This window comes from Haemorhous mexicanus, chromosome 25 (genome assembly GCF_027477595.1).
Source record: "Haemorhous mexicanus isolate bHaeMex1 chromosome 25, bHaeMex1.pri, whole genome shotgun sequence".
NCBI classification, from domain to species: Eukaryota; Metazoa; Chordata; class Aves; order Passeriformes; family Fringillidae; genus Haemorhous; species Haemorhous mexicanus.
The window spans coordinates 3,031,234-3,170,029 of NC_082365.1; the positions used below are offsets into that span (position 1 = coordinate 3,031,234).

Below are 138,796 nucleotides of genomic sequence, written 5' to 3' on the forward strand. Positions count from 1 at the left end.
CGGTGGGCGCAGCAGGCGGGAGAGGCTGCGAGATGAATTATGCATCACCACGGCGACGATGATGATGATGATGATGATGATGATGCCCGAGCCGCTCTGCCTGCCCGCCTGCTCCTTGCGCTGTGGCAAGCGAGGTAAAAGCAGGGAGGAGGAGGAGGAGGAGGAGGAGGGGGAAGAAAAAAAAAAAAAAATAAATAAAAACCCCAACAATTCCCCGTCTCCAGGGAGCGGCGTGGTGGTTGGCAGCGAGCGAGGGAGCGCGCACGCAAGGAGGGAGGAGAGGGAGGAGCACATCCTAATGCAGAGATGCTGCAGTGGCTTTGGGCACACACATCCACCCTCGGCCAGCCACCAGGCGAGCGCTGCCTCGCAGCCCAGCCCTCGGCAGCCGCCAGGCCCCGCGGGCCCCCGGCTGATGCCCACGCAGCCCTCCCGCCGCAGGTAAGCGCTTTGTGCCGCTCTGCTGCATCCCGGAGGGATGGAGGCAGCTGCGGGGGGATCGGAGCATCCCGCCCCGGCTCCGGCCGGGGGGACGCCGCGGGGTCCCGCTGGGCTCCGCAGGGACGGGGACAGGAGCCGAGGGTGGTTTGGGCATTCCGGAGAGGAGCCGGGGGTGGAGTTGGCAGGCGGCGGTGGCACTTGTGGCAGCGCTGCGCGGCCGAGGTCAGGGCGGCTGTCAGCAGAAATGTCTCTTACGGGGAAGAAAAAAGAAAAAAAATCGGGGAATATTTCGGTTCTCAGCGGTTGTCGCGAGGTTTTTCCCGGCGCGTTCCGGCCCGAGGCACTTCGGGAGAGCGCTGGGGGGAGGTCGGGCATCTCCAATGTGCTGGGGGGGGGTCCGCAGGGGGTTCTGCTGCCCAAAACTACTTCAGCACCCCTAGAAGGAGCTGGCAGAGCCCTGGGCAGAGTCTCCTCTCCAGGGAGGGAGCAGCGGGGACGCCGTGGTGCCCCAGTTCACCTTCCTGAGGGCAGATCCCAGGGGAGGGTGGGATTTGGGGGTGCTCTGGGGGGGGTTTGTGTGTCTGGGGCTGTGCCAGGGACGCTCGGGGTGTGCCAAGCCGCGGATCCATTCCCCCGTGGGCATGGGGGGCACCCCACAACCAGGGCGCCCCTCTGCTCCCATTCCCAGAGGGATGAAAGCTGGGGGATCACCCTGGGGCTCCTTCTCGTGTCTTCAGACTCCCCCAGCTCCCTCCTCACCCCACCCACGCTGACCCCAAAACTCCCCCGGGTGGGCCCCGGCCCCCTCCAGCCCCCAGCGTTATCCCCGCGGCCGGACCGGGGCGGATTCCCGGGAGATCGCGTCTCTCCCGGGAAACACCGGTTGCTGTGAGGATGGGAGGCAGCAGCCTCTGCATCCCGGAGCTGCGAGAAATCCCGAGGCTTTCCCAGAGCCCGAGCTCGGCCCTGCTCCTCCCAGGCAGATCCAGGAGGAATTCTGAGGGTGCAAAGCTGGAGCACGGGGTCGCGCAGGAGATTTAGGATCAAGAAATGAACCTTTCCAGGCTGGGTGTTTGGGATTTAGCACAGCGACACAACCCCAAATCCTCTTGCTTTGCTCAGCAGCGGATCCCAAACTTTCCAGAAATAACTGAGCTTTCCAAGGGGTGGCTCAGAATTCCCAAAAACTCCAGAAAACGGGAGAGGGGGGGGATCCAGTGAGCCCAGCTGCACTTGGGCTCAGGTAGAGCGAGACAAAGGGTTCCCAAAGCTCCTCTCCATCCCCTGATTAATTCCCACAAAACTGAGCGGCCACTTTTATCCCTTTGGAATATTCGCCGAGGATTTGGCGGTCTGGCTTAGGATTTTCTGCGCGGATTTACCACAAATAAACCATAAAGGGCAGAAAACCCAAACCGTGCCTTTGGGATTTCCCACAGCACATGGAATTTTCACCCCATGGAAAAATGGGAATCCACGTGGAGCTGAGCCCGCGTGAAAGCCGTTAAAGGCGCACTGGAAATTCCCAAAATCCAAATTATCCGTGAAATACTTGAGGAGAGGCTGAGCCCTGCCGGGGTTTCTCTCGCCGTGGCACTTTGTCCCTGTCGCTGACAGTGCCACCACCCCCAGAGGGGGAGGGTGGCAGCGCAGGGCACGGCGCGAGCCCGCACGGTCACCTGGAGCCCCTGGCACCTCCGGGGGTCTCCCGGCAGCTCCGGGAGCCGCTCCCGGCTCAGCCGCATTCCCGGGATCGGGGCTGGCTCCCGGAGCCCGCGCGGAGGTCGGGGTGGGGTCCCAGAGAGTTTGGGATGGGGTCCCAGGGAGTTTGGGATGGGGTCCCACGGAGATTGGGATGGGCTTTCAAGGAACTCGGGATGGAGTTTTCAGGGAGGTTGGGATGGGGATTTCCCCGTCTCCCACGGGTTTGCTCAGCGCAGCTCTCCAGCTGCACAAAATCCCTTTCCCCGAACCCAAAATCTTTCATTTTCCATGAAAAACACCACCGGTCCCGCTGTAAAATCCAGGATCCCACTGGGATGATCCCAGGGAGCACCAGGGACGTTCACAGGCGGAGCCGGCCGTGAATCCCACCCAACCCCAGCCCTGCCCAGCACCCCTGACCCTAAATTAGGACATTTATTCATTTATTATCTACTGGAGAGCCATAAAAACCGGGAGAGACCAGGAAAATCTGTCTAGTGCCGATCCCTGAGGAGGCTGGGAATGTTTGGAGCCGGAACCCCACACGCAAGGGCAGGAGAGAAGGTTGGACACGAGTCTGGAGCATCCCAAGGACCAAACCAACCCGCCAGCACCGCCGGGAGCAGCTGCACCTTCCCCCGTGGGGCGATTTTAACCCCTGCGCCTCCTCGGCGCTGCTGCCCCTCCCCAGTTTGACCAGTACAAGCACCCAGCCGTGCACTGGGAGGGCTGAGGAGCTCCGGGAAGCTTGGGAAGATCCCTGGAGCCAGGCAGGGATCCCCAAACCCCAAAACCTTCGGAAGGCTCTTGCTGTTGGATCAGGGCTCCCCTTTCCAGCCCCTTCTCCAGGAGGTTTCCCGAGCTGCCCGCTCGTTGTTCCCGGCTCCCAGGAGCGCTTCCAGCGGCGGGGAGGGGCTGGAGCAGGTGGGAGCTATTTTTACCTGAGCCACAGCAAAGCGCCGCCGCTCTGACGCCACCGGCAGCGCGGGCGGAGCCCGGGATAGTCCCGGCTTTAGGCTCAGCTTCCCGGAGCTGATCCAGGCCTGGAGAGGGCGGTGGGAAGCGGGAATGGGGGGTTTATTCTGGGGAGGGGGTCTCAACTCCATCCTCGCTGCCTGAAATCCCACCCGGCCCAGCGCCTCTTCCCGGGCAGGAGCAGCCGGGATTTCCTGGGAAAAGGGGAAAATTCCCGGGAAAAGGGAACATTTCCCGAGAGGGGCTGGCAGCAGGGGAATGTGCCTGTGGGAATATCTGTGACTTTAACAGGCGCTAACCAGGATTTGGGGCCGACGTCGCCTCCCGAATTCCCGCTGGAATCGCCCCTGGGTGGATTTCCAGACTTCTCAGTCCGACTGCTCTGGGCTGAGCTTTGCCTTGGGACTCGAGTCTGGAGGGAGAGTTTAGAGCGGCAGCCTGGTTTAACACCGGGCCCGTGCCCAGCCCGGGGGGAATTCCCTTCCGAGCCGAAATTCCCCCACCCTGGGGGCTGGGGATCCATGGAAAAGTCTCCCGGCTCTTCCTGCTGGTCGCCTTGGCTTTGTCACCTGTCCCAAGGCTTTGCTCAGGGCTGAGCCACCCGGGGGTCCCGAGGTCCCACCGGAGGTGGCCCAAGCCCGAAACCCCCAGGAGCTCCCGCCCCAAATCCCTGGGAATTTTCCAAGGGATATTTGAATAGCTCAGTTTGAAATTCCATTTCCCCCTGGTAGGCACTGAGGAGAGAGATGGGAATGGGTTCGTTTGGGGAGGAAAATGATAATTAAAATATTAATAAAATAAAATAAAATAATAATAATAATAATTTTAAAAGGGAAACTGACTCACTGCAAAGCTCAGATGTAAAATTCACTCTGCCCAGAGCAGAAAAGTCCCACTCACAATAAAATACCTTTTTTTTTTTTTTTCTCCACAATTCGATTTTCCCCCCAAACCCACCCCGCCCACTCCCTTTCCACGTCCGGACCAAAGGCACCTCCCGGCTTTGTCTCCCGCACAAAGGGAGAGTTTGGATCAAAAGAAAACTCCCCTGAGCCCCGGGGACAGCGAGGAGCTGTGACCAATTATTTGGGAGAAGCGCTCCCAGGCTCAGGGTCTGTTTGGGGTGACAGAACTCCACCCCAAGCCCCTCTTTCGGTCCTCCTTTGGAGCCTCCCTTGCTCAGGATGGGTTTGGAGTGGCCCAGAATCCCTGCAGGACCTGGAGCCACCGACAGATCCGAGCCCAAAAAAGCTCTGGGAAGGGCTGAATCCGGAGTTTTCCTCTCGATCCATCCCTGATTTCCAGGAGGACACACCCGTGACAATGAACCCGTTTGTCCCTCCCCAGCCACGCTGTGCCGGGACGGACACGATGTCCCCAACCTTGGGAAGGTTCTGAGAGACAGAATCCAGGGAACATCACACGCCTGCCCTTCCCAGTTTTAGCCACGATCCCGAATAAAAGAGGCACAGGAGGAATTCTGGCCGGAGCGATCCCTCCCTGGGGAATGCTGCGGCAGAAGGAGCTGCCCCACTTAATCCCAAATGCTCCTCTGGTGGCTGAGTGCAGGAGATGGAGTTACACTGATTTATCCCGGTAATGGATAGCGCTGGATGCGGCATCTCCTGCCAAAATCCACCCCTGACCTTCCCAAAATCCCGCTGGAATCGTCCTCCAGAGGATGCAGCTCCGCAGTCAGAGCTGGGGATGCTGTTCCAGGCTGTTCCTCCCCTCCCAGCCCCTCTCCAAATCTCCCCGAGCTCCCTGACTCTGCCTCCCCACTCACGGATTGCTCCTGGCTCCAGAGAGAAGGGATCCTGTGGAGCTCTCCATCCCTCCCCATCCCAAAGGGAAGGGATCCTGTGGAGCTCTCCATCCCTCCCTATCCCAAAGGGAAGGGATCCTGTGGAGCTCTCCATCCCTCCCCATCCCAAAGGGAAGGGATCCTGTGGAGCTCTCCATCCCTCCCCATCCCAAAGGGAAGGGATCCTGTGGAGCTCTCTGCTCTCAGAAGGAAAGGATCCTGTGGAGATCTCCATCCCTCCCCATCCCAAAGGGAAGGGATCGTGTGGAGCTCTCTGCTCCCAGAGGGAAGGGATCGTGGGGAGATCTCCATCCCTCCCTATCCCAAAGGGAAGGGATCCTGTGGAGTTCTCTGCTCCCAGAGGGAAGGGATCATGGGGAGATCTCCATCCCTCCCCATCCCAAAGGGAAGGGATCCTGTGGAGCTCTCTGCTCCCGGAGGGAAGAGATCCTGTGGAGCTCTCCATCCTGCCCCACTCCAGAGGGAAGGGATCCTGTGGAGCTCTCCATCCTGCCCCACTCCAGAGGGAAGGGATCCTGTGGAGCTCTCCATCCTGCCCCACTCCAGAGGGAAGGGATCCTGTGGAGCTCTCGGCTGCCCGAGGTATCGGTGACAGCCTCCATTAGTGGCGGTGACAGATCCCCTCTCAGGACACCAGCAGGCTCTCGGGTGGCTGACAAACTACCCCGGGAACAGGGGACAAACTGCTCCCTGTGGCCCTTCCCTAATTAGGGATGAGAGCAGGGCTCAGTGTCCAGTGCAGAATGTTCCTGAGCTTTGGAGGAGCTGGGGGTGGGAACCAGGATCAGGAACTGAGGGTCGGATCCAGGATCAGGAGCTGGGGGTTGTATCCAGGGTCAGGAGCTGGGGGTCAGATCCAGGATAATGAGCTGGGAGCTGGATAAATCCAGGGAATGTCAGAGAAATTCCCTGGATTTCTGAGCTGCCCCAAGGAGCCCTCAACACCAGGAGGGAGGACGGGCCCAACCGAACCTCCTCCCGCTGCCTCCTCCTTGTGGAAGGGATTTCAACTGCCAGGGAGGGGGTTTAGATGGGATATTGGGAGGAATTCCTGGCTGGGATGGAATTCCCAGAAAAGCTGTGGCTGCTCCATCCCTGGAAATGTCCAAAGCCAGGTTTGAGCCACCTGGGATAGTGAAAGATGTCCTTGCCCATGGCATGGGGTGGGATGGGATTTAAGGTCCCTTTCCACCCAAACCAGTCCAGGATTCCACGAAAATCCCAAAATCCAGCTTTCCCCCTCTCTTTCCTGTTTGTTTTCAAAGTGTGAGGGGGAGAGGGAACGAAGAGAGCAGAGCTGCAGCTGGAGCCCTCCCAGGCAGCTCCCGGGGCTCAGCAGAGGATTCAGGCTCGGAAAACGGGGCTGGAAGCAAAAACTCCGAGTTTAATTTGCAGCCGCTGGTGCGGGAGCAGCTCCCGCCTCTCCCAAAGCCCCGAGCAAGGGAACTGCGGAGATTTGGAAAAGTCAACTCATTAATTAGCGCAGGGCTGGCATCGCCTGCAACCCCACAGCGCGCCCGGCTCAAAGCTGCCCCTTGTCCCCAGGGCGGAGGGACAGGCCGGGGGAACAAAGGGACAGTGTTGGCTGCAGGGCCGTGGGCTCGGGACGCTGTTTGGGGCAGGATTCTCGGTGACATCAAGTGACTCCATGTGACCGAGCCGCTCCAGGGCTGCTGGAAGCAGCGGCTTCTGCGTGGGAGCGTCTCCCGCCCCGCTGCGCTCCGTCCCCAAATTCCCTGGCCCTGCCGCAGCTCCCGCCTGGAGCTGCCGGCAGCGGCTCCTCCCTCTCCGGCCAGGCTGGGTAAAGGAGCCCCAGCTTTATTTTGGGGCCTGTCAGGGAGCAAAATCCCAGCAGGGCTGAGGGCGGCTGTCCCTTCTCTGTCCTCTGCTGCCTGTTCGCTCTGTTCCCCCTCTGTTTCCTCTCTGTCCCCTCCTGCCAGACCCCTCTGTCCCCTCTCTGTCCTCCCCTGCCAGACCCCTCTGTCCCCTCTCTGTCCCTCTCTGTCCCCCCTCTGTCCCCTTTCTGTCCCCTTTCTGTCCCCTCCTGACAGTCCCCACTCTTCCCCCTCTGTCCCCTCCTCTCTGTCCCCTCTGTTCCCTTTCTGTCCCTCTGTCCCCTCCTGTCAGTCCCATTTGTCCCCTCCTGCCAGACCCCTCTGTCCCCTCTCTGTCCCCTCCCCGTGTCCCCTGCCCTGCTCTCGGGTCTGGGGACAGAGGGGCACTGAGATCCAGCCCTTGAACCCGGACAAGACAAACCCCCAGGATTTTGGGATGGATTTTGGGATGGATTTGGGATGGATTTTGGGATGGACTGAGGGATGGATTGAGGGATGGATTGAGGGATGGATTTTGGGACGCTGGCAGCAAACCCTTCTCTCCGGGCGAGGACACAAAGAGCCCGGCTGGTTTCTGCCGAGCTGGGCTCTGCTGTTTGCTCAGGTGCTGCTGGTAATGAGGGGGGGTTGGAAAGGGGCCGAGCATCCCAGGGGATGGGCTAATCCCTGCTCCGAGGGCTGGGGGCGGACAGATGGGCAGGGACAGGAGTGGAAGCAGCACCAGCTGGAGCAGGGGGATGAGCAGCAGGAGCGGCCCGGGAGCTCTTGGCAGCATCTTCAGCTCCTCGCCGGGGCGTTCTGGGGAGGGCAGCGGGAAATGAGGCCCTGCCGGGCTGGGGGAGAGCTCCGTGAGCCGTTTCCAAAGGGTTTGTTAACAAAGAGGGAGAAACCAGCCCGAAATCCCGGCTGGAGTTCAGGGGGAAGCGGTGCCGGGGGTGGGGCTGCTCCCACAGAGGGCTCGGGGCCGCACAAAGAGCGCAGGGTTTGGTTGGGGGTTGATTTTTGGGGATCTTTTGGGATCACAGGAGGCTGTGGAAGAAGCTGGGAAGGCCATCAGGAGCTGCCCTGGCAGTTAAAGAGTTTCAATTAAAGATTCCTTTGTCACAGAATTCCCAAATCCTGGAGTGATTTGGATTGGGAGGGACCTTAAAGTGTCACCCCTGCCATGAGCAGGGACACCTTCCACTGTCCCAGGCTGCTCCAAGCCCCATCCAGCCTGGCCTGGGACACTTCAGGGATGGAGAATCCTGTTCCAGGGCATCCCAACCCTCACCAGCCAAGAATTCCTTCCCAATATCTTCATTATTGTCACAAAAACCCAAATTATTCCTCCTTCCTCACTCCCCACCAATTCCCCATGTGCTTCTGCCTTGGTGTTTTCCATCAGAAACGTTTGGAGAGTTTATGGAGGAGGGGGGAAGAATGGGAAATGGCAAAGGAGGAGGGACAACAATTCTGCTCTCTGATTGTCCCCTCCCATGGGGACAAAAAGAGCTCCTTCAGCAGCTCCTGCTCCTCCGGGCACCGCTGGAATTCTGCCCTGGAGTGAGTCTCACTTGGGCTGGTGGCCAGCAGGGAGGCACAGCTGGACTCTGGAGCCTCTGGAGCAGCAGCTCCATGGAAAATCTGGGGCTGGAAGGGCCCAGCTGACCCCAGAGACTCTGGAATTGCAGTTCCATGGAACATCTGGGGCTGGAAAGGCCCTGCTGTCTCTGGAATCACAGCCCTGTGGAATATCTGGGGCTGGAAAGACCCTGCTGATCCCAGACTCTGGAATTGCAGTTCCATGGAATATCTGGGGCTGGAAGGGCCCTGCTGATCCCAGAGACTCTGGAATTGCAGTTCCATGGACTATCTGGGGCTGGAAAGGCCCTGCTGATCCCAGAGACTCTGGAATTGCAGTTGCATGGAATATCTGGGGCTGGAAGGGCCCTGCTGATCCCAGACTCTGGAATTGCAGTTCCATGGAATATTTGGGGCTGGAAGGGCCCCGCTGACCCCGCTGTGTGTCCCCCCCAGGGCCGCCGTCCCCACGCGCCCGTAGAGGCTCCGCAGGACCCGGCACAGGATGGGAGGCACCGCTGGGTTCATCCACACCTCCCTGGCCGTCGGCACCTTCCTGGGTAAGAGATTCCCGCGGGAAGGGCCGGCGGGGGCGGGACATCCCCCGGGATTCACCGGGAGCCTCCTGCCCGTGGGATGCGGCGCTGCCGGATCCCAAATCCCCGCGTGGTTTGGGATGGGCTGTTCCGTGTCTGGGCTATTCCCGATGTCCCTCTGGGCCAGGAGTGTTTGGCAGGATTCCCCCTTTCTAAACCCAGGTTTAGGGAGTTTCCCAGTTTAGGAATTTCCTCCTGCCAAGTGGGATTCATTCCTGTCCCCATCCTGCTTTTTCCAGGGATTCCTTGCTGGCCGTACCCTGAAAAGATCCCCCTGCTCCTGAGGGGGCATTTCTGGATCTCAGGGAGAAATTCCAGAGCTCAGGGACATTTTCGGATGTCAGGGGTGATTTCTAGATCTCAAGGAGCATTTCTGAATCTCAGGGAGAATTTCTGGGTCTCAGGGAGAAATTCTGGATCATTGGGACCGTTTCCAGACTTCAGGGAGAAATTCCAGATCTCAGGGACATTTTTGGATGTCAGGGACCATTTCTGGATTTTGGGGTCATTTCCAGACCTCAGGGCCCATTCCTGGATCTCAGGGAGAAGGTCTGGATCTATGGGACCATTTCTGGATTTGGGGGATCTTTTCCAGACCCCAGGGACCATCCCTGGATCTCAGGGAGAAGGTCTGGATCTATGGGACCATTTCTGGATCTCAGGGACCATCCCTGGATCTCAGGGACCATTTCTGGATTTAGGGGATGATTTCTGGATTTTGGGGACCATTTCCAGACCTCAGGGCCCATCCCTGCATCTCAGGGAGAAGGTCTGGATCTCAGGGACCATTTCTGGATTTTGGGAATGATTTCTGGATTTTGGGGGCCATTTCCAGACCTCAGGGCCCATCCCTGGATCTCAGGGACCATCCCTGGATCTCAGGGACCATTTCTGGATTTTTGGGGACCATTTCCAGACCTCAGGGCCCATCCCTGGCTCTCGGGGAGGCTCAGGCTGCTCCCTGCAGGTCCCTTTTCCGCAGGGAGACATTTCCTCTCCAGCTGAGCCTGGCTAATGTCCTCCAGCCAATCCATCACCCCAGGCAGAGCCTGCTGGCCCATCCTCATAAATATCTAATTACCTTTTAATGTTCTCTGCATCCCTGAGGAGGCCCAGGCAGGGGGAGCTGCCCTGGATCCAGAGGCAATTATCCCGCTTGGAAATCGGCCTGACCCCGGAGCCGGACTTGGGGTCTCCCACCAACCACCTGAGTTCAGGCAAACCCCCCAAAAATCGCACCCTGGGAAGGCTGGAAGGGTGATTTTCACTGAGCTTTGGCTGGTGGTGGCACGGAGATCCGAGGGCAGATGGGACAGGCAGAAATCCTGGGAATGCGAGGAGGGATCGGGACAAAAGGATGGAAGCGATGGGTGAAGCTCAGGGAAATGTTATGGAGTGGGAAAAGAGCCAAAACCTCCAGGTCTGGAGGGAGATTTAAATATTTAAAGCTTCTGAAGTGCACGGAGACCACTCTAAAATCCCAGACTTTCCCAGGCCTTTGTTCAGTTGGGAAAAGCTCTGGAAAATCTGGGAATCCAAGCCCTGACCCTTTGTTAAAAACAACCAAGAATAAAACCTCGGTTCCTAAGTGAGCTGATCCTCCAAAAAAAAAAAAAAAAAAAAAAACCCAAATTCGGTTGGATTCTGGGCATAAAACTCCTGTAAAACCAATTTATGGCCCAGCTCCCCGCTGTGATCCAGGAGCTCCAGGGCTGTGCTCTGGATGTCCTCAGAAAAAGGAATCCAGCTTGGAAAATGTTCCACCGAGGAAATTCATCGTTTCCCGGGCTCAGCACAAAGTGCAGCCTCCTGCACACCTGGGCTTTCCAGACCTGGCCCTCAGCAAATTCCTAAAAATATCCTAAAAACTATCCCAAAAGGGAGACTTTGGAGTCACCTCCCTGCAGCAGCTTCTCCAAATCTTCATTTTCAGGTGTTCTGCTTTCCCCTGTTTCTCATGATTTTGGTGTTAATTATCATTTTCCCTGATCCTGAAGGTTATTCCAGAGGCATGGAGGGGTTTTTCCCGTTGTTCCAGCTCTCCCAGATGGATGGAACATGGAAAATTCAGGGGGTCACTCCTCTCCTCTGAAATCTGGCTTAAAAAACCTTAATTTTGTGTCTGTCTTCTCCCTATTTTCCAAATGCCAGAGCTCCAGGACAGATCCTGCATTGGCGACATTAAAAATTGGGAATTTTGTGGTGGCAGAATGGGCCTGGATCAGTCTCAGAACTTCTGGGATTTATCAGTTCTTATTTTAAACCTTATCCCCACATCATAACTGTTTAATTACTGCCTTAATCAACCCCTAATTTGTTTAATGAGTGAAATCCAAGCGTTTCACCCCCCAGCACCTTGGAATTGTGGATTAAAATTCACCTGAACCCCTGGCATTGATTCCAAGTGGGAAAATCGATGCCTGGCACTGGCAGCCATGACCTTGGCAGGGACAAAGGGACAGCAGAGGAGAGCAAGGGGACACGGGCTCCAGGTGGGATCAGGAGGGAGGATCAGCCTGATTTGGTTTGATTGGAATAAAAAATCCCATGGGAAAGGGGCAGGGATGGGAGTGGTACCAATAGATATTTTATTTGTTAAATAAATAGAAATTATTTACCTTATGCTCCCTAATTAATCTCAAAATTAAAGCTGCTCAGCCTGGATCCTGCCACCGCCATCTATCAGAGCACAATTAACCCATCTATCAGCACCCAATTAATTCTTTCTCATTAATTCCCCATCAACTCTTTACTGTTTCCCCCTCAGTCAGCAGAGTTTATTCCAGCCGGGACTCCCTCAGCACTGACCCAAACAGGACAGGATTTCCAGCTTTCCTTTAGGAACAGAATCAATTTGATGGAGAGGGGAAACAACCCCAAACCCTCTGCTTTTCCTTAATTCCAAAGAAACCAATCCCAGCTTGGTGCCTCTCCCTGGTTGGCTCTGGGGACCATCCCATGAGCACATCCAAAGGGGAGAGGATTTCCAGCTTTCCTTTAGGAACAGAATCAATTTGATGGAGAGGGGAAACAGCCTCAAACCCGCTGCTTTTCCTTAATTCCCAAGAATTCCAGCTTGGTGCCTCTCCCTGGTTGGCTCTGGGGACCATCCCGTGAGCACATCCAAACAGGACAGGATTTCCACCATTCCGTTTAGGAACAGAACCATCCTAGATGGAAAACAGCGCTGTCCGGGAGGGGAAAAAAACCCAAACCCGCTGCTTTTCCTTAATTCCCAAGAATCCCAGCTCGGCGCCTCTCCCTGTGCAGTTCCGGGGACCATCCCGTGAGCACATCCAAAGGGGAGAGGATTTCCAGCTTTCCTTTAGGAACGGAACTATCCTAGATGGAGAGGGGAAACAGCCCCAAACCCTCTGCTCTTCCTTAATTCCAAAGAATCCAATCCCAGCTCGGTGCCTCTCCCTGTGCAGCTCCAGGGACCATCCCGCGAGCACATCCTTGCAGAGCCGGGATAATTGCCTGGAGCAGGGACACGGGGAGCAGCTGCTCCCAGCCCGGAGCCAATTAGCAGAGCCCCTCTCCCATCCCTTCCCATCCCTTCCCTTCCCAGCCTCCTCCTGGAGCAGCCGGAACGCGAGGCGAGCCCCGGGAGCTGCGGGTCAAGGGCTGCTCCCGCTGCTCCCAGCCCCTTCCCGGCTGGAAGTGACTCTTCCATCAAACATCCCGCTCTCGGGAATCGCTTCATTGAGGAGCAGCCCCGCTGAGCAGGGGGGAAGGAGACAGATTGGCCTTGGCACAGCGGGTTGGAGACGCTCATTAATTCAATTACAGAGCAGGGAAGGATCCCGGAGCCGGGGAAGGAGCTCGGAGCTTATCAGTGCTGGTGGCTCCTTCCCTGATAAGGGCCAGGCGTCTCCAGGGGGACAGGGACAGCGAGGACAGACGTGCTGGCAATTATCCCACCGGCTGTTCCTGCAAGAAAGAGATTTCCAGGCGGGTTCTGCCTGGCTCTGGCTCGCAGTGTCCCTTCCAGGGAGCACCCTGGGCTGCGGGAGCTGTCCCAGCACAGGCACGGGTGGAACGGGATGAGCTTGAAGGTTTTTCCCACCCAAACCAGTCTGGGGTTCTGGGATTGCCCTCTATGGGAGGGGATCTGCTGGAATTTGGAATTCTGAGAAAGGACTGCAGCTGGCACTTCCCAGGGGCACATTGTCCCCAAAGGGTGGCCCAGGCGTGGTGTGGATCAGGCAGGTGGGGGCTTTGTCCCTCTTGTTCCTCCCCTTTCTCAAAACCAGAGACAATTCCGAGTCTGAAGACCCCAAAAGCAGCTTCAGGTTCATCCCAGCCACGGAACAGAATGGTGTGTACTGGTTTGCACTGGTGTGTACTGGTTTGCACTGGTTTGCTCTGGTTTCCACACCACCAACCCACTGGTTTGAGGTGTCAGGAGCCGGTGGAGCTGCAGGGACAGAGGGACCTGCCAGGTGTGTCCAGAGCCGTGAAGATCCCAGTTCTCCCTCTCCTCCCTCCCCCTGGAGAGGATTTTGGAAGAACGAACCGGGCAAAGCCTGTGCAGGCAGAGGAGGAACCTCAGGGACAAGGGGACATTCCCAGCTCCAGCTGTGGTGTTCCAGGAGGTCCCAACTCCTTGCTCCACGTGTCCCCAGGGATGCTGGTCCCTCTGAAGGGCAGGAATGCTGCGGGATGCTCGGTGGGAGTGGCAGGGTGTGTCCCCACAGCCAGGCCCGGGCTGTGCTGACAGATGGGGTGCGGTTGTCACATTGCTCCTTCTCTCCTCCTCGCTGCTGGGGACACCCTACAAAACTGAAAAGGAGGAATTTTTTAGGAAAAGCCAAGCAGAGCTGAGCAGATTTTCCCCTCTCCTGCAGTTTGGTGCCAAGCCCAGGGCGGCATGAGGAGCTACGGGCCGGTGTTCGAGGAGCAGCCATCCCACACCCTCTTCCCTGAGGGCTCGGCAGAGGAAAAGGTCACCCTGGCCTGCCGAGCACGGGCCAATCCTCCGGCCACCTACAGGTGAGCTCAGGGCTCCCTCTGCACCTGGAACGGGACAGAAACATCCAGAATCCTGCTTTCTCCCCTCCATTTCTATATATGGGAAATTATTGACTTGGGAATGAGATTCCTTGTCCTGTGAGGAGCTGAGGGAGCTGGGAAGGGTCTGGAGAGTCCTGAGGGAGCTGGGAAGGGTTTGGAGAGTTCTGAGGGAGTTGGGAAGGGTTTGGAGAGTCCTGAGGGAGCTGGGAAGGGTTTGGAGAGTCCTGAGGGAGCTGGGAAGGGTTTGGAGAGTCCTGAGGGAGATGGGAAGGGGCTCAGCCTGGAGCAAAGGAGGCTCAGGGGGAATTTCTGGCTCTGCACAACTCCCTGCCAGGAGGGGACAGCCGGGGGGATTTGGGATCTTCTCCCAGGGAACAGGGACAGGAGGAGAGGGAACGGGCTCAGGCTGGGCTGGGGAGGCTCAGGTTGGACATCAGCAGGAATTTCCTCATGGAAAGGGCTGGAAGGGGCTGCCCAGGGGGGTTTGGAGTGCCCATCCCTGGAGGTGTCACCTGGAGGTGGCACTGGGTGCTCAGGGTGGGGATTGGGCACAGCTGGGACTCGATGATCCCACAGGGATTTTCCACTCTGAACAATCCCACAATTCTGAGATGTTCCACCTCTCCCAGGGCACAGCTCAGATCCAAATCCACCTCCAGCTGGAAATCCACCAGGCCCAGCCCCACGAGCGTGGCCCTGGGGATTTATCCCTGTCCCTGCCCCGTTTCTTCCGGCAGGTGGAAGATGAACGGCACGGAGCTAAAGCTGGAGCCGGATTCCCGCTACAGGCTGGTGGCCGGGGATTTGGTGATCAGCAACCCCGTGAAGGCCAAGGATTCCGGCTCCTACCAGTGCGTGGCATCCAATTCCAGGGGCACCGTGGTGAGCAGGGAGGCCTCGCTGCGCTTTGGCTGTAAGTTTGGCACTGCCAGGTAAATTAAACACAGCCCCAGTTAGGCTGGGCTTTAACGGAGCCTGCCTGGGAAAAGGCTGGAGAGAATCTCTCCAACACATCATCCCACGGAGAAATCTCCTGGCACTTCCGTAGAAATTTGGAGAGTTTGGGGATTTATGGAGAAAGCCAATGATATTTTTGGATCTCCCTCTGCACAAACCCACCCGAGGAGGGGCGGAGAAAGCTCAGAGGCTCCTCCAGCTGTATTTTCCTGTCCGGGTTTCACTCTGCCTGTTCAGTTTTGCAGGAATTCTCGGCGGAAGAGCGGGACCCCGTGAAGATCACCGAGGGCTGGGGGGTGATGTTCACCTGCAGCCCCCCGCCCCACTACCCAGGTAAGGGGACACAGCAGAGCACGGGGTTCCCAGATTTTCTGGGAATTCCATGGAAGGAAATTCAGGGTTAATTCAGAGTTTGTAACGCAGCAGAGGCAGGACTTGGTGTGTCCACGCAAGGGAAAATTCCAGCCTGGAATCCCACTGGGTCCCTCCCACCAGGGAGGACACAACAACCAGTGCAGTCAATTCCTTTTTCCTCCCATGGAAAGACCAATTCCAGTCGGGAATCCCACTGGGTCCCTCCCACCCGGGAGGACAAACCTGTCCAGTTCATTCCTTTCCTTTTCCCCCAGGTTTATCCTACCGGTGGCTCCTGAATGAGTTCCCCAATTTCATCCCGGCCGACGGGAGACGTTTCATCTCCCAGACCACGGGCAACCTTTACATTGCCAAGACAGAGGCCTCGGACCTGGGCAACTACTCCTGCTTTGCCACGAGCCACATGGACTTCATCACCAAGAGCGTCTTCAGCAAGTTCTCCCGCCTCAGCCTGGCTGCAGAGGGTCAGTGCTCTTGGATTGTCCCAAAAATGCCAATTCTTATGGGAAAAATCTGAATTAACAAATCCCCACAAAGCGTCTGGGGACAGTGCCCAAGTCACCCTCCAACTTCTCTTAAAAACTTCAAAAATATGGATGGGCTGGGATGGGAGGGAAGCAGCTCTCTCTCCAAGATTCCCTGTTTCCACTCCATCCATGGGGTTTCTCTATTTTTAAAGGATAATTCTGGTATGGGGAAAAGGGAATTAAACAGGAGGAAGGCCTGGATGGACACGGACTGGAGCAACCTGGGATAGTGGAAAGTGTCCCTGTCCATGGCATGGGTGGGACTGGATGGGCTTTAAGGACCTTCCAACCCAAACCATTCCAGACTCTGGGGAATCCAGAATTCTTGGGAATTGCAGAGCCCTGAGATGTTATAAATGAGATTTTTAGAGACTTCAGCAAGAGCTGTCTGAAAAAGAAAATGAAACCTCTGTCCCCTCACCCAAACGGGTTGGGAAGTCACCTCATGGGTCCCTCTGCCCTTTGAGAGCCCTGGGTGGCATCTTGGTGTCACCCAGGTCCCCTGAGCGGTGTTTTCCCCTGTGGCAGATGCCAGGCAGTTCCCACCCAGCATCAAGGCCAGGTTCCCTGCGGACACCTACGCTCTGACCGGGCAGGTGGTGACCCTGGAGTGCTTCGCCTTTGGGAAGTGAGTGCAGCTCCACGTGGATCGGGATCGGGATTGGGATTGGGATAAGGATGGGGAGGGAATGGCAGAACTTCCACACCTCCAATGGAAGACCAGAGATGGAGGGAGATGGGAAAAGGGAGGAGCTGGGAGGAGCTGGCCAAAGCCAAGGCCCAGTGGGACAGGACCGGGGTGGCCCCGCGGGGACTGAGCTCAGCCCAGACTCACCGGCTCGGCTTCTCCGCAGCCCCGTGCCCCGGATCAAGTGGAGGAAGCTGGATGGGCCACAGTCCTCCAAGTGGATCGGCAGCGAGCCCCTGCTGCAGATCCAGCACGCCGGGTTTGAGGATGAGGGCACGTACGAGTGTGAGGCGGAAAACGCCAAAGGGAGGGACACCCACCAGGGCCGCATCATCATCCACGGTAACGCACCCAAACTCTTCCCTTATCCAAGGGACACAGCCAAACTCATCCCTTATCCAAGGGGACACATCCAAGCTCATCCCTTTTCCAAGGGGACACACCCAAACTCATCCCTTATCCAAGGGGACACACCCAACTCATCCCTTATCCAAGGGACACACCCAAACTCATCCCTTTTCCAAGGGGAGACATCCAACTCATCCCTTTTCCAAGGGGACACACCCAAACTCATCCTTTATCCAAGGGGACACATCCAACTCATCCCTTTTCCAAGGGGTCACACCCAAACTCATCCCTTATCCAAGGGGACACAGGAAATTCATCCCTTATCCAAGGCAATGCATCACAAACTTGTCCCTTATCCAGGAGGACACATTCAAAAATGTGTCCCTCATCCAAGGGGACACATCCAAAAACATGTCCTTCATCCAAACACGTGTCCATCCAAGGAACACATTAAACACGTGTCCTTCATCCAAGGAACACATTTTCACTTCCCAGAGCACACCAAGGTGCCCCAGGCATTGGTCCAAGGCTTTGGGACTAAAACCACCCCCTCTAATCCTGCCACTTTCCAGCCCTAATTAAAGGAGCTGCAAAGCCCCAACCGAGACCTGCAGGGATGGGGGAAACCTTTCCTTGGTGGGCACATTTGGGCTGTGGCAAGGAGAGAGAGAGAGAGAGAGAGCTCTTAACAGGCTCTAAAATCATCACAGCAAACATCAGGGAACCAGGGAAGGAAGGAGAGTGCTAAAAATCAAACTTGGCTGCTGCTCAAGATCCTCTCCAAGCCTGAGGAGCTCCCACCAGGGGTACTGCTCTGAGCTGTTGAGCAGATCTAGTGGAGTTAAAGAACTTATCCCTGTTACCTCATCCTGATCCCAGTTTTTCCTGAAGTTCAGGAATGGCCTGAAGATGAGAGAGGGAAGGTTCAGAGGAGATGTCAGGAAGAAATTCTTTACTGTCAGAGTGGTGAGGGTTTGGCACAGGGTGGATGGGGGTGGTGGCACAGGGGCTGTGGCTTCCCCATCCCTGGAAGTGTTCCAGGCCAGGCTGGAAGGGACTTGGAGCAAGCTGGGATGGTGGAAGGTGTTCCTGCCCATGGCACTGGGGGATCTTGAAGTTCCTTTCCAACCCAAACCATTCCATGATTTGATGGTTCGGGAATGGCTGAATTTACTCTTAAGAAGAGAAACCAATTCCTCAGCCCTGGATTCTGCCCTGATCTGGCACAGCAGGCCCCGGCCGTGCCTCTCACTGCACAAAAGGCCAGGGCGGTTCCCGTGGCAGATCCCGCTGTGCCAACGACTGTGCCAGCAGCACTGGCACAGGGACATCCTTCTGCCAGCCTGGCACCGCCACCTCTCAGCTGAGCTCCTTGGCTCTGCCCTGTCTCTCTTGTCCCCTGCAGCCCAGCCCGACTGGCTGGACGTGATCTCGGACACCGAGGCCGACATCGGGTCCGACCTGCGCTGGAGCTGCGTGGCCTCGGGCAAGCCCCGGCCCACGGTGCGGTGGCTGCGGGATGGGCAGCCCCTGACGTCCCAGGTACCCCCCAGCCAGCTCTGATCCCGCTCCTCCAGCCCCTCCTCCTGCCTCGCTCCTGCATCCCCGCCCCAGTTCTCACCCCGCATCCCTCCTCCATGTGCCCCCATCGGGCTGCGAAGCGACGGCACCATCCCCAAATCCCCTCTCCTGGCGCTGCCATCCCAGCCATCGCTTCGTGCAGCTGCAGGGACTCACAGCCGGCCAGCAGGGAGGACAAACAGCGCCTCGTGCCTGTCCTGGTGTCACCTGCACACTGCTGCTCAGGTGTCTCGGCAAAGAGAGCACGGCAACGCCGGGGAGTGACCGCACAGACATAAAAACAATTCCTGCGTTTTCCCCCGTGGAAAACCAGGCCACCCCGAGGAGTCTGTGACGAAACTCAACCCTGACCCAGCCGAGGACTGAGTTCCATTTTTATTTTTTTGTTTTTCTCATCTAATGGGTTCATCCTCTTGTTTGCACAGAACCGCATCGAAGTGAGCGGTGGAGAGCTGAGATTTTCCAAGCTAGTCCTGGAGGACTCTGGCATGTATCAGTGTGTGGCTGAGAACAAGCATGGCACAGTTTATGCAAGTGCTGAATTAACAGTGCAAGGTAATTCCTCCTTTCCCAGAGCTCTGGGTTCCAATGGGACACTGAAAAAATCTCTTCCTAATATCCTGATGCGATCCTGACATTGCGATGTGGCAGCGAGGTAAGAGCGGGCAAAAACGGCTCCGCTCACCACTGAAATGGTTGCTGGTTCAACAAGACACCGTGCAAGCCTTGAAATTCTAAATCCTGTGTAAATTCTGTGTGAAGGTGAAAAAAAAAAATCTGTTTAGCTACAGGAAGTGGACAGGACAGCCAGCAGCAGCACTACAACCTCTCTTCCACTACAAATTCCTCTTTTTTGGTGGAAAGAGGTCCAAAAAAAAGAAAATTCAGCCTCCATTCCACCTGGTTTGATGGATGGTGACTGGAGCTAAACTGCTGCCAGACTTATTCCACATTAGTCCAAAAGTTATCTCCTCGTGGAGATGCCAAAGATGAATTAAAGGCCCTGAGCACCAACTGCTCAACACTAACACACCGAGGCCAACAGGTAAATCCCGATTCCATCTGCAATTCCAGGAGGAGTTTCAGGCAAGCTGGATGTCTGCGTTGGTCAGGATATTGAAGAGATTATCCTCGACATGTTCCAAAGCAGCTGTTGTTGTGTCTCTCAAAGACCTTGCACTTGTTAGGGTCATTCCCATCGCTCCGTCCCACTCGTGTGCCACATAATTCCTGCCTGGCAGGCATCAGGATCCACCCTCGGCAGCCAAGGAATTCCTCCCTTATCCCGCTCTCCAGACTCTGCCTCGCTTCTCTTACCGAGCCATCCAACAAACAAATCAATTCCCACTCGCACGGCGCTGAAATTCCCCCCAGGGCAGCGTTTCTAATCGTGCCTTAATCCTCTTTTTTTATCCCTGTAGCCTTAGCTCCAGATTTTAGACTAAACCCGGTGAAGCGCCTGATCCCGGCAGCCCGGAGTGGGAAGGTCATCATCCCGTGCCAACCACGAGCAGCACCAAAAGCCACCGTGCTCTGGACCAAAGGGACAGAACTCCTGGTCAACAGCAGCAGGTAGCAGCACAGAGTCAGCTTCCACCTAGAAAACGTAGCTAAAATAATTTTATTTTTTTTAACAGAAGACTGGACTCGATGATCCAAATGTGCTGCCGCATCCCTGAATTTTCTTAGTCCCCTAATTTCTTCTTTAGCGAACTCCTACATGATTTTTTCTTCCGCATGATTTTGTCCCTGGTTTCTCCAAAATCAGTGGAAATTCCCAAATGTCCAGTGGACATTTTAACATTCCTTTGTGTGGCTCCTCCTCCTCTGCAGGGTGACGATTACGGCGGACGGGACCTTGATCCTGCAGAACATCAGCAAATCCGATGAGGGAAAATACACCTGCTTTGCTGAGAACTTCATGGGCAAAGCCAACAGCACTGGAATCCTCTCTGTCCGAGGTAGGGGTGTTCATTTGGGGTCAATCAAGCAAGAAATGGCTAAGAATGAATGATGTGATGTTTCTCCTCTCCTTACACTCCCGAAAAACAAAATAATCAGGGAATCAAAGTGATTTCAGGAGGAGCAGCAAAACTTCTGCCTGACCCAGCAACAAACAGCCTTTGAGCAAAACGTTTCCATTTCCCAGTCCCTCCTCTTCCTCCTGTGGAACTCCAGCTGTTGGAGCGGGATGAGGAGCTGGGAGGGATGGTTTGGATACTGGGATGGGGATGTTCGCTGCTAACTGCCCTTCCCGCTCGTTCCCTGCAGATGCCACCAAGATCACGCTGGCACCATCGAGTGCCGACATCAACGTGGGTGAGAACCTCACCCTGCAGTGCCACGCCTCCCACGACCCCACCATGGACCTCACCTTCACCTGGGCCCTGGATGATTTCCCCATCGACTTTGACAAGTCCGAGGGGCACTACCGGCGAGCCAGCGCTGTGAGTCCAGAGGGAATTCCGGACCATCCAAAAGGGTGGAAAATTAATCCTACACACATTGTTTGTGTGTTTGTGCCCACCAATGCTCCTCCGTCACTTTGCCCAGAGTGGTTGTGAATTCCACATCCCTGGAAGTGCCCAAGGCCAGCTTGGACGGGGCTTGGAGCAACCTGGGATAGTGGAAGGAGTCCCTGGCCATGGCTGGGGTGGAATGGGATGGGCTTTAAGATCCTTTCCAATCCAAACCATTCCATCATTCCATGGTCACTCCCTTCCTAAACTGGAGGAGAAAGGGAAAGGCCTGTGGATATGGGCAGGCAGAGATCACCCAGCGATCCCTCAATGATCAATCAATGACCACTCATTGATCACTCAATGGTCAATAAGTGATCACTGAGTGATCTCTCATTGATCAGTCAATGATCATTCATTGGTCACTCAACGATCACTAAATGATGGCTCAATGATTGCCCAATGGTCACTCAATGATCACTCATTGATCACTCAGTGATCACTCATTGATCACTCCTTGATCACCATCCCAACCCAAACAGACCCAGCACAGCCTCAGCCTTGGCCAGCACTGGATCCATCCTGGATCCATTCCAGCTCCATACTCCTGAGGGAATCTTTTCCCATCTCCCTCCTCTCCACCTCCACCACCACCAAACCCAACCCACACTGGATTCTGGCCCGTGACCGGTCACCTGGTGCTGTCCCCACCGTGTTGTCCCTTTGTCCTGCAGAAGGAGGCCATCGGGGACCTCAGCATCTCCAACGCGCAGCTGCGGCACTCGGGCCGTTACACCTGCACGGCCCAGACCGTGGTGGACAGCGCGTCCGAGTCAGCCACGCTCACCGTCAGAGGTAATTCCCTGTGGGAATGTTCCCTGCTCCTGGCAAACTCACAGCAAGGACATGGCCTATGCCATCAGCTGCTCTGTATCCGCCTCACACCAAATAATTCCATTCTATGGCCCAGTGGGTTTTATTTTCACCTAAAACTTGGGTTTGATCATCTTGGGGGTCTTTTCCAACCTTTCCAACCAAGTTGAGGAGCTTTTCCAGAAGCGAAAGCTGGCTGTGAGGCTTCCCAGCTTCCAGAAAAGAAAGCCCCAGTGTGAATTTAGGACTTGCACAACGCACAGAGTGATAAACCTCCAAACCTTCCATGTCAATGACACATTTCCCATCCCTCCAGGACCTCCAGGCCCACCCGGGGGGGTGGTGGTGAGGGACATTGGTGACACCAGTGTCCAGCTGAGCTGGAGCCGTGGCTTCGACAACCACAGCCCCATCGCCAGGTACCTCATCGAGGCCCGGACCCTCCTGTCCAGCCATTGGAAGCAGATGCGCACCAGTGAGTGTCCCCACGGTGGCACCGGTGACACACCGAGGCCACCGGCCACCGGCCAGTCCTGGCTCCATGCTGCTCCTCGCTCTATTCCTTCCCCTCTGGTGCTGTTGGATTTTACAGATCCCATAAACATCGAGGGCAACGCGGAGACAGCGCAGGTGGTGAACCTCATCCCGTGGATGGATTACGAGTTCCGGGTCTTGGCCAGCAACATCCTGGGAATTGGGGAGCCCAGTCTGCCCTCCAGCAAAATCCGCACCAAGGAAGCAGGTGGGTGTGGAGACAAGCCCAGGTCCCTGTCCCTGCCCAGGATGGTCCCAAGGGATGAAACATCTCCTGGAGAGCTCCCAAAGCTGAGGCTACCACAGGATTTTCCATCCTTTTGCCCATTTCTGTTCCAAAGAAGAGCAGGGTTAGAGCTGCACTTGCCAGCACTACATCCAGCTGGGAATGTTCGTTCCATGTCCGGCTGCTTGGACAGAAAGGATGGGAGAACAGCAGGAGAACCTCACCCAATCCACCAAATGCAAACCAGCTTCTTCCTAACAAAACTCCCTTCCACATCCCTGCTTTTGAGCTCCATCCTCGTCCCCTCGGACACCAGATCTTTGTCCCTAAATCACCTGGTCAGGCACAAGCTGGATTTCCACAGAGCCCAGTCCTTTCCTGGGAGCGGTTCCATCCAGAGTCACCAGTGTCACACCGTGTTTGTGCTCCTCTCCATCTCTCCCACCTCCTTAACCCAAACTCTGCTTTTTTTTGGGACTTCACAGCACCAACGGTGGCACCATCTGGGCTCGGCGGCGGCGGAGGGGCTCCCAACGAGCTCATCATCACCTGGACGGTGAGTTGGGAACAGGGAAAGCACCAAGGTGGGACCATGTGGCATTTTTTGGGGGGAAATCAGTGCTGCCATCCCAGTTTGCACAAGGGCATTGAGCCAAGGGCTGGTTTGGATGGACCAAGTGCAGATTTCCTTCAGGAAATCAACGTCACCATCCCACACTGGACATGGGGGTTGAGCCCAGGGCTGGTTTGGATGGACCAAGCACACATTTCCTTCGGGAAATCAGCACCACCATCCCAGTTTGTACAAGGGCGTTGAGCCACGGGCTGGTTTGGATGGACCAAGTGCAGATCTCCTTCAGGAAACCAGCGTCACCATCCCAGTTTGGATAAACCAAATCCCAGTTTGGACAGACCAAGGCTCTTTCTCTCTTCCCAGCCGACGCTGCGGGGCTACCAGAACGGGGAGGGCTTTGGGTACATCGTGTCCTTCCGGAGGAAGGGCAGCCAGGCCTGGCTGAGGGCGCGGGTGCCGCACGCGGAGTCGCTGCACTTCGTGTACCGCAACGAGAGCATCGCGCCCTACACCCCCTTCGAGGTGAAGATCAAGGCCTACAACAGGAAAGGGGAGGGCCCCGAGAGCCTCACGGCCATTGTGTACTCGGCAGAGGAAGGTAAAGAGCAGCAGGAGAGCTGGGAATGTTCACCTGGAGAGGAGGAGGCTCCAGGGAGAGCTCAGAGCCTCTCCCAGGGCCTGAAGGGCTCCAGGAGAGCTGGAGAGGGATTTGGGACTGGGACAGGAGGGACAGGACACAGGGAATGGCTCCCACTGCCAGACAGCAGGGATAGATGGGAGACTGGGATGGAATTGTTCCCTGTGAGGGTGGAGAGCTGGGATGGATTTCCCAGAGAAGCTGTGGCTGCCCCTGGGAGTGTCCGAGGTCAGGATGGACACTGGGGCTTGGAGCAGCCTGGGACAGTGGAAGGTGTCCCTGCCATGGCAGGGGTAGCACTGGATGAGCCTTAAGGTCCCTTCCACCCAAACGATTCCATGACTGCACAGACTCGGAATTCCCCGTTTTATCCAACCCATCACCTTTCCCCAGCCAGGCCCCTGCGGATCTGTGTCCATCCAGGAGCTTGGATGTTCCTTTGGCTCCTCTACTCCTCCAAACCCTCAAAGAGAGGATTCCCTACGCCCAGCCCCAGCTGCCCCACAGCCTCGGGGCAGACACGGATCCCAGAGCTCACAGCTGTGGCCCTGCTTGTCCCCCTAAGTCCCTAAATCCCTTCCCCTCGCTCCCTCACACAACACCAGCTGTCTGCCAGGGCATGACGCTGCGGGAAAACCTTTTGTTCCCGACGGGGCCCAAAGTCAGGAAAAGGATTTTATTCCTGTCTTTCAGAACCCAAAGCGGCTCCTTACAGGGTCATTGCCAAGTCTGTCCTGTCCTCGGAGATGGATGTGTCCTGGGAGCCCGTGGAGCAGGGAGAAATGACCGGAGTGCTTTTGGGATATGAGGTAGGAGATTCCAGTGGGAATGGGAGAGCCTGAGAGCCCAGCAAGGAAAATTCCCCCGGGTTATGTGAGGTGAAAGGAAACAGCGTTTTGATTCCAGAGGTGGGGGATAATTCTCACACCACGTGGTTCTCACTGCTCTCTCAGGAGAGATTAAAGGGAATCATCCCATTTTTCCTGCCTGCCTTTCTCAGGAGGCCGTGGCCTCATTCCTGGGCACACACAAAGCAAAACACACAGAAACCAACACCCAAAGGCTCTTCAGGGTGGGCTGACTCGGGATTTGCAGATCTCTCCTTCCTAAACCCGTCCCTTTCCATGCAGATCCGGTACTGGAAGGACGGGGACAAGGAGGAGGCGGCTGACAGAGTGAGGACAGCGGGGCTGGTGACATCGGCCCATGTCACCGGCCTCAACCCCAACACCGACTACCACGTGTCAGTGCGAGCCTACAACCGGGCAGGGACCGGCCCCCCCAGCCCTGCCACCAACGTCACCACCACGAGACCCCGTGAGTGAGCCCTGACCCCTCCACTTTCCACAGGATCCCCCAAATTCACCCAAAGTTTGACCTTGGTGCTCTTTCTTGATGTGCCCTGAACGCCCCACAGTGGTGACAGCTCAGGGGATGGCTGGGACCAGCACAGCCTTCTCCTCCCTCCCTGATTTACCCAATCCCTGTCTGGTTTTGCATCCCTCAGCACCAAAAAGGCCACCTGGGAACATCTCCTGGACATTTTCCGGCTCCACAGTCAGCATCAAGTGGGACCCCGTGGTGGCCAAGGCAGACGAGTCGGCGGTGACGGGGTACAAGGTACGGCCAGCGAGGCTGGGCTTCTCCTGGAGCTGATCCAAGGAAGTCACAGGGAACAGGAGCTCAGCATTCCCTCTTCCCACAGATGCTCTACAGGCAGGATTCCCACTCGGCCCCCACCCTGTACCTGGCCAGCAAGAGCCAGATCGACATCCCCATCCCTGAGGATTTCACTCACGCCTTCGTCCAGATCCGGGTGACCGGGCCCGGCGGGGACGGGACCCCGGCAGAAGTTCACATCCTCAGGAACAGCGGTACCTGTGCTCCTCTGGCCACACCCACCCCACTGACCACACCCCTTCAACTGACCACACCCTTCAATGTGCCCCTCCAGCCACACCCACTCCACTGACCACACCCACTCCACTGACCACACCCATCCATGTGCTCCTCTGGCCAACACCTGCCCCTCTGACCACACCCACTCCACTGACCACACCCACTAATGTATGTCTCTGACCACACCCACTCCATGTGCTCCCTGACCACACCCACTCCTCTGGCCACACCCAATTCCTGTGCTCCCTGACCACACCCTCTCTACACCCCAATTCCCCTTTCCAAGGTTCTCCAAGGCCCCGGAGCTCACAGGACACCTCCTGTCCCTCCCTTCCCAGCAGGAAGGACTCAGCCATGCCCCTCCCATCCTGGCCACAGCACGATCCCAATAAATTGTGGTTTAAACTCCCCCTCCCCCTTCCAGGGCCAAGGGAGGACATCCCCCCGCAGGGTTTTAGGTTCAGGCTCTGGAGTTGGTCCTTTCTGGAATTGCTTTTTCCTGGAATCAGCCTTTGGTTCTCTTGTGCTGTTCACTCAGAGGAATTCCCGACTCTTCTCCTTCTCCCCACTCCTCTTCCCAAACTCAGTCCAGCCTGACCCAGCTTTAGGATCTGCAGCCTCCAGACCCCACAACACCCAACCTCCCAAGAGTTACGAGCTAAAAACCATTTAAGTTTTCCACTAAGACTGAAACCCCATCTCTGTGGGGCCGCAGCTCCAGCAAATTCCCTAAATCCAGGAGCGAACTCCCAGCACCAAATTCCTGCTCCCAGCACTCCCAGGAGTTTCACCAGCACCAAACACACAAAAACCCCCACAAAACCTCCCTCAACTCCCTGTTCCCTGTTTTTTCCAGGGACGAGCATGATGGTGGAGGACTCGGGGATGAGGCCAGCGCCACACGTCGTGGTTGTCACCACCAACTCCCTGCTGATGGTGGCCCTGATCAGCTCCCTGGAGCTCTGACCGCGGCTCCTCCCCATCCCATGGGAACAACGCAAATCCCACGGGAACAATGCAAACCCCACTTTGGGGAGGCACCGTGGGGAGAGAGAGGATTGGACCACGTGGTTGGAAGGGAGGAAGAAATTAAAAACAGCTTTTTTTTTTTGGTTTGGAGGAAGAAAAGCTTTCATACAAGACATGGGTCTTTAACTGATGAAATGTTTTTTAAGGAAAACGAAGAAAATGAAGAATTCTCCAGGAATTCTGCAGCCAGCTGCCCCCGCCCTCACTGTATCCATAGGTTTTCTGCCTTATTGAAGCCATGTATCAGATAACCAGACTGCTAAATTTGACTTTTTTTTTAACTCTGTACAGTGAATTCCGTGGGGGGGACGGGGACTGAGGAGTTCAGGGACCAGCATGTTCCACACTCATCCCACCACAGCCAGCTCGGAGCATTTGTGGGAAGGGATTGATCCTTTTTCCCACAAAAAAGAGCCAAACCCTGCAGGAACCAGCCCAAGGAGACAAATCCACGGGAGGGTCGAGCTCTGCTCCAGCCTGAAAAGCTTTTTTTACTACTCTGGTGTTCATTTTCAGCCCCAGCCTGGTGCTTGTCTCAGCTGTGAGGTGCAAATTCTGTGTTTTCCCATCTCCCACGTGCTTTTGGGGTGGATTTGTCACCCTGTTTGCCTCTTTGGGAGAAGGGGATCCTTTCCCAGAATCCTTAATTTGGGCAGCTCTGCCTAAAAACGGAGCTGTCAATAAATCCAACTTCAGAGGGGCTTAAAGAAGGAATTTTTAAAAAATGACAAAACTAAAACAGGAATGGGAGACTCCAGGAAGCCACCACTGGGACAAGAAGGAAAATTTGGACTCGGATTCATCTCCCTGCAGTGAGAATTCACCCAGCCAAAATTCCAGGCTTGGATTAGGACTGCAAAGGCTGAGATCCAGCCAGGAAGCAGCTCTGGATTCCAGCTCCGACGGCTGCCGGACATCCCAAGGAAGCTCTGGGATGCTGAGGAGCCCCCTCTGCTCCAGAGGCTGGGAAAAGCAGGAATGCTGAGCTGAGCACCCACAGGACTGGCTGGGAATCGATGTTGCCTGTTGAAATCTCTGTCTCCCAGTAAAGCAGTTGACCAAAGTTAACGAGAATTGGTTGGTGTTGCTGCTGGTTCCATCCCAAGGGGGGGTTTAGGGATTTTCCCTGGCTATGATTCCTCAATCCCAGAGAAATCCGTGCCAGCCTGGGCAATCCTGACCCTGGAATTTCCTGGCTGGGCCCTGACGTGCAGTTTTCACTTTAAATGCCAATTCCTCGCCCTTTTTAGCCCAGGTGGTGGCAGGGAAATCCCTCTCCAGACAGGGCAGCTCAGGCTTTGTTAAGCCCCGTTTTGGGCAGTCCCTTCTGGCATTCCGTTAATCCAGGGTTGGGAGAGCCACGGGGAGGGATCTGCACCTGCAAATCCGGCACTCAGACCTCGGGAAATGACAAAAATCTACATTGAACGCCCAGCCAGAGCCACCAAGGGCAGGAAAAGGCTCAGAATCCTCCTTAAAAACTCTCAGAGCTTCCCAAAATACAGCCTGGGGTTAAAGGTGTGCGGAGCCGGGGAGGGAAGTGGAATTCAGGGGATTTGGAGGGAGGATGGAGAGAGGGAAGGATGGAGAGAGGGAAGGATGGAGTGAAGGAAGGATGGAGTGAAGGAGGGGAAGGATGGAGAGAGGGAAGGATGAAGAAAGGATGGAAGGATGAAGGATGGAGAGAGGGAAGGATGAAGGAAGCATGGAGAGAGGGAAGGATGAAGGAAGGAAGGATGAAGGAAGGATGGAGAGAGGGAAGGATGGAGTGAAGGAGGGGAAGGATGGAGAGAGGGAACGATGAAGAAAGGATGGAGAGAGGGAAGGATGGAGAGAGGGAAGGATGAAGGAAGCATGGAGAGAGGGAAGGATGAAGGAAGGAAGGATGAAGGAAGGATGGAGAGAGGGAAGGATGGAGAGAGGATGGAGAGAGGGAAGAAGCCCTGCCCAGCTCCAGCCTCTGGTGATCCCAAAGGTCCCGGAGTTCAGAGCAGAGAGAGTCTTTTTTTTCCTAAATGTCTGCCCTTTATGGTGGGAATTCATTAAGAAAAGATTGTTTTGCAGGGAGAGAGGGAAAAAAGGAGGGATAAAAAGGGTTTTTACTTCCCTGCTTGCACTGAGCTCCAACCTCTGCAGTTCCTTTTTCCTTCCTTCCCCTGTTATGATAAACATCCCCCAATCCTTAATAACCCTTCAAAAATCAAAGAGCACCCTAAAAAAAATCCCATTAAAGGCCCTTTGTGACAGCTGGACCCCAGTGGCCATCCCAGCCCTCGGCCTCCAAATAAAAACTCCAATTATGGATTCATTTTCCCTGCTCCGAGCATCTGGCTCCCCTCAGAAATTACAAAACCCCACGACCCAAAGATGAAGGAGATTTTTGGCTCCCGCTCTGACTCCCCCAGCAGAGCTGGAGCTTTCATCCCGCTGGATTTGGGAATCCCAGCTGGGCCCAAGACACTGAAATTTCCATGACAAAGAGCAGAGAGGCTCCTGCAGATGGGGCAGCTCTGGACCATTAACTCCCAGCCCGCTGTGATGGGTCAGTCCTGATTTTTCCATGTTCAGGAGGTGAAAAAAACCCTCTGGGAATCAGCTCTGGGAAGTGCCTGGTTTGGTTTTCATTCAAATAAATAAAATTATTTCCCTCCATACCCATGTTTTTCAATATCAAAGCATTTTTGTGTCATTCTGGTAAAAGGAAAAAAACGTGGACGACCCCAAGAATCCCATCCTGAATTCCTAATCCAGGCTCCAAAGTGGCCGAAAATATTAATTTATAAATTGTGTCTTTTACAAATAAATTCTAGATATCCCATCAAATACTTATGGGATCCATGGAATGTCCTGAGTTGGAAGGGGAGGATCACCAAAATCCAACTGTGGATGACCTGAAGAATCCCATTCTGAATTCCTGAATTCTTAATCCAGGCTCCAAAGTAGCCAAAAATATTCAATAATAAACTGTGTCTGTTGTAAATAAATTCTAAATATCCCATTAAATAGTTTGGGATCCATGGTATGTCCTGAGTTGGAAGGGGATAATAACCAAAATCCAACTGTGGAAGATCCCAAGATTCCCACCCTGAATTCCTGATCCTAACAAAGAGCCAAAGACAGGGAATTGCGTCAGTCTCCGTTCATTTCTCGTGCTGCTCTTCTCCTGCAAATCCTGCCCAGGCAGCAGAGCCCGAGGCTGAACGTGATGCCCATGATCACCCCACACCCAATTCCCAGCACGACCTCGTAAAACCACTGCTTCTCCCAAAAACTCTTCCGCTGCTCCGGGGGGCCCGTGGCATTTCCCGGCGGTTCCTCCCCGTTGGCCGCCAGCTGCTGCTCCCAAGTCAGGGATTTCTGGAAGTCCAGATCCACCAGATCGCTGGGGATCACCCTGAGGCCGAAGTAGATCCTCTTGACGAGCTGGAAGGAGCTCAGCACCTGCACGTCGCAGCGGTAGGTCCCGGAATGCGACTCCAGCGCCGGCGAGAAGCTCAGGGAAGGGCTGGGATTGCGGAAGGGATGGAACATGAGGTCGTTGGTGGTGATGAGTCCCCGGGCGAACCTCCAGGTGTAGCCAAAATTTGGTCCCTCCAGGCTGGCGGCGTCCGGGGTGAGGCAGGTGAGCTGGAGGGGTTTTCCCTCGGGAACGCTGAGGTGCTGGAGGCCGCAGATCCAATCGCTGAGGCAGCGCGAGCGCACCACGGAGCAGTTGCGGCGCTGCCCGGCCGGGCTGACCTCGCACAGCTGCTCCTGCTTCACGCCCAGCCCGCAGGTGACGCTGCAGGGCGTGGAGTTCACCACCACCATGGTCTTCAGCCCCAGTGGGACGGACTCCAACCCCGGGGGGAGATCCAAGCCCAGTCCTGGTTCTGAGGGAGGCTCAGATCGCGGTTCTGAGGGAGGCTCAGATCCCAGTCTCACTTCCAAGGGAAGTTCAGATCCCGGTTCTGAGGGAGGCTCAGATCCCAGTCTCACTTCCAAGGGAAGTTCAGATCCCAGTTCTGAGGGAGGCTCAGATCCCAGTCTCGCTTCCAAGGGAAGTTCAGATCTCGGTTCAGAGGAAAGCTCTGGTCCCGCTTCCGAGGGAAGCTCAGATCCCGATGGAGGCTCTGAGCCCGGTTCCGAGGGAAGCTCTGAGCCCAATCTCACTTCCGAGGGAAGCTCAGATCCCAGTTCCGAGGGAAGCTCCAATCCCAATACCAGTTCTGAGGAAAGTTCCGAGCCTGGTTCCAAGGGAAGCTCCAATCCCACTCCTGAGGGAAGCTCCGATCCTGATCCCAAAGGAAGCTCCAATCTTGCTCTTGAGGGAAGCTCCAAGCCTGGTTCCAAGGGAAGCTCCAATCCCACTCCCGAGGGAAGCTCCAAGCCCGATCCTGAGGGAAGCTCCATTCCCGATCCCGAGGGAAGCTCCATTCCCGGTTCCAAGGGAAGCTCCATTCCTGGTTCCAAGGGAAGCTCCATTCCCGGTTCCAAAGGAAGCTCCATTCCCGGTTCCAAGGGAAGCTCCATTCCCGGTTCTGGAAGCACCGCTGGAATGCACAGGGCACACAGCAGGATCACCACAATGGGGCTCTGCTCCATCTTCCAGGTGGTTTTGTGTCTGGGTTCAGCACTCCGAACCCCCAGGAATCATTCCATGAATCTTCCAGGTCCTTCGGGATGTCTCTGACATCCCACCAGATCTAATCCTTCCACCTGGGAAAATCCTCCTGGATGTGGAGCTGGAGGCACTACTGAAAAAAGACACAGCAGGGCGTTACTGGATCCAGCAGGGCGGGAATTCCAGGAATTCCATCGGGAACGCTCCTTGAACAGGACAGGAGGATGTTCTGATCCATTGGATCCAATCCAACTCTGCCCAAATTCCATCAGTTTTGGGTGTGTTTGGCAATTTCAGAGTGAAATTCTCTCCTCTCTGTAAGACTCCCATCATTGTTTTTGATGGGTTTTATTTTGGATGGATTTTCACTGGAAAAGGAGCAGCTCCAGTTTCATTTTCCCACCAAACTCCGAATTTCCAGCAGGAATTACTGCTGGAATCTCCCAAACAGCCCCGTGGAGTGTGAGGAAATCCCAAAATCCCAATTCCTCACGGAGGCCCTGTCCAATCCTCACTCACACAAACACATCCCAGTCTGGAGCACTCCCCAAATCCAACCCCAATATTCCAACCTCTACTGGGGCTGATCCATGGGAATCAAGGGTGCTCTGAGCCAGTTTGGCTCCGGTCACTCCGTGTCCACACCAGGCCCTGGAGCTGTTCCCATGGGAGCAGCTCTGATGTCACAGCCAGGCCACCACAGCCCCAAACATTCCAAGGAAGAACCCTCAGGGAAGGTCCAGCAAATCCTGAGGGCCCCAGAAGAGGCTCTGGATGAAATTCCCAGCCTTGGAAGGAACCACAGGAGTTGGGAGAGCTCTCAGAGCCCTCATTCCTGAGGGATCTGACCCCAAACCTCCACTGATGGATCCACAGGAATCGTTCCCACGCTGCCATCCCAGGAAAACGCTCGGAGAGGAGATTCAGGAGGGATCCATGTGGTGCTCAAGCATCCCAAAAAAATCATTATGCCCTGCTGAAATGTTCTTCCCTAGAAAATCCAGGTTTTTTGATGCAGGAACTCCCCACAGTTCTATGGAATCATGTTCTCCACAGTTTTTGAGCACAGTTTAATGGAAAAGGCATCCATCCCATAATCAGAGTCTCCTGATGGGCATCCCTGGATTCCCACAGGGATTTGGGTTTGCCGAGTTCCTCCGCCCGTCATGAACGTCCAGATCCATTTCCCTTCCTCACACTCCTCAAACCCAACTGAGGAATTCCCAAAGCTCCAGGAGGATTTTCCACCCCCAGCCCCCCTGGAGCTGCCCTCCCCTCCCAGCTCCACGTGCACTCAGGGATCTGGGAATTCCAGACTGCTTTGGGTGGGAAGAGACCTCAAATCCCACCCATTCCACCATCCCAGGATGCTCCAAACCCCATCCAGCCTGGCCTGGGACATTCCCTGGATGGGAATTCCATTCCCTGAGCACTCAGGGTTTGCTTTTACTCCAGCTTTACTCCCCTCCCTTCACTAAAACCAACAAGAAATATCCTAAAAAGCCCAAATCTGAAAGATTCCCAAATTCCAGCACGACAGAAACCCCCAACTTTTCCATGGAAAAGCCAAGATTTACCCGTGGGTTTTAGGAAATGGAAGGTACCTCTTTATTTACAAACACAGAACCACCACCGCTGCAGGAGCTGCTCCAATATTGTACAAAACCAGGGAATAAAACAGGGGTGGGAATAAATCAGGAAAGAAAATAAAGATGGGAATAAGCAGGAAAGAAAATAAGGATGGGAATAAGCAGGAAAGAAAATAAAATAAGGATGGGAACAAAGCAGGAAATATAAAATAAAATAAAATTAAAATAAAATAAAATAAAATAAAATAAAATAAAATAAAATAAAATAAAATAAAATAAAATAAAATAAAATAAAATAAAATAAAATAAAATAAAATAAAAATGGGAATAAGCAGGAAAGAAAATAAAATAAGGATGGGAACAAAGCAGGAAATAAAATAAAATAAGGATGGGAATAACCAGGAAAGAAATTAAAATAAGGATGGGAACAAAGCAGGAAATAAAATAAAATAAAATAAGGATGGGAATAACCAGGAAATAAAATAAGGATGGGAACAAAGAAGGAAATAAAATAAAGATGGGAACAAAGTGAGAAATAAAATAGAGATGGGAATAAGGCAGGAAATGAAATGAAATGAAATGAAATGAAATGAAATAAAATAAAATAAAATAAGGAATAACCAGGAAAGAAAATGAGAATAAAGCATGAAATAAAATAAGGATGGGAATAAAGCAGGATATAAAATAAAGATGGGAATAACCAGGACAGAAAGTAAGGATGGGAACAAACTGGGAAATAAAATAAGGATGAGAATAATCAAGAAATAAAATAAAGATGGGAACAGAGCAGGAAATAAGGATGGGAATAAAGCAGGAAATAAAGATGGGAATAAAGCAGGAAATAAAACAAGGATGGAAATACAATGAAGATGGGAGCAGAGCAGGAAATAAGGATGGGAATAAAGCAGAAACTGAAGAGGGATGGGAATAAACGAAGGCATTTACACTGTACAGAGGGGAGCTGAGTTTGGGGGCATTCAAGGCTTTAACCCAACCTGCAGAACCTTGGCCTGGCCATTTTTAATGTGGGGGGTCAGGCCCAGCCCCCAGGGTGGGTTTGGCACAGCAGAGTCACCCCACAAGCAAAAAGAAGCAAAAATAAAAAGGAATTTTACACTCGTGGTCATCAATGTCCCCGAATGTCCCCAAAGCTGGGAATGAAAACATCAAGTTTTGAGAAATTTCAAAACCTCTGATTTCCAAATGTTCTCTCTCTCTCCTCGTTTTCACACCTGCACGGTTCTGGCTGCAAATTCGTCATTTTCCAACTCCCTGCTTTTAGTGTCTGCAGGACACCCAGGAAATTTAAAGAGCTCCTGATAATCCCAATAATTCCACCTGGGGGAACACTGAGAGCAACGAAACTCCAAAGTCTGGCGGGAAAAAAGGGATTTAGGAATGAAATTTCCTTTGATCAGGATGTTGGTGTGGGATGAGAGGTGCCAGGCTGTGAGTGCTGGACAGGGAAAGTGCCATTCCCCTTCCCACAGGAATTCCTGAAGGAATAAAAGTTGGGAATGAGCTGCCAGATTCTGTTTTTAACCCAGAAGTGGGAAAAACAGAAACCCTTTGGAAAAGTTCTGCTTCAGTTCTGACCAAAAAAAAAATTGGTTTTTGTTTATCAAGGAGGAGCCTGGATATTCCTGGAGGAGAATTTCCCAAGGAAGAGAAGGAACAAAACCATTGGAAAAGACAGGAGGGAACTCCAGCAAAACTTTGGGAATCACAGGCTGGGAAAAAAAAAAAACATTGGAAAATGACTTTTTTTATCTAAAAGCCATTGGCAGAGTGGGAAAAACAAACACAAAACCAAGGCAGATTCCAGAGGGGCCTCAGCTCCTCAAATCCCACTGGAAATTCCTGAAAATCTGGGCTGGGATCAGCAGCTCTGCCCTGGGAAAAGCCAGGCTCAGCCAGTTGGGAATTCCCAGCTGGAAAAGGGGGACTTGGCAGGAGACAGTCAGGAATCCAAACTCACACTTTGGGCTGTTCTTCCATCCAGGAATGCCGAGAGATTTTGGGAGATAAAAGGTGGAGAGGCTCTGGAGTGGCAGGGAAAGGGCTCAGGTCACTTTGGGACAAGGATTTGTCCCCAAAAATTCCCGGCTGGAGCTCAGTCCCAGCCTGATCCGTGGACAGGCAGCAGGAGGATGGAGCTGCTCCCTCTTGCAGAGTCATTCCTGCCCCAAATCACTCCCTGAAATCCTTGGAATTCAGTCAGTGCCAGTCCTGCCTGGGAATTCCAGCGTTTTCCAAGATTGGGGAGCCAAGAGAGGGAAGGAGACAGGGGGAGAAGGGAGAGTCTTCATAGCAACTCGGAGATGGCACCACCTGCTGAGAGAGCGGAGAGGGGAATGAGCCCGAGCCGCAGGCAGGGGCTCCGGGAACCTGAGAGCCCCAGGGGAGCAGGGGAATGGGAACTGGGAAATGGGAACTGGGAAATGGGAACTGGGAAATGGGAACTGGGGGGAATGGGAACTGGGAAATGGGAACTGGGAAATGGGAACTGGGGGGAATGGGAACTGGGAAATGGGAACTGGGAAATGGGAACTGGGAAATGGGAACTGGGAAATGGGAACTGGGGGGGAATGGGAACTGGGGGGGAATGGGAACTGGGAAATGGGAACTGGGGGGAATGGGAACTGGGAACTGGGAACTGGGGGGAATGGGAACTGGGAAATGGGAACTGGGGGGGAATGGGAACTGGGGGGAATGGGAACTGGGAAATGGGAACTGGGGGGAATGGGAACTGGGGGGGAATGGGAATTGGGGGGGAAATGGGAACTGGGGGGAATGGGAATTGCGGAGGAATGGGAATTGTAGGGGGAATGGGAACTGGGGGGGAATGGGAATTGTAGGGGGAAATGGGAACTGGGGGGGAATGGGAATTGTAGGGGGAAATGGGAACTGGGGGGGAATGGGAACTGGGAAATGGGAACTGGGGGGGAAATGGGAACTGGGGGGAGAATGGGAATTGCGGGGGAAATGGGAATTGTAGGGGAATGGGAAATGAAAAAGGGAAATGGGAATTGTAGGGGGAATGGGAATTGGGGGGGAATGGGAATTGGGGGGGAATGGGAATTGGGGGGGAAATGGGAAATGGAGGGGAAAATGGGAAATGCAAAAAAGAAAAGGGAATTGCAGTGGGAAAAATGAGGAATGTAGGGGAAATGGGAAATGCAGGGGAAATGGGAATTGTAGGGGAAATGGGAATTGTAGGGGAATGGGAATTGCAGGGGAAAAATGAGAAATGCAGGGAAAACAGGAATTGCAGGGGAAATGGGAATTGCAGGGGGAATGGGAAATGGAGGGGAAATGGGAAATGTAGGGAAAAAAAGGGAAATGTAGGGGAAAATAGGAAATGTACGGAAAATGGGAACTGCAGGGGGAAAATGGGAAATGTAGGGGGAATGGGAAATGCAGGGGGGAAAATGGGAAATGTAAAAAAAACCCATGGGAAATGTAGGGGAAAATGGAAAATGGAGGGGGAAAAATGGGGAATGTAGGGGGAAATGGGAATTGCAGGGGGGAAAATGGGAAATGCAGGGAAAATGGGAATTGCAGGGGGAAATGGGAATTGCAGGGGGAAATGGGAAATGGAGGGGAAACTGGGAAGTGCAGGGGGAAAATGGGAAATGTAGAAAAAAACTGGAAATGCAGGGAGAAATGGGAAATGTAGAAAAGAACATGGAAAATGTAGGGGAAATGGGAAATGCAAGGGAAAAAATGGGAATTGCAGGGGGAAAATGGGAATTGCAGGGGGAAAAATGGGAAATGTAGGGAAAAAATGAGAAATGAAGGGAAAAATAGGAAATGCAGGGGAAAAAAAAAGGGAAATGCAGGGAGAAATGGGAAATTTGGGAAAAGAATGGGAAATGCAGGGAAAAAATGGGAGAGGGTGGGATTTCATAGCTAAAACCCCAAAATTTCAGCAGCAAGAGGCTGCCTGGTGACAGCTCTGGGATTTATTTGGGATTCTGGGAGTGCAGCACAGTGGCTTGGAAATCCTTCATGGCCAAACTGAGCTGGGGTCAAATACTTTGTAATTCCCAAATTTCTAAGGAAAACCAAGGGAATAAATCCCCACCCGAGTGTGGGTGAGACCAGAGCAGAGGATTTGATTCTGAACTGAAAAATGAGGAAATTAGTTTTGGTTTTAGGCTGAAAGCTGAGTTTAACACCAAAAAAAAAATCTGATTTTAAGTTTTCTGCCAGCAGAAAATGAATAAGGAGGATTAATGAAGAGAATTAATTAATGGAGAGAATTAATTAAGGGAGAGAATGAATCCCAGTCCCAGCCATGCAGCTCCCACATGGAAATCCCAAAGATTTCCCAGGAAAACTCTTCCTGCTTCAGGCCTGGGGTGGCTCCTGCAGGAAGCAGCAGAATTCAGGGAATTCAAGGGAGCCTGGATCCAAATTCCTTGGGAATTCCAGGGGAGTTTGGAATGTGCTGGAACCTCTGGTGGCCCAAAATGTTGGGAATTTTGGGCGCAGGGCACGAAGAGAACAAAGGGAAGAGGGAATTCCATGGAATTCTGTGGGTTTGGGAGAGCCAAGGAATGGATTCTTTTCTCTCCCAATGTGGCTCCTACAGGAATTCCAGCTCAGGAATTCCAGGAAAATGTGGATTTTCATGGAATTTCATGGTTTGGGTGGGAAAAGAGCTTCAATCCCATCCCAATCCATGGGCACCTCCCAGGATGCTCCAACCTCAACCTTTGGACACTTCCAGGGATCCCTCTGGGAACTCCTCACCATTCCAGGCAGGAATTTTTCCCAATTTCCCTTCATCCCAAGCTTCCCACAGGCAGCAAAGCCTAAAAGGAGATTTTAGGGATCTCTGCCACCTCCAGCTGATGGGAAAATCCAGTGGGATTTGGGTCTGAACTCGTTTTTTGAGGGAAAAAAAAATTCCCAGGTTGGCTGAGGAATTTTATCCCAACCTAAAAGCAGGGGAATAAACCCCAGAATTTCCTGCAGGGAATAAATCCCAGAGTTTCCTGCAGGGAATAAATCAAAGAATTTCCTGCAGGGAAATGAATCCCAGAGGTTTCTGCAGGGAAATGAATCCCAGAATTTCCTGCAGGGAAATGAATCCCAGAGGTTTCTGCAGGGAAATGAATCCCAGAATTTCCTGCAGGGAATAAATCCCAGAATTTCCTGCAGGGAATAAATCCCAGAGTTTCCTGCAGGGAAATGAATCCCAGAGTTTCCTGCAGGGAATAAATCCCAGAGTTTCCTGCAGGGAAATGAATTCCAGAATTTCCTGCAGGGAAATGAATCCCAGAATTTCCTGCAGGGAATAAATCCCAGAATTTCCTGCAGGGAAATGAATCCCAGAATTTCCTGCAGGGAAATGAATCCCAGAGTTTCCTGCAGCAAGAGCAAAAATCTGCCCCCAAATCCTTCCAAACAGGGCTGGAAAAGGAAGGGGAGAAGCAGGAAAAGCTGCTGGATCTGGAACATTCCAGAAGGACTGGGAATGGGATTTCCCAGTGACTCCAAAGAAAAGCAGGAATTAGGGACAGCACCCCCCAGGAAAGAAATGGTAATTCAAAATTAAATGGTAATTAAAAATGAAATGCTAATTAAAAATTAAAGTTTTGATTTTCTGGGAGCAGCCCCTCCAACATGGAAAATCCAAGGATCCTGCACTGTTTGGAAGCCAAGGATTGGAATTCTCCGTGGAAATCCCAATTTTTCACCTCCCAGGCCACAATCCTTTCTCATTTCTATCATTAATTGCATTAATTAGCAGCAATAATTAACATGAAATTAATCATCTCCAAGGCAGCCTTGTGAGGATCCAGGTGCCATCCTTGAAAACACAGGAAAATCTTGGAAAATCCCCCAAAATTCACCCCAAAGCCAACCCCAGGATGCTCCTGGCTGCTCCAATCCTGGATTTTTTCCAGGTGGAAACATTCCCAGAGAACATTCCCAAGGTTTTCCCATCCCAAAATTCCCATTCCTGGGAAACAACAAAGATCAGGACAAGCAACACCGAGGAGCTGAGCAGGAAGGGGAGGGAAAAAGGGAATAAATCACTGCTGGAAATTAAAGGAATAAAGGAATTAAAATAATTCCTGAATTCCTAAAAATCCATGGCAGCAGCTGCTGGAATCAAGGAAATGCAGAATTGGATCCATCAAATCCAAGGTTTAAAATTCTTTTTTAAAAAATCAACATTGCAGCTAAAATTGTGCTGTCTGTGCTGGGCCTGGAGGAGATTTTCCCAAAAAAAAGGAGGAAATTTCCCCAAAAAAGGCGGAAACTGGAGGATGGGATATTGCAATTGTGAAGGAGGAAAATCCCAAATTTCTCCTGCAAATTTCTCCCACAAAAATCCCAAATTTCTCCCACAAAAATCCCAAATTTCTCCAGCAAAAATCCTGAATTTCTCCCACAAAAATCCTGAATTTCTCCTGCAAAAATCCCGTACTTCTTCTGCAAAAATCCCAAATTTCTCCTGTAAAAATCCCAAATTTCCCCCGCAAAAATCCCAAATTTCTCCCGCAAAAATCTCAAATTTCTCCTGCAAAAATCCCAAATTTCTCCAGCAAAAATCCCAAATTTCTCCCACAAAAATCCCAAATTTCTCCCGCAAAAATCCCAACTTCATCCCAATTTCCCACCAAAAATCCAATTTTCTTCCAATTTCCCACTAAAACATCCCCCCCCCAAAAAAAAAAAATCAATTTTATGCCAATTTCCCACCAAAAGAATCCAATTTTATGCCAATTTCCCACCAAAAAAAATCTAATTTTATCCCAATTTCCCACCAAACCACCCCCAAAAAATCCAATTTTCTCCCAATTTCCCACCTAAAAAATACAATTTTATGCCAATTTCCCACCTAAAAAATCCAATTTTACCCTGATTTCCCACCAAAAAAATCCAATTCTATCCTAATTTCCCACCTAAAAAATCCAATTTTATCCCGATTTCCCCCCAAAAAAATCCAATTTTATCCAAATTTCCCACCCAAAAATCCAATTTTATCCCGATTTCCCTCCTAAAAATCCAATTTCATGCCAATTTCCCACCAAAACCCCCCCAAAAATCCAATTTTGCCTCTCCTTGCCAGCAGCCGAGCAGGGAGGGAGGATTCTGGGGACGCCGGAGAGACCTTGGAGGATCAGGGGTGACAAAGCGAGGCCACCAGGGAGGTGACACCGTCCTTACCTGTCAGGGGCTGGCCCAGCTCCGCCTGCACTTTACCCTTGGCTGCTCCTTCCAGAGGTAAAGCCCCTCTGTCCCCTTTGTAGAGTTTCGGTTTAAATGGAGAATCTTTGTCTTTACCTTTTGATCCTTTGGGCCTGCCCGCCTGCTTCTTCTTGGATTTACCGTCGCCCTTCACGCCCAGCAGCGGGTGCACCTCTGGGGGGGGGAATTTGGGGGGGAAATGGGGATTTGGGGTGAGTTGGAATGCTGAAATCCTGGATCAGACCGCTCCCAACTCCCTTGGGATCAGACTCTCCTCCCAACACCCCAAACCCCTCAGGAACAGATCCCTCCAACACCCCAAACCCCTCAGGATCAAACCCCCAATACACCAAACCCCTCGGGACCAGATCCCCCCCAAATCCCTCAGGATCAGATCCCCCAAACCCCAAACCCCCCAGGATCACCCCCCAACATCCCAAACCCCTCAGGATCAAAGCCCCAAACCCCTCAGGATCACACCCCCAACACCCCAAACCCCCTGGGATCAAACCCCCGAACCCCAAACCCCTGGGATCAAACCCCCCCAACACCCAAAACCCCTCAGGATCAGCCCCTCAAACCCCAAACCCCTCGGGATCACCCCCCCAAACCCCTCGGGATCACCCCCCAAACCCCTCAGGATCACCCCCCAAACCCCAAACCTCTCAGGATCACCCCTCAAACCCCAAACCCCTCGGGATCACCCCCCCAAACCCCTCGGGATCACCCCCCCAAACCCCTCAGGATCACCCCCCCAAACCCCTCAGGATCAAAGCCCCAAACCCCTCAGGATCACACCCCCAACACCCCAAACCTCTCAGGATCACCCCCCCAAACCCCAAACCCCTCGGGACCACCCCCCTAAACCCCTCAGGATCACCCCCCAACACCGCAAACCCCCCGGGATCAGACCCCTCCCAACAACCCAAACTCCTCAGGATCACCCCCCCAAACCCCAAACCCCTCGGGATCACCCCCCCAAACCCCTCAGGATCACCCCCCCAAACCCCAAACCCCTCAGGATCACCCCCAAACCCCTCAGGATCACCCCCCCAAACCCCAAACCCCTCAGGATCACCCCCAAACCCCTCAGGATCACCCCCCAACATCCCAAACCCCTCAGGATCACCCCCCAAACCCCTCAGGATCACCCCCCCAAACCCCAAACCCCTCAGGATCACCCCCAAACCCCTCGGGATCACCCCCCAACATCCCAAACCCCTCAGGATCACCCCCCAAACCCCTCAGGATCACCCCCCAACACCCCAAACCCCTCGGGATCACCCCCAAACCCCAAACCCCTCAGGATCACCCCCCAAACCCCAAACCCCTCAGGATCACTCCCCAACACCCCAAACCCCTCAGGATCACCCCCCAAACCCCAAACCCCTCAGGATCACCCCCCCAAACCCCAAACCCCTCAGGATCACACCCTCCAACACCCCAAACCCCTCAGGATCACCCTCCCAACACCCCAAACCCCTCAGGATCACCCCCCAAGGATCACCCCCCAAACCCCAAACCCCTTGGGATCACCCCCCCAACATCCCAAACCCCTCAGGATCAAACCCCCAAACCCCTCAGGATCACCCCCCAAACCCCAAACCCCTCAGGATCACCCCCCAAACCCCAAACCCCTCAGGATCACCCCCCCAAACCCCTCAGGATCACCCCCCCAAACCCCTCAGGATCACCCCCAAACCCCTCAGGATCACCCCCCAAACCCCTCGGGATCATCCCCCAACATCCCAAACCCCTCAGGATCAAAGCCCCAAACCCCTCGGGATCACCCCCCAACACCCCAAACCCCTCAGGATCACCCCCCCAAACCCCAAACCCCTTAGGATCACCCCCCCAAACCCCCAAACCCCTCAGGATCACCCCCCCAAACCCCTCAGGATCACCCCCAAACCCCTCAGGATCACCCCCCAAACCCCTCAGGATCACCCCCCAACATCCTAAACCCCTCAGGATCAAACCCCCAAACCCCTCAGGATCACACCCTCCAACACCCCAAACCCCTCAGGATCACCCCCCAAGGATCACCCCCCAAACCCCAAACCCCTCAGGATCACCCCCCAACACCCAAACCCCTCAGGATCTCCCACCCACCGTCATTGGGGACTCCCTGCAGCTCGATGTTGGTGGTTTTGGGTTTTTTCTTGGGGTTCTGGGGCCCGTCCGAGGAGCCGGGCCGCTTCTTGTCGGGGCCCAGGCCGTCGTCGGGCAGCGCGCCGGGCAGGGCCTCGGGCGGGGGCCCGTAGGGGTTCTCCTCGGGGTCCTCCACCTCGGGGGCGATGGGCAGGTACAGCAGCGCCCGCGCGTCCTCCAGCTCCTCGTCACTGTGGGGACACGGGCTTGGGGCTTGGGGGTTTGGGGGTTGGGGTTTGGGGTGGGGTTTGGGGGGTTTGGGGTGGGCTTTGTGGGGTTTCGGGGTTTGGGGTGGGGATTTCGGGGTTTGGGGTGGGGATTTTGGGGTTTGGGGGTTTGGGATGGGGTTTGGGATGGGGATTTTGGGGTTTGAGGTATGAGGGTTTGGGGTTTGGAGGTTTGGGGTGGGGATTTCAGGGTTTGGGGATTTTGGGGGTTTGGGATTTTGGGGTTTGGGGGTTTGGGATGGGGATTGTGGGGTTTGGGGGTTTGGGATGGGGATTTCAGGGTTTGGGGATTTTGGGGGTTTGGGATTTTGGGGTTTGGGGTGGGGATTTTGGGATTTGGGATGGGGTTTGGGATGGGGATTTTGGGATGGGGATTTTGGGGCTTGGGATGGGGTTTGGAATGGGGATTGTGGGGTTTGGTATGGGGATTTTGGGGCTTGGGGTTTGGGGTTTAGGGTGGGGATTGTGGGGTTTGGGGGTTTGGGGTGGGGATTTCGGGGCTTGGGGTTTGTGAGTTTGGGGTTTGGGAAGGGATTTTGGGGTTTGGGGGTTTGGGATGGGGTTTGGGGGTTTGGGATGGGGATTGTGGGGTTTGGGATGGGAATTTTGGGGTTTAGGATGGGAGTTTTGAGGTTTGGGATGGGAATTTTGGGGTTTGGGATGGGAATTTTGGGGTTTGGGATGGCAATTTTGATGTGGGAATGGTGGGGTTTGGGATGTAGAGGGTGAAGTTTGGGAATTTTGGGTTTTGGAATGGGAATTTCGTGGTTTATGCAGGGAATGTTTAAAGGGAATGTTGTGTTTCCCAAAGGGAATGTTGTGGGGTCTAAAGGGAACGTTCCCTGAGGGTTAATTAGCGGCCATTAACGAGTTTGGGGTCGGGGGCAGCCAGGGCTGCACCTGCTGCAGAAGGCGGCGATGGGATCCACGCTGGTCACGTCCACCTCCTCATCCTCGGCAGCATCTGCACCTGGCAGGAGGGAAAAGGGGAATTCAGGGCAGGAAAAACACCTGGAGCTCCTGGTACAGCCAGAAATAACCTGGAGAATTCCCTGTCCCAGCAGGAAAAAACCCTCAAAAACCCCACTGAAATATCCCCTACTATGGCACAAAACGAGCCTAAAATAATTCAAATTAAGCACAAAAAACCCCTGAAATAATTCCTATTACAGCAAAAAACAAATCTGAAATATTCCCTATTATAGCACAAAACAAGCCTAAAATAATTCAAATTAAAGCACAAAACAAACTTAAATAATTCCTATTACAGCAAAAAACAAATCTGAAATATTCCCTATTATAGCACAAAACAAGCCTAAAACAATTCATAATTTAAAAAAAAAAAATATTTCATATTAAAGCAAAAAACAAATCTAAAATATTTCCTATTATAGCACAAAACAAGACTAAAATAATTCAAATTAAAGCACAAAACAAACTGAAATAATTCCTATTATAGCCAAAAACAAATCTGAAAAAATTCCTATTATAGCACAAAACAAGACTAAAATAATTCAAATTAAAGCACAAAAAAAACTGGAATAATTCCTACTACAGCAAAAAAAAAATCTGAAATATTCCTATTATAGCACAAAACAAGCCTGAAATAATTCAAATTAAAGCACAAAAAAACCTAAAATATTTCCTATTAAAGAAAAACACAAATCTAAAATATTTTGTATTAAAGCACAAAAAAAATTTATAAAATATTTCCTTTTAAAACACAATAACCTAAAATAATTCCTACTAAACCTAAATTATTTCCTTTTAAAACAGAAAAAAAACCCTAAAATATTTCCTATGAAATCAAAATACAAACTTAAATATTTATTATCAAAGCACAAAAAAAAACCTAAAAAAATTTCTATTAAAGCACAGAATAAATCTAAAATATTTCCCATCACAGCAGAAAACAAACCTCAAATAATTCATATTTAAAAAATGGCTAAAATCAAATTAATTAAATTATGGGAAGTGCTTTAATAGGGAGCATTAACAAGCAATAATTCTTATTCCCATTATTTTTCACATTCCAGGATTTATTTATTTTATTTTCTCCTGGATTTTGGGCACCACCACGTGGCCAGGGAGGATCCCAGGGAGGGTGGGAATTCTCTGGGATTTTTTTGGAATTTTTTGAGAACTTTTTGGGGATTTTTCGAAAAATTTTTGGGAATTTTTTGGGAATTTTGAGGAACTTTTTGAGGATTTTTTGAGAATTTTTTTGGGTTTTTTTTGGGGAACTTTATGGGGAATTTTTTGAGAATTTTTGGGGATTTTTTGGGGAAGTTTTGGGGGATTTTTTTTTTTTGGGGGGGGGATCTTTTTGGGGATTTTTTGAGAATTTCTGGTGGATTTTTTGGGGAATTTTTTGGGGAATCTTTTGGGATTTTGGGGGGGATTTTTTGGGATTTTTGGGGAATTTTTTGGGAATTTTGGGGGGATTTTTTGGGGAACTTTTTGGGGATTTTTCAAGAATTTCTGGTGGATTTTTTGGGGAATTTTTTGGGAAATCTTTTGGGATTTTGGGGGGGGTTTGGGGGAATTTTTTTGGGAATTTTTGGGGATTTTTTTTTTTTTGGGGGGGGATTTTTTGGGGGATTTTTTGGGGAATTTTTTGAGAACTTTTTGGGGATTTTGGGGGAATTTTTTGAGAATGTTTTTGGGAATATTTTGGGCTGCACCTGTCTGCTCTGGCTCGCTCTTATCCTCATCCTCAATGTCAAATTCCGATTCCCTCTCCTCATATTCCACATTTTCATCCAACTCCTTGAAATCAGGGGCAAAAGCACTCCAGTTTTCCTGAAAAAAACCCATAAAAAATCAGTTTTAATCCAAACAAACAGCACAGGATCCCTTGGATTGCTGGAATTTCGAGGAATTCAATATCCTGGAGGGGTTTAAATCGTGGATGGACAAGGGAGAAAGTTGGGAATGGCTGGAATTTGGGATTTGGGAGGGGTTTTCCAACCTGAATTATTTTGTGGATCTGCAATCTCATTGAAATGCCATAAAAGTATTAAAAAAATCAAGGAAAATCCCACAAAATTAAAAAAATCAAGGAATCCACATCCACCTGGATCACCCCTGGAATGAAAGGAGGGGACAATTCCATGGAAAATGTCCCTGGGATGGAGCTCAAGGATGAATCCAAAGCTGAGCTGGAGTTTTGAGCTCGAAATCCCAAATTAAAAAGAAGCAGGAAAGCAAAACTGAGTTGGAATGGGAACTCATCAAGGATTTCAACACACAAAAATTGAGTCCACGAGGGAATTATGGAATTCCAGATGGGTTTGGGTGGGAAAGGAGCTGAAATCCCATCCCATCCCTTGGGCAGTGACACCTTCCACTATCCAAGGGTGCCATTTTATCCTTTTTAAACATTTCAACCATTTTATCCATTTTATAAATTTTATCCATTTTATCCCTTTTCTCCACTGTCCAACCTGGCCTGGGACACTCCCAGGGATGGGGCAGCCAAGGATTTTGTGGGAATTCACAGGCTGGAAATGAGCCTGGAATGCTGAAATTGGGATTTTTTTAGAGAATTATGGAATGGGTTTGGGATGGAAGGGATCATCCAATCCCATGGGCAGGGACACCTCCCACCATCCCAGGGTGGAATTTTATCCATTTTACCCATTTTATTCACTCTTCAACCTGGCCTGGGACACTCCCAGGGATGGAGCAGCCACAGCTCCATGGGGAATTCCATCCCAGCCCCTCCCAGGGATGGATTTATTCCCAAAATCCCACCCAAACCAGCACAGGGAATCCTGGAATGCTTTGGGTTGGAAGCTCCACACTTGTCCCTATCCCAGATTGCTCCAACCTGACCTGGGACACTCCCAGGGATGGAGCAGCCACAGCTCCATGGGGAATTCCATCCCAGCCCCTCCCAGGGAAGGATTTATTCCCAAAATCCCACCCAAACCAGCACAGGGAATCCTGGACTGGTCTGTGTTGGAAGGTCCACACTTCTCTCTATCCCAAGTTGCTCCAAATTGCCTGGGACACTTCCAAGGATGGAAGAGCCAAAATTTCCCTGGACAAACCCATTCCCTGTTCCCAAGGGAATGACCCCAGCCCTGCCTCACCACTTGGTTCTGAGCCCAGGAAATCCTGGACCGGTTTGGGTTGGAAGGGATGATCAACTCCACACTTCTCCCTATCCAAAGTTGCTCCAACCTGGCCTGGGACACTTCCAAGGGTAGACCAGCCAAAATTTCCCTGGACAAGCCCCTTCCAGGCCCTGTTCCCAAGGGAATGACCCCAGCCCTGCCTCACCACTTGGTTCTGAGCCCAGGAAATCCTGGACTGGTTTGGGTTGGAAGGGATCATCAACTCCACACTTCTCCCTATCCCAGGTCACTCCAGCTTGGCCTGGGACACTTCCAAGGATGGAAGAGCCAAAATTTCCCTGGACAAGCCCCTTCCAGGCCCTGCTCCCAAGGGAATGACCCAGCCCTGCCTCACCACTTGGTTCTGAGCCCAGATGGAAACCACCCCGCTGGAGATGGAGGCGATGATCGGCCGCACCGGGTGCCACTGCAATCAACGGAGACAAAGCAAACCCTTCATCAGCAAACACCAGGGACGGTGCCAGCTGAATTCCCAAATCCCAGGGGTCTCCAGGGGCTGGGGGGGTGCTCACTGCCACGTCCAGGAGCAGCTCGCCGCGGGTGCCATGCAGGATCTTCACCAGGTTGCCGATGCTCTTCTCCCAGATGTAGAGCGCGTGCTGCCGCGCCGAGCCCGCCACGATGTACTCGCCGTCCCCCGAGAAGCAGCACTTCTTCCAGGGGGTCCTGCAGCCAGGAAAAAAAAAGGGTGGGATGGCTCAGGTTTGCTTTTTGTGGTTTTCAGATTCTGGGCTGCCTTTATATTTCATTTCTTAAAATTATTATTATTATTTATATTTAAGTTTTCTATCCGTCCCCCGAGAAGCAGCGCTTCTTCCAGGGGGTCCTGCAACCAGGAAACAGAGGGAGGATGGCTCAGATTTTTATGGTTTTCAGATTCTGGGCTGCTTTTATATTTAAGGGAGTTTTTCAATGGTCATTTTTCTTGGTTTTTTTTTTTTTTTTTTTATTTATACTTAAGCTTTATATTTTCGGTTTTATCAATTATGTTTTTCAGACGCAGTGCTGCTTTCATATTTAAGTTCATACTTGTCTTTTTTATTATTTATATCTAAGCTTTTATATTTTTCAGATTCTGGGCTGCCTTTACATTTCATTTTTTAAAATTATTATTATTATTTATATGTAAGTTTTATATGTGTCCCCCAAGAAGCAGCGCTTCTTCCAGGGGGTCCTGCAGCCAGGAAACAGAGGGGGGATGGCTCAGGTTTGCTTTTTGTGGTTTTCAGATTCTGGGCTGCCTTTATATTTCATTTTTTTAAATTATTATTATTTATATTTAAGTTTTATATCCCTCCCCTGAGAAGCAGCGCTTCTTCCAGAGGGTCCTGCAGCCAGGAAACAGAAAGAGGATGGCTCAGATTTTTATGGTTTTCAGATTCTGGGCTGCTTTTATATTTAAGGGGGTTTTTTAATGGTTATTTTTCCTGTTTTTTTTTTTTTTTCAATTATTTATACTTAAGTTTTATATTTTCGGTTTTATCTTTTATATTTTTCAGACGCAGAGCTGCTTTCCTATTTAAGTTGATACTTGTCTTTTTTATTATTTATATCTAAGCTTTTATATTTTTCAGATTCTGGGCTGCCTTTATATTTCATTTCTTAAAATTATTATTATTATTTATATGTAAGTTTATATCTGTCCCCCGAGAAGCAGTGCTTCTTCCAGGGGGTCCTGCAGCCAGGAAAAAAAAAGGGTGGGATGGCTCAGGTTTGCTTTTTGTGGTTTTCAGATTCTGGGCTGCCTTTATATTTCATTTTTTAAAATTATTATTATTATTTATATGTAAGTTTTATATCCCTCCCCTGAGAAGCAGCGCTTCTTCCAGAGGGTCCTGCAGCCAGGAAACAGAGGGGGGATGGCTCAGATTTTTATGGTTTTCAGATTCTGGGCTGCTTTTATATTTAAGGGAGTTTTTCAATGGTCATTTTTCTTGGTTTTTTTTTTTTTTTTTTTTTTTTATTTATACTTAAGCTTTATATTTTCGGTTTTATCAATTATGCTTTTCAGATGCAGAGCTGCTTTCGTATTTAAGTTGATACTTGTCTTTTTTATTATTTATATCTAAGCTTTTATATTTTTCAGATTCTGGGCTGCCTTTATATTTCATTTCTTAAAATTATTATTATTATTTATATGTAAGTTTATATCTGTCCCCCGAGAAGCAGCACTTCTTCCAGGGGGTCCTGCAGCCAGGAAAAAAAAAGGGAGGGATGGCTCAGGTTTGCTTTTTGTGGTTTTCAGATTCTGGGCTGCCTTTATATTTCATTTTTTTAAATTATTATTATTTATATGTAAGTTTTATATCCCTCCCCTGAGAAGCAGCGCTTCTTCCAGAGGGTCCTGCAGCCAGGAAACAGAGGGAGGATGGCTCAGATTTTTATGGTTTTCAGATTCTGGGCTGCTTTTATATTTAAGGGGGTTTTTTAATGGTTATTTTTCCTGGTTTTTTTTTTTTTCAATTATTTATACTTAAGTTTTATATTTTCGGTTTTATCTTTTATATTTTTCAGACGCAGAGCTGCTTTCCTATTTAAGTTGATACTTGTCTTTTTTATTATTTATATCTAAGCTTTTATATTTTTCAGATTCTGGGCTGCCTTTATATTTCATTTCTTAAAATTATTATTATTATTTATATGTAAGTTTATATCTGTCCCCCGAGAAGCAGCACTTCTTCCAGGGGGTCCTGCAGCCAGGAAAAAAAGGGAGGGATGGCTCAGGTTTGCTTTTTGTGGTTTTCAGATTCTGGGCTGCTTTTATTTTATTTATTTATTTATTTATTTATTATAGCTTTATATTTAAAGTTTTAGCTTTTATAGATTTCAGATTCTTCCCCAAACCCTTCTCTTATGCCCCTGCCCTGTCCCCAGGCTCCTGTCCTGCCCTCACCTGTCCCTATGCCCCTCACTTGTCCTCACGTTCCTCCCCAGGCCCCTCCCCTGTCCCTAGGCCTTGTTCTCACCTGTCCCCAGCCCTGCCCTGTCCCCAGGCTGTCCCCAGCCCTGCCCTGTCCCCAGGCTGTCCCCAGGCTGTCCCCACCTGTTGACCAGGTCCTGCAGTTTCTGCATGGGCTCGGGCTCGCCGTCCCCATGCCCCAGCCCTGCCCTGTCCCCAGACTGTCCCCAGGCCCTGCCCTGTCCCCAGGCTGTCCCCAGGCCCTGCCCTGTCCCCAGGGTGTCCCCAGGGTGTCCCCAGGGTGTCCCCAGGCTGTCCCCACCTGTTGACCAGGTCCTGCAGTTTCTGCATGGGCTCGGGCTCGCCGTCGCGGCCGCAGGTCAGGATCTCCCGCCCGTCGTACACGCGGATGATCCGGTCGGCCGTGTTGATCAGGAAGCAGCTGCACCAAAACGGGGGAAAATCAATGAAGAACCAATCCATCAATCCATCAATCAATCAATCAATCAATCAATCACAGATCCTGTCCTGTGGAAGATCTGGGGGGTTTGAGGAGCTCTGGGATCCCCCCGGGCGCTCACCTCCCTTTGCGGGCGAACTCGATGGATTTAATGGCCGTGGTGTTGCTGGTCCCTGTGGTCACTCTGAAGGAAGCAACAAGATCCTGAGTGTCTGTTTTTAAGACCAAGATCTGAAGATTGAGCAGACAGAGAACAATCAGTGGCTTCACCTGAAACAGAACCCTGGGAACCCACCCGGGGACACTGCAGGAGCTGCTGAGACAGAAAACATCCCAAAAATGTGTCAAAGCCAAAGTCAAAGATCCCAGAATCCCTGAGGCTGGAAAACCCCTCCAGGATCCTCAAGCAATGCCTCACCTGCTCCCCAAACCCTGCAGCCATCTCTACACCTGTCTACAGCCAAACCCATCCCCTGTGCCTGTCCCTGCTCCCTAAAGCCATCCCTGTCCCTCTTCCATAAAGCCATCCCTGTCCCTGTCCCCTAAATCCCTGTGCCCTTCACCTCTTCCCAAACCCATCCCTGTGCCTGTCCCTGTTTCCCAAACTCATCCCTGTGCACCTCACCTGTTCCCCAAATTATTCCTGTTCCTCAAACTCATCCCTGGGCCCCAAATCTATTTCTGTTCCCCAAATCCCTCCCTGTGCTCCTCAGTGCTCCCCAAATCCATCCCTGTACCCCTCACCTTTCCCCCAAATCTATTCCTGCTCCCCAAACTCATCCCTGTGCCCTTCACCTATTCTCCAAATCCATTCCTGTTCCCAAACCCAAACCTGTGACTGTCTCTGTTCCCCAAACCCAAACCTGTGCCCCAAATCCATTCCTGTTCCCCAAACTCATCCCCATGCCCCTAACCTGTTCCCCAAATCCATCCCAGTGCCCCTCAACTTTTCCTCAATCTATTCCTGTTCCCTGAACTCATCCCTGTGCCCCTCACCTGTTCTCTAAATCCATCCCTGTTCCCAAACCTGTGACTGTCTCTGCTCCCAAAACCCCTCCCTGTGCCCCTCCCTGCTCCCCAAACCCATCCCTGTGCCCCTCCCTGCTCCCCAAACCCATCCCTGTGCCCCTCACTGCTCCCCAAACCCATCCCTGTGCCCCTCACTGCTCCCCAAACCCCTCCCTGTGCCCCTCCCTGCTCCCCAAACCCCTCCCTGTGCCCCTCACCCACGGAGGTGCCCAATCCCCACCCGGAGCACTCTGCAGAGATGCAGACCCCAAACCCCCCTGGGCACTTCCCAAGCCTGACCCCCCTTTCCCACGGGGAATTCCTGCTGCTGCCCAGCCTGGCGCTGCCCTGGGGGCAGCCAGGAGTGCCCAGTGCCCTGGGCAGGGGGCTGACCTTGCCCTTGGCATTGCCAGTGTAGATGTATTCCCCTCGCCGGTCGAACGAGGCCACCACGTTGAGGTCGGAGTCGTCGTCCACGGGCAGCACCACGTGCTTGGAGTCAGACAGGGTCAGCATCACCGGGGCCGACTTCATGGGACACACCAGCACCCTGTTCCTGCAACAGCAGCGAGAGGTGGGAACTCCAGCCTCCTCTGGGAGGGTTAGAGCAAAAAATCACCCAGCTGGATGGAGGAATTCAGGAGATCTCGGGAGGGGTTTCCATGGTTAGAGCTGAAAAACATGGAGATGGATGGAGGAATTGGGATCTTGGGAAGGGTTTCCATGGTTAGAGCAAAAATCATTGAGCTGGATTGAGGAATTCAGGAGATCTTGGGAAGGGCTTCCATGGTTAGAGCTAAGAAACATAGAGGTGGATGGAGGAATTCAGGAGATCTCAGGAGGGGTTTCCATGGTTAGAGCTGAAAAACATGGAGCTGGATGGAGGAATTGGGATCTTGGGAAGGGCTTCCATGGTTAGAGCAAAAATCATTGAGCTGGATGGAGGAATTCAGGAGATCTTGGGAGGGGTTTCCATGGTTAGAGCTAAGAAACATTGAGGTGGATTGAGGAATTGGGATCTTGGGAGGGGTTTCCATGGTTAGAGGTAAGAAAGCATGGAGGTGGATGGAGGAATTAATGAAATCTTGGGAAGGGCTTCCATGGTTAGAGCATAAAAAGCATGGAGGTGGATGGAGGAATTGGGATCTTGGGAAGGGTTTCCATGGTTAGCACAAAAATCATCGAGCTGGATGGAGGAATTCAGGAGATCTCGGGAGGGGTTTCCATGGTTAGAGCTGAAAAACATGGAGCTGGATGGAGGAATTCAGGAGATCTTGGGAAGGGTTTCCATGGTTAGAGCTAAAAAACATGGAGCTGGATGGAGGAATTCAGGAGATCTTGGGAAGGGTTTCCATGGTTAGAGCTAAAAAACATGGAGCTGGATGGAGGAATTCAGGAGATCTTGGGAAGGGTTTCCATGGTTAGAGCTAAAAAACATGGAGCTGGATGGAGGAATTCAGGAGATCTTGGGAAGGGTTTCCATGGTTAGAGCTAAAAAACATGGAGCTGGATGGAGGAATTCAGGAGATCTTGGGAAGGGTTTCCATGGTTAGAGCTAAAAAGCATTGAGCTGGATCTGGGAAATCTTGGGAGGGGTTTCCATGGTTAGAGCAAAAATCATTGAGCTGGATTGAGGAATTCAGGAGATCTTGGGAAGGGTTTCCATGGTTAGAGCTAAAAAACATGGAGCTGGATGGAGGAATTGGGATCTTGGGAAGGGTTTCCACAGTTAGACCTAAAAAACATCAAGCTGGATCAAGGAATTCAGGAGATCTTGGGAAGGGTTTCCATGGTTAGAGCTGAAAATGCATGGAGGTGGATGGAAGAATTCAGGAGATCTTGGGAAGGGCTTCCATGGTTAGAGCTAAAAAACATGGAGCTGGATGGAGGAATTGGGATCTTGGGAGGGGATTCCATGGTTAGAGCATAAAAAACATCAAGTTGGATCGAGGAGTATCTTGGAAAAGGATTCCCAGCTAAAAAAGCATTGAGTTGGATCGAGGAATTCAGGATATTTTGGACAAGGATTTCCAGCAAAAAAGGAATCAACCTGGATTGAGGAATTCAGGAGATCTTGGACAAGGATTTCCAGCAAAAAAGGAATTGAGCTGGATTGAGGAATTCAGGAGATCTTGGACAAGGATTTCCAGCAAAAAAGAAATGGAGCTGGATTGAGGAATTCAGGACATCTTGGACAAGGATTTCCAGCAAAAAAGGAATTGAGCTGGATTGAGGAATTCAGGAGATCTTGGACAAGGATTCCCAGCTAAAAAGCACTGAGCTGGATCAGGGAATGCAGGCTATTTCTATTTTTGTTGCCTTTTGTTGTACTTAGACAGCAAAATGCTGTGAAGCTCAGGTCTACTTTAATTCCCTTTCACCTCTGAGTCAGTGCAGGAATTTCAAACCCAAGGACACATTCCCACACCGATTCCCAAGAGCTCCCTCCCAAAAACCCAACCCCAACACAACCCCCGGACCCGACAGTGGCAATAACACCCCAAAATCAGCGGTTCCACCCCACTGGGAGCATCCCAGTCCCCTCCAGGGCACTTACTGGTCCCGGGGGTGGTACTGGACCTTGAGGATGGGCGAGGGGAAGCGGAACCTCTGGTCGCAGTCCCCGGACAGCACGTCCCACTGCGACACGATGTTGTCGGTGGAGGCGCTGACCAGCTTGTGCCCGTCCCGGCTCCAGCTGTGCCACGGGGAGGGAATGCCCAAAAATGTTATTGCTTAGAGGGCAGGGGGGAAAGGAGCCCAGGGAATGCCCAAAAATGTTATTGCTTAAAGGACAGGGGGGAAAGGAACCCAGGGAATGCCCAAAAATGTTATTGCTTAAAGGGCAGGGGGAAAGGAACCCAGGGAATGCCCAAAAATGTTATTCCTTAAAGGGCAGGGGGGAAAGGAACCCAGGGAATGCCCAAAAAATTTACTCCCTAAAGGGCAGGGGGGAAAAGGGGCTCAGGGAATTCCCAATACAGTTATTCCTTAAAGGGCAGGGGGGAAAGGAGCTCAGGGAATGCCCAAAAATGTTATTGCTTAAAGGGCAGGGGGGAAAGGAGCTCAGGGAATGCCCAAAAATGTTATTGCTTAAAGGGCAGGGGGAAAAGGAGCCCAGGGAATTCCCAACAAAGTTATTCCTTAATGGGGTGAAATGCAGCCAGGGGAAAAAGGATCTGGGGATTCCATGGAGATTCCAGGGGGATTCCCTGGGGATTCCAGAGGGATTCCCTGGGGATTCCAGGGGGATTCCATGGCCATTCTGGAGGGATTTCATGGGGGTTCCCTGGGGATTCCCAAGAGATTCTAGGGGGATTTCAGAGGGATTCCATGGGGATTCCTGCAGTTCCCGAGGGATTCCATGGGGACTCCCTGGGGATTCCCACAGTCCCAGGCTCTGCTCACCACAGGGAGCACATGGGGTGGATTTGGGATTGCTGGGATGTAGGATTGCTGGGATTGTTGGGATCCCCAGTCATGCTCACCAGAGGGAGCAGACGGGGTGGATGTGGGTTTGTTGGGATTCTGGGATTGGTGGGATGTGGGTTTTTTGGGATTCTGGGATTATTGGGATGTGGGTTTGTTGGGATTCTGGGATTGGTGGGACCCCCAGCCGTGTTCACCAGAGGGAGCAGACGGGGTGGATGTGGGATTGTTGAGATGTGGGTTTTTGGGGATTCTGGGATTGGTGGGATGTGGGTTTTTTGGGATTCTGGGATTGGTGGGACCCCCAGCCGTGCTCACCAGAGGGAGCAGACGGGGTGGATGTGGGTTTGTTGGGATTCTGGGATTTTTAGGATCCCCAGCAGCGCTCACCACAGGGAGCAGACGGGGTGGATGTGGGTTTGTTGGGATTCTGGGATTTTTAGGATCCCCAGCTGTGCTCACCAGAGGGAGCAGACGGGGTGGATGTGGGTTTGTTGGGATCCTGGGATTTTTAGGATCCCCAGCAGCGCTCACCAGAGGGAGCAGACGGGGTGGATGTGGGTTTGGTGGGATTCTGGGATTGGTGGGACCCCCAGCCATGCTCACCAGAGGGAGCAGACGGGGTGGATGTGGGCGCTGATGATCTTGGCGATGCCGCGCGTCAGGAAGTCCCAGATGACGATGCGGCCGTCGTTGCAGCCCACGGCCAGCAGCGTGCCCCAGCGGTTGAAGGTGCACGTCAGCGCCATGCTGATACAGTCCAGCGTCCCGTCGGCCTCCTGCGGGGACAGCGGGGGGACAGTGGGGGGACAGTGGGGACAGTGTGGGGACAGCAGGACAGTGTGGGGACAGTGGAGACAGTGTGGGGACAGTGGGACAGTGGGGACAGCGGGACAGTGTGGGGACAGCGGGATAGTGGGGACAGTGTGGGGATAGCACAGGGACAGTGTGGGGACAGCGGGACAGTGGGGACAGCATGGGAGAAAGTGGGACAGTGCGGGGGACAGCACAGGGACAGCGCAGGCAGTGCGGGGACAGCACGGGGACATTGAGGGACAGCGTGGGGGACAGCCGTGGGTAGAGTGGGGACAGCATGGGACAGCATGGGACAGTGTGGGGACAGTGTGGGGACAGTGTGGGGACAGCCGTGGATAGTGCGGGGAACAGCATGAGGACAGCGTGGGGACAGCACAGGCAGTGTGGGGCAGTTTGGGGACAGCGCAGGCAGTGTGGGGACAGCAGGGGGGACAGTGTGGGGACAGTGCAGGGACGGTGTGGGACAGTGTCCAGGCAGGACCCGTCAGACCCAGTGACACCCAGCCAGACCCAGTGAGACCCACTCGGACCTGGCCAGACACAGTGACACCCAGTGACACCCAGTGACACTCGCTCAGACCCGCTCAGACCCGCTTGTGCCCACTCGGACTCAGCCAAGCACGCTCAGACCCGGCCAGAACCAGCCAGCCCTGCTCAGCCTTAGTTAGACCCGCTCAGTCCCGCTCAGGCCGCCCCCGCCGGGGGATGCTCGGGGGCAGCGCCGTTACCTCGGGGTAGTTCTGGCCGAAGGACTCTGCGGAGGAACGGGAGAGCGGCGGCTGAGCGAGAGGCGGCCCCGCCGAGCCTGCCCGGCTCCCCCGCCCCGCTCCGGTACCGGCACCGCCGCCCCCATTCCCGGTCCCGCCGCTCCAGCCCAGCCTCGCTCCCTCCTCATTCCCATTCCCGTTCCCAGCCGCGCCTCCCCCGCTCCCGTTCGCACCGAGCAGCTCCAGGTTCGGGGCGCCGCCGTCCCGCCCCCGCCGCCCCCCGTTCCCTCCCCGCTGCCATTCCCGCCGCCTGCTGCTCCCGCAGCGCCCGCTCCGGTTCCCGCTCCCATTCCCCCTCCCGTTTCCCGTCCCATTCCCATTCCCATTCCCGTTCCCGCTCCCATTCCCCCTCCCACTCCCCGCTCCCGTTCCCTCTCCCGCTCCCGTTCCCGTCCCCGTTCCCTCTCCCGCTCCGGTTCCCGCACCGAGCAGCTCCAGGTTCATCGCGCCGCCGCTCCCGCTCCCTCCGCTCCCGTCGCCGAAGGACCCCGCGGGGGCCTGCCGGCCGGCCCCGCGCCTCGCCGTTCGCCTGACCAACCGCCGCTCCTTTCCCCCGCTCCCGCCTCGGCTCCCGCCGCCTCCCGCGCCGGCCCCGCCCGCCCCTCCCGGCGGGCTCGGGGAGCGGCGCCGCTCGCTCCTGGCGCGGCGGAGGGGCCGGGAATTGGCGGCGGCGATCAGGCAGCGCGGCGGGCAGCCCCGGCGCAGCGCGCGGAAGGGGCCGAGTGGGCCCTGCGGACGGGCAGGAACGTTCCGGGAAGGGGGACCGGTAAAAAAGTAGCACCATTAATTAAATTAATTAAAATAATTTTTATTCTAATAATAAACTAAAATACCGGGGGAGGCCGGTATTGCCTGGATTTCTACTGGAAAGGAGTGGCTGCTTTTGGAAAAAAAGGAAAGAAAAAATAAAATAAAAGGAAAGAAAAGGAAATAAAAATTTAAAAAATAATAAAAGATATAAAATATAAACCACCAAATAATGAAAAATATAAAACAAAATATTAAAAATAAAGAAAAATAAAATTCAACTAAAAATGAAATAATTAAAAATATAAAAAATAAAATATGACACATTAAAACAAGATAAAAAATAAAGAAATAATAAGTAAAATAAAATAAAATAAAATAAAATAAAATAAAATAAAATAAAATAAACCTTGATTTGAGGGGTCAAAAGCTGTGGAATCTCCCAACACCAACTCCAGGCAGGCAGAAAAAATTTCCACGGGGAAATTCCCAAAAACCCCAGCAGGGAATTGGGGGCGGGGCCACAGGAAAAGCTCGGGAATCGCAGGCACAGAGCTCGAGCTTCCTTCCCCTTCCTCATTCCCGCTCCTCCGGCGCCATCCCGAGGCCATTCCCGCTTTTCCAGAGGTTCTTCCTCAGACCCATTCCCACTTTTCCAGGGCTTTTCCTGAGGGTCATTCCCCCTTTTCCAAAGGTTTTCCCCTAAGAGCCATTCCCTCTTTTCCAGAGGTTTTTCCCAAGACCATTCCCTTTTTCCAGAGGATCTACACAAATCCACTCTGGAATTCCAGAATAGGGGCTGGATCCATAAAATTCCCAGTCTGGGAATGGCAGGAGAGGTTAAATCCATAAAAACCCCTCTGGAATGGCAGGAGAGAGGATGGATCCATAAAAATCCCACTCTGGAATGGCAGAACAGGGAATGGATCCATAAAATTCCCACTCTGGAATGGCAGGAGAGGTTGGATCCATCCCCATCCCACTGGGAATTCTGGCACATCCCCCACAGGCGCGGAGAAGAAACAAAAAAAAAGCCTTTTTTTGTTTTGTTTTGTTATTTTTTTTCCTCCATAAAAAGCTCCTGAATCCATTTTATTGCACAAAGAAAGGAAAAGATTCCCACTGAAGCCATCCTCGGCAGCTGGAATTTCAGCCAAGGAATTCCACCTTCCCTGGGAAGTCCAGGGAGAATTCCCAACTCCTCAGTTCCTCACGGAGCCACCACAGGGCGTTTCCTGCTCCAGACCAGCCCAATTCCACCCCAAAAGTGCAGGAAGCCAACTGGGATTTCCAGGAATTTGGGAAAGACAACCTTGCCCAAGATCCCCCTCTTCCCTATCCCCATTTTTTTTTTTCCATTCTTTCCAACCAAATTCCAGCCCTGGAGTGAAAGTGAAGGGAAGAAGGAAGGATCTTTCTTCCCATCCAACTTGGAAAAAACAAAAAAAGCTGGAAAATCCTCATTTTTAAATATTCCTGTGCACACTCAGCCCAGTTTAAAACTTACCACGACAATCCCAGGAATTCCAAGCCCCAAATCCCGATTTTAAAGGAATTTTGGCACTTTTCCCCATGGAAAAATCTGGAATTTTAAGGACTTTTTGTGCTGCTAGAGAGCAGAACCTCTGAGGAAGGCAGGGTGGAAGCAAGGGAAGGTTTCTCCAGCCATTCCAAGAAATTGAAGGAAGCAAAGGAGAGGGAAAAAAGAGGAGGAAAAGGTGGGATTAGGGATCAATAGCTTATCCAGGTGGGGTTTTCCAAGTCCCCATAGAAAAATAAACGGAAGCTTTGCTCCTGTCCATGTAAACATTTCCAGCTCCTTGGAGCTTCCCAACACTTCCTCATCCTAAAATTTGGTGCCTTTTCCTTCCTCTCCCAGCGCTCTGGAATTGCTGCCAAAGGCAGAGGGAGGAGCAGGATGGTTCTCCTGGGGTTTTGGGAAGGGATTTTCCCATCCCATGGATCCCTCCCAAGGCTTGGGGTGGGATTGGCAAACCCCCCCCGTGAGCAGGAAGGGTTTGGGTTTTCCATCCCTCAATTCCATGGGGAGAGCAGGGTGGGATTGGGATGGAGCTGTCACCCCCCTGTCCCAAACAATTCCATAGGGTGGGATTGGGATGGAGCTGTCACCCCCCTGTCCCCCACAATTCCATAGGGTGGGATTGGGAAGGAGCTGTCACCCCCCTGTCCCAAACAATTCCATAGCAACAACAGGATTGGGATGGAGCTGTCACCCCCCTGTCCCCCACAATTCCATAGGGTGGGATTGGGATGGAGCTGTCACCCCCCTGTCCCACACAATTCCATAGCAACAACAGGATTGGGGTTGGGATGGAGCTGTCACCCTCCCTGTCCCAAACAATTCCATAGGGACAACAGGATTGGGGTTGGGATGGAGCTGTCACCCCCTGAGCCCCCTCTGAGCCCCTCCCTGTCCCAAACAATTCCAGAGGGATAAGAGGGTGGGATTGGGATGGAGCTGTCACCACCCTGAGCCCCTCCCTGTCCCAAAGAATTCCATAGGGATAACAGGATTGGGATGGAGCTGTCACCCCCATGAGCTCCCCCCTGTCCCCCACAATTCCATAGGGATATCAGGGTGGGATTGGGATGGAGCTGTCCCCCCCCCGAGCCCCTCCCTGTCCCACAATTCCTTAGGGATAACAGGATTGGGATGGAGCTGTCAACCCCTGTCCCCCACAATTCCATAGGGATACCAGGATTGGGATGGAGCTGTCACCCCCCTGTCCCACAATTCCATAGGGATACCAGGGTGGGATTGGGATGGAGCTGTCCCCCCCGAGCCCCTCCCTGTCCCACAATTCCATAGGGATAACAGGATTGGGATGGAGCTGTCAACCCCTGTCCCCCACAATTCCATAGGGATACCAGGATTGGGATGGAGCTGTCACCCCCCTGTCCCACAATTCCACAGGGATACCAGGGTGGGATTGGGATGGAGCTGTCACCCCCTGAGCCCCTCCCTGTCCCACAATTCCATAGGGATACCAGGATTGGGATGGAGCTGTCACCCCCCTGTCCCACAATTCCATAGGGATACCAGGGTGGGACTGGGATGGAGCTGTCCCCCCCTGAGCCCCTCCCTGTCCCCGCTCGGGGCTGGCTCGCAGCTCCACGGCAGGGGCGGGGCTGGAATTCCCCAAATCCCGCCTCAATTCCCGGAATCCTGCCGCAGCTCCCGCTCAGGTGGAGTCATCCAGGCCTTTGTTGGGATGCTCGGAGGGGGCCCGGCAGAGCCTGTCCATGATTCCCTGGAGCATGGGCTGCACGATTCCCAGGAGAGGCCGCTGGGAGGAGTCCCCGTCCCAGCAGGCTTCCATCAGCTGCCAGCATTCCTCATCAAACACCGGCAGCCGCTCCGGACGCACCCCTGGAAACACAGCGGGATCAGCAGGAATGCCAGGAATGCCAGGGAAACCCTGCCCGCAGCCAGGGAAAGGACGTGAAGGAGCTGGGTGGCACAGAGGGATCACCAGGAATGCCAGGAATGCCAGGGAAACCCTGCCCGCAGCCAGGGAAAGAAGGTGCAGGGGTTGGGTGGCACAGAGGGATCAGCAGGAATTTCCAGGGAAAGCCCTGCCCACATCCAGGGAAAGAAGATGGAGGGGCTAGGTGGCACAGAGGGATCACCAGGAATTTCCAGGAACTTCCAGGGAAAGCACATGGATGGGCTGGGTAGCACAGAGGGATCACCAGGAATGCCAGGAATTTCCAGGTGGAGGGGTTGGGTGGCACAGAGGGATCACCAGGAATGCCAGGAATTTCCAGGTGGAGAGGTTGGGTGGCACAGGGGATCACCAGGAATTTCCAGGGAAACCCTGCCCACATCCAGGGAAAGAAGGTGGAGGGGCTAGGTGGCACACTGGGATCACCAGGAATTTCCAGGGAATGCCCTGCCATGCTCACACCCAGGGAAAGCAAATGGAGGGGTTGGGTGGCATGGAGGGATCACCAGGAATTTCCAGGTGGAGAGGTTGGGTGGCACAGGGGACCACCAGGAATTTCCAGGAACTTCCAGGGAAAACACGTGGATGGGTTGGGTGGCACAGCAGGGTCACCAGGAATTTCCAGGGAATGCCCTGCCATGCTCACATCCAAGGAAAGCAGGTGGAGAGGTTGGGTGGCACAGCAGGATCATCAGGAATTTCCAGGGAAAGTACTGCCCACATCCAGGGAAAGAAGGTGGAAGGGCAGGGTGGCACACTGGGATCACCAGGAATTTCCAGGGAAAGCAAATGGAGGGGTTGGGTGGCATGGAGGGATCACCAGGAATTTCCAGGTGGAGAGGTTGGGTGGCACAGGGGATCACCAGGAATTTCCAGGAACTTCCAGGGAAAACACGTGGATGGGCTGGGTGGCACAGAGGGATCACCAGGAATGCCAGGAATTTCTAGGTGGAGAGGTTGGGTGGCACAGGGGATCACCAGCAATTTCCAGGGAAACCCTGCCCACATCCAGGGAAAGAAGGTGGAGGGGTTGGGTGGCACACTGGGATCACCAGGAATTTCCAGGAACTTCCAGGGAAAACACGTGGATGGGTTGGGTGGCACAGCAGGGTCACCAGGAATTTCCAGGGAATGCCCTGCCATGCTCACATCCAAGGAAAGCAGGTGGAGAGGTTGGGTGGCACAGGGGATCACCAGGAACTTCCAGGGAAACCCTGCCCACATCCAGGGAAAGAAGGTGGAAGGATTGGGTGGCACAGAGGGATCACCAGGAATGCCAGGAATTTCCAGGTGGAGAGGTTGGGTGGCACAGGGGATCACCAGGAACTTCCAGGGAAAACACGTGGATGGGTTGGGTGGCACAGCAGGGTCACCAGGAATTTCCAGGGAATGCCCTGCCATGCTCACATCCAAGGAAAGCAGGTGGAGAGGTTGGGTGGCACAGGGGATCACCAGCAATTTCCAGGGAAACCCTGCCCACATCCAGGGAAAGAAGGTGGAGGGGCTGGGTGGCACACTGGGATCACCAGGAATTTCCAGGGAATGCCCTGCCATGCTCACACCCAGGGAAAGCAAATGGAGGGGTTGGGTGGCATGGAAGGATCACCAGGAATTTCCAGGTGGAGAGGTTGGGTGGCACAGGGGACCACCAGGAATTTCCAGGAACTTCCAGGGAAAGCACGTGGATGGGCTGGGTGGCACAGAGGGATCACCATGAATGCCAGGAATTTCCAGGTGGAGAGGTTGGGTGGCACAGGGGATCACCAGCAATTTCCAGGGAAACCCTGCCCACATCCAGGGAAAGAAGGTGGAGGGGTTGGGTGGCACACTGGGATCACCAGGAATTTCCAGGGAAAGCAAATGGAGGGGTTGGGTGGCACAGAGGGATCACCAGGAATTTCCAGGGAATGCCCTGCCATGCTCACACCCAGGGAAAGCAAATGGAGGGGTTGGGTGGCATGGAGGGATCACCAGGAATTTCCAGGTGGAGAGGTTGGGTGGCACAGGGGACCACCAGGAATTTCCAGGAACTTCCAGGGAAAACACGTGGATGGGTTGGGTGGCACAGCAGGGTCACCAGGAATTTCCAGGGAATGCCCTGCCATGCTCACATCCAAGGAAAGCAGGTGGAGGGGTTGGGTGGCACACTGGGATCACCAGGAATTTCCAGGTGGAGAGGTTGGGTGGCACAGGGGACCACCAGGAATTTCCAGGAACTTCCAGGGAAAACACGTGGATGGGCTGGGTGGCACAGAGGGATCACCAGGAATTTCCAGGGGAAGCCCTGCCCCGTGCCCATATCCAGGGAAAGCAGGTGAAGCCGATCCCAGAAATCTTTTCCAAAACTTCAGGAATTCTGGGATTTTTACCTTCCACCTCTCCACCACCAGAACAAAACTGGATTTCCCCACCAGCCCAGGTGTTCTGGAGCAGAGCCAAGCCCAGGTACCTCTCCTGACGTTGTTCCACAGGTGATCTTTGCTGGCACACCTCTCAAAAGCCTCAGGTAACTTCACATGGCCCGAGCAGAGGTACCAGAACAGGATCCCAAAGGCATAAACATCCACGGAATTGTCATATTTCCCTGGGAAAAAAAAAAAAACAGGGAAAAATCCCTGGGAGCTGGGCAGGCTGAGAGGTGATTCCAGGCTCCCACCTCCCCAAATTTAAACCTCAGGAAGGCAAAACTTGTGTGAAACCCAGGAGGGCAGCAGGAGCTGGGATCAAGGTTAAGCTTTTCCAATTCCCAGGATTTATAAATTTAAGCTGTACCAGGAATTCCCAACTGAGCTCAGGTGTGTTTAAACACCAACACCTGCAAGGCTCAGCTCTGTCAGAGCCAAACATCAGCCTCTCATCCCAGAAATCCACACAAATAGATGCTTCCAGTGGATCCCAACCTTACCCAAGCAGGAGCAGCTCTGGCAGAACAAAAGGATTGGGATAAGTGGGATTTGAATTTCCAAGTGGCTCCAAAACTCAGGAAAAACCCTCAGGGCAGCTGCCAGAATTCCCAGAGAATCCAAAGGGAGGAACAGCTTGGGAATTCCTCCCAGGGAATCCTTCCTGGAGTATTTCCCTATGAAAGCCAAGCCCTTCCAGCTTCCCCCTAATGATAATTTACCCTTCTAATTGCAAGGCTGTTAATTACCTCGGCAGAGCTGACCAACCCCATCATCCTCTGTCACGAGTGGCACTTACACCACAGGAAAAATCCAGGGCATGCACTGAAAGCAGGGAATTTCCTGGGGCTGGAATGACCTCAGGAGCTACTGAGAGAGGAATTCCAAGGAATTGCCTCAGAATTCCAGTGGATCCAGAGGCTCCTACCTGTGAAGAGCTCGGGAGCCATGTGGATGGGGGTGCCCACGATGCTGCCAGACATCATCGCCTCGGGTTTGCAGAACCCCAAATCTGTGATCTTGGCCCTGTTCTTTTTGTCCAGCTGGGGAAAAAAAGCCATAGGTAGGCATGTGAGAACCTCATTTGTCCCGTGAAATATTGATTGTTGAGATTGTGCTGGTTTTGCAAAAAAAAAAAGAAAAATTTAATAAATTTTTTCCTGGTTATTGTCATAACCACGTAATGAGAGTGATGCTGGAAAATAAAACAGCTCGAGATGTGTTCTGTGGCAGCAGCTCTCTGGTCACAGAGAGCAACACACAACTTTCCCAAGGCACTGTCCTGCCTCTGCAGAAGGTTCAGCACACAAAATTTGGGTCATTTTTGACCCTGTTCTCCAGCCCAGGCCAAGAGAAGAAGCCCCAAAATCTCTGCAGAAAGTTCAGCACAAAAAATTTGGGTCATTTTTGGCCCTCGAGTCTTTGCAGGGAACCTGGAGGAGATTCAGCACAGAAAATTTGTGTAATTTTTGGCCCTGTTCTCCAGCCCAGGCCAAGGGAAGAAGCCCCAAAATCTCTGCAGAAAGTTCAGCACAAAAAATTTGGGTCATTTTTGGCCCTGTTCTCCAGCCCAGGCCAAGAGAAAAAGCCCCAAAATCTCTGCAGAAGATCAGAGAAAAGAATGAGAAACAATTCTTATCTTCCCTTGCTGCATCTATTATTGTGAATATCTGGAATGTGTTATGGAGATTTGTTCACCAAAGGATGTTTATTTAATTAACCAGTGCTGATGGTGTTTGGATTGGAGAACCATTGAGGTCCAGATGTACAGAAACTGTCTATAAAATCAATAATTTTCTAGGGTTTCTTAATAAATAATTATATTTAACCCCCTTAAGAGGGTTTCTTAATAAAAAATATTATTAATCAGCCTTCTGTGAGTCATGGAATCAATGCCAATTATTCCCCAGCTGGGGGCTGAGGTGATTAGGGTTGGTGATTTTGTACATAAAGCCCTGGCCAGCATTAAATGCTGCCCTGTGTGAGAGGCTCCTGCTCCCTTTGGCCCAAAATTCCAGCCAGGAAAGGAGGCAGCAAAACCTCCCTGTGGCTGACACCAGCACAGCTTAAAAAACCCACCTGGAGACATTTATTCCCTGACTTAAATCTTGTTTTTCCCCACTAAAAAGGCTCTGGGGTTTTGCTCACCAGGACGTTTTTGAGTTTGATGTCCCTGTGCACCAAGCCCTGGCTGTGCAGGTACCGGATCCCCTCCACCACATCCAAGGCAATCTGCAACCGTGGCTCCAATTCCAGCCCAGCCTGAGGGAAAAACCTGGATTTTAGTCCTAAGTGTTGCTTTGGCCTGCTCTTCTTTGCTAAAATTGATTAATTCCAGCTTTATTTTACAGATTAATGGGGAATTTTTAATTACAGAATCAGTTTTGGCTTGGGAGATCAAAACCCATCCCATGGACAGGGGGGCATTTCCCACTAAAACAGGTTTAATCTGAAGGGAAAAACTCAGATTTTATGCCTAAATGTTGCTTTGGCCTGCTCTTCTTTACTAAAATTGAGTCATTCCAGCTTTATTTTACAGATTAATGGGGAATTTTTAATTAGAGAATCAGTTTTGGCTTGGGAAGGAGATTAAAACTCATCCTGTGGGCAGGGATACTGCACACTAAAACAGGTTTAGTCTGAGGGAAAAACTCAGATTTTATTCCTAAATGTTGCTTTGGCCTGCTCTTCTTTGCTAAAATTGATTAATTCCAGCTTTATTTTACAGATTAATGGGGAATTTTTAATTACAGAATCAGTTTTGGGTTGGGAGATCAAAACCCATCCCATGGGCAGGGGGCACCTCCCACTAAAACAGGTTTAATCTGAAGGGGAAAACTCAGATTTTATGCCTAAATGTTGCTTTGGCCTGCTCTTCTTTACCAAAACTGAGTAATTCCAGCTTTATTTTACAGATTAATGGGGAATTTTTAACTAGAGAATCAGTTTTGGGTTGGGAGATTAAAGCTCATCCCATGGACAGGGGGGCATTTCCCACTAAAACCAGGTTTAGCCTGAGGAGAAAAAGTCAGATTTTATTTCTAAATGTTGCTTTGGCCTGCTCTTCTTTACCAAAATTGAGTCATTCCAGCTTTATTTTACAGATTAATGGGGAATTTTTAATTACAGAATCAGTTTTGGGTTGGGAGATCAAAACCCATCTCATGGGCAGGGGGGCATTTCCCACTAAAACAGGTTTAATCTGAAGGGGAAAACTCAGATTTTATGCCTAAATGTTGCTTTGGCCTGCTCTTCTTTACTAAAATTGAGTCATTCCAGCTTTATTTTACAGATTAATGGGGAATTTTTAATTACAGAATCAGTTTTGGCTTGGGAAGGAGATTAAAACTCATCCTGTGGGCAGGGATACTGCACACTAAAACAGGTTTAGTCTGAGGGAAAAACTCAGATTTTATTCCTAAATGTTGCTTTGGCCTGCTCTTCTTTGCTAAAATTGATTAATTCCAGCTTTATTTTACAGATTAATGGGGAATTTTTAACTAGAGAATCAGTTTTGGCTTGGGAGATCAAAACCCATCCCATGGGCAGGGGCACCTCCCACTAAACCAGGTTTAGTCTGAGGGAAAAACTCAGATTTTATTCCTAAAAGTTACTTTGGCCTGCTCTTCTTTACCAAAATTGATTAATTCCAGCTTTATTTTACAGATTAATGGGGAATTTTTAACTAGAGAATCAGTTTTGGGTTGGGAGATTAAAACTCATCCCATGGGCAGGGACACTTCCCACTAAACCAGGCTTAATCTGAGGGGGAAAACTCAGATTTTATGCCTAAAAGTTACTTTGGCCTGCTCTTCTTTACTAAAATTCAGCAATTCCAGCTTTGTTTTACAGATTAATGGGGAGGTTTTTTAATTAGAGACTCAGTTTTGGGTTGGAAAGGAGATTAAAACTCATCCCATGGGCAGGGACAGCTCCCACTAAACCAGGCTGCTCCCAGCTCTGTCCTGGCATTTCCAGGGATAAAATAAAAACAAAATAAATAGGGAATAAGAGAATTTGGCACCTTCAGCCCCGTGTAGAGGTCCCTGTGCAGCCTCTCCATGATCAGCAGCACAGCAATGCTGGAGCCTCCTCCATAGCCATAATCGATAACGGAGCCATGCAGGTGCACCAGCCTCTCGTGGGACTGCAGGGACCTGCAGAGGGGTCAGCACCGAAAATTGGGGTCATTTTTATCCCATCCTCCAGCCCAGGCCAAGGGAAAAAATCCTAAAATCTCTGCAGAAGGTTCAGCACAGAAAATTGGGGTCATTTTTATCCCATCCTCCAGCCCAGGCCAAGGGAAGAAGCCCCAAAATCTCTGCAGAAAGTTCAGCACAGAAAATTTGGGTCAGTTTTGGCCCTGTTCTCCAGCCCAGGCCAATGGAAGGAGCCCTAAAATCTCTGCAGAGGGATCAGCACAAAAAATTGGGGTCATTTTTAACCCTGTTCTCCAGCCCAGGCTAAGGGAAGAAGCCTTAAAATCTCTGCAGAAGGTTCAGCACAGAAAATTTGTGTAATTTTTGGCCCTGTTCTCCAGCCCAGGCCAAGGGAATCCCTGAAGGGACCTGGAGCAGGTTCAGCATAAAAAATTGGGGTAATTTTTGGCCCCTGAGTCCCTGCAGGGACCTGGAGCAGATTCAGCAGTGAAAATTTGGGTCATTTTTGTCCCCAGCCTCCAGCCCAAGGGAAGAAGCCCCAGAGCTGCAGATTTAGATTCAGAGCAGCACAATCCTCAGCTGTCTGAGCCAATTAAACTCAAACAAAAAAACAAGCCTTTTTAAAGGTTAGAGTCACAAAAAAACCCATTCTTCTCTCAGCTGGCTGTGCCTGCAGCTGTTTACTGCAAAGCAGCTGCTCTCTGCACTGCAGAGCCACCCTTGGCTTTTTTGGGGATTCAGGCAGGACAAGGAGTGGGAGAAGAGAGAGGATTCACCACCAGGAATCAGGGGAGGAGAATTGCTGGTTATTATGGTCTGTAAACTCAGATTTCCTCTGAATTTGGACAGCACAGGCAGCAGGGAATCTGGTTAAGGCAGGAAGGAGCATTCCAGGAGCTCCAATCCCAGATTCCTGCAGCAAACCTGGCTGTGCACTCCGAGCTCTGGGCTGGGTGACAGAGGGGACATCAGCCACAGGCTGGGTGGCTTTTCCAGCTTGGATAATCCTGGGAAATCAACCAGATCCCTGTGGAATGAGGGAAGCACTCGGCACACAGACCTCATGTAGTGGAATTCCAGTGCCAGGTCGTTCCAGTGCTTCTCATCCGGAGGCACAACGGATTTGAGGGCACAGGGGAAGTGTCCCCCCCAGCTGTCACACAGGTACACCACCCCGTACTGGCCTCGGCCCAGCTCCCTGCCCAGCTTGGGCTTCCCTGCAAGGCACAATCCCAAAAATCAGCCCCAGTCCAAGGCACAAATCCCAAAAATCAGCCCAAATTAAAGGCACTAATCCCTGCAATCAGCCCCAATCCAGGGCACAAATCCCAAAAATCAGCCCAAATCCCAGGCACCAGCCCCAAAAATCACCCCCAGTCCAGGGCACAAATCCCAAAAATCAGCCCAAATCCAAAGCACCAATCCCAAAAGTCATCGCCAATCCAAGGCACAAATCCCAAAAATCAGCCCCAATTCAAGGCACAAATCCCAAAAATCAGCCCCAAATCCAAGGCACAAATTCCAAAAATCAGCCACAAATCCAGGGCACAAATTCCAAAAATCAGCCACAAATCCAAGGCACAAATCCCTGCCATCAGCCCCAATCCAGGGCACAAATCCCCAAAATCAGCCCAAATCCCAGGCACCAACCCCAAAAGTCATCCCCAATCCAAGCCACCAATCCCAAAAATCAGCCCCCAAATCCAAGGCACCAATCCCTGCAATCCAGCCCCAATCCATGTTTTTCCCTCCTGCACGTTCCCAGCTGTGAGGTGCCAGTTGAAACCTGGCTGGAAAATGGAGTGAAAATCCAAACTGGATTTTCTGGATAATGGAGTGAAAATCCAAACTCCTTCCCCTCTGCTGCTGCCTGGGGAGGAGGGGGAGCAGGAAACACTTCCCAGCAGGGACCCATCCCCAGCAGGGACCATTCCCAGCAATGTCCCCACTCCCAGCAGGATCCATTCCCAGCAGGATCCCCCTCCCAGCAAGGACCCAGTCCCAGCAGGGACCATTCCCAGCAGGATCCCACTCCCAGCAGGATCCCACTCCCAGCAGTGACCATTCCCAGCAGGATCCCTTCTCAGCAGTGACCATTCCCAGCAGGATCCCCCTCCCAGCAGTGACCATTCCCAGCAGTGACCATTCCCAGCAGTGACCATTCCCAGCAGGATCCCCCCTCCCAGCAGTGACCATTCCCAGCAGGATCCCACTCCCAGCAGTGACCATTCCCAGCAGGATCCCTTCTCAACAGTGACCATTCCCAGCAGTGACCACTCCCAGCAGTGACCATTCCCAGCAGGATCCCCATTCCCAGCAGTGACCATTCCCAGCAGGATCCCCACTCCCAGCAGGGACCATTCCCAGCAGGATCCCACTCCCAGCAGTGACCATTCCCAGCAGTGACCATTCCCAGCAGGATCCCACTCCCAGCAGTGACCATTCCCAGCAGTGACCATTCCCAGCAGGATCCCCGCTCCCAGCAGTGACCATTCCCAGCAGGATCCCACTCCCAGCAGTGACCATTCCCAGCAGTGACCATTCCCAGCAGGATGCCCACTCCCAGCAGTGACCATTCCCAGCAGGATCCCCACTCCCAGCAGGATCCCCACTCCCAGCAGGATCCCACTCCCAGCAGGATCCCACTCCCAGCAGCGACCATTCCCAGCAGGATCCCCACTCCCAGCAGGATCCCCACTCCCAGCAGGATCTCACTCCCAGCAGGATCTCACTCCCAGCAGGATCCCCATTCCCAGCAGTGACCACCCCCAGCAGGATCCCCGCTCCCAGCAGTGACCACTCCCAGCAGTGACCATTCCCAGCAGTGACCATTCCCAGCAGGATCCCCACTCCCAGCAGTGACCATTCCCAGCAGGATCCCCTCCCAGCAGTGACCATTCCCAGCAGGATCCCACTCCCAGCAGGACCATTCCCAGCAGTGACCATTCCCAGCAGGATCCCCCCTCCCAGCAGTGACCATTCCCAGCAGGATCCCCATTCCCAGCAGTGACCATTCCCAGCAGGATCCCACTCCCAGCAGTGACCATTCCCAGCAGTGACCATTCCCAGCAGGATCCCCACTCCCAGCAGTGACCATTCCCAGCAGGATCCCACTCCCAGCAGTGACCATTCCCAGCAGTGACCATTCCCAGCAGGATGCCCACTCCCAGCAGTGACCATTCCCAGCAGGATCCCCTCCCAGCAGTGACCATTCCCAGCAGGATCCCCACTCCCAGCAGGATCCCCACTCCCAGCAGGATCCCCCTCCCAGCAGGATCCCCACTCCCAGCAGGATCCCCACTCCCAGCAGGATCCCCACTCCCAGCAGGATCCCACTCCCAGCAGCGACCATTCCCAGCAGGATCCCCACTCCCAGCAGGATCCCCATTCCCAGCAGCGACCATTCCCAGCAGGATCCCCACTCCCAGCAGTGACCATTCCCAGCAGGATCCCCACTCCCAGCAGGATCCCCCTCCCAGCAGTGACCACTCCCAGCAGGATCCCATTCCCAGCAGGATCCCCACTCCCAGCAGGATCCCACTCCCAGCAGTGTCTCCCTCCCAGCAGGATCCCCCTCCCAGCAGTGACCACTCCCAGCAGTGACCACTCCCAGCAGTGACCACTCCCAGCAGGATCCCATTCCCAGCAGGATCCCCCTCCCAGCAGTGACCACTCTCAGCAGTGACCACTCCCAGCAGTGACCATTCCCAGCAGTGACCATTCCCAGCAGGATCCCCACTCCCAGCAGGATCCCCCTCCCAGCAGTGACCATTCCCAGCAGTGACCATTCCCAGCAGGATCCCCATTCCCAGCAGTGTCTCCCTCCCAGCAGTGACCACTCCCAGCAGGATCCGCTCCCAGCAGTGACCATTCCCAGCAGGATCCCACTCCCAGCAGTGACCATTCCCAGCAGTGACCATTCCCAGCAGGATGCCCACTCCCAGCAGTGACCATTCCCAGCAGGATCCCCACTCCCAGCAGGATCCCCACTCCCAGCAGGATCCCACTCCCAGCAGGATCCCACTCCCAGCAGCGACCATTCCCAGCAGGATCCCCACTCCCAGCAGGATCCCCACTCCCAGCAGGATCTCACTCCCAGCAGGATCTCACTCCCAGCAGGATCCCCATTCCCAGCAGTGACCACCCCCAGCAGGATCCCCGCTCCCAGCAGTGACCACTCCCAGCAGTGACCATTCCCAGCAGTGACCATTCCCAGCAGGATCCCCACTCCCAGCAGTGACCATTCCCAGCAGGATCCCCTCCCAGCAGTGACCATTCCCAGCAGGATCCCACTCCCAGCAGGACCATTCCCAGCAGTGACCATTCCCAGCAGGATCCCCCCTCCCAGCAGTGACCATTCCCAGCAGGATCCCCATTCCCAGCAGTGACCATTCCCAGCAGGATCCCACTCCCAGCAGTGACCATTCCCAGCAGTGACCATTCCCAGCAGGATCCCCACTCCCAGCAGTGACCATTCCCAGCAGGATCCCACTCCCAGCAGTGACCATTCCCAGCAGTGACCATTCCCAGCAGGATGCCCACTCCCAGCAGTGACCATTCCCAGCAGGATCCCCTCCCAGCAGTGACCATTCCCAGCAGGATCCCCACTCCCAGCAGGATCCCCACTCCCAGCAGGATCCCCCTCCCAGCAGGATCCCCACTCCCAGCAGGATCCCCACTCCCAGCAGGATCCCCACTCCCAGCAGGATCCCACTCCCAGCAGCGACCATTCCCAGCAGGATCCCCACTTCCAGCAGGATCCCCATTCCCAGCAGCGACCATTCCCAGCAGGATCCCCACTCCCAGCAGTGACCATTCCCAGCAGGATCCCCACTCCCAGCAGGATCCCCCTCCCAGCAGTGACCACTCCCAGCAGGATCCCATTCCCAGCAGGATCCCCACTCCCAGCAGGATCCCACTCCCAGCAGTGTCTCCCTCCCAGCAGGATCCCCCTCCCAGCAGTGACCACTCCCAGCAGTGACCACTCCCAGCAGTGACCACTCCCAGCAGGATCCCATTCCCAGCAGGATCCCCCTCCCAGCAGTGACCACTCTCAGCAGTGACCACTCCCAGCAGTGACCATTCCCAGCAGTGACCATTCCCAGCAGGATCCCCACTCCCAGCAGTGTCTCCCTCCCAGCAGTGACCACTCCCAGCAGGATCCGCTCCCAGCAGTGACCATTCCCAGCAGGATCCCACTCCCAGCAGTGACCATTCCCAGCAGTGACCATTCCCAGCAGGATGCCCACTCCCAGCAGTGACCATTCCCAGCAGGATCCCCACTCCCAGCAGGATCCCCACTCCCAGCAGGATCCCACTCCCAGCAGGATCCCACTCCCAGCAGCGACCATTCCCAGCAGGATCCCCACTCCCAGCAGGATCCCCACTCCCAGCAGGATCTCACTCCCAGCAGGATCTCACTCCCAGCAGGATCCCCATTCCCAGCAGTGACCACCCCCAGCAGGATCCCCGCTCCCAGCAGTGACCACTCCCAGCAGTGACCATTCCCAGCAGTGACCATTCCCAGCAGGATCCCCACTCCCAGCAGTGACCATTCCCAGCAGGATCCCCTCCCAGCAGTGACCATTCCCAGCAGGATCCCACTCCCAGCAGGACCATTCCCAGCAGTGACCATTCCCAGCAGGATCCCCCCTCCCAGCAGTGACCATTCCCAGCAGGATCCCCATTCCCAGCAGTGACCATTCCCAGCAGGATCCCACTCCCAGCAGTGACCATTCCCAGCAGTGACCATTCCCAGCAGGATCCCCACTCCCAGCAGTGACCATTCCCAGCAGGATCCCACTCCCAGCAGTGACCATTCCCAGCAGTGACCATTCCCAGCAGGATGCCCACTCCCAGCAGTGACCATTCCCAGCAGGATCCCCTCCCAGCAGTGACCATTCCCAGCAGGATCCCCACTCCCAGCAGGATCCCCACTCCCAGCAGGATCCCCCTCCCAGCAGGATCCCCACTCCCAGCAGGATCCCCACTCCCAGCAGGATCCCCACTCCCAGCAGGATCCCACTCCCAGCAGCGACCATTCCCAGCAGGATCCCCACTTCCAGCAGGATCCCCATTCCCAGCAGCGACCATTCCCAGCAGGATCCCCACTCCCAGCAGTGACCATTCCCAGCAGGATCCCCACTCCCAGCAGGATCCCCCTCCCAGCAGTGACCACTCCCAGCAGGATCCCATTCCCAGCAGGATCCCCACTCCCAGCAGGATCCCACTCCCAGCAGTGTCTCCCTCCCAGCAGGATCCCCCTCCCAGCAGTGACCACTCCCAGCAGTGACCACTCCCAGCAGTGACCACTCCCAGCAGGATCCCATTCCCAGCAGGATCCCCCTCCCAGCAGTGACCACTCTCAGCAGTGACCACTCCCAGCAGTGACCATTCCCAGCAGTGACCATTCCCAGCAGGATCCCCACTCCCAGCAGGATCCCACTCCCAGCAGGATCCCCTCCCAGCAGTGACCATTCCCAGCAGGATCCCCACTCCCAGCAGGATCCCCACTCCCAGCAGGATCCCCCTCCCAGCAGGATCCCCACTCCCAGCAGGATCCCCACTCCCAGCAGGATCCCCACTCCCAGCAGGATCCCACTCCCAGCAGCGACCATTCCCAGCAGGATCCCCACTCCCAGCAGGATCCCCATTCCCAGCAGCGACCATTCCCAGCAGGATCCCCACTCCCAGCAGTGACCATTCCCAGCAGGATCCCCACTCCCAGCAGGATCCCCCTCCCAGCAGTGACCACTCCCAGCAGGATCCCATTCCCAGCAGGATCCCCACTCCCAGCAGGATCCCACTCCCAGCAGTGTCTCCCTCCCAGCAGGATCCCCCTCCCAGCAGTGACCACTCCCAGCAGTGACCACTCCCAGCAGTGACCACTCCCAGCAGGATCCCATTCCCAGCAGGATCCCCCTCCCAGCAGTGACCACTCTCAGCAGTGACCACTCCCAGCAGTGACCATTCCCAGCAGTGACCATTCCCAGCAGGATCCCCACTCCCAGCAGGATCCCCCTCCCAGCAGTGACCATTCCCAGCAGTGACCACTCCCAGCAGTGACCACTCCCAGCAGGATCCCATTCCCAGCAGGATCCCCCTCCCAGCAGTGACCACTCTCAGCAGTGACCACTCCCAGCAGTGACCACTCCCAGCAGTGACCATTCCCAGCAGGATCCCCATTCCCAGCAGTGTCTCCCTCCCAGCAGTGACCACTCCCAGCAGGATCCCCTCCCAGCAGTGACCATTCCCAGCAGTGACCATTCCCAGCAGGATCCCCACTCCCAGCAGGATCCCCTCCCAGCAGGATCCCCTCCCAGCAGGATCTCACCGTGCAGCAGCACGTCCTGCAGGGATCTGCTCTCCAGGGAGAGCCGTGCCAGCCGGGGCGCGTGCTCCTTCCTGACGCGCAGCCACAGGTCCTCGGTGCGCTCCAGCCGGCCCGAGTGGCCGTCCTCCAGCTGCGGGGACAGCGCTGCCTCACCGGGGGGACCACAGCTGGCACACCCGCGGCTCGGAATGCCTCACACGGCTCAGAAACAGCATTTACATAGACAGACAGACAGACAGTTTTTTGCCATTTTCCAGTTATAACCCCACATTTCCCTCCCCATCCCCGCCCTCCCAGGCAGTTTTTTGCCATTTTCCAGTTATAACCCCACATTTCCCTCCCCATCCCCACTCTCCAGGGCAGTTTTTTGCCATTCTCCAGTTATAACCCCACATTTCCCTCCCCATGCCCGCTCTCCCGGGCAGTTTTTTGCCATTCTCCAGTTATAACCCCACATTTCCCTCCCCATCCCCAATCTCCCAGGCAGTTTTTTGCCATTTTTCAGTTATAACCCCCCCATTTCCCTCCCCATTCCCGCTCTCCAGGGCAGTTTTTTGCCATTTTCCAGTTATAACCCCACATTTCCCTCCCCATCCCCAATCTCCCAGGCAGTTTTTTGCCATTTTCCAGTTATCACCCCCCATTTCCCTCCCCATCCCCGCTCTCCCAGGCAGTTTTTTGCCGTTTTCCAGTTATAACCCCACATTTCCCTCCCCATCCCCAATCTCCCAGGCAGTTTTTTGCCATTTTTCAGTTATCACCCCCCATTTCCCTCCCCATCCCCGCTCTCCCAGGCAGTTTTTTGCCATTTTCCAGTTATAACCCCCCATTTCCCTCCCCATTCCCACTCTCCCAGGCAGTTTTTTGCCATTTTCCAGTTATCACCCCCCCGTTTCCCTCCCCATCCCCTCTCTCCCAGGCAGTTTTTTGCCGTTTTTCAGTTATAACCCCACAATTCCCTCCCCATCCCCAATCTCCCAGGCAGTTTTTTGCCATTTTTCAGTTATAACCCCACATTTCCCTCCCCATCCCCGCTCTCCCAGGCAGTTTTTTGCCATTTTCCAGTTATAACCCCCCCGTTTCCCTCCCCATTTCAGCTCTCCCAGGCAGTTTTTTGCCATTTTCCAGTTATAACCCCACATTTCCCTCCCCATCCCCGCTCTCCAGGGCAGTTTTTGCCATTTTCCAGTTATAACCCCACATTTCCCTCCCCATTCCTGCTCTCCCAGGCAGTTTTTTGCCATTTTTCAGTTATAACCCCACATTTCCCTCCCCATCCCCAATCTCCCAGGCAGTTTTTTGCCGTTTTTCAGTTATAACCCCACATTTCCCTCCCCATCCCCACTCTCCCAGGCAGTTTTTTGCCATTTTCCAGTTATAACCCCACATTTCCCTCCCCATCCCCGCTCTCCCAGGCAGTGTTTTGCCATTTTCCAGTTATAACCCCACATTTCCCTCCCCATCCCCGCTCTCCCAGGCAGTTTTTTGCCATTTTCCAGTTATCACCCCCCATTTCCCTCCCCAATCTCCCAGACCTGGCGCAGGGAGGCGGCGAAGGCCTCGTGGGAGCTGTTGAGGCGCGTGCGGAACTGGCTGCAGATGCTCTTGGCCAGCTTGGAGGCACTGAGGCTCTCGATGGCATCCTGGGCCACCTTCCTCTTCCAGTCACTGGTGATGGCCGGGGGGCTGACCCACGTGATCCGCTGGATTATCTGGGAAAATCATGGAATCACAATCCCAGAATCACAGAATCACCAGGCTGGAAGAGAGCCTCGGGATCATCGAGTTCAAGCCAGCCCCAACACCTTAATTAAGTCCCCAAAATTAGCCCCCAATCCATGGAATAACCCCAAATCCAAGGCACCAATCCCAAAAATCAGCCCCAGTCCAAGGCACAAATCCTTCGAATAAGCCTCCAGTCCAAAGCACAAATCCCAAAAATCAGCCTCCAATCCCAGGCACCAATTCCAAAAATCAGCCTTAATCCAAGGAATCAATCCCAAAAATCAGCCCCAGTCCAAGACACCAATCTCTGCAATCAGCCCCCAGTCCCAGGCACAAATCCCAAAAATCAGCCCCAATCCAATGTACAAATCCCTGCAATCAGCCCCAATCCAAGGCACAAATCCCAAAAATCAGCCCCAAATCCCAGGCACCAATCTCTGCAATCAGCCCCCAGTCCAAAGCACAAATCCCAAAAATCAGCCACAATCCAAAGAACAAATCCCAAAAAATCAGCCCCAATCCATGGCACCAATCCCAAAACCAGCCCCAATCCAAGGCACCAATCCCAAAACCAGCCCCAATCCATGGCACCAATCCCAAAAATCAGCCCCAATCCATGGCACCAATCCCAAAACCAGCCTCAATCCATGGCACCAATCCCAAAACCAGCCCCAATCCATGGCACCAATCCCAAAACCAGCCCCAATCCAAGGCTCCAATCCCAAAACCAGCCCCAATCCAAGGCACCAATCCCAAAACCAGCCCCAATCCATGGCACCAATCCCAAAACCAGCCCCAATCCAAGGCTCCAATCCCAAAACCAGCCCCAATCCAAGGCACCAATCCCAAAACCAGCCCCAATCCATGGCACCAATCCCAAAACCAGCCTCAATCCAAGGCACCAATCCCAAAACCAGCCCCAATCCAAGGCACCCAGTGCCACATCCAATCCTTTTTTTAAACTCATCAGGGATGCTGACTCCACACCTCCCATTCCAATACTTCATCACTCTTCCAGTAAAAAACTTTTTCCTAAATCCAGCCTAAATTTCCTCCTGAATTCCTGCTCTGAGCTGGAACTTTATTCCCTCTTCAGATGGATGAGCAAGAACAAAACTTTTCCTCAGACAATCCCAGCTCAGAGTGGGAACAAACTCCAGATTCCTCCTGCTCCCTTCCTGGCACAGGGATCCCCTCTGGAATTCTGTGGTTTCTAATGAAGGGTGAGGCTGAGCCATTTAATTACCCACTAATTACAGGAAGTGCTGAGTCCAACACCTGGAATTTCCACACCTTGGCCCAGGAAAAAGCTGCTTCCCTGGAAATGTCACCAGTTTGGGAACAGCTCTCCCTGATTTTCCCACCAACACTGTGGAATGAGAATCCTGCAATTCCCAGAATGGTTTGGACTGGAAAGGATTTTAAATTTTACCAAATTCCACCACCCCAGGTTGCTCCAACCTCCATCCTTGGGCGATTCCAGGCATGGAAATCTCCAGGAATAAACTCCCAGAGTGAATTTTGGGAGCAGCTGAGAGGAATTTTTGCTCCAAAATTCCCTTTTTTCCAAGAGTCCACACCTGTTTGATCTGCTCCCACAGCATCCTGGTCACCGTTGAGCCCGAGTGGAACGTGACCTCCACGTGATAGGCTGCGTTCAGGATCTGGAAAAGCAGAAAAAAAAGAGGGAAAAATGGGAATTCTGCCAGCCAGGAGCTTTGCCAGGGCTTGTGAAAATGGAAAACATTGGGATAGTCCATGAATCACTGGGTTAATTGATTTATTGTGGTGTTTCATGGGTGTTTTTAGGCTGTAATTTGATTATTTTATACTGATTTATGAGATAAATCAGTATAAAATATGCTGTAAAAATGTATCAGTTTATTGTGTTATTTCACATTGATTTATTGTGTTCACACTGATATTTTGTGGTGTTTCATGGGTGTTTTTAAGCTGTAATTTGATTATTTTATATTGATTTATGAGATAAATCAATATAAAATATACTATAAAAATGTATCAGTATAATATTGACTTATTATGTTATTTCACATTGATTTATTGTGGTGTTTCATGGGTGTTTTTAGGCTTTAATTTGATTATTTTATATTATGAGATAAATCAGTATCAAATATACTGTAAAAATGTATCAGTATAATATTGATTTACTGTGTCATTTCACATTGATTTATTGTGGTGTTTCATGGGTGTTTTTAGGCTGTAATTTGATTATTTTATATTGATTTATGAGATAAATCAGTATAAAATATACTGTAAAAAATATATCAGTATAATATTGATTTATTGTGTTATTTCACAGTGATTTATAGTGTTCACACTGATATTTTGTGGTGTTTCATGGGTGTTTTTACGCTGTAATTTGATTATTTTATACTGATTTATGAGATAAATCAGTATAAAATATACTGTAAAAAATACATCAGTATAATATTGATTTACTGTGTCATTTCACATTGATTTATTGTGGTGTTTCATGGGTGTTTTTAGGCTGTAATTTGATTATTTTATACTGACTTATGAGATAAATGAGTATCAAATATACTGTAAAAATATATCAGTATAATATTGATTTATTGTGTCACTTCACTCTGACTTATTGTGGTGTTTCACAGGTGTTTTTAAGCTTTAATTTGATTATTTTATACTGATTTATGAGCTAATTGATTTACTGTGTCATTTCACACTGGTTTATTGTGGTGTTTCATGGGTATTTTATGGCCATAAAGTTATTACTTCATACAGACTTAGGAGATAATTTGATTATTTTACACAGATTCAGGAGCTGATTGATTTACTCTGCTATCTCATGTGTATTTCATGGCTGTAATTTGATTATTTTATAGAGGTTTATGAGATAATTGATTTACTGTGTTATCTCATGGATGTTTTTAGGCCATAATTTGATTATTTATAGAAATTTGGAAGATAATTGATTTACTGTGTTATCTCATGTGCATTTTTATGCTGTAATTTGATTATTTTATACAGATTTGGGAGATAATTTGATTATTTTATACAGGTTTATGAGATAATTGATTTACTCTGCCATAATTTGACCATTTCACCCAAACCCAGGCCCATGGCAGCTCCAGCACCCCCACCCCACCTGTCTGAGAGAGTTGCTGGTGATGTGCACGGATCCTTTGTGGGGTTTCTCCAGGTTTTTTAGGTGTTTTTATGGCTATAATCTGATTATTTATACAGATTTAGGAGCTAACTGATTTATTGTGTTATCCCATGGACGTTTTTAGGCCGTAATTCGATTATTTTATAAAGATTTATGGGATAATTTGATTATTTTACGCAGGTTTATGAGATAACTAATTTACTGTGTTAACTCCTGTGTGTTTCATGGCCATAAATTGATTATTTTATACAGATTTGGGAGCTAATTGATTTACTGTGTTATCTCATGTGTGTTTTATGGCCATAATTTGACCATTTCACCCAAACTCAGCCCATGGCAGGTAAATCACCCCCATCCCACCTGTTTGAGATAGTTGCTGGTGATGTGCACGGAGCCCTCCCGGGGTTTCTCCAGAGTTTTAAGGTGTTTTTATGGCCATAATTTGATTATTTCCTACAGGTTTATGAGATAACTGATTTACTGTGTTCTCTCATGGCCATAATTTGATTATTTCACCCAAACTCAGGCCCAGGGGAGTTCCAGCCCCCCATCCCACCTGTTTGAGATAGTTGCTGGTGATGTGCATGGAGCCCCTCCCGGGGTTTCTCCAGGGTTTTAAGGTGTTTTTATAGCCATAATTTGATTATTTTATACAGGTTTGGAAGATAACTGATTTACTGTGTTCTCTCATGGCCATAATTTGACCATTTCACCCAAACTCAGCCCATGGCAGGTAAATCACCCCCATCCCACCTGTTTGAGAGAGTTGCTGGTGATGTGCACGGATCCATCCCGGGGTTTCTCCAGAGTTTTAAGGTGTTTTTATGGCCATAATTTGATTATTTTATACAGATTTAGGAGCTAACTGATTTACTGTGTTCTCTCATGGCCATAATTTGACCATTTCACCCAAACTCAGCCCATGGCAGGTAAATCACCCCCATCCCACCTGTTTGAGAGAGTTGCTGGTGATGTGCACAGAGCCCTCCTGGGGTTTCTCCAGAGTTTTAAGGTGTTTTTATGGCCATAATTTGATTATTTATACAGATTTGGGAGATAATTGATTTACTCAGTTATCTCATAGCCATAATTTGATTATTTCACCCAAACTCAGGCTCATGGCAGCTCCAGCACCCCCATCCCACCTGTTTGAGATAGTTGCTGGTGATGTGCACACATCCCTCCCGGGGTTTCTCCAGGGTTTTAAGGTGTTTTTATGGCCATAATTTGATTATTTTATACAGGTTTGGAAGATAACTGATTTACTGTGTTCTCTCATGGCCATAATTCGACCATTTCACCCAAACTCAGCCCATGGCAGGTCCAGCACCCCCATCCCACCTGTTTGAGAGAGTTGCTGGTGATGTGCACGGAGCCCTCCCGGGGTTTCTCCAGGGTTTTAAGGTGGTTTTATGGCCATAATTTGATTATTTATACAGATTTGGGAGATAATTTATTTACTCAGTTATCTCATAGCCATAATTTGACCATTTCATCCAAACTCAGCCCAGGGCAGGTAAATCACCCCCATCCCACCTGTTTGAGATAGCTGCTGGTGATGTGCACGGAGCCCTCCCGGGGTTTCTCCAGAGTTTTAAGGTGTTTTTATGGCCATAATTTGATTATTTCACCCAAACTCAGGCCCAGGGGAGTTACAGCACCCCCATCCCACCTGTTTGAGGTAGTTGCTGGTGATGTGCATGGATCCATCCCGGGGTTTCTCCAGAGTTTCTAGGTGCTTTTATGGCCATAATTTGATTATTTTATACAGATTTAGGAGCTAATTGATTTACTGTGTTCTCTCATGGCCATAATTTGATTATTTCACCCAAACTCAGGCCCAGGGGAGTTCCAGCCCCCCATCCCACCTGTTTGAGATAGTTGCTGGTGATGTGCACGGATCCCTCCCGGGGTTTCTCCAGCCCCCGGGGCGGGTGCACGGAGCCCTCCCAGGACTCCTCCAGGCTCTTGAGGCAGCGCTCCAGGGTGCCCACGAAGCTCTCCCTCAGGTAATCCACAGAGCTGATCAGTTTGTTGGCCACAGCCTGGTTCAGCCTGGAGATGATCAGCTCCTGGATCTGCTGGATGCAGCGCTTGATGTCCTTGGAGCTGACGGGCTCGCCGCTCTCGGGAATGATGATGTCTGCAGGGAGAGGAGGGAAAACCATCCTGGAGATCTGGGATTGCTGGGAGAGCAGTCCTGAGGGGTGCTCTGAGGGGCACACGCTGATCCTAATGGTGTTTTAAAACAATGTTCTACCCAATGATGCCAGAATTACAGTATCATTATTTTAGCCAAGATTATGATCATTTTATTCAAGATTATTGATTATCATTTTCTCCAAGATTTATTACCATTTTCTCCAAGATTATTATGGCCATTTTCTCCAAGATTATTATGACCATTTTATTCAAGATTATTATAATTTTCTCCAAGATAACTATTATTTTCTACAAGATTAACATCATTATCTTATCCAATATTATCACCATTCTTTTATCTACGATTACAACCATTTTATCCATTATTATCATCATGATTTTATCCAAGATTATTATAATGATTTTACCCAAGATTATAAATTATTTTATCCAAGATTATGACCATTTCACCCACAATTATTATATCCAAGATCATTATCACTTCATCCAACAGATCCTACCAAAAAAAAGGATATTGCCTGATCCCTGAGTTTCATCCTTGTTTGGGGTTCTGGGATCATCCAGGAATTGCAGCTTGGAGTCTCACTGAATTAATGGAATTATTGTGGTCAGAATCTGCCTGATCCCAGATTTTGATTTGTGTTTGGGGCTCTGTGACCATCTGGGAATTGCAGGTTGGAGTCTCACTGAATCCATGAATTACTGTGTGTCAGGATCTGCCTGATCCCAGATTTTGATTTGTGTTTGGGGCTCTGTGACCATCCAGGAACTGCAGGTTGCAATCCCACTGAATCCATCAATTACTGTGGTCAGGATCTGCCTAATCCCTGATTTTCACCCTTGTTTAGGGTTCTGGGATTATCCAGGAATTGCAGGTTGGAGTCTCATTGAATTAATGGAATTACTGTGGTCAGGATCTGCCTGATCCCAGATTTTGATTCATGTTTGGGGCTCTGTGACCATCTGGGAATTGCAGGCTGCAATCCCACCAAACTCCCGTGCCAATTTTGCATTTCTTCCCGACTCCCTCACCTCCATCACCCCAAACCCTCCAGCTGGCTCCCACCTCTGAACTCCATGCTGGCAGCATCCTCCAGCAGCTCCTCCTTCATATTGCCCAGGGTGTCCACGATCATCTCCTTCATCTCCTCCTGCTTGCGGTTGGCGATGCCCATCAGCGACTCGTAGAGCTCGTTCTCCTTCCTGCGCGTGTACTCCAGCCTCTTGGGGGTGATCTGCAGGTCCCTCTGCATGTCGAAGGCCTGGTTGATGAAGATGTTGAGGCAGCGCCCGTGCACCTCGCTCAGCCTCGTGGCTGCCTCCACCAGGTGCTGCTGCAGCACCTGCCTGGAGAAGGAGCTCAGCAGCCGCAGCTTCTCCAGCTGCTCCACCAGCATGGAGGAGCCGGGAACGCCGCAGCCGCAGGGGCTGGAGGGGCTCAGGTATTCCAGGTCCAGCAGCTGCAGGTGCAGAGGGGATTTGTCCTTGGGGGGGGTTTTGGGAGAGCTCAGCTCGCTGCCGGCCTCGGGGATTCGCAGGAAGAAGATGGGGAGGGAGAATTTTTGTTTGATGTCCCGAAGTTCTGCCTGGTCCGATGGGGACAGCTGGGGCTCGCTGATGGCAAAGGTGACAACGGGCAGCACCTGGTTCACAAACTCGGCCAGGGTGGCCTCAGCTGACTGGAAGCCTCGGCATGGAGCCACCACGATGTCCACTTCCTGGGAAAAAGGAAAAAGGAGGAGGTTTGAGAGGTTTTTTCCATGGAAAATGCTCTGGGATCTGTTCACACAGCAAAAAACTGGAATTCTTCAAAGCAGATCTGGAGTCTCAGCTGCAAGTCTGATCCCTAACTCCAAATTCCTTATTCTGGACCAAATCCTTGGAGTTTTAGTCCAGTTTAGGACAAGGCTGATCCCTAACTCCAAATTCCTTATTTTGGACCAAATGCCTTGGAATTTCAGGACAAAACTTAGGACAAGCGTCCCAGGAAAGAGCCAGTAGGGGAATTTATTGAACAGAGCAGTGGCAGTGCCACCCCAAACTCCCAACAGGACAGGGACAATGGCAGTGCCACCCCAAGCACCGTATGGACCAGGTCAGGGACAATGGCAGTGCCACCCCAAGCACCCCATGGACCAGGGCAGGGACAATGGCAGTGCCACCCCAAGCACCCCATGGACCAGGGCAGGGACAATTTGGGAATTAATTTATCAGGGCTGTAAGTGTCACATCCCACATGCCAAGGACAGTGGCAGTGCCACCCCAAGCTCCCCAGGCACCACAGCAGTGCCACCCCCAGCTCCACAGGCACCACAGCAGTGCCACCCCAAGGTGCCCAGGGACAGTGGCAGTGCCACCCCAAGCTCCCCAGGGACAGTGGCAGTGCCACCCCCAGCTCCCCAGGGACAGTGGCAGTGCCACCCCCAGCTCCCCAGGCACCACAGCAGTGCCAGGCACAGTGCCACCCTCACCTTGAGCAGCGCGCAGGGCAGCACCACCTCCAGCTCTGCCACCCTCTGTGCGGGATCCTCGGCGTCCCCTGGCACCTGCAGGTCCTGCTCGGGGATGGTGTCCCAGTGCCCGCTGTGTGCCACCAGCGCCTGCACCAGCTCGTACTGCCCGGGCAGTGCCAGGCTCAGCCGTGGCCGCGCCCCGTGCGTGAAGCGCACCCGGCGGCGCCGGCAGCGCTCCTCGGTGCCAGCCCCGGGGGTGGGCAGCAGCTCCTCGGTGCCAGCCCCGGGGGTGGGCAGCAGTTCCTCGGTGCCAGCCCCGGGGTTGGGCAGCAGCTCCTCGGTGCCAGCCCCGGGGGTGGGCAGCAGCTTCTCGGTGACACTGCCAGGGGTGGGCAGCAGTTCCTCAGTGACAGTCCCAGCACTGGGCAGCAGCTCCTCTGTGCCTGTGCCAGCCCCGGGGGTGGGCAGCAGCTCCTCTGTGCCTGTGCCAGCCCCGGGGGTGGGCAGCAGCTCCTCTGTGCCAGTGCCAGGGGTGGTAAGCAGCTCCTTGGTGCCAGCCCCAGCAGCAGGCAGCAGCTCCTCGGTGGCAGTGCCAGCCCCAGGGGTGGGCAGTACCTCCTTGGTGCTAGCCCTGGGGGTGGGCAGCAGCTCTACAGTGCCAGGCCCGGGCAGCAGCTCCTTGGTGGCAGTGCCAGCCTCAGTGACAGGCAGCAGCTCCTTGGTGGAAGTGTCAGCCCTGGGCAGCAATTCCTGGGTGCCAGGCTTGGGCAGCAGTCCCTCAGTGCCAGCACTGGGCAGCAGCTCCTCGGTGCCAGTCACAGGGCTGGGCAGCAGCTCCTTGGTGGCAGTGCCAGTCCCGGGGCTGGGCAGCAGCTCCTGGGTGCCAGTCCCGGGGCTGGGCAGCAGCTCCTGGCCCAGCAGCGTGTTGAGCAGGCGGCCCTTGGCGCGGCAGTTCTGGCCCAGGATCAGCAGGCAGGGCCTCCAGCTCACCGAGCGCTGCAGCTGCTCCTCCTCGTGCCGCGGGAACGAGACGGGGCTGGGGCCTGGAACAGGGACAGGGCTCAGGGTCTGGCCCTACCAACGGGACAGTGCAGCCCCACAGCCCAGCCCAGAGCTCCTGCTGTGCCAAGGCAGGCAGGGAGATGGCAGGAGAAGAATTAATGCAGTGTTGTTACAGGAGCACGGAATCCCAGCGGCCTGGGAAGGGATGAGCCCCAGTGAAGGTGCTTTGCTGCCAGCCAGAAGGTTCTGGAACAACCTCAAACCCCACGAGGTTCCCTCAGAGCCCACAAACGGCCCTCACACCCTACAAATGTCACTCAGACCCCACAAACCTCCCTCAGACCCCACAGACATCACCCAGATCCCACAAATGGCCCTCAGACCCCACAAACCTCCCACAGAGCCCACAAGAGGCCCTCACAGCCCACAAAAGGCCCTCACACCCTACAAAGGTCAGTCAGACCCCACAAACCTCCCTCAGAGCCCACAAACCTCACTCAGACCGCATAAACCTCCCACAGACCCCACAAACCTCACTCAGAGCCCACAAAAAGCCCTCAGACCCCACAAAAGGCCCTCACACCCTACAAATGTCACTCAGACCCCACAAACCTCCCTCAGACCCCACAGATATCACTCAGATCCCACAAACGGCCCTCAGACCCCACAAACCTCACTCAGACCCCACAAACCTCCCACAGAGCCCACAAAAGGCCCTCGGAGCCCACAAGAGGCCCTCACACCCTACAAGGGTCAGTCAGACCCCACAAACCTCCCTCAGAGCCCACAAATGGCCCTCAGACCCCACAAACCTCACTCAGACCCCACAAACCTCCCTCAGAGCCCACAAAAAGCCCTCAGACCCCACAAAAGGCCCTCACACCCTACAAATGTCACTCAGACCCCACAAACCTCCGTCAGACCCCACAGATATCACTCAGATCCCACAAACAGCCCTCAGACTCCACAAACCTCACTCAGACCCCACAAACCTCCCACAGAGCCCACAAGAGGCCCTCGGAGCCCACAAGAGGCCCTCACACCCTACAAGGGTCAGTCAGACCCCACAAACCGCCCTCAGAGCCCACAAAGGTCAGTCAGACCCCACAAACCACCCTCAGAGCCCACAAATGGCCCTCAGACCCCACAAACCTCACTCAGACCCCACAAACGGCCCTCACAGCCCACAAAAGGCCCTCACACCCTACAAAGGTCAGTCAGACCCCACAAACCTCCCACAGAGCCCACAAAAGGCCCTCAGACCCCACAAACCTCACTCAGACCCCACAAACCTCACTCAGAGCCCACAAGAGGCCCTCAAGCCCTACAAATGTCACTCAGACCCCACAAACCTCACTCAGACCCCACAAATCTCCCTCAGAGCCCACAAACCTCTCACAGACCCCATAAATCTCCCTCCCACCCCACAAACTTCTCCCAAACCCCACAAACCTCCCTCCCACCCCACAACCATCACCTGGCTGTGCTAATCCAGGCTCAGGGCTGGGTTTAGCTCCTGTTTTCTTTTTTTAAAAAGTCCTAAATGCAGCTTTGGCGAGAGCTAAATTCAGCGTTGCCCTCGTGCACAGCACGGAATGACTCTGACAGCCCCAAAAACACAAACAAATCCCTCACCAGGAACACAAAAATCCCAGGGCACACGGCCCAGGAATGAAATTAAATGGGAAATGGAACCACCAGTCCCTAAAAATTGCCCAATTTGAGAGGTACAAAGCACCAGGATTGCTCTGATGCTGGAAAGGATTTTACAGGGTTAAAAATTCTGTTTAAAATTGCTGTTAGAATTCTCTCTTTTTTTTTTTTTTTTTTCATGAGTCATGTTCTGGCAGCCTGAACTGTCAGGAAAACAAGATCCTCCCCTCCAGCAGGATCCTCCTCACACTCCAAACCCCATGAAAGAGATCCTACAACACATCCCTCTCCTCACTCTGACAGCTTAATCACTCCAGTTTAATTAAAATCACCCAAATTTGGAGCACTTTGTGTAGTCTTAGGTTGGTTTAAATCTCTTTTCAAACCCTGCCCCCAAGGTTTGCCTTCCCCTCAAATCTTCCAGCTGGAAATTGGATTTTGGAGGAGTTTTTCCACCCCAAAACTAAGGGAAAACCCTCTTTGCGGCTCCCTGCCCCACAGACCCCCAATTCTGAGCCCCAAACCCCAAACTGGGAATGGCTGAAGGGAGGAACCTCTCCTTGAAATGTGATTTTTGGGATTGCTTTCCAAACAAGCCTTTCAAGAGCCACATCAAGTGACTGGAGGGCTGGGAGCTGACCAGGAGCTCACAAAAGATAAAGATCTGGGAAAATCCCACAAAACTGCACAATTTGAGCCTTCATCTGCAGGATGGCTTTGATCTGGGGACATTGCTTGGAGCTTCTCCTGGGATTCAGGCTCTGGAGCATGAAAAAAGCAATTCAGGGAGGGCTGCAGAGGCAGGGCCTCTTCTCTGCTGAGGCTTCTGGAAGGCTTGGAAATTGGGGGATCCTTAAATCCAGCAAAATTATCTCCCAAAAATCACTGGGATTCAGCAATTGAACTGGAATTATTGAAGGATTATTGATGTGGATGGAGAATCCTGGGGTGGTTTGGGTTGGGCTTTAAAGCTCATCCTGTTCCTCTGCCATCCAGGGACACCTCCAGCAGCCCAGGATGCTCCAGTCTGGCTTTGGACACTCCCAGGGATGGAAGAGATTCTCTGGGAACTCCATCCCAGACCCTCCTCACCCTCACAGACAGGAATTTCTTCCTACATCCCATCTAAACCTTCCCTCCTTCAGCTTGAGGCCATTCCCCTTATCCAGGTGAAAATTTCCCTTTCCAGGGAATTCCTTCTTGGAGCTCCTTTGGCTACTGGGAAACTGCTCCAAGGTTCTCCCAAATCCATCTTTCCTCCAGGATTTGTGGTTAAAACACCTTCCCTGTGATTCCACACCCCATGATCAGCATGGACACAGATCCAAGATGGGAGGGAGCCAACAAAAAGTGGGATCAGAACTTCTTCTAAGGTCCTGCCACATCCATATTTCCTCCAGGATCCAAGGTCTGAGGTTCAAACACCTTCCCTGTGATTCTCGTGATCAGCACAGACACAGATCCAGGGTGGGGGGGACTTAACAAGAAGTGGGATCAGAACTTCCCAGTTTTGAGGGATCAGCCATGTTCCTGGGCAGTGCCAGGGGCTGCATCCCTGGAGCTCCATCCCGACTCCATCCCTGCTCCACCCTGGTTCCATTCCAGCTCCATCCCAGCTCCACCCCAATTCCATCCCAGCCCCTCCCTAGTTCCATCCCGGTCCCATCCCTATCCCTGCTCCATCCCATCCCCATCCCTGCCCCATCCCTGGTTCCATCCTAGTTCCATCCCAGCTCCATCCCATCCCCATCCCTGCCCCATCCCTGGTTCCATCCCAGTTCCATCCCAGCTCCATCCCACCCCATCCCCATCCCAGGCTTCATCCCATCCCCATCCCAGTTCCGTCCCAGCTCCATCCCTGATTCCATCCCTGGTTCCATTCCTGGTTCCATCCCCATCCCAGCTCCATCCCTGGTTCCATCCCTGGTTCCATCCCTGCTCCATCTCTGGTTCCATCCCAGCTCCATCCCTGGTTCCATCCCTGGTTCCATCCCTGGTTCCATCCCTGGTCCATCTCTGGTTCCATCCCTGCTCCATCTCTGGTTCCATCCCATCCCAGCCCCATCCCTGCTCCATCTCTGCTTCCATCCCATTCCAGCCCCATCCCTGGTTCCATCCCTGGTTCCATCCCTATCCCTGGTTCCATCCCAGCTCCATCCCAGCTCCATCCCTGGTTCCATTCCGGTTCCATCCCTGGTTCCATCCCTGGTTCCATCCCTGGTTCCATCCCAGCTCCATCCCTGGTTCCATCCCAGTCCCATCCCAGTCCCATCCCAGTCCCATCCCAGCCCATCCCATGTGACCAGCGCTGGAGCTGCGGGGCAGCCCCGGGGCACACATCCACACATCCACACATCCCATGAATTCCCGGGATCAAAGGAGGCCTGTCCAGGGAACAAGGGCGGCTCTCACCAGGACTCCTCTCCAAATCCACCCCAAGCTCAGCAGAACAACCTCAGCTCGGATTTATGGAATCTATGGAAGCTCCAAGCATTTCAGACATTTCTTTCTACTTTTTCCATTTTATCCAACCTGGCCTGGGGCATCCCCAGGGATGGGGCAGCCACAGCTCCTCTGGGAATGCCATCCCAGCCCCTCCCCACCCTTCCAGGGAAGGATTAATTCCCAAAATCCCATCTCTCCCTGCCCTCTGGCAGTGCCATTCCCTGTGTGCTGGCACTCCATCCCTTGGAAATATTAGAAATATTCCATTTTTCTCATCAGATCACCCCAAATCCTTCTCTTCTCCAGGCACAACAATCCCAAATTCCAAACATCACAGGGGCACCTGGCTCTGGCCCTTCCCAAAATTTCCTTCCCCACCCAAAAGCCACTTCCCAAAATCCCGAGGTGCTCCCAAAACCTTTCCAGCCACAACTCCACAGTCCCACAAGAGCTAAATGAACCCCAAATCAGCCCAAAACCAATTTTTTTTAAGACACAGACAGAAAAACTCAACACTTTGAACGTGAAACCAGGATTTGGAGTGCAAGATGAGCAGGTCCAAAAATCCTGGACAAGAATCCCAGACAAGAATCCTGGACAAGAGGCCACAAGAGATGACTCAGGAGCCTTTTGGGGATGAATGAGAAGACCTTTATGGACCTTTCATGTCACACTGAACCCCTCTCACGAGACAGTCTCATGCCCGTGGCAGCAGAGGTGCCACCCTCAGCTCTGTTTGTCAACAGCAGCAGAGAGCCCCCAGTGAGGCCACAATTCCCAGGGAACTCCGGGACAAACAGGGAATGGCAGCCCCTCATTGTGCTGCCTCTTCTGAGCCCCCTCCCCTCCCTGTGGGGCTGGAGCTGCAGGTGGGGGTCAGGGGCAGAGGGTCCCCATCATGAATCCATGGAAGGGACCCACAGGGATCATGGATTCAGCTCCAGGCCCTGCACAGACACCCCAAAATCCCACCCAGGGCATCCCTGGAGCACTGTCCAAACGCTCCTGGAGTCGTGCCCATTCCCTGGGGAGCTGGGCAGTGCCCAGCACCCTCTGGGAGAAGAATATTGTCCTCACAGCCATCCTCAATCACCCCCTGCCCAACTCCCTTCACCCCACAAAGCCTCTCCCACCCTCCAGGCACCGCCAGCCCTGTAACCCCCATGACAGCACCCCCAAGCCGGACACTCCACTCCGCACCGCGACCCTCACAAGCCCCCCAGAGACCCCTCAGAAGCCCCCCAGAGACCCCTCACCCGCAGAGGTTCCTCCTTTACCCCCCCAGCCCCCTGACCCTCACACCCCGCCCGCCCCCGGCCCTCTCTCACCGCCGTCCCCGGGACCCCCATCCCCATCCCAGGCGGAGCGGGGGCCGTCACCGGCAGGCGCTGAGGCGAAGGGATGTCCCTGGGAGAACTTGACGTCGCGGAAGAACCTCTTGGTCTCTCGCAGGTTGTGCTGCAGCCGCGCCAGGTGCCGGTTGTAGTGGCCGAAGGAGCGGCAGAGCTCCCGCACGGCCCCGCCGGGACCCCGCCATGACGGGGCCTCCTCGCCCTCCATGTCCTCCGGGTCCGCCCCGCTATCCCCTCCCCACCGCGGGCAGCTCTCGGGGCCTGCCAGGCTGCCGCCGTTCGGGGAGGAACCTCCCCGAGGATTTCCTCTCCTCCCGACCCCCCCACCCCCCGCCCCTCCCGCCTCCCCGACCCCCGCGGCCGCCGCCTTCTCCCGAGGGAAAGCGCCTCCACCGGCCGCGCTGCGTGTGCGCGGAACGTTTGTCGGCGCGCCGCAGGGCAAAGGGGGAGGAGGCCGGGCGCACCCCGCGCGCGAGGCACGCCGGGAGATGTAGTTTATTTACATCCAAATGAAGTTCATTTTCCCGGCCCACGGGGGGACGCCGGGAGTTGTAGTCCGTTGTGCCGCAAAGCCTCATGGAATTTGCAGTCTCTCCAAGGGCGGTCGCCGACCTCTCCCCGAGGCCTGTGCGCACCCCCGCGAGGGACGAGCAAAAATACTCCAAAACACGAGAACGACCATGAAATGACATATTTAAACAGGGGAAGCAAAAGGGGGAGCTCAGACGCCGCCTGCTGTTCCCCTATCCCGCGCTGCGCGGAGCGACTCGGCAGGAGGCGGCGCGCCCGTCTCCAGCTCCGCTCCGCCTCCGCGAATCAGCAGCCGCGGCCCCGCCCTCCGCGCGTCTTCATTGGTCAATTCCTCCCGCCAGCACCGCCCCCCGAGCACGCTCCACGAATCACCGCGAGAAGCGCCTCCTCCCTCGCACCGCCATTGGCCGGAGGCGCTGTCCGTCAGGCGCGGCGGCGGCGGCGATGCCGGTGCCGGCGGCGGGCGCGGAGCCGCCGCGGCGCGGAGCCGCCGCCCGGCCCGGGCTCGGCGGGGCGGGCGGGCCGGGGCCGCGCAGCCCGCGGGCCCCGCAGCGGCCGCCGGGCCGCCGCCCGCCGCCGCCGCCGCGGCCGTAGGCGCCCCCCGCGCGCCGCGGGCACGGCGCTCCCGGGATGAAGCGGTGCCGCTCGGACGAGCTGCAGCAGCCCGAGGAGGATCCCGGCGCCGCGGGGGAGTCGCCCGGTCACGGCGTGATGGAGGGCAAGGCCGGCGAGGCGGCGGCGGCCCCCGAGGCGGGCGCTGTCCCGGCGCCGCCGCGCTCCAAGCCCCCCGACCTGAAGGTGAGCGGCGGGAGCGCCCCGGTGGGACACGGGGGACGGGAAAATCCCGTAGGATCGGCGGAAGGGGGGGTCCCGGTGGTGGCCGGGGTGGGGAGAGCCCAGCGGGGTCACCGGAGCGATGGAGCTCGGCGGTGCCGCCATCCCCATCCCCTCGGTCCCACAGGTGTGACCTTGGAGAATGCGGGATGGCTCCGGGATTGGGGCAGCCCTGGGAATGGGGATAATCCTGGGAATGGGGCGCTCCAGGGGAAGGAGACCCCTGGATTGGGGTGCTCCTGGATTGGGGTAACCCTGGGAATGGGGTGCTCCAGCGGGAGAAGACCCCTGGGAACAGGGTGCTCCTGGATTGGGATGCTCCTGGGATAGGGATAATCCTGGGAATGGGGTGCTCCCGGTGGAGGAGACCCCTGGATTGGGGTGCTCCTGGGATTGGGGTGCTCCTGGGATGGAGATGGTCCTATCAGCAGAGATCCTACAGGGATTAGGATGCTCCTGAGATGGGGACGGTCCCTGTTCCGGGGATCCTACTGGATGAGGATGCTCCAGGGATGGAGACGCTGCTGGGATGGGGAATTGCTGGGACAGGATCCTCCTGGGATGCGGCTGCTCCTGGGGTCGGGATGGGGGTGGTCCCAGGATGGGGCTGGTCCTGCAGTGGGGACACCCCTGGGATTGGGATTCTGCCGGGATGAAGAAATCCCGGGCGTTGGGGGCTGCCCCTCTGCAGGGGGGCTGCGCTGATCCCGGGAGATCCCTGCCGGGAGTCGGGGGGAGGATCCGGGGGGATCCGGGAGGATCTGGGGGGGATGCTTCGGGACGATCCAGGAGGATTCGGGGGGATCTGGGGGGATGCTCCGGGAATATCCAGGGGGATACTCCGGGAGGATCCGGGGAGATCCAGGGGGGATGCTCCGGTAGGATCCGGGGGGATGCTCGGGGTGGATCCAGGAGGATCCCGGGAGGATATGGGGGGATGCTCCGGGAGCATCCAGGAGAATCTGGGGGGATGCTCCGGGACGATCCGGGGGGATATGGGGGGGGGGATGCTCCGGTATGATCCAGGGGGATATGGGGGTGATGCTCTGGGAATATCCAGGAGGATCCGTGGGGGAATGCTCCGGGAGGATCCGGGGGGATATGGGAGGCATGCTCCGGTAGGATCCGGGGTGATGCTCCGGGAGGATCTAGGAGGATCCCCGGGGGATATGGGGGGGATGCTCCAGTAGGATCCGTGGGGATATGGGGGGGATGCTCCGGGAATATCCAGGAGGATCCGTGGGGGGATGCTCCAGGAGGATCCAGGAGGATCCGGGGCTGCGGCACCGGGAGTGACGGTGTGGAAATGTGGAAATGGCCCCGAGGCTGCTCCTGCCGGGCCGCGGGGCCGGTGGAGGAGGAAAACAAACCCCGGGCACTGCAGCGCTGCGGGAGGCACAGAGCCCATCCCGGAGCCGGGATCCGGCCTGAAATCCGGCACAGAATTCTCCTGGCTTTGGGGGAAAAAAGCAGCTCCGACCCCCGGCGGCTCAACAGGGTTTTATTGGTGAATTCCCAGTGTGGAATTCGGGTTGTGCAGGCGTGGGAATGCCGTGGGCAGAGTGGGATCAGAGGGCAGAGTGGTGGGACGGGTGCCACCCACGGTGGTGCTTTCAAAAAGCCCTGGAAAAAGTGGGAAATGTCCCTGCTGAGCCGTGGGATGCAGGATGGAGCCCCTCGGTGTGGCAGCCCTGGTGGCCCTGACGGTGTCACCGGTGGGGTCAAGGTCACGAGGAAGCTGATGGCGCTGCCAGGCTCAGCCAGAACACAGCCAGGAGATCAAATCCCCGTTCCCAGAGGACAACTGGGCTGCTTTGAGCACCAGGAGCGCCGTGGCTGCTGGAGGTGGCACCTGGGGCCTTCCCTCGGTGGCCCAGCAGCTCCTGAGGCTGCTTGGGCTTTGCTGCTGGGGGGGAGCAGCTGCTGCTGCCCCAAAAACAGCTGGAGGAGCCAGGGCCAGGCACATCCCTGGGATGGGAGGTTGGCACGGGGTGCCCAGAGCAGCTCTGGCTGCCCCTGCATCCCTGGCAGTGTCCAGGGCCAGGCTGGGCAGGGTTTGGAGCAGCAGGGACAGTGGGAGCTGTCCCTGCCCACCCCTGGAACTGGATGAGGTTTAAGGTCCCTTCCCAGCCAAACCATTCCATGATTTGCTGACTCCTCCCTCATTCCATGATCCGTGAGGATGTGGGGCTCAGGGCCATGCTTGGCACATCCAAGGTGTTTTTCTCTGTCCTTTCTCCATCCCACCTGGAGCACAGAGGCTCAGAAAGGGATGGGAATGTTGGTCCAAAGGAGCTGCAGCTTCCCATGGCTGTGCCCACCACCCCAAACATTCCAGGGCTGGCACATCCCACCCGGAGCTGGAGCTCCCCAGCCTCATCCAGCAGCAGCATCCGAGGCCAAATAAATCCCATTGATTTTATTGAGCTGCCTGTGCTCCCTTGCTGCAGGTCTGCTGCCAGTGCTCACCTTTAATGCAGCAATTAATTAAAATAAATCCTCACACTGGGCAGAACTCGGGCAAAGCTGGGCCTGGCTGCTGCCCACAGCTGCCACAGCACGGCGGGCGCCGTGCCACGGCCACCACCAGTTAATAAATTAATAAATAAATAATTAATAGAGCAGAGTTTTCCTGCCCCAAACCCCTTGTCGAGCTGCTGGTGGGGTGGGTTCCAGCTGGTCCTGCTCCAAATCCAGATTCCTGTCCCTGTGGATGATCAAGGATCAGAGATTCCTGTCCCTGGGGATGATGAAGGATCAGAGATTCCTGTCCCCATGGATGGGGAAGGATCAGAGATTCCTGTCCTTGTCCTGTCCCCATGGATGGGGAAGGATCAGAGATTCCTGTCCCTGGGGATGGGGCAGGATCAGAGATTCCTGTCCATGGGGATGGGGCAGGATCAGAGATTCCTGTCCCCATGGATGGGGCAGGATCAGAGATTCCTGTCCCTGGGGATGATGAAGGATCAGAGATTCCTGTCCCCATGGATGGGGAAGGATCAGAGATTCCTGTCCCCATGGATGGGGCAGGATCAGAGATTCCTGTCCCCATGGATGCGGCAGGATCAGAGATTCCTGTCCCCATGGATGGGGAAGGATCAGAGATTCCTGTCCCTGGGGATGGGGAAGGATCAGAGATTCCTGTCCCTGGGGATGATGAAGGATCAGAGATTCCTGTCCCCATGGATGGGGAAGGATCAGAGATTCCTGTCCCCGTGGATGATGAAGGATCAGAGATTCCTGTCCCTGTCCTGTCCCCATGGATGGGGCAGGATCAGAGATTCCTGTCCCTGTCCTGTCCTCGTGGATGATGAAGGATCAGAGTAAACTCTTGGCTGCCAGCTGAGATGGGTTTGAGGTGGCACCCTGGAAGCAGCAGCCTGCCTGGTGTCACCTCCAGCCCTGAACTCCAGCAGATCCGTGGCAGCTCTCCCTTCCCCAGCCCTGGCTCCGGCTCCTCCGCTGCCACCGAGGGCTCCCTTGGGGAAAAGGAGGGGAAGGAAGGAGTTCTGGCAGGGAGCAGAGCTGGTGTGTGACAGCTGTGCTCAGGAATCCCTTGGTGGCAGCGGTTCCTGCAGGAGTGATGGGATCCTTCCAAAAGTGACACTTCTCCTGAGCCAAGAGTTTTCCCTGGATCTCTGTTTCCCTGGATGTGTTTTCCCTGGCTCTCTGTTTTCCCCTGATTTCTGTTTCCCCTGGCTCTCTGTTTTCCCTGGATGTGTTTTCCCTGGATTTCTGTTTCCCCTGGCTCTCTGTTTTCCCTGGATCTCTGTTGATTTTCCCTGGCTCTCTCTGTTTTCCCTGGCTCTCTCTGTTTTCCCTGGATTTCAGTTTTTCCCCAGCAGTCTGATCCAGCCTAGAGCTGAACCCTGACCCTGTTCCCATCTCCAGCTTCGCAATTTTGGTTTTCCTGGCTCCTGAACCCAAAATCTGCACGCCCTGGGCAGAGCCACACCTGGGCAGGGAATTCCCTGTTATCCCAGAGCATTCCCACACCTGGGCAGGGAATTCTGTTATCCCAGAGTGTTCCCACACCTGGGCAGTGAATTTCCTGCTATTCCCAGAGCATTCCCACACCTGTGCAGGGAATTCTGTTATTCCAAGAGCATTCCCACACCTGAACAGCACATTCCATTATTCCCAGAGCATTCAGGGCAGTGAATTCCCTGCTATCCCCACACCTGGGCACACATCCCATTATCCCCAGAGCATTCCCACACCTGTGCAGGGAATTCTGTTATTCCAAGAGCATTCCCACACCTGGGCAGTGAATTCCCTGCTATTCCCACCCCTGGGCAGTGAATTCCATTATCCCCAGAGCATTCCCACCCCTGGGCAGTGAATTCCCTGCCATTCCCACCCCTGGGCAGTGAATTCCCTGCCATTCCCACCCCTGGGCAGGGAATTCCATTATCCCAGAGCATTCCCACCCCTGGGCAGTGAATTCCCTGCCGTTCCCACCCCTGGGCAGTGAATTCCCTGCCATTCCCACCCCTGGGCAGGGAATTCCATTATCCCAGAGCATTCCCACCCCTGGGCAGTGAATTCCATTATCCCAGAGCATTCCCACCCCTGGGCAGTGAATTCCCTGCCGTTCCCACCCCTGGGCAGTGAATTCCCTGCCGTTCCCACCCCTGGGCAGTGAATTCCATTATCCCAGAGCATTCCCACCCCTGGGCAGTGAATTCCCTGCCGGTCCCACCCCTGGGCAGTGAATTCCCTGCCGTTCCCACCCCCGGGCACACATCCCATTATCCCAGAGCATTCCCACCCCTGGGCAGTGAATTCCCTGCCATTCCCACCCCTGGGCAGTGAATTCCCTGCCATTCCCACCCCTGGGCAGTGAATTCCCTGCCATTCCCACCCCCGGGCACACATCCCGTTATTCCCGGAGCTCTCCCGGGCTGGGCTGTCACTCCGGTGCCCTGCCCAAGATGAGTCACGATTGTCACATGCTGCTGCTCCCAGCTGTCCCCGGAGGAGCAGCGGGCTGTGGGGGAGTGCTGGATTTGCCAGTTGGGAACATCCAGGCGTTTTCCTTGGCGTTTGTGGCAGCGGCAGCTCGGGGTGCTGGGGGAGAAGGGGCTGGGCTGGGCTGGTTGTCACCCCTTGGGGACAGCTCTGAGCCTGTCCCCCAGCCTGGCTGGAGGGGGCTCTGGAGGAGCCTCTCGGTCCTGCCAGGGGAGAATCAGCTGGAAAAGCAGCAGCAGGGCTGGAAAACCCAAAGGGGATGAGCAGGATCTGCTGGGATCCCCCTGATGTTTGGGGGCTGTGGCCTCCCAGTGCCCTAAAATCTGGGACAGGGAGGGATGGGAAGGGATGAGACTTAAAATATGGGATGGGATGGGATGGGATGGGATGGGATGGGATGGGATGGGATGGGATGGGATGGGATGGGATGGGATGGGATGGGATGGGATGGGATGGGATGGGATGGGATGGGATGGGATGGGATGGGATGGGATGGGATGGGAAGAGAAGGGATGAGACTTGCTCCTCTGCCCTAAAATCTGGGATTGGGTGGGAAGGGATGAGACTTAAAATATGGGATGGGATGGAGTGGGAAGGGATGAGACTTCCCCCTGTGCCCTAAAATACAGAATTGGATGAGGTGGGAAGGGATGAGACTTCCCCCTGTGCCTTAAAATGTGAATTGGATCAGGTGGGAATTGGTGAGACTTTTCCCTGTGCCCTAAAATATGGAATGGGATGGGTGGGAAGGGATGAGATGGGAAGGGATGAGACTTCCCCCTCTGCCCTATAATCTGGGATTGGGTGGGAGGGGATGAGACTTAAAATATGGAATGGGATGGGAAGGGATAAGATTTCCCCCTCTGCCCTAAAATATGGAATGGGATGGGGTGGGAAGAGATGAGATTTCCCTCTGTGCCCTAAAATATGGAATTGGATGGGATGAGACTTCCTCCTGTGCCTTAAAATGTGGAATTGGATGGGTTGGGAAGGGCAGAAACTTCCCCCCGTGTTTGTGCAAATGTTCCAAAGAGCTTCAGAGCCTTGGCTGGAGCCTCTGGGCGGGCTGGGGATGAATAAATAATTAATGACCCTAAGGACTGAGCAGGATTTCTCAGCTTGGGGCCGTGCTGGGAGGTCGTGGCAACCAGATCCTCTCCTTGTGTGTCCGTCTGCGAGCCGAGGAAGGGTTTGGGTGTCAGGGGATGGTTCAGAGGGGAGCTGGGGGGGCTCAGGCTGGGTGGCAGCAGCAGGGACACCCCCCTGGAGAGCCTGGCACGGCTGGGTGAGGCCAGCACAGGGCATTGCCAGGACAAAACTGTCATCCAAGCCCCAGCTTTCCTGCAAGATGTCCTGATTTGGGCTAAAATGGGATTTTTCCAGCTGTGGGACGTGGAGCAGGGGCTTTGAAGTCCATAGAACAAGTCGCCACCAGCAAGCAGCAGAGCCTGGCTGTGCTGGTGTGGAAGTCCAAAGAAATGAAGATATTTTTGGATTCACCCTGGTGTTTTTCAGCTGTCCACGCTGAGAAATGAGTCTGTGGTTCGTAAGCAATGGCTGTTCCAAAATAGCCTCTGCTCTGAGCCATGAGTGCTCTGTGCCAGGAAAATGCCTCTGCTCTGGAAGTGCAGGAATGTCCTGGGAAAACGTGAGCAAACAGAGCTTGAGCAGCAGCACAGGACTGGTTGTGGCCAGCAACCAGAGCTCCTGGAGGCAGAGAGAGCCAGAGCTGGAATTCAGCGGGTTCCAGCCTGGACAAACAGAGCTGGATCCCTCCTTGCTTCCCTCTTTTTTTTTTTTTTTTTTTTTCCCATGCAAATTTGGTTTTTTCCATGCAGATCCCGTGCCTGCCCAGCCCGTGAAAGACTCTTTCAGGAAAACTTGGAAAGGGCCTGGGGGGATTTGTCTGAAAAGGTGAATTTTGCTCAGTTGGAGCTGTTGGATGAGAAGCCCTGAGGGCATCTGGTTCCCAAAATCTTTCCTGCCAGCTCCACTTTTAGTTTGTTTTCATCTCCCTGGGGAAGGGAGTTGGTTGTTTCTTTTCACTCTGACCTTGTGCAGCTCTGGCTGAAAAGAAATTCAAGTGCCACTCTGTAACAATTCCTAATAAATTTTCTAAAGAAGTAATTGGAGACAACTAATCATTTCACTCAGTATTTCATACAAGAACTTCCACAGAAATAATATTAAAGATGTTCAGCTCAGGCAAATTCACCAGCAGAACTGAATTTATAAAAAAAATTTGTAAAAAAATTTATAGAACAATGTGAAATGAGGACTGAAATTGTGTATTTCTGCAGAAGATCATTCAGGACTGGGAAGTCCATGTCACAAATAATTTCCTGAAGGCTTTAGGGGAGTTGGTTGTTTCTGTTCCCTTGGACCTCGTGCAGCTCTGGCCGTGCCCTCCACGGGAGGAATCTGGGGGTTTGCAGCTCTCACCTCTCCAATGCTGCCTCTGTTTCCATAGAGACTCCATAAATAGAATAAAATTTAAATTGTTATTTCCCCAAGAAGCGATTCAGCACCAGAGATTTATTCTGTATTTCCAAGGAAGAGCCTCAAGGGAGGGAGGTTTGTGTTGTAAGTGGCTCAGGGAGGGATGAAGAGCTTTCCCTGCAGAGTTTGGGGACAGAGATCCCTTTGCTGGTTCCTTGTCAGGTGTGCTGAGAGTGCTGGGCTTGGATTTGTCTGGAATTTTTGGGGGAAGGAGTTCTGTACAGCCCTGAGCTCCTCCTCTGCCTGCAGCTCCCGGAGATCCTGGCTGGAACATCTCAGCTTTTCCAAAATCCCAACTTTGTGCTGCTGGGGCTCTGAGGATGCTCTGAGCCCTTTGGAAATGCTGGGATTGGGAATTTGGAAATGCTGGAAGTCGCTGCTCCCTGATTCTCCTCACTCAGGGGATGGGGAGGGCACGGGGCCAAAATCTCCTGGGATGCAAATCTGGAACCCCAAATTTCCAGTGGAACCCCAAATTTCCAGGGGCTGCAGGAAACCCTGGCCAGATTCCAGTGGAACCCCGAATTTCCAGAGCCCTGGCCAGGTTCCAGTGGAACCCCAGATTTCCAGTGGCTGCAGGGAACCCCAGATTTCCAGGGGAACCCCAGATTTCCAGTGGAAACATGGATTTCCAGTGGCTGCAGGGAACCCTGCCCTCAAATCTGAGTGTTCATGTAGAAACCCGGATTTCTGGTGGCTGCAGGGAGGAACTCTGGCCAGGTTCCAGTGGAACCCAGGATTTCCAGAACCCTGGCTGGGCTGCCCTGGCTGTAATCAGGGGCAGGATCTGTTCCACCATCCATATTCATGATCTCCCTGTGGCCAGCTGCCACCCCTGGGTCCCTGGGAATGTGGGATGCACCCCTGGAAAGGGAGAGCTGGGAATGCTCAGGGCAGCCACGTGTCCCCATCTCCTGCTGGAAACCACTGGCTGCCCACTTTGTATTTATATATCATTATTCGTATATATTATATATTGTTTATATATTATATATATTGTTATTATATTTATATATTATAACATTGTTATTTTAATATAATATTTTATATATTATATTATTATATATCATTCTATATTATCAATTTTAGTATTTTAAAATATTTTATATATTATATACTTTATAACAGTTTTATATTTATAAATATATAAACCCATTTTGGGCTGGGTTTGGGGGCACAGGGCTGGTTCATCCCCAGGAGCCAGGTCAGGCTGGCCCTTGGAAAATGTCACAGGGAAAACCACGGCAGAGGCCACTACTACTTAGTATTTCCAGTATTTCCACTAATACTTAGTACTGCCAATATTTCCATTGCTATTTAGTATTTCGAATAGTTCCATTAATTCTTAGTACTTCCAATACCTCCATTAATATTTAGTATTTCCAAGTACTAATACTTAGTATTTCCAATGGTTACCCATTCCCTAAATTAATTAACAGCGCCCATTTCTTCAATTAATTACCAGCACCCATTCCCTAAATTAATTAACAGCACCCATTCCCTCGATAAACAGTGCCCATTCCCTCAATAAATACCCTCAATTAACAGCACCCATTCCCTCAATTAATACCCTCAATTAACAGCACTCATTCCCTCAATTAACAAACAGCACCCATTCCCTCAATTAACATCCTCAATTAACAGCACCCATTCCCTTGATTAACAGGGCCAATTCCCTAAATTAACAGCACCCATTCCCTTCAATTATTTAACAGCACCAATTCTCCTAATTAATTAACAGCGCCCATTCCCTCAATTAGCACCTTCAATTAACAGCACCCATTGCCTAAATTAACAGCACCCATTCCTTAAATTAACAGTGCCCATTCCCTTGATTAACAGCACCCATTGCCTCATTAACAGCACCCATTCCCACAATTAACACCCTCAATTAGCAGCCCCTATTCCCTCGATTAACAGCACCCATTGCCTCAATTAACACCCTCAATTAACAGCACCCATTCCCTAAATTAACAGCACCCATTCCCTCAATTAACATACTCAATTAACAGCACCCATTCCCTCAATTAATTAACAGTGCCCATTCCCTTGATTAACAGCACCCATTTCCTCAATTAACACCCTCAATTAACAGCACCCATTCCCTCAATTAACAGCACCCATTCCCTCAATTAACATCCTCGATTAACAGCGCCCATTCCCTCAATTAACACCCTCAATTAACAGCACCCATTCCCTCAATTAACAGTGCCCATTCCCTTGATTAACAGCACCCATTTCCTCAATTAACACCCTAAATTAACAGCACCCATTCCCTCAATAAACAGCACCCATTCCCTAAATTAACAGCGCCCATTCCCTCAATTAATTAACAGTGCCCATTCCCTCAATTAACACCCTCAATTATCAGCGCCCATTCCCTCAATTAACACCCTCAATTAACACCCTCAATTAACACCCTCAATTAACAGCCCCCATTCCCTCTCTTTTCCCCCAGAAAATCCAGCAGCTCTCCGAGGGCTCCATGTTCAGCCACGGCCTCAAGCACCTCTTCCACAGCCGCCGGCGCTCGCGGGAGCGCGACCAGCAGAGCTCGCAGGACTCGGGGCCACCGGGGCCACCGGGGCCCGCGCCCCACGGCGCCTCCGACCACGAGTCCCCGGACGAGAAGGAGCGCTCGCCGGAGATGCACCGCGTGTCCTACGCCGTGTCCCTGCACGACCTCCCCGCCCGGCCCACGGCCTTCAACCGCGTGCTGCAGCAGATCCGCTCGCGGCCCTCCATCAAGCGCGGCACCAGCCTGCACAGCGGCGGCCGCCGCGCCAAGAGCGGCTCGCTGGAGCCCCAGAAGGGCAGCCCCCACCTCGGGCGCAAGGCCCCCCAGGACAGCGGCCTCACGGCCATCCTGCATCAGCACCAGGGCAGGCCCAGGTCGTCGTCCACCACGGACACGGCCATCCTGCTGGCCGAGGGTGGGGCTGTCTACCTGCTGGCCGAGGACGGCGAGGGGCTGGCGGATAAGGTAGGGATGGAGCGCCTGGAGGGGTTGTGCTGGAGGAAAGGAGGGTCTGGAGGGGTTTTGGGGCTCTAATCAAATCCCTGGTGGGGTGCAGGTAGTGGGGTCAGGCTTTGCTCCCAGGTCATTGTCCATCAAGGACACGGCCATCCTGCTGGCCGAGGGTGGGGCTGTCTACCTGCTGGCCGAGGACGGCGAGGGGCTGGCGGATAAGGTAGGGATGGAGCGCCTGGAGGGGTTGTGCTGGAGGAAAAGGGGGGTCTGGAGGGGTTTTGGGGGCCTGCACAGATCTCTGGTGGGGTGCAGGAGGCTTTGCTGCCACAGCGAGGGGCTGGCGGATAAGGTAGGGATGGAGCGCCTGGAGGGGTTGTGCTGGAGGAAAGGAGGGTCTGGAGGGGTTGTGCTGGAGGAAAGGAGGGTCTGGAGCGGTTGTGCTGGAGGAAAAGGGGGGTCTGGAGGGGTTGTGCTGGAGGAAAGGGGGGTCTGGAGGGGTTTTGCTGGAGGAAAGGGGGGTCTGGAGGGGTTGTGCTGGAGGAAAGGAGGGTCTGGAGCAGTGTTGGGGCTCTGCACAGATCCTTGGTGGGGTGCAGGTAGTGGGGTCAGGCTTTGCTCCCACAGCAAGGGGTTGGTGGATAAGGTAGGGATGGAATGCCTGGAGAGGTTGTGTTGGAGGAAAGGGGGGTCTGGAGGGGTTTTGGGGGCCTGCACAGATCTCTGGTGGGATGCAGGAGGCTTTGCTGCCACAGCGAGTGGCTGGTGGATAATGTAGGGATAGAGCACCTCAAAGGGTTGTGCTGGAGGAAAGGAGGGTCTGGAGGGGTTTTGGGGGGGCTCTGATAAAATCCCTGGTGGGGTGCAGGTACTGGGGTCAGGCTTTGCTCCCACAGCAAGGGGTTGGCAGGTAAGGTAGGGATGGAACGCCTGGAAGGGTTGTGTTGGAGGAAAGGAGGGTCTGGAGCGGTTGTGCTGGAGGAAAAGGGGGTCTGGAGCAGTGTTGGGGCTCTGCACAGATCCCTGGTGGGGTGCAGGTAGTGGGGTCAGGCTTTGCTCCCACAGTGAGAGGTGAAGGGTGTCATCACCTTGATCTGTACCTCAGGAGGCTCAGGTTGGACATCAGCAGGAATTTCCTCATGGAAAGGGCTGGAAGGGGCTGCCCAGGGGGGTTTGGAGTGCCCATCCCTGGAGGTGGCACTCAGTGCTCAGGGTGAAGACTGGGCACGGCTTGGACTTGATGATCCCACAGGGATTTTCCAGCCTCGGGGATTCTGGGATTCTGTGGCTGCACCAGGGTTAGGGAGCACAAGAACAGAGTGGGGAGCCAGGGCACCCCAAAACTCCCTTGGGATGAGGCTGTCCCTCAGGGCAGTGCTGGTGACACCAGACAGTGGTGGCAGCCCCTGGGAACCTGGAGCTGCTGGAACTGAGGCTTCTCATGGGGAACTGAAGGCAGGGACACAATTCCCAGCATGGGATTTGAGGGGTTAAAAAGGCCCTGGCACGACCCTGTTCCCGTGGGATGGGGGATCCAAAGGCGCCTCCAGGCTCAGCCCAGCAGCTGCGATTTGGTCTCATCCCAAGATCCCAAGTGATTTTGGAACCAGTCCGTGCAGGGCTGATGGGCAGGATGGTGTTTCCATCTAGTGTTTAGTGCCATTAATTATGCACCAGCCCAATCAGCACACGCTGAGTTCAAGGGACAGGCACTGAGAGGTGCTCTGGGAGCCAGGGGGGGATTTTCCCTGTTGGCTTCTCCCCTTGACCTTCGGAGCTTGGGGGTTTCCACACCCTGAAGTGGCTCTCAGGGAAATGAGGATCCTTCTTTTTCTGTTTTTAATTCAATCCTTCTTTTTCTGTTTTTAATTCAATCCTTCCTTTTGTGCTTTTAATTCAATCCTTCCTTTTGTGCTTTTAATTCACCTGAGAGCAGGTGAATTAAAAGCAGTGAACTGGAAAAGCTCAGCATGAGGAGGTGGCCAGGCAGGCTCTGACAGGGACACAGGAATGTGGTCCCAGGGATAAAATTGTCACTGTGTCGTCAGCTTTCCAAGGAGCTGCCCAAAATCTCTTCTCCCCAAATCAGGACACCCCAATCCTTCCCTGGCAGTCCCTGCTCCTCCCTCCTGGAATGTCCCACCTGGACCAAGTGATGTGGAGCATCAGGTTGTTCATTTGAGCATCTGCAGCCAAAATTTCTCCCTCCTGGCCTCCTCTGGGGCATGGCCTCTCCCTGCCTTGCCAGGATCCCAATCCCACTGGGATCATGGCCAAAACCTCGATCCCACTGGCACAGAAGCATCCAGAGCAGATCCCTGTCCACTCCCAGAGCAGCCCAGAAAGGGGATGAATAATTAACTGCATATGACACAAAGAGTAATAAGAAGAGAGACAACACCTTTGTGAGGCAGTGGAAAAATAACTTATTTAGAGAAACACGAGCCCCGCGATATTCCCGAGCCGGATTGGTTTTCCAGGAGCCCTCAGGAAGCCCTGAGCCTCCTGCCTGCAGCAGAGCAGCTCCTTTTCCTCAGGGATGGGCTCCAGAGGGGGGAGCTTGGTATCATCCCTGCCTTGTCCCCAGGGATCTGGCACCTCCTCCCTGTTTTCCATCCCTTTGGAAGCCCCACGGGATGCTCGGGGCTCCTGGGAAAGAGCTGTTCTCACCCCCCCACAAATTTCATGCTGAATTTTCCACCCCTTCCGTGAGGAGCAGATGCTGGATGGGTCCCTCGTGGCATCACTCAGTCTCAGCAAGTGCTTTTTGAACAGCTATTGGTGATTTTTTATTTTTGTTTTCTTTCCTTTTCATTTTTCTTGTTCAATTAATTAAGTTTCTGCAGTTCTGCCTTCCCTTTTCCTGCCCTGGTTTTTCACCCCGTGGACCCTGCCAAAGCCTGGCACACAGAATTTCTCCCCCCTGCACCCCCTAATTCCCCCCAGGAGCAGCCTGTGGTGGCAGGGGACATCCAGAGAGGCTCAGTGGGACCTTGGGACAGGCTGGGAATTTGCTGCTGGCTGCCAGTTCTGCCTGGGGTTTGTGGCTCACCCCAACAGGAGCACTGCCAAGGGGTCACCCCCACCTGGGCTTCCCACACTGGGGACAAACCTTCCTTTGCAGGTCAGCTATTTGTGATTTTCCCTCTCCCCAGCCTCCCACCCCCCTCCCCGTTCCCGGTGAGTTTGGGATGAGCCCGGCATCCCCTGGCAGCAGGGAGCCAGGGTTTGGTTTCCATCTGTGCTCCAAGAGCCACGGGGCTGCCTCTGCTTTGTGGGCACAGAGCTCTGAGCTGGAGGAGCTCCTTCCCTGGGGAACATCCCTGCATCCCAAAAATCCTCTGTCCTGTGTGTCCCACGGAGCTCTGAGCTGGAGGAACTCCTTCCCTGGGGAACATCCCTGCATCCCAAAAATCCTCTGTCCCGTGTGTCCCACAGAGCTCTGAGCTGGAGGAGCTCCTTCCCTGGGGAACATCCCTGCATCCCAAAAATCCTCTGTCCTGTGTGTCCCACGGAGCTCTGAGCTGGAGGAGCTCCTTCCCTGGGGAACATCCCTGCATCCCAAAAATCCTCTGTCCTGTGTGTCCCACGGAGCTCTGAGCTGGAGGAGCTCCTTCCCTGGGGAACATCCCTGCATCCCAAAAATCCTCCATCCTGTGTGTCCCACAGAGCTCTGAGCTGGAGGAGCTCCTTCCCTGGGGAACATCCCTGCATCCCAAAAATCCTCTGTCCTGTGTGTCCCACGGAGCTCTGAGCTGGAGGAACTCCTTCCCCAAAGCCAGGAACATCCCTGCATCCCAAAAATCCTCTCTGCCATGTATCCCACAGAGCTCTGAGCTGGAGGAGCTCCTTCCCTGGGGAACATGCCTGCATCCCAAAAATCCTCTCTGCCATGAATCCCACAGAGCTCTGAGCTGGAGGAGCTCCTTCCCTCGGGCCGCGGGTTCCAACAGCCGGGATCATCCCTGCATCCCAAAAAATCCTCTCTCCCGTGTGTCCCACGGAGCTCCTGGCTGGAGGAGCTCCTTCCCCAGGGCCGGGATCATCCCCACATCCCGAACACCCTCCCGGCGCGGAGCGCGGCTCTCGTTTGCCCCCAAGGTGTCACATTCGGGGCGCACCCGCCGTGCCGTGCGGCCGGTGCCGGTGCCGGTGCTCGCCACGAGGACGTGCTGGCGGCACGTGTGACAGTGGCACTGCCGGGGCCGGGGGAGGCGGCAGCAGGGAGGGCGCACGGCGCCGGCAGCGTGCCGGAGAGCTTTCTCCTGATCTCCCTAATCTCCTGCTGGTGACCCGCCAGGCAGAGGCGGGCACACGGGAATTAGCGGCCGCAGCGCCCAGCGAGGCCCCGGCGGCGGCAGCAGCGGCCGGGGGTGTCCCCGGTGCCCCCGGGGCCGCGGCTCAGCCGGTGCTGGCGGGGCACATCCCCCCCGGGGGCCCGCGCTCCCCGGCGGGGCGGCCGGAGCTGGAGCTGGAGCGGGGCGGCCGCGGGGTGCTGTGCCTGGTGCTGCCGGGGAGCTGCACGGACTGCGGGGACTGCGGCATGGTCCACGTGCAGGTGAGCCCCGGGGGCTCCGGGGGCACCGGGACCCCGCGGGGGGAACGGGCGGGAGGAACGGCGGGGCCGGCCGCCGTTAGAGGGCGGCGTTACCGGCGACCGTTTGTCCGTCCGTCCGTCCGTCCGTCCCTCTCTCCGTCCGCCTCTCCGTCTGTCCTTGCGCGCTCCCGGCCGCCTTCTCCCCGCGTCCCCGGGGGCTGGACCCGTCACAAGTGTCACCAAGTGTCACCCGTGCGGGTGCTCAGCCCGGTCCGGACCCGCCGAGCGTCCCCCGCGGGTGGTGAGAGGCCGGACCCCTCTGTCGGGATCGCTGCCCTCCGTGTCCCTCGGCAAGTGACAGCGCCAGCTGCCTCCGCTGGCCGTGTCCCCCCTCCGTGCCCCTCCCCGAGCAGATGCTTCTCCTGTGAGGCCCCGGGGGCACGGGGAGGCAGGGGGGGCTTCCTGCCGCACCTCAGGCCGGCTCCTGAGCTGTGAGCCACCCGTTTTTATAGCATCACGACCCAAAAGTGCCATTTTCTGCTCCAAACTCCTCTCTCCATGCCCCTGTCCCCGTCCCAGGAGGGTGTCCAGTGTCCTGGGGGGGGACCTGTCCCTCCAGCCCCAGCGCTGCTGTTTTGCTGCCTCAAGGGCAGCAGCCCTCGAGACGCAGGGCGGGATTCATCCCGCTAAATTTAGCTTCCCCCCGGGTCAGCGGCTATATCGGGGCCAGACGGATTACAGGGAGCAGGGAGAAACCCGGAGTTCCCGAGCACCCAGCCCGGGGTGGCCGTGCCCCGTGGGGACGGAGGGCTTTGGGGTGGCCGGGAGGCTCTGGGGTGGCTCAGGGATGTCAGGGAAGGTTCAGGTCCCCTGCCCAGCTCGGCCCCGGCTCCCTCCAGCCCTCCTGGCGTGCAGCTGCCTTTGGTTCCTGTGGGAGGATGTGGTTTCTCCTTCCTGCAGCTCCGGTTACCTGGGCTCAGTCATCATCTGGGACAGGGACCGTGTGAGGATCGGCCCCACATCTGACCCCGGGCAGAATTCCCCCCGGCAGGAGCCTTCCCTCGCTTGCTGCCTCAGTTTCCCCAGTGGGAATGCAGAGCCAGCCCATCCCTGAGTTTGGTGAAGTGTCTTGGATCTCCTCAGGAGCATTTTCTGGCATATCCTGGGATTTTAACCCTTCCCTCCCAGGGGTTAAAATCGCAGGGAAGGAGGTGAAACAGGCCAAAGGGAGCAGAGGGGTGGGGTAAAGCTGCCCCCCTGCACCCCCCAGCCCCTGGGACATCCCTTTGCCAGGGATCCCAAGGGGTGCTGGGGAGCACTGAGGTGTGGAGACCCCACAAATACCAGGGGGTTTGGGAATTTCTGGGGGGTTTTGGGTTGCTGACCTGGAACTGGAGGTGTGAGAGTCCAGGTGAGCTCCCACTCCCCACCTCCAGCTCCCCACGTTAGCAGGGGGATGAGTCTGTGAGGCAAGGCTGGGAGCACTGGGGTGCAGAGACCCTACAAATGCTGGAGATTTTGGGGATTTTTGAGGAGTTTCTGTGTTCCTCACCTGGAACTGGAGGTGTGAGAGTCCAGGTGAGCTCCCACTCCCCACCTCCAGCTCCCCACATTAGCAGGGGGATGAGTCTGTGAGGCAAGGCTGGGAGCACTGGGGTAGGGAGACCCTACAAATGCCAGAGGTTTTGGGGATTTGGGGGAATTTTTGGGGGTTTTGGGTTGCTCACCTGGAATTAGAGCTCCAGGTGAGCTCCCACTCCTCACCTCCAGCTCCCCACATTAGCAGGGGGATGAGTCTGTGAGGCAAGGCTGGTGCTGGGAGCACTGGGCTGCAGAGACCCCCCCCCCCCATTACCAGGGATTTTGGGGATTTTTGGGGAATTTCTGTGTTCCTCACCTGGAACTGGAGGTGTGAGAGTCCAGGTGAGCTCCCACTCCCCACCTCCAGCTCCCCATATTAGCAGGAGGATGAGTCTGTGAGGCAAGGCTGGTGCTGGGAGCACTGGGGTGCAGAAACCCCCCCATTACCAGGGATTTTGGGGATTTTTGGGGAATTTCTGTGTTCCTCACCTGGAACTGGAGGTGTGAGAGTCCAGGTGAGCTCCCACTCGCCACCTCCAGCTCCCCACGTGTGGCAGGGAGATGAGTCTGTGAGGCAAGGCTGGTGCTGGGAGCTCCTTCCCGCGCTCCCGTTGGGATGAGCGCTTTGGAACGAGCAGATAATAGCTGGAAAGACAAAGAGACCCGAGATTGCTGCTTAATTAATTCAGGAGGAGAAGAATATCAGACTCTGCTACTGATTCACCCCTCACGAAGACACATCGTGTTCCTCAGCCTGGGTGACATATGGCTGTTGATTGCAGCCCACCAGCAGCTCCCGCTCCCGGCAGGCAGCGCCGCGATCCCGGGGGATTTGGGGGTGGATGCCCAGGGTGCAGGGCAGGATTTGGGGCACAGGGTTTGTGTCCATGCCGTGATCTCTCCAGCTCACCCCTGCTGCTCTGGGCTGGGAGCAGGATTTGGATGCAGAGTCTGGATGAGGGTCCTGTTTGTGGCTCCTCACCTGGCTGGGGTGTGGCTCGGCCTCTCCCTGTTTCCCCCTCAAATCCTCCGTGCAGAAGCTCCCAAAAATCCCCCCTGGCTGCACAAACCCTGCTGGAGGAGCTGAGCTGCTGGGTGGGTTAATGCTGTGTCGGGGTCACTCCCTCCAGAGAAAACAACACCAGGAATTTTTCCAAATATTCTCCAAGCGTAGGCAGGGCCCTGAATGGCTTCACCCATGTGTGCTGCTCAGTGAATTGTCCCTTCAGAGCTGTCCCTCTGAGCCCAGGGCACCCATGGGTGCTGCTCAGTGAATTGTCCCTTCAGGGCTGTCCCTCTGAGCCCAGGGCACCCATGGGTGCTGCTCAGTGAATTGTCCCTTCAGGGCTGTCCCTCTGAGCCCAGGGCACCCATGGGTGCTGCTCACTGAATTGTCCCTTCAGGGCTGTCCCTCTGAGCCCAGGGCACCCATGGGTGCTGCTCACTGAATTGTCCCTTCAGGGCTGTCCCTACAAGCCCAGGGCACCCATGGGTGCTGCTCACTGAATTGTCCCTTCAGGGCTGTCCCTCTGAGCCCAGGGCACCCATGGGTGCTGCTCACTGAATTGTCCCTTCAGAGCTGTCCCTCTGAGCCCAGGGCACCCATGGGGGCTGCTCAGTGAATTGTCCCTTCAGGGCTGTCCCTCTGAGCCCAGGGCACCCATGGGTGCTGCTCACTGAATTGTCCCTTCAGGGCTGTCCCTACAAGCCCAGGGCACCCATGGGTGCTGCTCACTGAATTGTCCCTTCAGGGCTGTCCCTCTGAGCCCAGGGCACAGGGGACAGAGGGGACAGGCCCAGCTCAGAGGATGTGGTGTGCAGTCAGGAAACGCCGTGTTCTGCATGGCATGGGTGGGCACGGAGACCCAGGAGCTTCCCAAGGGAGAATCCTGGGATCTTTCCATTGCTACAGCAGCACTTCTCGAGTGCCCTGAGCCCTGGGGGTGGTGGCAGTGTCCCAGCTGTGATGGGCACCGGGAGCAGTGGTAGCTGCTTGTTGGTTTGTTCCCTTTGGGAAGTGCCCGTTTGTTCTCCTGGCACACTTGGAGGATTGGGATCAGCCCCGTGGCACCCCAGCCTGTTCCTGCTCTCCCCCAGCCTGGGCTGCTCCTTCTTGGAGCCTCCTCTGCCCCTCAGGCTCCTCGGCCATGGGGGAGGGGGAGGATCCACAGCTCTGCCCGAGCCCTGCCCTGGCCCAAGGACACTGCTCCCAAATCCTCTGCTGGGTGGCTTTGTGAGTGTCCCCCCTCCCTGCTCTCCTTTCCAGGCAGGGATTTGGGATGTGCAGGGGGAAGGGGTGAGGAGCAGGGTGGGACCTGCAGGTGGGACCCCCAGAAGCTGCTTGCTCCGGACTCCAAACCCACCCAGGAGTGGGATGCTGAGGAGCAGTGGGTTTGGCAGATCTCCACCTGCATCAGCATCCCAAAATCCCATTTGCAGTTTTCCCAGCCCAGTCAAGGAGGGTTTTCCTGCTGGTTTTAATTCCTGCTTCTCTGTGCTTAGCCTAGCCCCAGGCAAAGCCAAGCCCAAGCCCCAAACCTGCCCTGCACAAGGGGACCCTCCTGGTGCCCAGACCAAGGCTTTGGAGCTGGACCCTGCCCTGCCCAGGAAACCTACCACAATTTTGTGGAAAATCCAGGGGTTTTCTTTGCCTGGGAGCTGGTGCTTATTTCTAAATTTGCCTCGTACAGTCAGGCCTGAAAAACAGCTGCTGGGGGGGGAAGGATGATGGGGAGTGTGACACCAACCTCTTGGGTAATTCCCTTGCAGAATTCCCTTTTTCCCGTGCCAGGAGGGGTTTTGCATGCTGTGGAAGGGAGTCTGTGCCCCTGGGAGGGGAGATGCTGCCCCACTGCTCTGCCTCGCTGGGCTGGGCCCTTCAGCAGCTGCAATTTTGTTGTTTGCAATGATTTGTTAACCCTGGGCCGCTCAGCAGCGAGGCTCTTTGTTGCTTGCAATGATTTGTTTCCCTTTCCCTGGAGCTGGGGAGCTGGGAGCGGGTGTTCTCCTGGGAATCCAGCACCTGAGGCCCTCAGTGAGTCCCAGAAATGCTCTCCAGGGCTCCTTGCAGCAGCCTGCAGCACTGGCTCTTCCTGAACATCCCAACCTTTATCAAGTCCTCACTCCATCAGCCTCCCCTGGGACATTCCTGCTCCTCCATCTTTTCCCAAGGCCAGGAGCAGGGTCTGTGAGCTGGCAGGGGCTGTGGGGGACATCGTGGTTCCCCCTGGGACGGGTGAACCACTCACTTCCCAGCCCCAAAAACCACGGGGGGGAAGCAGCAGGGCTCTAGGGCCAGCCCCAGCACCTTCAAGAGGGAACTGGCGAGCAGGAGGGGTGTTTTCCACCGGGTCCTGTGCAGCTGGTGATCCTCCTGCCCTGCTGAGACAGCACCAGAGCCGCGGGAAGTGACCTCTGCCCGCTGTGCTAAAAGCAGAAGTGATGCTATGGCAGAAAGCAGGACCGAGCTGACCGGCCCTGGTCACACCAGGGGCACCCACGGGGCTGGGCCAGGCTGCTCCATCCCCCCCTGGCAGCCAGGGATGGGCCAGGAGCCCACCCGAGAGGAGAGGAGCCCCGGGTGCTGCCGGTGCCATCCCCGCGGTGTCACCGCCCGGCCCCCGGGGCAGCTCTGCGGTGTCACCTCCCGGTGCCCGCGGCTCCGTGTGGCACCCTCGGGAAGCTCTGCCCCGTCCTGGCCCTGCCCTGGCACGGCTGAGCCCCGCACGGTAGGCACGGCGGGGTTTTGGGTGGAATTTCCAGGGAATCTGCGTTTCCCTGTGCCGGTGGGGATGGGTGGCAGCTGGGGTGGAAGGGAACGAGGATTTTGGTGCTGGGTGTGTTCTGCCGTGGCAGAACGGGGTCAGTGCCACCCCCTCTCTCCTGGGGTGACAGGGACAGATCCAGGTCCTGGTCCAGGACACCTCCTGGTGTGGCACGAGTGGCTCATTCCCGGTTTTTACTCCCTCAGGCCACCCAGCTCCTTGCTCAATGACAGGATTTTTTTTCCCCCCGACTGTTTTCACTCGCATTTTTCCTTTCTGGACGCCTCCCCCTGCCTTTCCCAGGCTTTTCTGTCCCTCTGTGTGACACAGCAGATGACAAGAGCCCGTCCCGACCTCCTGCGTCAGGGCACAGGCAGCGTATGGGGCTGGAGGCGTGTGAATATCCCGGCACGGGGACGAGGGGGGGTTTTGCATTACAGCCCTGAAAGCTCGGCTCTCTGGGAGCTGTAAACAGCTCGGGCAGATTTCCTGAGTCGGCAATCCCGCCGGAGCGAGCGCCTCCGTCCCTGCGCGCCGGGAACCGCGGGGAGCGCTCCGGGAACGCTCCGGGAGCGCTCCGGGAACGCGGGGCCAGCCCTTAAGGGGTCCACGAGAGGCTTCTCCTCCTCCTCCCTCCCCGCTGCTCCCCCAAAACCTCGCTGCCATCCGCTGCTGCCTTCCCCAGCCGGCAATCTTGCCATGGCAGCCGGCAGTGCCCGGGCAGCGCTGCCAGCCTTGGGGACACCGCGGGGACACGGCCGGGCAGCCCACGGCAACTAGCCCCGGGGCACCCCAGCCCTGCCCGCCATGGAGGTAGGTCCTGGCAGCTTTTGGGGTTCGGCTGAGATGATGGGGAGGATGGTGATGGGCAGAGAGACCCACGGGGGGTTTCGGTGCCTCCGTTCCTCGGGGAATGAAACCAGAGAGTGAAACCCCCCCAGCGCCATCAGTGCCGGGTGGGAAACTGCTGCAGCTGGAAGCCTGAACGTTAATCCCTGCATTATGTAAGGAAAATTATTGTCAGGCTGGGGAATGAGTGCAGGGAGCTGCTGCCAGCCCGCTGTGCCCATCCAGGGGTGGCACAGGGGGGGACACGGTGCTGCCAGCCCCGGGCGCTGCTGCGGGCTCGGAGGGAGGGTGGCAATTGTGACTCAGGGCTCCTGCTGCTATTTTCAACACCTGGGCTGGGTCTGGTGGGAATAACAGCTCAGCTCGGGGAGGCACGGGGCTGGGAGCACAGGAGGCTCGTGGTGTCCCCAGTGACACCGGGCAGTGACCAAAAGTGCTCTGAGGAACGAAATAACTGCCCCCAAATCCCCCTCCCCCACGTCCACCACACTCCTGCATTTCTGTACTGGCCTTGGCCCCTCCCTGGTGGCATTCCAGGGCCACCAAGTGCCCCAGGCAGGGTGACACTTGTGCGGGGGAGCGGAGGGATCAGGGCATCAGCTCCCTGGATCTGCCCTGGATTTGGCAACACTTGTTCTGTTTTCTCCCTGCTGGAAGGTGCACATGGTCCTTCCCAGGGCTGGTTTGTCCCTGGGATGGATTTCAGGCAGGAATCACAGGGATACTTTGTAGGGAAGGTCCTTGCTGGGGGTGACACAGCCAGGGCTCATCCCGGGCGTGTCCCCTGGGCTGCAGGGCACAGAAAACAGAACGGTTCAGGGGGTGATGTCAGCGCCTCCAGAACTCGGCTCTCAACTTTGCAATAATCATGCAATTCCTTAAAAATGGGGCTGAAGCCAGGCGTGGATGTGCTGGGACAGCCACGGCCCTGAGTGGGGACATGGCCCCGAGCTTGGGGACACAGCCCCGAGTTGGGGGGACAGCCCCAAGCATAGGGGACATCCCTAAGCTGAAGGGACAGCCCTGAGCTGGGGGGGGGACACAGCCCTGAAGTGGGGGACACATCCCCAAGCTGGGGGGACATCCCCGAGCTGGAGAACACAGCCTCAAGGTGGGTGACATCCCCGAGCTGGGGTGACATCCCTGACCTAGGGGACACATCCCTGAGCTGAGGGGACATCCCTGAGCTTGGGAAACAGCCCCGAGCTGGGGTGACAGCCCTGACCTAGGGGACACAGCCTCAAGCTACATGACATTCCTGAGCTGGGGTGACATTCCTGAGCTGGGGTGACATCCCCAAGCTGAGGGGACATCCCCAAGCTGAGGGGACATCCCCACCTGCTCAGCTGCCCCCTGGGCCCAGCTGTCCCCAGCCTGCAGCCCCTCTAAGCCAGCCCTGCCCAGCTGTGGCCCCTGAGCTCTGTTTGCTCCTCTCCTCGGCCCGAGCCTTTTGCAGCTCTCAGCTCTGCTGGGCTCAGCTCTGTGGATAAGAATAATTTCCCTCCCCTCGTCCTGCATTCCTCCCGCATCCCACAGCAGCTCTGCCCTCCCAGCCTGCCTGGAAAACAAGCTCTGGAAAGCAGGGTTTGCAGCAGGATCAATTTCCTTTCATCTGGTGCCTACCAGCAGGTTTGCTGCATGTGGGGAAAGTGTGGCTGTTCCTAATCCCCCCCTTAAATCCCCGGCACAGTTGCTGGGATTTAGCAGGCAGGGCCTGTTAATGCTCCAGGGATCCACATTGTCTTTTTTGGGGGGGTTGTTTTCAAAGCAATAACCTGGTGTGCCTTCCCCAGCGTGGCAGGGGGCAGGGTTTCAGCCCAGCGCTGTTCCCTGCCCATCCCAGATGGAATCCCGTGGATAAATCATGGAATTCCAGGATGGTTTGGGTTGGGAGGGACCATAAAACCCATCCAGTGCCACCCCTGCCATGGCCAGGGACACCTTTCACCATCCCAGCCTTGCACACTTTTAGGGATGGGGCAGCCACAGATTCTCTGGGAATTCCATCTCAAACCCCACCCCCCAGTCAGGAATTTCTTCCCAAAATCCCATTTAAATCTCCTTTCTTTCCAGTCCAAAAGATTGGCTTCGCAGAGGGCAGCTCCCTCTTTGGAAACAGAGCTGGAGCAACTTTTCCCCTCCCCTCCCTGGCGGGTGTTTCCCCTTTGGGCCTCTCCAGAGCTGCCTTTTCCTTTGCCACGGTCACTTTTTCCCTTTTCTGTCCAGAGAATTGCACATCTGGGCAAAAAGTCTGTTTCCTGCTGTTTCTAATTTCTGCCTCGTGATAAGAAACCAAAGCAAAACCCTCCGTGGAGAGCCCAGCCTAAAAATAGCCTGGGAGTGGGGTCTGAAAGCCACAAGTTTGTTATGACTTCATTTTTATTTTTATTTTTTTAAGAAAATCGCCGCTCCAGACAGGGTGAATCCAGCTGGGATTGGCCTTTTGCTCCCGTCCTCCAGCCCTTGCTCCATCCCAGCATCACAGGAAAAGCTTTGGGGGGAAGCTGAGATGAAATCCCAACACCCCCAGACTCCCAGCAGGACACGAAAAACAACGAAAAAAAAAAGGAGATGGAAGGGAATAACAGGAGGGCTCTGGCTTTTCCAAGCCCCTGCTCCAGATGGGATTGTTCCCAAGCAGCATCTTGAGAGAACATTGCTCCCCCATTGTTCCCCCCTGCATTTCCTGGTGATAACACACTCCCAAGCAATGATCCCGCTGCTTTATCCCTATTAAAGGGTCAGCTGGGGAAAGTGGGATGGAAATGAGAAATTATTCAGGTCTGCCAAGAGTATTTAACTTTCAAGCAGCTCTTAATTAGAAGCCAGGAGCCATTTACACAACCAGGGAGGTTTTGCATAAGAATCTGCATATAAAACCCAGCAACTGGAAAGATTTAGGGATTTTTTAAATTTATTTATTTATTTTTTTTCCCCCAACTGGCCAAGCAGCACGTCCAGGTTGGAGAGCACGAGGCAGGGCCTGGGTTGCAGTCCAGGCTCTCCAAATGTGGCTCCAGGCCAGCGATTTCCTCTCCCAAAGCTCCAGTTTTGCCATCTGTAAAATGGAATTTTGGCATTTGTCCGAATTTCCTGTGGTGGCAGCTGGTGTTTGCGAGAGGAGCTCGGCACTGCCAGGTGAGGGAGCTTGGAAAAGCAGAGGAGTCCCTGCACCTGCAGCTCTGGGAGATGGAACTGTCCCCAGCCTCCCAAAAATTGGGATTAGGGTGGACAGCTCTGGGGTGAAATACCTCCAGGCTCAACCCCTGTGCTCTCTGCTGGATTGGGGAGAGATTTGGTGATGAATCCTGGTTTTCCTCACTCCTTTTTCCTGCCTGGCTGGAGAAATCCCATCTGTGCCCAAGGTGAGGGTGGAAAGGCAGAGGCAGGGGCTGCTCCTTGCTGAATTCCATGGGGAGAATCCAGCCCTGAGCCCCAGCTGGAGTTGGGGGTTGAGCAGCTGCTGTGACTTTTTAATGGGGTGACCCTGGGGTCATCTGGGTGTTCTGGGATCCCCTGGTGTGTCCCTGGGGTCACCTGGTGTGTCCCTGGGGTCACCTGGTATGTTCCTGAGGTCACCTGGGGTGTTCTGGGGTCACCTGGGATGTCCCTGGGATCAGCTTGTGTGCTTCTGGCATCACCTGGGGTGTTCCTGGGATCATCTGGGATGTTCCTGGAGTCTACTGAGATGTTTCTGGGACCACCTGGTGTGTCCCTGGGGATCCCCTGGTGTATTCCTGGGATTTGATCCCTGGGGATCCCCTGGTGTATTCCTGGGATTTGATCCCTGGGGCTCCCCTGGTGTATTCCTGGGATTTGATCCCTGGGGATCCCCTGGTGTATTCCTGGATTTGATCCCTGGGGATCCCCTGGTGTATTCCTGGGATTTGATCCCTGGGGATCCCCTGGTGTATTCCTGGGGTTCCAGCAGTGCTGGCTTGGCTGGGAAATCTCCAACCAACCACAAAACTCCCCCAACCTCTCCAGTCTCTTCCATGCATCCCCAGCCTGGTTCCCTCCCGTCCCCTCCCATTTCTGGAGTTTTTCCTCCCTCCCCTGAGCATCCCCCTTTCCTTTTTTTCTTCCCCTCCAGCTGGACAAGGGCGACGTCACCACCCTGAACCTGCCGGCGGGCGCCGGGCACGGCGACGCCGACGGCCCCGTGTGCCTGGACGTGCCCGATGGCACCCCCGACCCTCACCGCACCAAAGCCGCCATCGAGCACCTGCACCAGAAGATCCTCAAGATCACGGAGCAGATCAAGATCGAGCAGGAGGCGCGGGACGACAACGTGGCCGAGTACCTGAAGCTGGCCAACAACGCCGACAAGCAGCAGGCGTCGCGCATCAAGCAGGTGTTCGAGAAGAAGAACCAGAAGTCGGCGCAGACCATCGCGCAGCTGCACAAGAAGCTGGAGCACTACCACAAGAAGCTGAAGGAGATCGAGCAGAACGGCCCCAGCCGCCAGCCCAAGGATGTTTTCCGGGACATGCACCAAGGGCTGAAGGATGTGGGCGCCAACGTGCGCTCCAGCATCAGCGGCTTCAGCGGCGGCGTGGTGGAAGGGGTCAAGGGGGGGCTCTCGGGGCTCTCCCAGGCCACGCACACGGCCGTGGTGTCCAAGCCGCGCGAGTTCGCCAGCCTGATCCGCAACAAGTTCGGCAGCGCCGACAACATCGCCCACCTGAAGGACACGCTGGACGACGGGCACCCCGAGGAGGCCTCGCGGGCGCTGAGCGGCAGCGCCACGCTGGTGTCCAGCCCCAAGTACGGCAGCGATGACGAGTGCTCCAGTGCCACCTCGGGCTCCGCCGGCGGCAGCAACTCAGGGGCCGGCCCCGGCGGCTTGGGGAGCCCCAAGTCCAACACGCTGGACAGCCACCACAACAACTTCGACACCATCCTGGAGGAGCTGCGGGAGATCAAGGAGAGCCAGTCGCACCTGGAGGACTCCATGGAGGACCTGAAGGCCCAGCTGCAGAGGGATTACACCTACATGACCCAGTGCTTGCAGGAGGAGCGCTACAGGTAGGGACGGGTGGGTGGCAGGGGAGGTGTCACCCGGGGTGGCTCTTTGGGGACCACAAGCTGCTCTCCTGGCCAAGAGACGTGGGGAGCTGCAGCCCTCCTCACTGCCAGACCTCCACGGAGGATCTTGAGAGGTTTTCCCACAACCAGAGGAGGGTGGGAGGGGCTGGGTGGTGTCCCCAGTGCCGGGGGGGTCTCGGGGACACGTCCCAGCCCAGCTGCCCTGCGCAGGTACGAGCGCCTGGAGGAGCAGCTGAACGACCTGACGGAGCTGCACCAGAACGAAATGACCAACCTGAAGCAGGAGCTGGCCAGCATGGAGGAGAAGGTGGCCTACCAGTCCTACGAGAGGGCACGGGACATCCAGGTAGGGCTATGGGAGGGCTCAGCCCCCCTCTGCTCCCTCCAGTCAGGGGTGAGGGAGACAGCCTGGGCTGGGAAGGAGGGTGGGGCAGTGGGATCCCTTCTCCCAGCACCCTCCAGGTGAGGTTCTCCCTGTGGTGCTGTCACAGCAAGAGGCAGGTGACTAAGCCATGTCCCCAACCCCAGGGAATCCCAGACTGGTGTCAGTTGGAAGGAACATTAAAAACCACCCATGGCAGGGCAGGGACACCTTCCACTGTCGCAGGGAGGGGGCAGCCATAGCTTCTCTGGAAATTCCATCCCAGCTCCTCCCCACCCTCACAGGGAGCAATTCCTTCCCAAGATCTGTCCCTGCCCTCCATCCCCCCATTCCTGTCCCACCACGACACAGCGAGTCCCCCATGTGTGACCACAGCACCGGGCTGTGACAAGCCACGTGTGGACCAGCACAGTCCCATCCCAGTACAAACCCCCCTAGCAGCAAAAACAGCAGCAACAAACCAGGGGGAGGCACCACATCCCTTTAGGGGACATCCCTGGAGCCGCTGCCACCGCTGTCCCCTGGCAGGAGGCCGTGGAGTCGTGCCTGACGCGGGTGACCAAGCTGGAGCTGCAGCAGCAGCAGCAGCAGGTGGTGCAGCTGGAGGGGGTGGAGAACGCCAACGCCCGGGCCCTGCTGGGCAAGTTCATCAACGTCATCCTGGCCCTCATGGCCGTGCTGCTCGTCTTCGTCTCCACCATCGCCAACTTCATCACGCCGCTCATGAAGACCCGCATGCGCATCCTCAGCACCGCCCTGCTCGTCCTCTTCCTCTTCTTCCTCTGGAAGCACTGGGACTCCATCAGCTACTTCCTGGAGCACGTGCTGCTCCCCAGCTGATCCGCCAGCCCCTCGGGGGTTTTCGTTTCCCGACGAGGAGGGGGACACGGGGTGAGGGTCCGGAGCCTTCTCCGCGCGCTCGGCTCGGCTGCGCTCCCGGCCCTCCACGGCAGCCTCTTGGATCTGGGATCCCTCTGGGATGTTTGGAAGGGTGGGATGGGGAGCAAGGAGGAGTTTTGGAAGGCGCTGGCGATTTCTGGCTTTTTCTAAGGGGTTTTGGGTGGTTTTTTTTGGGTGGTTTATTGAAGGTCATCCTGAAGTCCCCGGGAAGGAGGAGATCTTCTCCAGGGGTCTTCAGTTGGTGGGATGGATTGAGCTGGACCAAACCTGGCTCTGGGAGAACTTCCAGCAGGGAGAGGAGAGGGCTTCATTGGGGCAGGATTTTCCCTTTCGGCCTTGGTGGCAAAAAGTCCTGGGACGGAGCGAAAGCAAAGCAGGCGGAGGTGGAGACAGCAGGGCCACCACAAACACGGCGGGACACACGCGTGCCACCAGCCTGTGGCACAGCCCGGCCACAGCGCGGGGCTGTGACACCGCCCCGCTGTCCCCGCAGGGGCTGGGCGCAGCCAGGGCAGTCAGCACCGGCACGAACCACACCCCCCGCGCTGGTTTCATTTCCTGACTTCCCAACTCTTTGGCTTTAGTCGATCCAATCTCTTCAGGGACACCTGGACTCGTCCGGCCTCTGCCCCGTGTCGTGTGTGCGTGTGCGTGTGTGCGGTTTTTAATTTAATTCCAGACTCTGTTTCCATTTGTGAATCAAAGCTGGTGGGGCAGGGGGAGGAGGGGCAGCCCTCCAGCCCCACCCCAGAGCACAGCATGCTGTCTCGGATGGTTCTTAAATTATTTCATACCTATATATTTATGTAATATATCTATACACACACATATATATATAAATATATATATAAAATACCTGCACAGCCAGGGCCTCCTCTGGTGCAAACAGCAGCTGCTCCACTCACTTTGAAACCCTGAACCCCTTGGCCTCAGGTGAGAATTTGGCCCTGAATGCTTTCAGTGGTGATTCCCAGGAGTGGCACAGGACTTTTGGGAGGGTTCAGGGTCTCTCTGTCACCTCCTCCGTGCTGCCAGGGCCGAGCCAAGCCCTGCTGTGGCCTCATGTGGGGGTCCCTGCATCCCCTCTTGAGCATCACAGCTGGGGGGGGATAAAGGTTTGATATCAAAGATAAGGCTCAGCCGAGCTCCAGGGCAGGAGCAGGGCTGTGCCCAGGTGGGATGCACAGGTAGGGTCAGGACGGAGCTCTGGAGGCTCCAGGGCAGGAGCAGGGCTGTGCCCAGGTGGGATGCACAGGTAGGGTCAGGACGGAGCTCTGGAGGCTCCAGGGCAGGAGCAGGGCCGTGCCCAGGTGGGATGCACAGGTAGGGTCAGGACAGAGCTCTGTGGAGGCTCCAGGGCAGGAGCAGGGCCGTGCCCAGGTGGGATGCACAGGTAGGGTCAGGACGGAGCTCTGGAGGCTCCAGGGCAGGAGCAGGGCTGTGCCCAGGTGGGATGCACAGGTAGGGACAGGACAGAGCTCTGGAGGCTCCCTGGAGCTCCCGTTGCTGCAGGTGACACCCAGGGCACGTCCCCTCCAGAGGGAATGGTCACTCAGTGGTCACCTGAGCAAGGGGGGCTTGCCCAGAGCTGGGGAATCTGCCCCAGCCTCAGGTCCAGCAGAATTCCCTCCTCTGCCTCTTCCCAGCCAGGTGCATCCTGCACCAGCTCAGCCCTGACCCCACGAAAGGAACAAAACCGTGAGTAATTAAATTCCAAAATTCCCTAAATTCGCTCCATGCCCTGCCTGAGCCCAGCTCGGGAGCCCGGGGGTGCAGCTGCCCCAGCCCTGCGAGCCCCACGGCCGCAGGGAGGGAGGAAATGGGGGAAAAAACCTCAGTTCTGGTGAATCCCAGCGTCCCGCTGGGCTGGGGCTGCGGGGAGGGAACTCTGCCAGAAGGGGGAATGCGGGGAGCGGGATGGTTCCCCCGGGAAGGGGATTCCGCGGGAAGGGAATGCTCCGGGAAGGGGATGCCACGGGAAGGGAATGCTCTGAGAAGGGGATTCTGCAGGAAGGGAATTCTCTGGGAAGGGGATGTTCCGGGAAGGGGATTTTCCAGGAAGGGAATGCTCTGAAAAGAGGATGCTCCGGGAAGGGGATTCTCTGGGAAGAGGATTCTCTGAGAAAGGGATTCTCTGGGAAGGGGATGCTCCGGGAAGGGGATGTTCCGGGAAGGGAGTTCTCCGGGAAGGGAATGCGGCACCACGGCCGCAGGGGGGCCCCCGGTCCCCGCCGCGGCTGCCGGAGCCGCTCCCGAGCGCTTTCCCGTAAGGCCGGGCAGGGGCAGGGGCAGGGCCCAGGGTGGGGGCTCTCACCTCACTCACCCCAATTAGCGCATTAACCCCTTCCTGCCCGCAGCGCAACATCAGCGATCGTGACGTCACAGGATGGTTTGGGTCGGAAGGGACATTAAAGCCCATCCGGTGCCACCAGAGACACCTTCTGCTATGCCAGGCTGCTCCAGGCCCCATCACCTGGCTTTGAACACTCCCCTGGGAGTTTCTTCTCGGGGAAATCCATTCCAGGGCCTCACCACCTCCCAATGTCCCATCTGAACCGACCCTCTCCAGTTAAAACTGTTCGTGCCCCTCGTGCTGCCCCACCACGGCCGTGGAGTGCAGGAAGTTCTGTGTGAGCCCTGCCACCCCCCCTCGCCGCCTGTGACACTTGGGGACATTCACTGCCCAGTCCCTGTGACCTCGTTGGCAGCAGCCAGAGGAGGCCCCAGTGTTGGGGCAGCTCCTGCAGCTGGGGGGACCCCAGATCCCATCCCAGTGGGAATTTCGGGATATCTCACTCATGGTCCAGCTGTCCCCATGTCCGGCTGTCCCCATGCCCTCCCCGCTGCCCCTCGAGCCCCCTGCCATGGCGAGGGGAGGTCACTCCCGTCATGAGCTGGCACAGGGGGCCGCTGGCACCGTGGCACGGCCAGCACGGGGAGCTGCGGGCCGGCCCCCCCTGCGCAGCGAGCTCCGGTGACACCGGCGGCGGGGACAATTCCCGCATGGCATGCGCGGCTCGGGGCTCCCTGAGGACTCGCCTTGTCCCGGCGGGGTCAGGGGGGGCTCACAAGGGCCCCCTTTGTGCGGGAGAGGTGAAGCTTTGACGTCAGCCCGGCAGGAATTCCTTAATTCCATTCAGGCCTCCCTGCCCGCCGCTAATTGCGTTTTATGTAAGAGCCGCAGCTGCGCTCCGGGCCGGCAGCGGGGGACACGGAATGTCCCCGAGGGACACGCCGGGCTGCTGCCACCGGCCACGGGGGCTTCAGCCACCCCTTGGTGTGGCACATGCAGAGATCGGGGCACCCAGCGGGGACAGAGCTCGCTGGGGACATCTGGGGACAGCCTGGAGGGCCCGGGGTGGCGCGGTAGGATGTCCCTGTGTCCCCTGTTCGGGGCTGGTTTTCCGCATCCCAAGGGTGCCCCGGGGTGCCCAGGTCCTGCAGGGTGGGGCCAGCGCTGTCCCTGTGCCCTGTCCCATGTCACCGCGGGAAGTAAGAACTAAACATTGGGTCGCTGTCTCAGTCACACAGACAGCCAGGCGCGGATTTCTCTCCCCGAGTGTTCCTGGGTTCCAGCTGCACCATAAAATGATAAAATGATGTCCCCGCTGCTGGCGGGACCCCCGAAATGTCCCCGTGCTGTCCCCCCGGGGGTGTCCCTGCGTGCCCAGGAGCAGGAGGGACCCAGAGGGGCTCACCTGCATCCCCTGAGGGGCACGGAGACCCCCGGGCGCAGCTCTGGGCAGCGTCCCCGAGGAGGAGGAGGAGGAGGATGAAGGGAATGGGGATTGGGAATGCTGGCAACCATCCCTGGGGACACGGCGGTCGCCGGCTGTCCCCTCCCTTCCCCCGGCGGCGTGGCCGAGCTTAGGCCGTAAGAAGCAGAGCAGGTCCCAAGGATAACATGCCTGGCATTCCTGCGCTGCCTCCGGGGGAGTTTGGGCTGCTCCACGTGGGAAATGCTCCCTGCCCCCGGGTCAGCGCCTGCAGGGGACATTTCCGAGCGGAAAAGCTCCAAGTGCCAGAGCCACCGCGCTGGGGCTCACCTGGAGCGGCCAGGGCCACCGCGGCAGGGGCCAGGGCCACCGTGACCAGTGCCAGTGCCACCACACTTAGTGCCTGGGCCACCACAGTCAGTGCTTGGGCTACGGACTGTCCCCATGTTGCTGTGACCAGTGACAGGGCCACCATGGCAGGTGCCACCAGTGCCACCACAGTCAGTCCCTGTGCCACTGAGGGCCATCCCCATGTCACTGTCACCAGTGCCAGTGCCACCACAGTCCCTGTGCCACTGAGGGCCATCCCCGTGTCACTCTGACCAGTGCCAGTGCCACCACAGTGAGTGCCTGTGCCCCTGAGGGCCATCCCCATGTCACTGTCACCAGTGCCAGTGCCACCACAGTGAGTGCCTGTGCCCCTGAGGGCCATCCCCATGTCACTGTCACCAGTGCCAGTGCCACCACAGTCAGTCCCTGTGCCACTGAGGGCCATCCCCGTGTCACTGTGAGCAATGTCAGTGCCACCACAGTCAGTCCCTGTGCCCCTGAGGGCCATCCCCGTGTCACTGTGAGCGCTGCCAGTGCCACCATGGCCACTGTGACCAGTGCCATCCCCACAGGGTGACCAGCAGCCCCTTGAGCTCGCCCCCAGCGCGGGTCCCACTCGTGGCCAATCCCATCCTTTAATTACAGCTTTAAAAACAAATCCTGGCCTGGCTTTGCGGGGGGGGAAAGGCTCGTGGAGGAAAATGAGGAGGAATTTAATTAAGGGCAGTGCCGGGAACGTCTGTCCCTCCCACAAAGAAGATAAGGAGGATCAATTGCTGCTTCCCGGGATCAAAGCCGGGCTGGAGGGGAAGCGGGGCTGACGAGGGGGAGGCGGCGAGGGGAGGGCGCGCAAGGGAAAGGAGCAGAGAGACGGGGAGATAAGATGAGAGAAATCACTGATCTGATCGCGGGGCTCCCCGAGGGCTGGCGGGACTCGCGGGGGATGGAGGATGCCAAAATCCCACCCTGCGCATCCCTGAGATGAGCTCAAAAATCCCAACTTCCCATTTCTCCTCAGGAATGTAAATATCCCACCCTGCGCATCCCTGAGATGAGCTCAAAAATCCCAACTTCCCATTTCTCCTCAGGAATGTAAATATCCCACCCTGCGCATCCCTGAGATGAGCTCAAAAATCCCAACTTCCCATTTCTCCTCAGGAATGTAAATATCCCACCCTGTGCATCCCTGAGATGAGCTCAAAGATCCCAACTTCCCATTTCTCCTCAGGAACGCAAATATCAGGGTTAAGGTTCTGGCGTTGAAAACACGGAGATAAGAAAAAAGAGATGCTGGAATATCCTGGGCTGGAAGAACCCACCAGGATCACTGATCCAGCTCCCAGCTCTGCACAGAACGATCTCAAAATCCCACCCTGAGCATCCCTGAGAGCATTTTCCAAACATTCCTGGAGCTCTGGAAGGCTTGGAACAGTGACCATTCCCCGGGGAGCCTTTTCAGCTCCACCTCTGCGGGAAGAACCTTTCCCTAAAACCCACCCTGGTCCCACTCCAGCCCTTCCCGGGTCCTGTCACTGTCACAGCGAGCAGAGACCCCATCTGTCCCTCCAAGCCCACCTCAGCACGGAGCCCTGCACCTCGCAGCCCCGGGAATGCCGGGTGGGATGGCAGTTCCATGGGAATAACGCCCCGCTCCCTTCCCAAGCCCTTCCCACGCGTGCAAAGCAGGCACGGGAGGCCGGCGGGGCTCCCCGGGGCCGCGGCGAACCGGCCCCGCTGGCCCGACCGCCCGGCGAGCGCGGGGCCGCCACCGGCCCGGCAGGGAGGTGGCACACCCAGAAGCTGTCGCCGTGCCAGGCTGCCAGCCCGCTCCGCCCCGCCCGAGCCGGCTGAACCGCTTCCCCCGGCTGCCGCTTGCAAAAGCGGGCGCGGCCGGAGCCCTGCCCGGTTCTCAGCGCCGCTGCAGGGAATTCCCAGCGGGATCCGAGCCCGGCCCGGGCAGGGAGAGCGGGGAGAGCGGGGAGAGCGGGGAGCAGCCCCGGGGCCCTCGGGGAGCTGGGGGTCGGCGTTCCCCGTTGGCAGCTGCGGGCGCTCAGGTGGCTGGAGATGCCTCACGGGATGGTCAGGTGGGCTTGGCTGGGCACCAACATCCCAAATTCGGGATCCAGCAGGCCCAGCCCTCTCCAGAAACCTGTCTGGCTGCTGCTCGGCGTTCCCAGGCAGGCAGATCCGCTGGGAAAGTCGCCCTGGCCCGCAGCTGCCGGCGGTGCCGCGCTCCCTTCCCGTGTGAGACGTGGCACGGGCGCTGCCACGGCCATGGAGGTGCTCAATGAGGCAGAAGGAGCTCTGGGCAGAGGGTTCTGGAACCTTCTGTCCTCCCCGGGCAGGCTGGCAGCAGCTCCGTGCCCACCCTGGGCGGCCCCACCCGGGAGGGTCGCAGTGTTGGGGGGGGGTTTCCCTGCCATCATGGAGATGCCATGGTGGTGATGCCATCACAGAGGTGCCATCATGGTGACACCATCATGGAGAAGCCATCACAGAGATGCCATCATGGTGGTGCCATGGTGGTGATGCCATGGTGGAGATGTCATCGTGGAGATGCCATCACGGAGATGCCATCATGGTGGTGCCATGGCGGTGATGCCATGGTGGAGATGCCATGGTGGAGATGCCATCGTGGAGATGCCATCATGGAGATGCCATCATGGTGGTAACATGGCAGTGATGCCGTGGTGGTGATGCCATCGTGGAGATGCCCTCACAGAGGTGCCATCATGGTGACACCATCATGGAGATGCCATCATGGTGACACCATCATGGAGATGCCATCATGGTGATGCCATCACAGTGGTACCATCATGATGATGTCATGGCAGAGGTGCCATCGTGGTGATGACATCATGGAGATGCCATCACAGTGATGCCATGGTGGTGATGCCATCACAGTGATGCCATCACAGTGATGCCATCACGGAGGTGCCATCATGGTGACACCATCGTGGTGATCCCATTGCGTTGATGCCATCACAGTGATGCCATCACGGTGACACAGTGGTGACAGGAGGTGTCCCAACCCCTGGGGACCCACAGGGCCCCCTGAGTCACCGCCCTGTCAGGGCTGCTCCCCAGGGATGAGATCAGAGCTGGTGGCTTCTGCAAGCCTGGAGTGACCCGGGAGCAGCCAAGGGTCGGGATGAGGGGCTGGGGTCAGGAGTGACCTCCATGGTCCTGTGGGTCCTTCCAGGGCTGGGTCAGGAGTGACCTCCATGGTCCTGTGGGTCCTTCCAGGGCTGGGCTCAGGAGTGACCTCCATGGTCCTGTGGGTCCTTCCAGGGCTGGGGTCAGGAGTTCAGTCCATGGTCCTGTGGGTCCTTCCAGGGCTGGGGTCAGGAGTGACCTCCATGGTCCTGTGGGTCCTTCCAGGGCTGGGGTCAGGAGTGACCTCCATGGTCCTGTGGGTCCTTCCAGGGCTGGGGTCAGGAGTGACCTCCATGGTCCTGTGGGTCCTTCCAGGGCTGGGGTCAGGAGTGAACTCCAGCTGGGTCCTTCCAGCCCAGGACATTCCAGGATTTTATTTTGTGGCTCATGGCAGGCACGGTGAGTTGGATCCTGCAAGGGATGGGATGGACAGGAGATGTCCTGATGGTCCCACAGACACAGATTTTGCTCCAGCAGTGCTGGATCCCCTCTGTCCCGTTCCTGCACATCCCAGAGGCTCTGGCATGGCATGGGCAGAGCTGTCCTGATGGGAGAAATCCTCCAGCAGAGATCCAGCACCCCAAAAATCATCACCACAGCTCCAGGAGGGCACAGCAGCTTCAGAGTGGCCACCAGTGCTCAGCCAGCCAGGTCCCCAGTGGGGTCTGGGGTTGAATTTTTGGCTCAGGTGTGACCCAGCCTTTTCTTGTGCTCCAAAAAAAATGGGATCAAAGTTTCTGGGCGCCGCTTTCTCCCCCTTTTTTGGGCTGCTCCAGGCTGCCATTGAATCCCCACTTTCATGTGGGGATTTCTTTCCTTCAGATCTTCAAAGAAATCCAGCAATCAAACAGATGGTTGCGGAGGCACCTTAAAAAAAAACATAACTACAAAAAAAACTACAAAAAAAAAACCTACAGAAAAAAAAAAACACTTTGAAAGAATCAGAGGCAAAGAAACACCTCAGCTTTGTTGTGTTAATTGTTCCGGCACTCAAAGTTCTGACAAAATGTCTCAGAAATCTCCCTGGCTCTGCGCCCACGATGTGTCAGACACACAAAGAAGGGCCCCGACACAAAACCCGGGGAAGGGAAAACCGACCCGGGGAGATTCCGGCAGGAAGGGACAATCCCCGGGCTGCAAAGAAGGAGCTCGGCCGCGGCCAGAGGGGCGGTGACATCCAAATTCCAGAGCTCCAGGGGCATCCCTGAGCTGCTCCGGGGGTCATTAAGAGCCACCGCTTAATGAGCTCGGCCTCCGTCCCCTTCCCAGCGGTTCTGGGGCGCTCCAGTAGGACCCAGCCCCATCCCCACCTGCATTCCCCAAGCCGGTGGTGGCTTTGGCCGCAGGCTGTCCCTGGGGTCACCGCGGTGTCCCCCCGAGCCCGCTCCTCCCGCCGCGCTCCCCATGCCAAGGAAGGGCTGGCTGGAGCCGGGGTTCCCGCACACGCCCGGGCAGGAGCCGCTGCCGGGGGTGACTCAGGGCCCCGGGGCCAGGGGAGCGCCCAGAGCTCCGCTCTGCCGGGAAAGGCTCCCGCCGGGAGCGGCTGGGAGTGGTGCTGGAGCTGCTGGCTCTGCTCTGCTCCCCCAGCCTGCTCACGGCTGCTCCGACCCCAAAATTCCCTTTTTTCCCCTTTCTCAGGGCGCTGCCGCTGCTCGGGGGGATGTGGATCCCGAAGCAACCCCCGGGTGAGGGGGGATCCAAGCCTGGGGTGACCCAGAGAGGCTCAGGCACACCATCCACCCCAGCATTCCCATGAAAAATCTTTGGGAATGCCCAAATCCCATGGCTGGAAGTCCCCACACGTGTCCTTTGGCGATGGTAGCAGCCCCAAACCCCGGGATGCAGCAGTGGGAAGCCCCAGTTTCCCCCAGGACCAGCAGGAGAAGGGTCTAGGCTGGGTAATCCCTTGGGATTATCCCAGGGAAGCCTGGATCAGTGGATATAAACCCACAGGACAACCCCTCCATCCTCCAGGACAATTCATCTCCGGGTGTTCCTCCCGCATTCCAGGATTCCGGCCCCGCTCCCACACCCTGCAGGGCAGCAAACGCAGCATTCGGGGCTGAGGTCACCCCTCAAAAATGACATTTTCTCAGCAAAACGCGGCTGAGGTCATTTCCAGCCGCCCCAAAGCCCCGCGGGGCCGGGCAGGGCGGGGCGGGGGCTGCGGGAATTGCCCAACCTGGGGATGAAAGGGCTGCGGGGATGAAAGAGCCGCCGAGAATGGTGGGGGGCTGCCAGGGGGGCTCGGAGGCAGCCGAGATCAAGGCTGGGATGAAAGGAGCGTTTCCAGGGGCTGGCGGGGGAATTCCGGCAGCGCGGGGAGGGCGGCGGTCACTGCGGGGACCGCGGTGTCCCCGGGCTCCGGCTGCCGCTGTCACCGCCTCGTCCGGGGGCTTTTCCCACCCTTCCCATGGCTGTGCCCGGGAGAAGGCGGGAAGGGACTCGGAGCGGCCCCGGGGAGATGGCCCAGCTCGGGGCTGGGCTGGGCTGGCCACGAGAGCGGGACAAGCTCCGGTGTCACCAGCAGGGACATGGAGTGGGCAGCGGGACAAGCTCTGGTGTCACCACCGGGGACACAGGGTGGGCAGTGGGACAAGCTCTGGTGTCACCAGCGGGGACACGGGGTGGGCAGCGGGACAAGCTCCGGTGTCACCAGCAGGGACATGGAGTGGGCAGCGGGACAAGCTCTGGTGTCACCAACAGGGACACGGGGTGGACAGCAGGACAAGCTCTGGTGTCACCAACAGGGACACGGGGTGGGTAGCGGGACAAGCTCTGGTGTCACCAACAGGGACACGGGGTGGGCAGCGGGACAAGCTCTGGTGTCACCAACAGGGACACGGGGTGGGCAGCGGGACAAGCTCTGGTGTCACCAACTGGGACATGGAGTGGCAGCGGGACAAGCTCTGGTGTCACCAACAGGGACACGGGTGGGTAGCGGGACAAGCTCTGGTGTCACCAACAGGGACACGGGGTGGGCAGCGGGACAAGCTCTGGTGCCATCAGTGAGGACACAGGGCCGGGTGGACAGCAGGACAAGACCTGGTGCCACCAACAGGGACACGGGTGGGCAGCAGGACAAGCTCTGGTGTCACCAACAGGGACACAGGACATGGTGGGCAGCAGGACAAGCTCTGGTGTCACCAGCCGGGGTAGGCAGCAGGACAAGCTCCAGTGTCACCAGCGAGAACACGGGGTGGGGTGGGCAGTGTGCTCCTCACACCCAGTGGTGCCCACCCAGAGGCCACCAGTGCTCGGCCAGGCAGGTCCCCAGTGGCACCTTGGGGGGTTTTTGGCTCAGATGTCACCCAGCCATTCCCTGTGCTCCAGGAGCAGACGTCACCCAACATTCCCATTCCAAATCTTTGGGATTGCCATGCCTGGCAGTGCCCACAGCCGTCCTTTGGCAGCTCAGCCCCAAAGCCTGGGGGGCAGCGCTGCCCACCCTGAGCTGCCACGGCTCCCAAAAAAGCACATGGGGATGTTTTCCTGAAAATCCCGGATGAAACAGGGGTGCTCCAACAGCAAACCCCAAAAGGACCCTCTGCTCCATGCCTGGCCCCAAACCAGTGCATGGGGACTTTTTCCAGCAAATCCTGGATGAAACAGGGCCACAAAATCCCAGGATGTTCCAACACTAAACCTAAAAAGGACTTTTTGCTCCATGCTCATCCCATCCCACCCCACTCCATCCCATCCATGGATCCCATCCCATGGATCCCATCCCATGGATCCCATCCCACCCCACTCCATCCCATCCCATGGATCCCATCCCATCCCATGGATCCCATCCCATGGATCCCACCCCCCCCCATCTCATCTCATACCATTGATCCCATCCCATCCCATGGATTCCATCCCATCCCATCCCACGGATCCCATCCCATCCCATCCCATCCCATCCCATGGATTCCATCCTATCCCACCCATCCCATGGATCCCACCCCACCTCATCCCACCCCATCCCATGGATCCCATCCCACCCCACCCCATCCCATCCCACAGATCCCATCCCACCCCATCCCACCCCATCCCATGGACCCCACCCTACCCCATCCCATCCCATCCCATGGATCCCATCCCACCCCACCCCATCCCACCCCTGCAGCACCCAGGGCACCGGGACTTTGCCCGGGCTCAGCCCCGGGAGCCGCTTTAAGGCTCCGGAATTCCTCCCAGGCTCGGGAAGCACGCGGGGAATGCGCGGCGGGGGGCGCCGAGCGCGGTGACCCCCCCTGCCACCCCTGCTGGGACAAAGGGTGGCATTCCGGGCATGCCCGGCCACCCTGTCCCCGCTGCTCGGGGCGAGCGGCTCCGGTGAGCGCGGCTGGAGACGGGGGATGGTCACGGGGCAGCGGAATGGGGAATGGATTCCGTGCTCAGCGGGAGAAGGGGGAGAGGGGAAAGGGCGGAGAGGCAGCTCCCGCCACCAAAACCCGGGGATTTCCCCCAAATTCAAACCCACCGAGGTGCAGGGATGTGAGAGGAGATGGGATGGGGGGCTGCTCGTGGTGAGGAGGGGAGAAAGGATCCTGATCCCCACTGTCCCGCTTCCATCACAGCTTCCCCTGAATTTTGCAGCTGCTCAGCCTTAAAATCCGGATTTCCCATCCCTGCAGGAGGGATGTGAGAGGGGTTTGGGAGAGGGGATGGGACAGGGGGCTGCTCGTGGTGGGATCCTGTTCCCCCACTGTCCTGCTTCCATCACAGCTTCTCCTAAATTTTGGGCTGTTTGTCCAGCTGCTGCTCAGCCTTAAAATCCAGATTTCCCATCCCTGCAGGAGGGATGTGAGAGGAGTTTGGGAGCAGGGCTGGGACAGGGGGGCTGCCCACAGTGGGGAGAGCAGAAGGGGCTCCTCATCACAGCTTCCCCTAAATTTTGGGCTATGTTTGTCCTGCTCAGCCTTAAAATCCACATTTCCCACTCCTGGGGGTGCTGAGCCCCCACACCAGCGACGTGTCCAGCCCCAGTTAAACCCAGTTTGGGGGGGGCCTGAGCAAACAGAGGGTTCCACCCTGCAGGACGTGTCTGAGCCCACCCACGCCCACCTGGGCTGGAGCACGGCCCCATCCCAGCAGGAGAAGCACAGGGACAAGGACAGGGACACAGGGACAGCAGCCCCTCCCTCACCCCCAGCAATCACAGTGACAACTCAGCTTTACCGTTTGCTTTAATTTAATGTTTTTCTCTAGCCCGTGCTGTCGGAAGGAGGGAAAACACAACACCCCCCCCCGGAGAGGGGAAAGGGCCAGCGAGCACACCTGGCAACAGTGCAAGGGAGCCGTGTGACACAAGGACACAGCCACCTCCCCAAAAACACCCCTGGACGGCCTCTCTGGAGCCAGACACATCCCGTGCTGCTGCCCTCCACACCAGCCTGGGCAAAGGCAATAAATCAATAAATAAAGACATGGTGCCTCACCAAAGGCACCTTTTTTTTTCTTTTCTTTTTTTTTTTTCCACGTTACAATGAGAGATGTTGGCATCACAGCATTTCCCAGCCTGGGCTTTTGGCCACATCCAGTTTCTCAGCACTCGGGAGAGGGCAGAGCCGTGGCCTGGGTGCCCCCAGCACCTCCTGAAGCCCAGCCCACGGGCAGCACCTTGGAGCCCTCACCAGCACCCTGCTACATCTGCAGCTTGTTTGAGGTATATCACCCACCCCCTCCGTTACCTTGTGCAGCCAAAAAACAGTGCAAAAAAACCAAAAATCCCCCCCCAACCCCTTGCTTTCACCCCCATGATGAGATGAGCCTGTTCGAGAGGGAAGGACGGCAGCGAGGACCCCCCGGGACCCCCCAGCCCCTCCTCGGGGGCCACTTTAGGGACTTTGGTCCTTTAAATGTCCTGGCCCTGGGGCATCCTCCGCCCCGAGGCTGCCAAATCCATCCGTGGGATGTGGATCAGCAGCACCGGCAGCCCCGGGGAGGGAGGGAAGGAAGGAAGGGATGGAGGGAGGGAGGCTCAGCCCCCTCCCCAAAATGCACCACCCCGGGGCAGCCCTGCGGGGAGGGAGGTGGGCTCAGCTCAGCTTCGCCCCGACGGCCACAGCTCGCCGGTAGAGCTCGGTGCCGCTGTCACAGCCCGCCAGCGACGCGCTGCTCTCGGCCAAGGGGCTGCGGCAGTGGGTGACAGTCCAGCGGCGCAGCCGCCGCCCTTCCTCCCGCTCCTCCTCCTCCTCCAGCCGCAGGAGGCTCTCGGCGGACACGCAGCCCCGCATGGCTGCCCCGGGGGGGCGGCGGGCGGGCAGGTCCAGCAGCTCGAAGGACTCGGTGGACAGGATGCTGTCCTCGCTGACGGCGCTGGCGGGCCGGGCGCGGGGGCCCTGCGGCAGGGACACCTCGCCGAAGCCCCCCAAGCCCCTCCCGGGGGGGATGCCGGGCTCGGCGCTGCCGCCCGAGGAGAATTTGCCGTTGAGTTTGAGGATTCCTTTCCTGCGGGCCGGCAGCCCCTGCGGGGCCGGCGAGGGCGGCTCGGCGAACACGCTCCCGTCCAGGTCCAAGCTCCCCGCGTCCAGAACATCCCCGGACTCGCAGCACTCCAGGGACGAGTAATAGCCCGACTCCCTGGCCGAGGGCTTCTTCAGGATTCCCTTCTTGGGCGCGGCCGGGGGAGCCGCTCCCGCTGTTCCAGGGGGCTGCAGGACCCGGGACAGCCCCGCGGGGGGACCCTCCCCACCCTCCCCGGGCGGGGGGCCGGGGCCGGGCACCTTCTGCTCGCAGGAGTTCCTCTTCTTCAGGATGCCCTTGGGCCGCTTGAGGACGGACTTGGAGGGGTTCTCGGGGCCCGCGGGCACCTCCTGCAGAGCGTGCGAGACGTCGTTCTCCTTCTTGGACTTCTTGAGGGAGCGCTGGCGCTCCAGGGCCGCGCCGGGCATGTGCTGCTTCAGGAAGCAGCGCACCTTGGAGCCGTTCTCCAGCAGGGGCCGGGAGGAGCGGCGCAGCCACTCGGCCACCGTGGCCAGCGGGGATTCGCTCTCCCGCAGCAGCTCCTGCTCGCCCAGAGGCATTTTGTAGCCCCAGTTGACCCACCAGTGCGTGGCGATGTCCTCGATGGTGGCCCGGCGCTCGGGGTTCACCATCAGCATCCAGCGGATCAGCCCGCAGGCATCTGGGGAAGGGACAGGTCAGGCACGGCAGGGGACACGGGGAAGGGACAGGTCAGGCACGGGAGGGGACACGGGGAAGGGACAGGTCAGGCACGGCAGGGGACACGGGGAAGGGACAGGTCAGGCACAGGAGGGGATGGGGAAGGGACAGGTCAGGCATGGCAGGGGACACAGGGAAGGGACAGGTCAGGCATGGGAGGGGACACGGGGGAGGGACAGGTCAGGCACAGGAGGGGATACGGGGAAGGGACAGGTCAGGCACAGGAGGGAACACGGGGAAGGGACAGGTCAGGCACAGGAGGGAACACGGGGAAGGGACAGGTCAGGCACAGGAGGGAACACGGGGAAGGGACAGGTCAGGCACAGGAGGGAACATGGGGAAGGGACAGGTCAGGCACAGGAGGGGACATGGGAAAGGGACAGGTCAGGCATGGGAGGGGACACAGGGAAGGGGCAGGTCAGGCACAGGAGGGGACACGGGGAAGGGACAGGACAGGCACAGGAGGGGACAGGTCAGGCACAGGAGGGGACACGGGGAAGGGACAGGACAGGCACAGGAGGGGATGGGGAAGGGACAGGTCAGGCACGGGAGGGGACACGGGGAAGGGACAGGTCAGGCACGGCAGGGGACACGGGGAAGGGACAGGTCAGGCACGGCAGGGGACACGGGGAAGGGACAGGACAGGCACAGGAGGGGACAGGTCAGGCACAGGAGGGGACACGGGGAAGGGACAGGTCAGGCACGGCAGGGGACACGGGGAAGGGACAGGTCAGGCACGGGAGGGGACACGGGGAAGGGACAGGTCAGGCACGGGAGGGGACACGGGGAAGGGACAGGTCAGGCACGGCAGGGGACACGGGGGAGGGACAGGTCAGGCACGGGAGGGGACACGGGGAAGGGACAGGTCAGGCACGGCAGGGGACACGGGGAAGGGACAGGTCAGGCACGGGAGGGGACACGGGGAAGGGACAGGTCAGGCACAGGAGGGGACAGGTCAGGCACAGGAGGGGACAGGGGGAAGGGACAGGTCAGGCACGGCAGGGGACACGGGGGAGGGACAGGTCAGGCACGGCAGGGGACACAGGGAAGGGACAGGTCAGGCACGGCAGGGGACACAGGGGAGGGACAGGTCAGGCACAGGAGGGGACAGGTCAGGCACGGCAGGGGACACGGGGAAGGGGGACACACAGAGGGACGGGGGTGTCCCTACCTGAGAGCTTTGTGGGCTCTCGGTAGTCCCCGCTCGTGATCTGCTTGACCAGAGTTTTGTAGTCGTGGCCATCAAAAGGCATGGTGCCGTGGACCAGGATGTAGAGGAGGACACCCAGGGACCAGCTGTCCACCTGTGAAAGGGACACAGGAGCCTGGAGGGGACAGCAGGAGCGGGCTGTCCCGGTCCCCACCCCACCAAGGTCTCATCAGGGCTCCCAGGATGGCAGCAGGCACAGGGAAGGGACAGAGTGGGGCAGGACCCCAGCACACCCAGCAACCCCGCAGTGCCCGGGCTCAGGGTCCCGTTAGCCCAAAACCCACCGGGAAAAGCCCAGAGCCATTCCCACACCCTGCAGGGAGGCACAACCCACCTCGGGGCCCTTGTAGGGGCGCCCGTTGATGATCTCGGGGGACGCGTACAGGGGGCTGCCGCAGTAGGTCTGCAGGAGCTTGTCCTGCTGGAACACGTTGGACAGCCCGAAATCTGCGATCTGGGGGACAAACACAGCTGTCAGCCAGCAGCACAGGCCCCTCGCCCAAAGTTCCCTTCCTCAAAGCCCCCTTTCCCAAGTTCCCTTTTCCCAAAGTCTCCTTTCCCAAAGATCCCTTTTCCCAAGTTTCCCTTTCCCAAAATATCCTTTTCCAAGGATCCTTTTCCCAAAGTTTCCCTTCCTCAAGTTCCTCTCTCCCAAAGCCCTCTTTTCCAAAAGATCCTTTTCCCAAGTTCCCCTTTCCCAAGTTCCCCTTTCCCAAGTTCCCCTTTCCCAAGTTCCCCTTTCCCAAGTTCCCCTTTCCCAAGTTCCCCTTTCCCAAAGTTCCCCTTTCCCAAGTTCCCCTTTCCCAAAGTTCCCCTTTCCCAAAGTTCCCCTTTCCCAAAGTTCCCCTTTCCCTAAGTTCCCCTTTTCCCTAAGTTCCCCTTTTCCCTAAGTTCCCCTTCCCCAAAGCCCCCTTTTCCCAAGTTCCCCTTTCCCAAAGTTCCCCTTTCCCAAAGTTCCCCTTTCCCAAAGTTCCCCTTTCCCAAAGTTCCCCTTTCCCAAGTTTCCCAAGGCTGAAAGTTCCCCTGGAGCTCCCCAGGGATGAACCTGGTCCGAACCAGGGCTGCCCTTGGCTCTGAACCCCCTCAGCCTGGTTCTCCACCCCTGCTGCTCTCTCCCTCCCAAACCTTCACCCCAGGCAGCGGGAGCAGCGTGGAGAGGTGAGGCTGGAAGCACTTCCAGGCTCTCCTCCAGCTCCTTCCCAGCCACCCCAGGCTGCAGCGGTCCCTCTCAGCCCCACCTGGCCCAGGTGCTCATTATCCTCATTAGAGCCGTCACCTCCCAGCCAGCAGGAGGTTCCCAGCTGCCCTCGAGCTCCCAATTACAAAATTATCCCTGGTGGAGACAAACCCCGTTATCAGTGACCACGGGGATCCCCGGCCAGGCCGTGCCCTTCCTCCCTGGCAGAAATCACCACCGGGGGCCATGGGGAGCTGGCATTTCCTGGCTGGCACCCACAGAAAGCAGGAGAGGAGCCCTTCTCATCCAGCCAGCGCTGATCTGGGCGCTCAGACTTTGCCCTCTTATCAGCAGATAAGGTTTGGTAAAGCCAATACCAGTTATGGCTCCACCAGATCTGCCAGGCTCTGCCAGCTCTCCGCAGCGTTCCAGGGGGTGCCAGAGCTCAGGGAAGCACATGCCCCGAGGGCACTGAGGCCTTGTGGGCACCCCCTGTCCCTCCAGGCTGGGCAGCTGCCCTGGGTGACAGCCCATGCCCCTCACCTTGACGTTCCCGTTGGCATCCAGCAGGATGTTCTCCAGCTTCAGGTCCCGGTGCACGATCCCGTTCTGCGGGAAGAGTTAATTCGGGGTTAATTCGGGGAGGGTTGGAGGCAGGGAAAGTCCTGCACACCTGGAGGTCACTGCCCTGCCAGGCAGGGCACAGCAAACAGGGCACAGCAGCCGCAAACAGCCCGGGTGTGGCCCAGCCTGGGTGGCACCAGCTGGGCAGCAGGAGACGGGAGGTGCCTGCACCGCATGCCAGCCTGGGCTCCTCACTGTCCCCAGCACACGGTGCCAGCCCCACCAGGGCACAGCTCCTGCTTGGCCAGGGCCTGCTGTGCCCAGCTGAGCCAGCCCCCGACCCAGTTTGGGGTCAGGAGCTGCCCTGCCACCCCCTGTTCCCACCGAGGGCTGGGGCACGGCCTCGGAGCGTCGTCCAGGATGACCCTCGGGCTGGAGGGTCCTGCCAGGGCATCACCAACAGACTCAGGGAGGGTCCTGCCAGGGCATCACCTGCAGCCTGGGGAGGGTCCTGCCAGGGCATCACCCACACCACAGGGAGGGTCCTGCCAGGGCATCACCCACAGCCCGGGGAGGGTCCTGCCAGGGCATCTCCCACAGCCCGGGGAGGGTCCTTCCAGGGCATCACCCACAGCCCGGGGAGGGTCCTGCCAGGGCATCACCCACAGCCCGGGGAGGGTCCTTCCAGGGCATCACCCACAGCCCGGGGAGGGTCCTGCCAGGGCATCACCCACAGCCCGGGGAGGGTCCTGCCAGGGCATCACCCACAGCCCGGGGAGGGTCCTGCCAGGGCATCACCCAGACCATGGGGAGGGTCCTGCCAGGGCATCACCCACAGCCGGGGGAGGGTCCTGCCAGGGCATCACCCACAGCCTGGGGAGGGTCCTGCCAGGGCATCACATTCCCATCAGGAACAGGACAGGTGACCCGAACAGGACAGGTGACCCAGGGCTTGGCTTCCAGCCCCGAGGGCAGCTCTGGGCGTCTCCGTCTGCTCAGGTGGGAGGGGAGGTGACAATGCCAGGCCGGGTTAGTCACCCACACACCGCGGCAGCCGGGCCAGGACCTCCCAAAAGCTGCCAGGGCACTGCCACACCCTTGGGACTCGAGGCAGGACCAACCCTTGTGCTGGGGAAGGTGGAGAGCCACGAGCTCCTCTCACCTCCCGTGGGAATGCAGGGAGGAGAGCTTGGGAGCCCATCCAGCCTGGAATCCATCAGGAGGAGCACCCAGGAGCCCATCCAGCCTGGAATCCATCAGGAGGAGGGCTCAGGAGCCCATCCAGCCTGGAATCCATCAGGAGGAGCACCCAGGAGCCCATCCAGCCTGGAATCCATCGGGAGGAGGGCTCAGGAGCCCATCCAGCCTGGAATCCATCGGGAGGAGGGTTCAGGAGCCCATCCAGCCTGGAATCCATCAGGAGGAGGGCTCAGGAGCCCATCCAGCCTGGAATCCATCGGGAGGAGCACCCAGGAGCCCATCCAGCCTGGAATCCATCAGGAGGAGCACCCAGGAGCCCATCCAGCAGGGAAACCATCAGGAGGAGGGCTCAGGAGCCCATCCAGCCTGGAATTTATTGGGAAACCATCAGGAGGAGGGCTTGGGAGCCCATCCAGCCCAGAAACCATTGGGAATCCATTGGGAGGAGGGCTCAGGAACCCATCGAGCCCAGAATCCATTGGGACGAGCACCCAGGAACCCATCCAGCTGGGAATCCATGATGAGGAGAGCTCAGGAGCCCATCCAGCCACTCTTCCCCCAGGAAACCCCTGGGAAGCCCCGGGCAGGGCGGTGCCACCCACCCACCTTGTGGCAGAGGTGCCACCCACCTTGTGGCAGTAGGTGCCACCCACCTTGTGGCAGAGGTGCCACCCACCTTGTGGCAGTAGGTGCCACCCACCTTGTGGCAGTAGGTGCCACCCACCTTGTGGCAGTAGGTGCCACCCACCTTGTGGCAGAGGTGCCACCCACCTTGTGGCAGTAGTAGACAGCAGACACGACCTGGCGGAAGAAGTGTCGCGCCTCCTGCTCCGAGAGCCGCTGCCGCTCGCTGATGTAGTCGTAGAGGTCGCCCTTGCTGGCGTACTCCATCACGATGACGATCTTGGCGCTGTTCTCGAACACTGCAGGGTGCAGGAAAGGGTTAAAAGGGATCCTCACAGCTCGTTAGGACATTCCTGTTAATGAGCAGGTGGAGCATTGACTGACCCTAACCCCAATCCCTGCTCTCAGTCTTGGGTTAACAGGGACCTGCAGGTCAAGGAGGGCCACCAGGGCTGTCACCCACAGCCCCCAGGGCCACCAGGGCTGTCACCCAGAGCCCCCAGGGCCACCAGGGCTGTCACCCAGAGCCCCCAGGGCCACCAGGGCTGTCACCCACAGCCCCCAGGGCCTCCAGGGCTGCTGGCCCAGTGGCTGTGCCACCACTGAGGTTGGGCCACCACTGAGGCTCTGTCACCACCATGGCTGTGCCACCACCAGATGTGCTAGCACAGCAGCTCTGCCACCACCGAGGCTGTGCCACCACTGAGGTTCTGTGCCACCACTGAGGCTCTGCCATCACCAGTTGTGCCACCAGAAAGGCTCTGCCACCACTGGCTGTGCCACCACCAAG

The 138,796-nt window shown here is 55.5% G+C and overlaps 6 protein-coding genes across 15 annotated transcripts in view; 2 read left to right on the forward strand and 4 right to left on the reverse strand.

Annotated features, from left to right (window-relative positions):
- Positions 1–327: 327 nt before the first annotated feature.
- Positions 328–27,725, forward strand: CNTN2 (contactin 2). The gene is made up of 23 exons (XM_059867773.1): positions 328–441; positions 8,800–8,903; positions 13,790–13,934; positions 14,693–14,868; positions 15,150–15,245; positions 15,542–15,751; positions 16,343–16,442; positions 16,669–16,844; positions 18,256–18,392; positions 18,857–18,986; positions 19,853–20,003; positions 20,265–20,392; positions 20,703–20,878; positions 21,625–21,745; positions 22,080–22,238; positions 22,356–22,505; positions 23,009–23,079; positions 23,461–23,695; positions 24,428–24,543; positions 24,865–25,051; positions 25,242–25,354; positions 25,440–25,608; positions 26,490–27,725. Exons 2-23 carry the CDS (start codon positions 8,849–8,851, stop codon positions 26,597–26,599), a joined length of 3,111 nt encoding a protein of 1,036 aa, XP_059723756.1. The 5' UTR covers positions 328–441; positions 8,800–8,848; the 3' UTR covers positions 26,600–27,725.
- A 763-nt stretch (positions 27,726–28,488) lies between these two features.
- Positions 28,489–32,703, reverse strand: TMEM81 (transmembrane protein 81). The gene has a single exon (XM_059867552.1). The coding sequence runs from the start codon at positions 31,244–31,246 to the stop codon at positions 29,792–29,794; it is 1,455 nt and encodes a 484-aa protein (XP_059723535.1). The 5' UTR covers positions 31,247–32,703; the 3' UTR covers positions 28,489–29,791.
- Positions 32,704–32,849: 146 nt separating this feature from the next.
- On the reverse strand, positions 32,850–56,501 carry RBBP5 (RB binding protein 5, histone lysine methyltransferase complex subunit). 6 transcript variants are annotated; one of them, XM_059867551.1, is made up of 14 exons: positions 56,388–56,501; positions 55,924–55,949; positions 54,986–55,158; positions 53,508–53,648; positions 51,344–51,506; positions 50,064–50,173; positions 49,805–49,924; positions 47,096–47,249; positions 46,918–46,989; positions 45,126–45,243; positions 43,342–43,411; positions 42,176–42,405; positions 40,160–40,237; positions 32,850–35,185 (listed from the first exon to the last, which is right to left on the reverse strand). In XM_059867551.1, the coding sequence occupies exons 1-14, from the start codon at positions 56,404–56,406 to the stop codon at positions 35,160–35,162; spliced, it is 1,500 nt and encodes a 499-aa protein (XP_059723534.1). In that variant the 5' UTR covers positions 56,407–56,501; the 3' UTR covers positions 32,850–35,159. The 6 variants fall into 6 exon arrangements, with proteins under 6 accessions (XP_059723534.1, XP_059723533.1, XP_059723530.1 ...); XM_059867550.1 differs by having other exon boundaries at positions 32,850–35,188; XM_059867547.1 differs by having other exon boundaries at positions 40,043–40,237.
- Positions 56,502–58,273: 1,772 nt separating this feature from the next.
- DSTYK (dual serine/threonine and tyrosine protein kinase) lies at positions 58,274–90,325 on the reverse strand. Of its 2 annotated transcripts, XM_059867501.1 has the most exons (14): positions 89,989–90,325; positions 84,043–84,603; positions 83,579–84,003; positions 82,174–82,825; positions 80,813–81,087; positions 77,377–77,460; positions 75,607–75,783; positions 74,072–74,201; positions 67,799–67,955; positions 66,603–66,735; positions 64,727–64,840; positions 63,507–63,621; positions 62,626–62,760; positions 58,274–60,100 (listed from the first exon to the last, which is right to left on the reverse strand). In XM_059867501.1, the coding sequence occupies exons 1-14, from the start codon at positions 90,218–90,220 to the stop codon at positions 59,913–59,915; spliced, it is 3,378 nt and encodes a 1,125-aa protein (XP_059723484.1). In that variant the 5' UTR covers positions 90,221–90,325; the 3' UTR covers positions 58,274–59,912. The 2 variants fall into 2 exon arrangements, with proteins under 2 accessions (XP_059723484.1, XP_059723483.1); XM_059867500.1 differs by having other exon boundaries at positions 83,579–84,603.
- An 827-nt stretch (positions 90,326–91,152) lies between these two features.
- On the forward strand, positions 91,153–119,637 carry TMCC2 (transmembrane and coiled-coil domain family 2). 4 transcript variants are annotated; one of them, XM_059867615.1, is made up of 5 exons: positions 91,153–91,341; positions 101,306–101,830; positions 116,640–117,574; positions 117,806–117,941; positions 118,506–119,637. In XM_059867615.1, exons 1-5 carry the CDS (start codon positions 91,174–91,176, stop codon positions 118,815–118,817), a joined length of 2,076 nt encoding a protein of 691 aa, XP_059723598.1. In that variant the 5' UTR covers positions 91,153–91,173; the 3' UTR covers positions 118,818–119,637. The 4 variants fall into 4 exon arrangements, with proteins under 4 accessions (XP_059723598.1, XP_059723600.1, XP_059723599.1 ...); XM_059867617.1 differs by lacking the exons at positions 91,153–91,341; positions 101,306–101,830 and adding an exon at positions 106,211–106,373; XM_059867616.1 differs by lacking the exons at positions 91,153–91,341; positions 101,306–101,830 and adding an exon at positions 111,406–111,661.
- Positions 119,638–131,235: 11,598 nt separating this feature from the next.
- NUAK2 (NUAK family kinase 2) overlaps positions 131,236–138,796 on the reverse strand; it is a 15,043-nt gene continuing 7,482 nt past the window's right edge. The window contains exons 3-7 of the mRNA XM_059867704.1: positions 138,154–138,305; positions 136,162–136,227; positions 134,776–134,895; positions 134,403–134,535; positions 131,236–133,193 (exon numbers count right to left, since the gene is read on the reverse strand). Coding sequence (XP_059723687.1) covers positions 132,106–133,193; positions 134,403–134,535; positions 134,776–134,895; positions 136,162–136,227; positions 138,154–138,305 — 1,559 coding nt within the window. The 3' untranslated portion in view covers positions 131,236–132,105. The remainder of the gene's footprint in view (positions 133,194–134,402; positions 134,536–134,775; positions 134,896–136,161; positions 136,228–138,153; positions 138,306–138,796) is intronic.

Coding starts and splice junctions, on each gene's coding strand:
- TMEM81 (XM_059867552.1), bottom strand. CDS start 31,246: ATGGAGCAGAGCCCCATTGTGGTGATCCTGCTGTGTGCCCTGTGCATT.
- DSTYK (XM_059867500.1), bottom strand. CDS start 90,220: ATGGAGGGCGAGGAGGCCCCGTCATGGCGGGGTCCCGGCGGGGCCGTG. Junction 77,461..80,812: donor CCAGCAACTATCTCAAACAG/GTGGGATGGGGG, acceptor CTGCTTTTCCAG/ATCCTGAACGCAGCCTATCA. Junction 74,202..75,606: donor TCGCCGCCTCCCTGCGCCAG/GTCTGGGAGATT, acceptor CTGTCCCCGCAG/CTGGAGGACGGCCACTCGGG.
- TMCC2 (XM_059867615.1), top strand. CDS start 91,174: ATGAAGCGGTGCCGCTCGGACGAGCTGCAGCAGCCCGAGGAGGATCCC. Junction 91,342..101,305: donor CCAAGCCCCCCGACCTGAAG/GTGAGCGGCGGG, acceptor CTTTTCCCCCAG/AAAATCCAGCAGCTCTCCGA. Junction 101,831..116,639: donor GCGAGGGGCTGGCGGATAAG/GTAGGGATGGAG, acceptor CTTCCCCTCCAG/CTGGACAAGGGCGACGTCAC.
- CNTN2 (XM_059867773.1), top strand. CDS start 8,849: ATGGGAGGCACCGCTGGGTTCATCCACACCTCCCTGGCCGTCGGCACC. Junction 15,752..16,342: donor CCTCAGCCTGGCTGCAGAGG/GTCAGTGCTCTT, acceptor CCCCTGTGGCAG/ATGCCAGGCAGTTCCCACCC. Junction 21,746..22,079: donor AGCCACGCTCACCGTCAGAG/GTAATTCCCTGT, acceptor CCATCCCTCCAG/GACCTCCAGGCCCACCCGGG.
- RBBP5 (XM_059867546.1), bottom strand. Junction 45,244..46,917: donor TCTGGGCTCAGAACCAAGTG/GTGAGGCAGGGC, acceptor GGTTTTTTTCAG/GAAAACTGGAGTGCTTTTGC. Junction 40,238..42,175: donor GCAGGGAGTCCCCAATGACG/GTGGGTGGGAGA, acceptor TCCCCCCCCCAG/AGGTGCACCCGCTGCTGGGC.